At 37.2% G+C, this 138,254-nt stretch overlaps 21 protein-coding genes and 2 pseudogenes across 35 annotated transcripts; 9 read left to right on the top strand and 14 right to left on the bottom strand.

Annotated features, from left to right (window-relative positions):
* Positions 1-1,997: 1,997 nt before the first annotated feature.
* Positions 1,998-3,866, bottom strand: LOC125580667 (annotated as a pseudogene).
* A 23,881-nt stretch (positions 3,867-27,747) lies between these two features.
* On the bottom strand, positions 27,748-29,176 carry LOC125580666 (annotated as a pseudogene).
* Positions 29,177-31,143: 1,967 nt separating this feature from the next.
* Positions 31,144-33,295, bottom strand: LOC106375692 (berberine bridge enzyme-like 18). The gene has a single exon (XM_013815669.3). The coding sequence runs from the start codon at positions 32,896-32,898 to the stop codon at positions 31,237-31,239; it is 1,662 nt and encodes a 553-aa protein (XP_013671123.2). The 5' UTR covers positions 32,899-33,295; the 3' UTR covers positions 31,144-31,236.
* Positions 33,296-34,425: 1,130 nt separating this feature from the next.
* Positions 34,426-36,151, bottom strand: LOC106438570 (berberine bridge enzyme-like 17). Its single transcript, XM_048745556.1, has one exon. It carries the CDS (start codon positions 36,050-36,052, stop codon positions 34,466-34,468), a length of 1,587 nt encoding a protein of 528 aa, XP_048601513.1. The 5' UTR covers positions 36,053-36,151; the 3' UTR covers positions 34,426-34,465.
* A 3,477-nt stretch (positions 36,152-39,628) lies between these two features.
* Positions 39,629-41,610, bottom strand: LOC125580665 (berberine bridge enzyme-like 17). The gene has a single exon (XM_048745555.1). The coding sequence runs from the start codon at positions 41,263-41,265 to the stop codon at positions 39,682-39,684; it is 1,584 nt and encodes a 527-aa protein (XP_048601512.1). The 5' UTR covers positions 41,266-41,610; the 3' UTR covers positions 39,629-39,681.
* A 2,453-nt stretch (positions 41,611-44,063) lies between these two features.
* Positions 44,064-46,710, top strand: LOC106421212 (probable LRR receptor-like serine/threonine-protein kinase At5g65240). Its single transcript, XM_013862064.3, has 2 exons — positions 44,064-46,016; positions 46,094-46,710. The coding sequence occupies exons 1-2, from the start codon at positions 44,768-44,770 to the stop codon at positions 46,387-46,389; spliced, it is 1,545 nt and encodes a 514-aa protein (XP_013717518.3). The 5' UTR covers positions 44,064-44,767; the 3' UTR covers positions 46,390-46,710.
* Positions 46,711-47,048: 338 nt separating this feature from the next.
* On the top strand, positions 47,049-48,025 carry LOC125580664 (calcium-binding protein CML42). The gene has a single exon (XM_048745554.1). It carries the CDS (start codon positions 47,336-47,338, stop codon positions 47,909-47,911), a length of 576 nt encoding a protein of 191 aa, XP_048601511.1. The 5' UTR covers positions 47,049-47,335; the 3' UTR covers positions 47,912-48,025.
* Positions 48,026-53,928: 5,903 nt separating this feature from the next.
* LOC111211629 (pentatricopeptide repeat-containing protein At4g20770) lies at positions 53,929-56,562 on the top strand. The gene has a single exon (XM_022712868.2). It carries the CDS (start codon positions 54,151-54,153, stop codon positions 56,449-56,451), a length of 2,301 nt encoding a protein of 766 aa, XP_022568589.2. The 5' UTR covers positions 53,929-54,150; the 3' UTR covers positions 56,452-56,562.
* LOC125580663 (C-factor-like) lies at positions 56,459-58,326 on the bottom strand. Its single transcript, XM_048745553.1, has 6 exons — positions 57,926-58,326; positions 57,681-57,833; positions 57,493-57,586; positions 57,314-57,396; positions 57,009-57,162; positions 56,459-56,918 (listed from the first exon to the last, which is right to left on the bottom strand). Exons 1-6 carry the CDS (start codon positions 58,115-58,117, stop codon positions 56,683-56,685), a joined length of 912 nt encoding a protein of 303 aa, XP_048601510.1. The 5' UTR covers positions 58,118-58,326; the 3' UTR covers positions 56,459-56,682.
* Positions 58,327-58,411: 85 nt separating this feature from the next.
* LOC111211642 (pentatricopeptide repeat-containing protein At4g20740) lies at positions 58,412-61,066 on the bottom strand. The gene has a single exon (XM_022712892.2). It carries the CDS (start codon positions 61,059-61,061, stop codon positions 58,812-58,814), a length of 2,250 nt encoding a protein of 749 aa, XP_022568613.2. The 5' UTR covers positions 61,062-61,066; the 3' UTR covers positions 58,412-58,811.
* Positions 61,067-65,332: 4,266 nt separating this feature from the next.
* LOC125580661 (probable UDP-arabinose 4-epimerase 3) lies at positions 65,333-68,360 on the top strand. Of its 3 annotated transcripts, none has more exons than XM_048745547.1 (9): positions 65,333-65,613; positions 66,255-66,330; positions 66,441-66,565; positions 66,727-66,840; positions 66,923-67,030; positions 67,105-67,196; positions 67,270-67,411; positions 67,493-67,587; positions 67,667-68,360. In XM_048745547.1, the coding sequence occupies exons 2-9, from the start codon at positions 66,273-66,275 to the stop codon at positions 68,166-68,168; spliced, it is 1,236 nt and encodes a 411-aa protein (XP_048601504.1). In that variant the 5' UTR covers positions 65,333-65,613; positions 66,255-66,272; the 3' UTR covers positions 68,169-68,360. The 3 variants fall into 3 exon arrangements, with proteins under 3 accessions (XP_048601504.1, XP_048601506.1, XP_048601505.1); XM_048745549.1 differs by having other exon boundaries at positions 65,346-65,613; positions 66,281-66,330; XM_048745548.1 differs by having other exon boundaries at positions 65,346-65,613; positions 66,233-66,330.
* Positions 68,361-71,827: 3,467 nt separating this feature from the next.
* Positions 71,828-73,653, top strand: LOC125580662 (small nuclear ribonucleoprotein-associated proteins B and B'-like). 2 transcript variants are annotated; one of them, XM_048745550.1, is made up of 2 exons: positions 71,828-72,764; positions 73,261-73,653. In XM_048745550.1, exon 1 carries the CDS (start codon positions 71,954-71,956, stop codon positions 72,758-72,760), a length of 807 nt encoding a protein of 268 aa, XP_048601507.1. In that variant the 5' UTR covers positions 71,828-71,953; the 3' UTR covers positions 72,761-72,764; positions 73,261-73,653. The 2 variants fall into 2 exon arrangements, with proteins under 2 accessions (XP_048601507.1, XP_048601508.1); XM_048745551.1 differs by having other exon boundaries at positions 73,244-73,653.
* A 1,047-nt stretch (positions 73,654-74,700) lies between these two features.
* On the top strand, positions 74,701-78,498 carry LOC125575051 (subtilisin-like protease SBT2.2). Of its 2 annotated transcripts, none has more exons than XM_048745546.1 (9): positions 74,701-75,189; positions 75,389-75,548; positions 75,648-76,048; positions 76,125-76,220; positions 76,422-76,494; positions 76,594-76,876; positions 76,962-77,287; positions 77,362-77,632; positions 77,699-78,498. In XM_048745546.1, exons 1-9 carry the CDS (start codon positions 74,933-74,935, stop codon positions 78,397-78,399), a joined length of 2,568 nt encoding a protein of 855 aa, XP_048601503.1. In that variant the 5' UTR covers positions 74,701-74,932; the 3' UTR covers positions 78,400-78,498. The 2 variants fall into 2 exon arrangements, with proteins under 2 accessions (XP_048601503.1, XP_048601502.1); XM_048745545.1 differs by having other exon boundaries at positions 74,713-75,189; positions 76,953-77,287.
* Positions 78,410-79,029, bottom strand: LOC106360772. The gene has a single exon (XM_013800439.3). It carries the CDS (start codon positions 78,938-78,940, stop codon positions 78,545-78,547), a length of 396 nt encoding a protein of 131 aa, XP_013655893.2. The 5' UTR covers positions 78,941-79,029; the 3' UTR covers positions 78,410-78,544.
* A 323-nt stretch (positions 79,030-79,352) lies between these two features.
* On the top strand, positions 79,353-81,992 carry LOC106360769 (gamma-soluble NSF attachment protein). Its single transcript, XM_013800435.3, has 9 exons — positions 79,353-79,547; positions 80,054-80,121; positions 80,305-80,389; positions 80,492-80,650; positions 80,739-80,876; positions 81,025-81,103; positions 81,192-81,271; positions 81,445-81,574; positions 81,727-81,992. The coding sequence occupies exons 1-9, from the start codon at positions 79,504-79,506 to the stop codon at positions 81,817-81,819; spliced, it is 876 nt and encodes a 291-aa protein (XP_013655889.1). The 5' UTR covers positions 79,353-79,503; the 3' UTR covers positions 81,820-81,992.
* A 69-nt stretch (positions 81,993-82,061) lies between these two features.
* Positions 82,062-87,639, bottom strand: LOC106360768 (lysine-specific demethylase JMJ14). Of its 4 annotated transcripts, none has more exons than XM_013800432.3 (14): positions 87,098-87,639; positions 86,717-86,798; positions 86,522-86,596; positions 86,265-86,303; positions 86,023-86,139; positions 85,610-85,687; positions 85,027-85,524; positions 84,719-84,946; positions 84,467-84,628; positions 83,983-84,351; positions 83,216-83,903; positions 83,019-83,122; positions 82,754-82,948; positions 82,062-82,632 (listed from the first exon to the last, which is right to left on the bottom strand). In XM_013800432.3, exons 2-14 carry the CDS (start codon positions 86,759-86,761, stop codon positions 82,336-82,338), a joined length of 2,895 nt encoding a protein of 964 aa, XP_013655886.2. In that variant the 5' UTR covers positions 86,762-86,798; positions 87,098-87,639; the 3' UTR covers positions 82,062-82,335. The 4 variants fall into 4 exon arrangements, with proteins under 4 accessions (XP_013655886.2, XP_013655887.2, XP_048601500.1 ...); XM_013800433.3 differs by having other exon boundaries at positions 86,265-86,300; XM_048745543.1 differs by lacking the exon at positions 87,098-87,639 and adding an exon at positions 86,978-86,992 and having other exon boundaries at positions 86,265-86,300.
* A 591-nt stretch (positions 87,640-88,230) lies between these two features.
* Positions 88,231-90,233, bottom strand: LOC106360767 (protein LSD1). Of its 5 annotated transcripts, none has more exons than XM_013800429.3 (8): positions 90,023-90,233; positions 89,829-89,911; positions 89,524-89,670; positions 89,318-89,428; positions 88,908-89,029; positions 88,760-88,840; positions 88,614-88,688; positions 88,231-88,525 (listed from the first exon to the last, which is right to left on the bottom strand). In XM_013800429.3, the coding sequence occupies exons 3-8, from the start codon at positions 89,666-89,668 to the stop codon at positions 88,484-88,486; spliced, it is 576 nt and encodes a 191-aa protein (XP_013655883.2). In that variant the 5' UTR covers positions 89,669-89,670; positions 89,829-89,911; positions 90,023-90,233; the 3' UTR covers positions 88,231-88,483. The 5 variants fall into 5 exon arrangements, with proteins under 5 accessions (XP_013655883.2, XP_013655885.2, XP_013655879.2 ...); XM_013800431.3 differs by having other exon boundaries at positions 88,614-88,685; XM_013800425.3 differs by having other exon boundaries at positions 89,318-89,437; positions 90,023-90,232.
* Positions 90,234-100,780: 10,547 nt separating this feature from the next.
* On the top strand, positions 100,781-102,248 carry LOC106374359 (vacuolar protein sorting-associated protein 2 homolog 2-like). Its single transcript, XM_013814406.3, has 9 exons — positions 100,781-100,812; positions 100,898-100,948; positions 101,082-101,186; positions 101,284-101,355; positions 101,434-101,505; positions 101,593-101,673; positions 101,784-101,819; positions 101,919-101,989; positions 102,061-102,248. The coding sequence occupies exons 4-9, from the start codon at positions 101,317-101,319 to the stop codon at positions 102,119-102,121; spliced, it is 360 nt and encodes a 119-aa protein (XP_013669860.3). The 5' UTR covers positions 100,781-100,812; positions 100,898-100,948; positions 101,082-101,186; positions 101,284-101,316; the 3' UTR covers positions 102,122-102,248.
* Positions 102,249-102,839: 591 nt separating this feature from the next.
* LOC106375704 (elongation factor Tu, chloroplastic) lies at positions 102,840-104,498 on the bottom strand. Its single transcript, XM_013815685.3, has one exon. The coding sequence runs from the start codon at positions 104,388-104,390 to the stop codon at positions 102,975-102,977; it is 1,416 nt and encodes a 471-aa protein (XP_013671139.1). The 5' UTR covers positions 104,391-104,498; the 3' UTR covers positions 102,840-102,974.
* Positions 104,487-106,397, bottom strand: LOC106375705 (alpha-ketoglutarate-dependent dioxygenase alkB homolog 6). Of its 3 annotated transcripts, none has more exons than XM_048745541.1 (8): positions 106,269-106,397; positions 105,873-105,987; positions 105,728-105,788; positions 105,581-105,619; positions 105,383-105,495; positions 105,030-105,258; positions 104,885-104,931; positions 104,487-104,796 (listed from the first exon to the last, which is right to left on the bottom strand). In XM_048745541.1, the coding sequence occupies exons 2-8, from the start codon at positions 105,966-105,968 to the stop codon at positions 104,650-104,652; spliced, it is 732 nt and encodes a 243-aa protein (XP_048601498.1). In that variant the 5' UTR covers positions 105,969-105,987; positions 106,269-106,397; the 3' UTR covers positions 104,487-104,649. The 3 variants fall into 3 exon arrangements, with proteins under 3 accessions (XP_048601498.1, XP_048601497.1, XP_048601499.1); XM_048745540.1 differs by having other exon boundaries at positions 105,873-105,970; positions 106,269-106,377; XM_048745542.1 differs by lacking the exons at positions 105,873-105,987; positions 106,269-106,397 and having other exon boundaries at positions 105,721-105,788.
* A 285-nt stretch (positions 106,398-106,682) lies between these two features.
* Positions 106,683-113,852, bottom strand: LOC106373030 (ribonuclease H2 subunit B-like). Its single transcript, XM_013813264.3, has 11 exons — positions 113,547-113,852; positions 113,359-113,442; positions 113,125-113,184; positions 112,924-113,025; positions 108,112-108,188; positions 107,911-108,034; positions 107,739-107,803; positions 107,547-107,616; positions 107,372-107,447; positions 107,173-107,266; positions 106,683-107,065 (listed from the first exon to the last, which is right to left on the bottom strand). The coding sequence occupies exons 2-11, from the start codon at positions 113,414-113,416 to the stop codon at positions 106,949-106,951; spliced, it is 843 nt and encodes a 280-aa protein (XP_013668718.1). The 5' UTR covers positions 113,417-113,442; positions 113,547-113,852; the 3' UTR covers positions 106,683-106,948.
* Positions 113,853-114,058: 206 nt separating this feature from the next.
* Positions 114,059-118,879, bottom strand: LOC106360762 (CTP synthase). Of its 2 annotated transcripts, XM_013800420.3 has the most exons (20): positions 118,704-118,878; positions 118,097-118,268; positions 117,632-117,711; positions 117,403-117,489; positions 117,265-117,315; positions 117,042-117,159; positions 116,902-116,958; positions 116,748-116,812; positions 116,586-116,669; positions 116,447-116,497; positions 116,300-116,362; positions 116,155-116,201; positions 116,002-116,071; positions 115,853-115,915; positions 115,646-115,735; positions 115,296-115,562; positions 115,125-115,210; positions 114,995-115,043; positions 114,738-114,912; positions 114,059-114,650 (listed from the first exon to the last, which is right to left on the bottom strand). In XM_013800420.3, exons 2-20 carry the CDS (start codon positions 118,212-118,214, stop codon positions 114,478-114,480), a joined length of 1,794 nt encoding a protein of 597 aa, XP_013655874.2. In that variant the 5' UTR covers positions 118,215-118,268; positions 118,704-118,878; the 3' UTR covers positions 114,059-114,477. The 2 variants fall into 2 exon arrangements, with proteins under 2 accessions (XP_013655874.2, XP_048601496.1); XM_048745539.1 differs by having other exon boundaries at positions 116,586-116,812; positions 118,704-118,879.
* Positions 118,880-130,864: 11,985 nt separating this feature from the next.
* LOC106373029 lies at positions 130,865-135,007 on the top strand. Its single transcript, XM_013813263.1, has 10 exons — positions 130,865-131,764; positions 131,912-132,634; positions 132,743-132,937; positions 133,048-133,122; positions 133,231-133,320; positions 133,410-133,580; positions 133,653-133,969; positions 134,084-134,168; positions 134,243-134,708; positions 134,844-135,007. The coding sequence occupies exons 1-10, from the start codon at positions 130,865-130,867 to the stop codon at positions 135,005-135,007; spliced, it is 3,186 nt and encodes a 1,061-aa protein (XP_013668717.1).
* Positions 135,008-138,254: the final 3,247 nt, after the last annotated feature.

Raw genomic sequence — 138,254 nt, 5'->3', positions numbered from 1 at the left:
TTGTTTATTTTTCTGCAACAGTGGATGAGTTTTGAGTAGAATGACTAAAAAGTGTGAAGTAGGTTTTATTAGACACAAAGTGTCCTACATCGGTAGTTGGAATGGATCCTAAGCAATATATAAGATAGATGGGTCACTCCACTTATCACCAATTGGTTTTAGGCTGGAAACACGTCTAACTTATCATGGTATCAGAGCGGGTCCAATATCCTGACCCATTAATCCGGCCCAGACAGTGGCCCGATCATCCCATTAGCTGATGACCCATAGAAGACTCAGTTCCGCCGAGATCGCTAGAAAGTAGAGCATGATTTCAGAGGGGTATGATGGATTCTGCGAGATTAATGGTTATACGCACTATTATCTCGAGGCAGAGTATTGGAGAGAAGATCCCACATCAGAAATATGAAAGGGACTTGAGTAATATATAAGGGACTTGGGTCAATCCACTAATTGCCAATTGGTTTTAAGTTGGAAGTCCATGAAACTTAACATGGTATCAGAGCCCGATCCACGCAACCCAATCCGATCCACATCGATATGGTCCAAAGTTGGCCAATCGATCCTTGCCCGAATATTCCGAGATTGACGCTCAAAGAGCCATCATTTCGAAAGGGCGTATTAGACACAAAGTGTCCCACATCGGTAGTTGGAATGGATCCTAAGCAATATATAAGATAGATGGATCACTCTATTTATCACCAATTAGTTTTAGGTTAGAAACACGTCTAGCTTAACAGGTTTTAGTAGGCAGAATAGCCGAATATTTACTATTTCAAGAGTGTTGAAGGAAAAGTGAAACTGAAAATAAATAAAAACTTGGTAGTGAGATGTATGAAAAATGTGGATAGATAAGAATCACACGTATTGATCCAATAAAATATAGGTGGATGTGATGATTGAATGGCGTTTGTCATGCACACTCGTAAGAAGCTGAATCATTGAACGGGACTGTTTTGGATTGATGCTAAAATATTGGTTTGTTTTGTACCGAAGCTACTGAAGTAAATTGTCAAGTTCATCTGGTTAGTAGTTAGGTATGTGATGGAAAAAAAAAAAAAAATTATATCGACTATGCGTAAACATTACCAACATAGGCCAATGGAAAGAGAGTTTACGTTTAAAACAAATACAAAAAATGCATAAACTACGTACGTTTTAAACAAGTTAAAAAAAAAAGTCAATATGGTTTTGACTCAAGTTTAGAGGTTTTCATTTGTTGTGTCAGTTTTGATTTGTGGCGATTATGTGGGACGTCAGCTATAATTGTAAATTTGTAATGTCACCATGCAATTACTATCTTATTGAATACTTAAAGCAATTATTTTTCTAACATTTTTTCACACGAGAACGAGATTTATCCGAACATATGGTGTGAAAGTATATTTCTTTTCTTATATTCTTAATATTAGTGTAGTGCCAAGACGACATTTGATAAACAGAAATAAAATATGAGTGATGTTCGTGGACCATATGATATAATGAACCTTAGCTAGAGTCCGTTTCTAGTTTCTAGCTTTCTAATATTTTTATGAAGGAATCGTAATTGGATTTGGATATAGACGGGAACTAGGGTGGGTTCGTTATTAATGACTACTGATAGCAATTGGTGTTTGTGCAGTAATAACAACGTGAAAATTCATTACACGCGGTTGATGCTGGGGTCACAAAATATAGTGATGTTGATGGCTGACCAAACATATTAGTATAGGCCTAAAACGAAACTAAAGTCTAAAACCAAGCATCATCAATTATTCACCAATCACCATGATAAACCAAAAGAATGTAACTTTGACATAATCTTGTGCACTTAGGATTGCGGTTATGACTTTTGTAATTACTAATACGAGTTAATCTTTTCTTATATAGACAGTTAGACATAATATAACGAATGTAGTAGTTAATTTGAGCTGCCACTCCTGAATCTGTTTTCCTGTAAATCTCTTATCCCAATTTGCGAGGATTATGCTATATTGCTATATGTTTATGACATGAGCTTTAATGCATGCTTAACAAATTATTTGGTTAATAATAATATTACATTGCATGAAGAGGAGGAATACTCTGCTCATGCCTAAAGAAATTATCAGGATCATACTTAGCTTTAACATTCATCAATCTGTTCAAGTTCCCCACGAAATATTTGGATCCATATATCTTACCTTCTGCAACATTTGTCACACCACTAGGATTGCTTCCAACATCAATGTCTCTATAATTCAAAAACGCCTCTCTCGGGTTGCTTGACACGTACGTCTCAGCCACACCATAGAGTTCTTTCATCAAAGCTAGGTTAGCTTTTGTGGCGTTTGCGTCTATCCATAACGCAAAGTACTGAATCTTGAACAAGTTTCCTTTCCTGTGAGGAAACGCGGTTGCATTCGCCGCAATCTTGTCCATCACTCCGCCGTAAGGGTTCCATTGCATAAACACATGGTTGTTGAACTTCAACATTGTTTTCCACATCTTCTCCATAACTTCTTTAGGGATTGGTTTCTTGACGTAATCTGATTTGCTTTTGAAGAACGCTCCTGGTGGAGTAGATGGCCTTTTCAGTAGAACACTTGTCGATGTCCCGACGGGGTAGTCCGCCCAAAACGTCATCGTATTAAGCCAGCTCATTTCGTAGCAATCTTCACCTTTTAGCCCTAGTTCAGGTAAGTTCTTGTTTATAATCCCCATGAGCTTCTTTGATGAGCCTAAGAACTTAGCGATGAACTTAACCACAATGGTTTTATTCGCTCCTTTTGTGATTTGAGGCATTGCTCCCAAGAAAAGCTCTCTAGGCAACTTGCTAGAGACAAGCTGCCATTTGTGCAGAACATCGGTAGCTCCTTGTCCTAACGTTTTGTTAACGTTGAAAACTGTTAAAATCTTTGGAACCTAAACTAAGTTGATGGTCCACGAGAGGATAACGCCGGAGCTATCGCCGCCACCGCCGCGAATCGCCCAAAACAAATCTTCTCCCATGGAGGCACGATTCAAGATCTTGCCGTTGGCATCAACTAACTGAGCATCAACGACATGATCCACGAAGATTCCATATTTTCTCATCAGATTACCGTACCCTCCGCCGCTGATGTGTCCTTCGGCTCCAAGAGTGGGACAAACGCCAGCCGGAAACGCGAGCGTTTTGCTCGCTTCGGAGATCTTTGTGTAGAGCTCTCCTAGGGTGGCACCGGCTTGCACCCAAGCTTTCTTGCGGGGCACGTCAACGGTAATAGACCTTAGATTGTTCATATCGAGAACGACAAACGGTACAGTCGAGATGTATCAAAGACCTTCATAGTCGTGACCGCCGCTTCGAATACGGATCTGGATGGCGTTGGACTTAGCGCAGACCACAGTTGTCTGAACATGGGATTCATGTTTTGCCTCAACGATGGCTATTAGGTTTGTGTCGTTAGGGTTTGAGTATCTTTTGTTTTTCGTGTATGACACGTAAGACGAGGTGAAGGTTGAGTTTTGGGGAGTAAAGATGACTTTTGTGATCGGATTCTTCGGATTGCTCTTATCACGAAGGCATCAGAGGAAGTTTCCAGTATTTGGTTTCTGTACTACTGCTTGAGATGAAACTGAAACAAGGAGAGGAAGAAACATAGCAAAAAGTACTTTCATCTTTTGCATGTTTGAAGTCTATATAATTTGTTTTATGTGTTTACTGGCATTGCGATTTATATAACAAAATTTTTTTTGCAGAGGAAATCAATTCCGGAGTCTAATTTTGGTCAAAGGGTTTTTACTTTAATTACGAAGTTATAAGAAATCTGGAAACTGGATTTGATGAAGGAAAATTAAATACAAGGGATTAGTGGAAACGTAAAGTGAGGTGAAACTTCATTAGTTTAATCAAGAAATATACCTTCATTTTGTTTAATGAGAATCTGTTACATACTGTATGATTTATTAAGTGAGGTGAAACTTCACTAGTATATATTCAAGAAACATAGATTTTGTTTAATGAAAATCTGTTATGATCTAATCTTATTAATTACTAGAACAAATTAGGGGTTTTTGGAAGTTTTGACTACGGAATGAGAAAGAATCACCTGAAATGAAATAAAATAAAATAAAATAAAAAGGATACTGTAGGGAGCGGATTTAGGGAAGCGGACGGAGAGGATGTCTCAATTTCCAATAACAACACCTAATGTTCGGTTTGATCTCGGGTTTGATTCTATTTTTGGTTTATAACTTTTTGGTTTGCCGGTTTAAAGTTACTAAAGACACTCCATGGAAAACAACAGTTTAATGAGCTATATATGAATTGGTTTTGTCTGCAACTTAACCGGTTTTTATCAAAAACAACAACGTAATTGAACAGAGAGAATAACTGGTAAAAATAAAACTCCATTAACTCACGAGACATGAGCAGGTTTCAGTTTTTCACAAGCCAAAATGTTACCCAAAAAAAAAGAAACCAACAGAAGCAGACACACAAAACAAACAAAAGCATGTCACTTGACTAGAGTGTTTAAAGAGATAGATGGGCATAACATATAGCAAATCCAGACAAAGTCAAGAGGAAACTGATAGAAACATAGATCAGCGGTTGGGGATGGTGACAATAGGGCCAAGAGTAAGAGTGTCCTTCCGGAGGTACCTGACTTTCTTCCTCTCCTCTCGAGGCTTCTTGGCAATTTCAAGCTCCTTGTCCTTGGCTTTCTTCTTGTTCTTCTTTGGGAGTCGTACAAGCTTCAATTCTCCAACGCTCCTGAAGGTGAGACAGCAGAGGTTTTCATCCTTGTACTGAAAATGAATCAGGTCCCAAGGATGGACATCTTTCTTAGTCAGCTTCATTGTCTTGACAACGATCTCTCCATCAAAGCCTTCAACATCAACGACCCTAACATCCGAGTCTCCATCATCCGAGTCCACTGCTCCTTCTTTCAGCACAATGCTAACCTTGTCCTTGGCATACCACTTCAGTGCCTCTGGGTTTTCACGAGTGATTTTTCTCATCTTACTGAATCGTGAAGGAGGTTGAGCAAAGAAGAGGTAGGCAGAGGAGTGAAGACTTGTGGCATCTCTTCTGGATGAGTCTTGAAGAGGCTGTTGGTTTCACCGAGAGTAGGTATTCCCACATCAAGCTCGAGGTGGTGGTTGAGAAGAGCTTTGCAGCACGTGTTCTCGAGCTCGTCCACGGAAGAGAAGCCGCCAAAGACTTCAGCTGCTTTGCCATTAGGGGGCACCTCCCTAGCCATTGAGGCATGTGTGTGAGAGTAGTACGAGTCTCCTGGGAGATAGCACCCATTGAGAGGGCATATCTCCCCAGAGATATCCAAACAGAGAGGAAGGAGTAAGCCTGTGGAGGTACTATCTGCAAGCAAAAAACCACAGAAGATCTCAAAAATAGCAAACACAAGACAGCCAAGCTCTTCTCAAAAATAGCTAACGCAAGAGAGAGAGACAGATCTCAAAAATAGCTAACACAAGAGAATGCCGGAAGGAGATCTCAAAAATAGCTAACGCAAAGCCAGAAGAAGATCTCTAAAATAGCTAACGCAAGAGAGAAGATCTCAAAAAATAGCTCACGATGAAACGAAATCCAAGGCTCTTGATTACCAAACTCACTAAAATCTCTTTAGAAAGTGAAAAATCACCTCTTCTATAGGCTCAGGAGCAGGAGGAGCGTCCGTCAGAGCCCTTCCATCGATGTTGTCTCCCTCTTGAACGTCTGGTTACAATATCAGCAACAAGCAGCAAGGTCTTAGTCCGAGATCAGTTGTTACAATATCAGCAATCTCAGCATTAGCAGCCATTGCTTTGATGATACTTGTGATCGCTATCTTCTTCAAACAAAGGCATGATTTCTTCAAGAAAGTGAGGAATGGAAGCACTGCTTACTCGTCCTCAAGCTCATCTTCACAAGCTACGCACAAGCCTCTGTTTAGAACATGAGCTTCTTCAAAGTCAGATATTAAGTGGGATGACATCATGGACGCCACAAATAACTTGAGCGAGGAGTTCATGATTGGTTCAGGAGGCTCTGGGAAGATTTACAAGGCTGAGCTTGAGAACGGTGAGACCGTTGCTGCGAAGAAGATTCTTTGGAAAGATGATCTCATGTCTAACAAGAGCTTCAGCAGAGAAGTTAAGACCCTTGGGATAATCAAACATAGACGCATCTTGTTAAGCTGACGGGTTACTGCAGCAGCAAGTCTGAAGGGTTGAATCTGTTGATATATGAGTATATGGAGAATGGAAGCGTATGGGATTGGTTTCATGATGAGAAACCTGAGGTTGAAAAGAAGAAGAAGGCTCTTGACTGGGAAGCAAGATTGAGAATAGCGGTAGGATTGGCTCAAGGTGTAGAGTATCTTCATCATGACTGTGTTCCTCCAATCCTCCACCGTGATATCAAATCAAGTAATGTGCTTCTAGATTCCAACATGGAAGCACACTTAGGAGATTTTGGTCTGGCCAAGATCTTAACTGAGAACTATGATACTAACACATAATCAAATACATGGTTTGCTGGCTCTTACGGTTACATTGCTCCAGGTACTTATCTTCTTCTCAATCTTCCTTGATTTTTTGTATTTAACAAATGTTCAAAAAATCGATAGAAGGTAATTATGCACTGGAGATTATTGATTAGACGGTCACCTAGACCAATATTATGAACCGACTAGACCAATTTTGTAAATCATTTTGTTTATTTTCGGTTTGGTGCCTAGACTAATTTTTAGAACATTATTACATGTTTAAAAATCTAATGCTTTGAAATATTTGTGTGTAGAGTATGCTTACTCATTGAAGGCCACTGAGAAGAGCGATGTTTACAGTATGGGGATAGTGTTGATGGAGATTGTGTCTGGGAAAATGCCAACTGAGTCAGTGTTTGGCGCAGAGATGACTATGGTGAGATGGGTTGAAACACATCTTGAGATAACAGGTTCTGCAAGAGAGAAGCTCATAGATCCAAAGCTTAAGCCATTGATGTCATTCAAAGAAGAAGAAGTTCATAAGGTGCTTGAAATTGCACTTCAGTGCACAAAAACTTCTCCTCAAGAGAGACCATATTCTAGACAAGCATGTGACAGCCTTCTCTATGTCTTCAACAATAGAACAGCCGTTCATAAGAAGATGTAAAGTGATGTCTGCTAATGATTTTGAAGACATGAGACTGCAAACTTGAATTTGTTTCTTTATGAAATTCTGTATTTATATATGCATTTATATAGAGTGGTTGTTTCACAAATACTTCTTGTTTTTGCTTGAACAGTTGCAAATATGTATCATGGATTCAAAAAACAAATGGTACAAGGCAAACCATAGTTAGAATTTGTGTTCTTAAAAACTTTTTTCTACTTATTATCACAATTAAGATAGAAGGAAATTTCAAAAAGAATGAAAAGAAAAATAATTACATATTTTTGACATCTTATAGTGGTAAGATAATCATATAACGTATGATAAAAATAAGAAATTCAGAAAATATGAAAAACGAATTTTCAAATGCTAATTAAAATTTAAGATGTCTTCTATTGCTCATTTCATTGCTCATTTCATTGCTCATTCAGTTGTTCACGTACAACCCTAGTGCACAATAAAATTGTCTCCCTCTTGAACATCTGGTTCAGTCGCATCCATTTTGAAACCTAATCAAAATCAATGAAGAAATCAGCTAGAGTTCATACTTCATATGATGAAACAAGCAACGACGCGATCATTTACCTTCGCGGCGATTACGACTTTCTTCTTCGTGAGGGTGAGAGAGAAGACGAGAGACGAGACGATCGAAAATCCAAATAAGGGTTTTACAGAGGTTAGGTTAATAATCAGGTCTACTTGTAAAATTACCCATGTACCCCCACCTTGATTTATTTGATTTTGATGCATGGTTTAATGAGATTATATTTAACCATTTGTAAATCTAGAATATTTTCTTCTATTTTTCAACTTTGATCTTTCTTTCTTTTTTGTGATTATTAATTTTCAATAGTGTTAACTTCTATTTATTTTTACTTTTTTGACAATTGATTGTTATTAATCTTTCTAAATAAAGACGCAAAAGACTATTGTGATTTTTCATGAGATGATAATAATATATGCTGGCTAACTCATTTGATACAATTTCCATCTTGAAATGGAAATGAATAAAATGTCACCAGTTTGAACAACCATCATGCATGTTTCTCCTTAGCCTTCCGGATTTTCAAAAATAGACAAACTCAAACATAACATGGAGCAAAATCAAACCGAACCAAAACCCATTTTGAGTCTAACCCAAACTCCATCTCTACTATTCACTCATGAGTTATTCACACATTCTAGAATAATATGCCTTAGGATTTTTTTTTTTTAAAGTTAGTGATCCAATACAGTTTTTACTTTTTTTTTTAGAAATGTTCTTATTTGCCTTATGGTAAATTTTTAAAGGTGTGTTCATGACATGTAATACCCTTTATTGCCTTTTGCTCACTCTCTGTTTTCATTTTTCATTTGATTAATTTTCCTCATATAGTTGTTGAGCAAAAAAAAAAAACTTTGCTAATGAACCTGTGTATGATTTCACAGAAACCGTGAGGGTATGGGGATGTTTGCTGAAATGGGTTTCTCTGCTAGAGAAACTCATTAATTATGAAGTTGCTCAAGATAGCTAACTTGTGATTATGATGTTGCACTCATCATCTATCTCATGTAAGTTATTATCTTACCTTTTTTCAGGAAGAGTTTTACATGAGAACATATCTAGAAAGTTTTCATGTTAATTGTATGATCATATGGTATAATTGCAAGACAGCTAGTCTGAAAGAAGGTAAATCTTCAAAAATGTGGTCCTTTTGTTTGGATGTTTTTAATGCAGCAATTGTTTTTAAAAATTCATGTAGGTGATGGATGTGTGCTCAGGAACAAGTGGCTTGCTTCATGGAGAAAACATTATAAGACCTGCTTTGGTAAATTGATTCATCCACAAAACTACCCGAAAAATCTCACTTGCTGTTTCTAGTTGTATCATGAAAATTAAGAGGGGTGAACCATGGATAAGATTTGAACCAAAGTAGAGAGATTATCTAGATTTGAACCAAAAACGTTTGTATGTTCTGTCTTCCAATTTAGAGTTTTAGGATCTAATTGTATGTACCGGTTATCAAGTGTTTGATCAGACTAATTGTTAGGCTTGACAATGAAACATTTTAATAGACAAAAAAATAAGCATAGGAATAAGGGTTACACTCTAGAATAAATCTTAGTTTTTCATTTTCTAAGAATAGAATTCACTAACAAAACACACAAAGCACAAAAAAAGAGAAAATTCAAACATAAAATAAACGAGATAAAAGAAACCACGACTTGTTGCTAGTGTGAAGCCTTACAAAAGTAGTACTAGTAGCAGTAGTAATCAATAATGTCTTCTTAAGCCTCTTCTTCCTTGTCTTCGTCCTCCTCATACTCTTCTTCACCCACTGTAGCATCCTCATATTGCTGGTACTCTGCAACAAGATCGTTCATGTTACTCTCAGCTTCCGTGAACTCTATCTTATCCATTCCTTCTCCTGTGTACCAATGCAGGAAAGCCTATCTCCTGAATATAGCTGTGAACTGTTCACCAAAACGCCTGAACATTTCCTGTATAGAAGTCGAGTTTCCTATGAAAGTCGACGCCATTTTCAAACCCGTGGGAGCTATATCGCAGACCCTTGATTTCACGTTGTTTGGAATCCATTCAACAAAGTACGATGAGTTCTTGTTCTGAACATTCATCATCTGTTCATCAACCTATTTGGTGCTCATCTTCCCACGGAAGACAGCAGAAGCTGTCAAGTAATGGCCGTGGCGAGGATCAGCTGTGCACATCATGTTATTGGCGTCCCACATCTGTTGGGCTAGCTCAGGGACTCTCAAGGCACTGTGTTGCTATTTATATGCATCTTGTGGCCGGCTAAATCAAATTTTGTATTATTATTGTTTATATACCAACATCTAATTAAATTCATTTTTAAATTACACATAGTTTGATTTCAATTGTCACAAAGAGACGCACTAATGACAAAACCTGAGCGGACCCTAAATAAAATGGGTCAGATGTCTGGTCAAAACTCGGATGTTGATTCTTGAAGGTCTCCAGCGGTTTGTCGAAACCGCTCCACATTCCACAATGCCACTGCCAGGCTCCAACAGCCTAGTTGATGTCGTCTAGCCGCTGTTATAAAAACGGATTGGATAGAGCAGGGTTGCAGCTAATAATTTGAGAAATAGTGCAAGAAACAGAATACCGGATTTAACTTGGAAAACTCCAAAGGGTAAAAACCACGGACAAGGTAGAAGAATTTATTAGGAGAAAAATAATAGGAGTTACAACCTCCCAATTATAACAGAGAAACTGATTAGTAATTCTCTTGTTATAACAGGAGCAAACACTCAAACTCTCTAAATAATTTTCTCTCTTTCTCTCACGTATTTCTTTCTCACTTCTCTTGATGATTTATGATTTTTGGGATGAATGAAATGGTTCACCATAGCTCTCCTTTTATAAGCATGAAGAAGGTATTTGGTGATCTCACAATCTTTGACAAAACCAACGTCAACAATTTCAGCCACCTAACATCACCGTCCATGCCGTCACCGTCCATGCCGACCATCATCACAACGTGATTTAACAATCTCCCACTTGAAGATTTGATTGAGGAGCAATCGGATATTCACACCATTCTTTCTACCTTGTCATTTCTATGTTGCTTACGTCTCCAGCAGGCCACAAGAAGATCGACACCAAATAAACTTGTTCGTATCAACTGCTTTCGTCATAAAATCTGCTATGTTTTCTTTTGTATGAATCTTCTGCATATCCACCGTGCCCTTTTCCACTTTCTCTCGAACAAAGTGATACTGGACTCGAATATGCTTGGTCTTTGAATGAAAGGCTGGATTTCTTGCAAGATGCACAGCACTTTGACTGTCACAATAAAGAGAAATTTTCTCTTGTTTGTGTCCAAGTTCCTCCATCACCATCTTCAACCACAATGCTTCTTTACTAGCTTGTGTAGCTGCTACATACTCTGCTTCTGTTGTTGATGTAGCCACAATTGATTGCAGTTTTGAAACCCAGCTTACAGCTCCACTAGCAAAAAAACACATATCCCGTTGTGGATTTGCTTTTATCCAGATCGCCTGCATAATCTGAATCAACATAGCCTCTAACAACAAAATCTGATCCTCCATAACATAATGCAACATCTGAGGTTCCTTTAATGTATCGTAGGATCCTCTTTACAGCATTCCAGTGCTCTTTACCAGGATTCACCATGTACCGACTTACTACTCGCACTGCTTGTGCAATGTCTGGTCGTGTACAAATCATTGCGAACATTAAGCTTCCCACTGCTGATGCATACGGTACTCGAGACATCTCCATCCTTCCTTCTTCACTGCTAGGACTCATACTGGATGATAACTTGAAATTAATAGGAAGTGGGGTAGAGATTGGCTTACAATCTTGCATGTTGAACCTCCGCAAGATTTTCTTTAAATAACTTTTCTGTGACAGCCAAATCTTCCTATTATTTCTGTCTCGGGGAATTTGCATCCCTAGAATCTTGTTTGCTGGTCCCAAGTCCTTCATCTCGAACTCCCTAGCCAACTGTGCCTTCAATTCTTTGATACGATCATTGTTGGGGCCTGCTATCAACATGTCGTCTACATACAGCAACATAGTAATGAACTCTCCTTCACCAAACCTCTTGAAATATGCACAAGGGTCTGCATGAAGTCTGATGTATCCAAGGCTCATAATGAAGGAATCAAATCTCTTGTACCAGCATCTTGGCGCCTGCTTTAGACCGTACAGAGATTTGTTCAACCTACAAACCAAGTTTTCTTGTTCTTTTTCTTCAAAACCTTCTGGTTGGAGCATAAAAATTTCTTCCTCAAGATCTCCATGAAGAAATGTTGTTTTTACATCTAACTGCTCTAGATGTAAGTCAAACGTAGCGCACATTGCTAGTAGTATTCGAATGGTTGTAAGTCGAACTACTGGTGAAAAGATTTCATTGAAGTCAATGCCTTTTCTTTTAGCATAGCCTTTTACCACCAATCGAGCACGATACCGCTCCACTTGATCATCACCATTTCGCTTGATCTTATAGACCCATTTGTTTCCAATGGCTTTTCTTCCTTGCGGTAATGGTACGAGCTCCCAAGTTTTATTTTTATGTAGAGCTTCAATTTCTTCTTGCATTGCTTCCATCCACTGAGATACATCTGAACTGCTCATTGCTTCTTGGAGACTTGATGGCTCTCCTTCCTCAGTTAAAAGACAGTATGCAACATTGCAGCTTATATCATAATCTTTGTGCCAAGCTGGTGTAGTTCTTACACGTTTTCCTTTACCAAGTTCTTCTTCCAACTCGGCAGTGCTTCCTCGTGTTCTGGTGTTGCTTCGGAAGAATTCTCCTTTTCCACTTGTACTGCTACAGTCTCTGGCATTTCTTTTGAACTGCTATTTTCTTCTTCGATCTTTTTATCTTCAGTGAAGATAACATCCCTGCTGATTATAACCTTGTGGGCAGTGGGATCCCATAGGCGATACCCCTTTACTCCATCAGCATATCCCAAGAACAAGCACTTTCTAGACTTTGGATCTAGTTTTGTAGTTTCTTGGGTATTGTAGATTACGTACACTGGACTTCCAAATATATGGAGATCTGAATAGTCTACTGGCTTTCCCGTCCACATCTCCATCGGTATTTTCAACTCAATTGCAGTCGATGGCGACCGATTTATCACATAACAGGCGGTGTTGACTGCTTCTGCCCAAAATTTATTTTCTAAGCTTGCAGCTCCCAACATTGCTCTTGTTCTTTCTGATAGAGTTCTGTTCATCCGCTCTGCCACTCCGTTTTGTTGTGAGGTGTATGATTTAGTGAACTGCCTTTTGATGCCCTCTTCCTTACAGAATTTACTAAATGCATCACCAGTGTATTCACCTCCATTATCTGACCTCAAACACTAGATCTTCTTCTCAGATTCAAGCTCCACCCGTGCTTTGAATACTTTGAAAACTGAAAACACATCTGCCTTACTCTTGATAGGATAGACCCAACATCTCCTGGAGTAGTCATCGATGAAGGACACAAAGTACTTCGCTCCTCCTAGTGATATGATGGGTGCTTGCCACACATCAGAGTGAACCAATTCTAGGACAGCTTTACTTCTAGAATTTGATGTGCTAAACTTCAACCGATGCTGCTTGCTTGTTACACAATGCTCACAAAAGGGTAGTGATACATTTGTGAGACCCGTAAGTAACTTCTTTTCTGCAAGAATTTCCATGCCTTGCTCAGACATATGCCCAAGTTTTTCATGCCTGAAGCAACCGATGCTTCTGATTCTGACAGAGTTTCTCCTTTCAACATGTATAATTTCACAGCTATCTTCTCTCCTTTCATAAGCACAAGTGCTCCTCTAATTACTTTTTGAGTTCCATTTTCGACTTCAACTTTGCAACCAAGGTCATCAAGTTGCCCCACAGATAATAAATTTTTTTTCAGGCCTTCCACATGTCGCACATCATGAATAGTACGAAATGTACCATCATACATCTTCATCTGAATGGATCCAGTGCCAATGATCTTAAGTTCATGATCATTGCAACTGTACACAGATCCTCCTGAGATGGGTTCATATTTATGAAACCATTCTCTTCTAGAGGTCATGTGATATGTAGCTCCTGAGTCGAACAACCATATATCAGCAAACCTTCTCATATTTTCACTTGAAAATGCTGCTTCACAACACATGGCTATTCCATTGTCTGAAGTGTTTGTTACATTTCCTTGAGGGTTGGAATTCTTTAATTCCCAACAATCCTTCTTCAAGTGACCCTTCTTGCCACAATGGTAGCATTTAAAAGTCTTCTTACTTCCTTGACTTTGATCTACCATGTTTGTGACTCCCACTTGAGCTGTGTTCCATTGATCTCCCTCTCATCACTATTAATGCCTCTACTTGTGAATTTTCTCGTATGTCTTCCTTATTTTTGCGCCGACTTTCTTCTTCTACAACCGCAGCTGCAACATCGTCAAAGACTAGACTGTCAGTGGAGACATTATTTGTTAAGTTGATGATGAGTTGATCATATGAATCTGGTAGACTTTGAAGTAGAAGTTTAGCACGTTCTTGTGATTCTACTTTATAACTCAACGAAGTGAGTTGAGAAAATAAAGTATTCAAGGTGTGGATGTGCTCTGTCACTGAAGTAGATTATCCCATTCGAAGGGTATAAAGCTTCCTCTTGAGGAAAATTTTATTGTGCAGCGATTTGGCCTCGTACAATTTTGCAAGGTGATCCCATATCTCCTTTGCAGTCTTCTTCTCCTCTATGCTTGACAGTACTCCATCTGCAAGAGCCAGATGAAGATTTTCAACAGCATTCCCGTCCATTTCGTTCCACTTATCATCATCTGTTTATGTAGCCGGTCTTGCACTAATGGCCGCTAAACAACCATCTTTTCTCAAGATAGCTTTCATCTTCAACTTCCACAGCGCAAAATTACTGCCGTTGAATTTCTCAATCTCAAATTTGCCGCCATTGCTTCTTCCAGAACATGGCTCTGATAACACTTGTTGTAAAAACGGATCGGATAGAGCAGGGTTGCAGCTAATAATTTGAGAAATAGTGCAAGAAACAGAACACCAGATTTAACGTGGAAAACCCCAAATAATAGGAGTTACAACCTCTCAATTATAGCAGAGAAACTGATTAGTAATTCTCTTGTTATAACAGGAGCAAACGCTCAAACTCTCTAAATAATTTTCTCTCTTTCTCTCACGTATCTCTTTCTCACTTCTCTTGGTGATTTTTAATTTTTGGGATGAATGAAATGGTTCACCATATCTCTCCTTTTATAAGCATGAAGAAGGTGTTTGGTGAGCTCATAATCTTTGACAAAACCAACGTCAACAATTTCAGCCACCTAACATCACCGTCCATGCCGTCACCGTCCATGCCATCACCGTCCACACAACGTGATTTAACAGCCGCTGCATCAAGTCGCTGTGGCACGTAGAACAAAATTTCTTCACAATTCCTTAGCAACGGTATGACGACACTGTTTCAATAGATAGATATCGAGCATGGATTCACCTCTTCCTCCAGCGGCTTCATCACACCGCTATATAGAGCCGCTCCAATACTTGGTCTTCAAATGGTATTGTCGTCTAAAAGCTCGCAGCGGTTTGGCCTAACCGCTACACACACAACGCCTTCTCGATGAGGTCACTATGTTGCTGTGAAGCTTTGGCCTGATACTCAATCACCAACCTGTTTCACGACCAAAATTACCATTCTTGCTTCAAAATCGCATCAAAATGCTCCAAAGTCACTTTTTAGTATCTTTATAACTTGATAAAAATATATGTAATGCAATGCAACTTAAATGCATATGCTATAATTTAGTCAAAGACTGTAAAAATAGGAATGATGTTTAAAACCATGTAAATACACATGACATAATTTAGTCAAAGACTATATAAACTATACCATACATAATTAGTTATATGAAATAAAAAAAATGTAGTCATACTCATATCTCTACTATATAAAAGGAACTAAATTTCCCAGTGGCCAGCGGGATTGGAACCCAAGTCCGTATTGAAACATGGGGAATTAACAATTCGGCATAGCCAGAGACACGGAACCAACACATGGGCCGATAATGTAGGCTGTAAACATGTGGCTAGTCTAGACCCACTTCTGTAGGGGCCAGTATACCCCTATACAATTCGAAAGAAAAAAAATTATAATAAAATGAACTAAATTAGAGGTTTCTAAGGAGTGCCACATCAACAGAAATATTCCTATCCAATCAATGTGCATTTAGATTTCATGAATTTTTTGGCTTTTCCCGTAGCAAGTTGTACTAGATTAAAACTCATTTACAAAAGCCCAATGAAAGCATTGAAAATCTCCTCTGCAAAAGCTCATGTAGACCCTTTATCTTCCTCCTCACCTTGGAAAACCTATTTTAATCTGTCGTTCCAAATGTTCTACAACTCTACTTAATTAAAGCATCTTCATTAGAACCCTTTTCAGTTTCCCTCGCATCACATTATATATCTCATACAGTTCTCTCCCTCACCTCAAATGAACAGAAATGCACAAGGAGAAGCTGGTCAGGGGTGCTTCGAAATCAACCGCGACGGCCACTGAGTTGTTGTAATTCGCCTCCTACGATTAGGTGAGTACATCAAGTTGTTGCTATCAAATTATTTTAGTGAAGCAATGATTTGAGATATGTATTTTTGAAGACTTTTCTATTTTTGAGCAACTTCGGAGTATATATCTGTAATTTTTCAGTTTATGTTCCAGTTTTAAAGAGGCGAATCAATTATATTCCCAGTGTGAGATTAATAGGAGAAGAAATTTCGTAAGAGATAATGATATAAGAAAGTTCGAACTTATCCAAATCAGTTCCCGTCATAATATTTTCTGTTTACTGTGATTTAAAACAACAGACAATGGCTCAGTTGACTCGACATCATTGAAGACAACATCGGCGTTTTCATCGACTCCATTAGACATTCCCACCGTCTATCAGTGAATCAATTGGAAGCACTCCTGCTCCGTCTCCGGTAGAGAATTCAGTGCTTCTCTCACAACTGAGTGCTTCTGGATGAGTCTTGAAGAGGCTGCTGGTATCACCGAGAGTAGGTAATCCCACATCAAGCTCGAGGTGGTGGTTGAGAAGAGCTTTGCAGCACGTGTTCTCGAGCTCGTCCACGGAAGAGAAGCCGCCAAAGACTTCAGCTGCTTTGCCATTAGGGGGCACCTCCTTAGCCATTGAGGCATGTGTGTCAGAGCAGTACCTTAGGGAGGTAGCACCCATTGAGAGGGCATATCTCCCCCAGAGATATCCAAACAGAGAGGAAGGAGTAAGCCTGTGGAGGTGCTATCTGCAAGCAAAAAACCACAGAAGATCTCAAAAATAGCAAACACAAGACATCAGAGCTCTTCTCAAAAATAGCTAACACAAGGGAGAGATAGCCAGATCTCAAAAATAGCTAACACAAGAGAGAGCTGGAAGAAGATCTCAAAAATAGCTAACGCAAATCCAGAAGAAGATCTCTAAAATAGCTAACGCAAGAGAGAAGATCTCAAAAAATAGCTCACGATGAAACAAAATCCAAGGCTCTTGATTACCAAACTCACTAAAATCTCTTTAGAAAGTGAAAAATCACCTCTTCTATAGGCTCAGGAGCAGAAGGAATGTCCGTCAGAGCCCTTCCATCGACGTTGTTTCCCTCTTGAACGTCTGGTTCAGTCGCATCCATTTTGAAACCTAATCAAAATCAATGAAGAAATCAGCTAGAGTTCATACTTCATACGATGAAACAAGCGACGACGCGATCATTTACCTTCGCAGCGATTACGACTTTCTTCTTCGTGAGTGTGAGAGAGAAGACGAGAGACGAGACTGTTGGGAATGTCCTAAAATCATTTGTACTTACTCTTGTTAAAGTCGTAGTGTCGAGGTTGACAATCGTATAATATTAGGTGGTTATAATGTTTTGCTAGAAGCCGCTTATATTCTATGAATTTAGAATTCATTACTAATATTATATGATCCTACAGGGTCACACACCTAAACAAATTGGATCAATGATAGTTGGTTTTAATTTAGATTAAAATCAATGTTGGATTTATAAATAATCATATGATATATGGAATCTTATAAGTGCACATTTATATATATATACGTAATGGGTTACGGTGGGAGGAAACTAATTAATTGGGCCGGCCCAATTATTAGACCGTAGTATAGGTCAACGTCTCCCTCCCATATATATATATGCATGTTATAAGATGAAGTTAATTAATTAACTTTCCAGCCGCATTTCATTCATAAACCCTTGTACCAACGAATAGTTCATTGGACTTTTGAGATTTGATCTCAACGGCACTAGCATCCCGTATCGATCCAGTTTATACGTTTGGAGTGCTAGAAATCTCGACTTGGTTTATTCATCCTTCCGCTACAGAATAACCAGGTATATTCGAAACTCTAAGATCTAAGTTTATTTTAGTATTGACATGAGATTCTAGACATATAAATTCATAGGTTGATTTATAAATAGTTATAAACCGATATAAATTTCCAACAGTTGTATCAAAGCCTACTTGTTTAATACTGAAATTGAATCTTATTTTATTTATATATTGATATAGAGAAATAATTTTGGTCGATCTTGTTAAATTGTTTATTGATCGTGTTTATATAAATCGTAGGATTATAATCTGATTGTAATCGCTCGTTTTGAAATTGTTTCAAATTAATTGTATTTGAATTGACATTCATAGATATTTTCAATCTGTACATGTGAAATTAATGATTCATGCAAGAATATTAATTTAGTCACCCAGAATTGTTCGTGCGGTTGATTAGTGCTTTGAATAAAGTAATATGCACTAGCTAGATATCAATGAATTGCATGTGTTGTTTGTCGCACGTGTACGTATCGTAATGTGCTCATTCATGTTTAATTGTTAAAGGTTAACAAGTATTATTGTAATACATATATGTATGTGATTTTCAAAGCATGTGATTTTCAACTGTTATAATTCGCATATGCAAATTTTGAAACCCGATTGATTCAGTCTTGGTTCAACCGGCCAGTCCAATTAATTTGGTGATTTGACTAGATTTTAATTAGATTAAATTCTAAAAATCAAATATATAAATAATTTATTTATTTTAATTAAATTAAAATTATTTTAATTATTTGTAATCCAATTAAAGTACATATAAGATATGTATTAGTTATATTTATATTTTATATTAGATATAAATTTTTTGAAAAAAAAAATATATTAGATATAAATTTTAAATAAATTGGATTAAAATTTATTCTTCGATAAATTTCAAGTATTTTTGATGTCTACCCAATCTTATCAACCATCAAGGCTCGTTTCGTTGTATGATGGGCTTGCCAAAGCAAGGTGTCTGCAATTACATGAGTGAGGTAGATAGTAACGGTTACCATATGAATTAAGATTGGTTTACTTGACTAGGCTATCAAAACGGTTTTGGACTTAGAGACATAGGTTGGATAAGACATAAGATGTCGTCTGACAACCAAGAATTATATTTGATATAATTAGCAAAGTGTTGCTTACCTAAATAGTTAAACATTCAGGCGATGAGCCAAAGCTCACTCGAATTTTAGCGAAATATGGATCTTGGATTATTATATTCATTTGAGGAAATTGTTTTGAATATAATATGAGTTTTTTAATCGTTAAGATTTCTCTAATTCCTGAACATCATATTAATATTTGCTATTTTTCTATTCCAGAAATGTCAACTCCCCACAGTTCATTCTCACTGCGATCTGTCCTTGAGAAGGACAAATTGAATGGGTCAAACTTCCTTGAATGGTATTGAAACCTGAGAATTGTTCTCAAACAGGGGAAAAAGAACTATGTCCTAGGAAATGTTCTTCCTGAAAAACCTAAGACCAATGTCCAACATGCTGAAAGAAATGCTTATGATAAGCATGTCAGTGATAGGGTCGATGTGTGTTGTCTTATGTTGGCAACCATGAACTCCGATTTGCAGAAGCAATATGAGAACGTGGATTCACCAATTGACATGATCACTAGCCTGAAAGGTATGTTTCATGAGCAAGCTCGAACTGAGAGATACCAAACGGTTAAGTCTCTCATTGAGTACAAGCTACCAATAGATGGTCCAGTTAGTCCACATGTCATTAAGATGATGGGTTATATTGATAACTTGGCTAAGCTGGATTGTCCTATCAGCCAAGAGTTGACGGCTGATCTCATTCTACAGTCATTGCCGTCAAGCTATGATCAGTTTGTTATGAACTACAACATGAACAACTTGACAAAGACTTTGACTGAGCTGCATGGGATGCTTAAAACAGCTGAACCCAACATCAAGAAGGATACTCCAAATGTTCTTATGGTAAAGGGGGTAACAAGTTTAAGAAACAAGGTAAGAACAAAGGAAAGGGTAAGTCAGGCTGGATTGCGAATCCAAGCAAGCCTGATTCTTCTCCTAAGTTTAAGTCTGGTCCTTCTAATGCTGATAAGTGCCATTATTGTAATGGTTCTGGACATTGGAAAAGAAACTGTGAGAAATACTTGGAAGATCTGAAAAAAAAAAAGATTTCTGAAACGTCATCTTCAGGTATTTATGTTATAAAAGTAAATGTTACTATTTCTGATTCTTGTTCTTTGGTATTTGATGTCGGTTGTGGTGCTCATATTTGTAGAAATATGCAGGGCCTAAACAACAGTAGAATCTTGAAGAAAGGACAAGTGGACCTGCGTGTGGGAAATGGAGCAAGAGTTGCTGCATTAGTTGTAGGAACATTTCATTTGTCTTTGGCTTTATGCATGGTTTTGGAAACTAAGAATTGCTACTATGTACCTACTAGAAGCAGAAATATTATTCATTGTTTGAATTTGGAAAGATTTCATTTCGATTAAAGACACGCGTTGTTTATTTAATCATTGTGATATCTTTTATAGTAGCGGTCCATTAGAGAATGAAATTTATATTCTAGACCAAAGCATGCATGTTTATAACATTAGTACCTAAAGATCACAAATCAAACTTTCCTTTGGCATTATCGTTTGGACAGCATAAGTTAGAATCACATTTAAAAGCTTCATAGTGATGGACTTTTAAGCTCATTTGATTACGAATCACATGAAAAATGTGAATCTTGATTGTTGGATAAAATGACTAAAGCTCATTTTACTGGAAACGGTGAAAGAGATAAAAACTCATTGGAACTTATACATACTGATATATGTGGACCAATGAGTATAAATGTTAGAGGAAAGTATCAGTACTTCATGGTTATGTTTATTTAGAAACATAAGTCTGAATCTTTTGAAAAGTTCAAAGATTTTCAGAATGAAGTACAAAATAAGTTTGACAAGAAAATTAAAGCTCTTCGATCCGATCGAGGTGGAGAATATTTGAGTCAATCGTTTAATGATCATCTGAGAAAATGTGGAATTGTTTCACAGCTCACTCCTCCGGGAACATCACAGTTGAATGGTGTATTTGAAAGGAGAAACCGAACTTTATTAGATATGATTCGGTCAATGATGAGTCATGCAGATTTTCCATTATCCCTTTGGGGACACGCTCTAGAAACGTCTGCGTTTACGCTAAGTAGATGTCCATCAAAATCAGTCGAGAAGACACCATATGAGATGTGGAATGGAAAGGTTCCAAATTTGTCTTTTTCTGAAAATTTAGGGTTCTGATGCTTATGTCAAACGTATGTTTACTGATAAGCTTGGACCTAAATCTGATGAACACTACTTTGCTGGTTGTCTTAAAGAAACCAAGGATTATTACTTTTACAACCCCACCGAGAAAAAGTGTTTGTTGCTCGTAGTGGTGTTTTCTAGAGAGAGAATTTCTTTCCAAGAAGAACAGTGGGAGTAAAATACAGCTCGAAGGAGTTTGAGAAACGCAGAAGGTTCTTTTTCAATAAAAGACATGGGAGTAGTTGCACATATTCTTGGAATAAGAATCTATAGAGATAGATTAAATAAGACTATTGGATTATGTTAAGATGTTTATATCGATAAGGTCTTACATAGATTCAAGATGCATGATTCCAAGAAAAGCTTTTTGCCAATGTCTCATGGCATAACTCTTAGCAAGACTCACTGTTCTTCGACACACGATGAGCGAGAGCGAATGAGTAGAATACCATATGCTTCTGCTATAGGATCTATCATGTATGAAATGCTCCGTAATCGTCCAGATGTTGCATGTGCTTTGAGCATGACGAGTCGATACCAATCTGATCCAGGTGAAAATCACTGGATAGCAGTCAAGACTATCCTCAGTATTTAAGAAATACTAAAGATAAGTTTTTGGTCTATGAAAGAAGTGATGAGCTTGTTGTAAGTGGTTGCAGCGATGCCAGTTTTTCAGACTAACAAAGATGATTTCCGATCACAATCTGGTTTCATCTTTTGTCTTATTGGAGGAGCGGTGAGTTGGAAGAGTTCCAAGAAAAGCACCATAAAAGAGTCTCAACGGATGCAAATGTTGTTGATCCATTGACCAAGCCTCTTCCATGACCTAAGCATGAGAGTCATGCTGCAGTCGTGGCCAGTAAGTATATTAAGATGTGATCTTGATTTTAGTGGGAAGATTTACGTTTATGATATGATGTTCATATTAACATACATTTGATTATGTTTTAAAATTAATGAAATTATTTCATATTTATTTGATTATTGGATAACTAAATAAATGTCCCAAAATAATTTATATTATTCTTATAGGTCATCAAGTATGTGACTTGATCATGAAACCCTATAAGTGAAAGATGCTATAAATTATTGAGGTCCCTAGTCAAGGTTGTTAACGTGGGACATTAATAACCATGAATGGCTAGTATGTGAGGTGATTGATGACTAAGTTTCATGGAGTCATTCAATATGTGGTATTGAAGTCAATCAAATAGATATGTGTTAGAGAACACATGATCGGACTGACCCGCTATGAGAACTCTACAAGATTGTTATATGAGTGTCATAAGAGTTTCTCATTACGACTATAGAGTATAGTCCTTAGACCTGAGTTCGTCATGATTCTTTACTTCTGGATTAGTTTACTTTGACCTTGTCAAACGTCAGCCGTAACTGGTGATTATAAGGGCATTGATTAGGTGTTCTATGAAGTTTGTAAGGAACATGGAAGGAACAAGATTGGGTTTTTCCCTCCCATATAACGGGAGATAAATATCTTTGGGCCTATCGAAGATTTGATACTGAGAAATGCATGGCCGTGCTCAAACGAGGTGAATGTCAGTCGTTTGTTTTATCAGTATAAATCGGAGTTCGATAAACGTGATCTAGCTTAATAAGAATGACACTAGCTCTTGCCTTATGCCGAGATTGAGATACAGAGACAAAGGGATTATGAGAATAGATGATTCTAGTACAAGTGGGAGATTGTTTGGAATGTCCTAAAATCATTTGTACTTACTCTTGTTAAAGTCGTAGTGTCGAGATTGACAATCGTATAATATTAGGTGGTTATAATGTTTTGCTAGAAGCAGCTTATAATCTATGAATTTAGAATTCATTACTAATATTATATGATCCTACAGAGTCATAAACCTAATCAAATTGGATCAATGATAGTTGGTTTTAATTTAGATTAAAATCAATGTTGGATTTATGAATAATCATGTGATATATGGAATCTTATAAATATATATATATATATATATGCATGTTATAAGATGAAGTTAATTAATTAACTTTCCAGCCGTGTTTCATTCATAAACCCTAGTACTAACGAATAGTTCATTTGACTTTTGAGATTTGATCTCAACGGCACTAGAATCCCGTATCGATTCAGTTTGTGTGCGTGTGGATACCAGTAGAGGTATGACGTTTGTAGTGCTAGAAATCTCGACTTGGTTTATTCATCATTCCGCTACAGAATAACCAGGTATATTCGAAACTCTAAAATCTAAGTTTATTTTAGTATTGACATGAGATTCTAAGCATATAAATTCATAAGTTGATTTATAAATAGTTATAAACAGGTATGAATTTCCAACAGAGACGATCGAAAATCCAAATAAGCTTTGTATAGAGGTTAGGTTAATAATCAGGTCTACTTGTAAAATTACCCATGTGCCACGAGCTTGATTTATTTGATTTTGATGCATGGTTTAATGAGATTATATTTAACCATTTGTAAATCTAGAATATTTTCTTCTCTTTCTCTTTTTCAACTTTGATCTTTCTTTCTTTTTTGTGATTATTAATTTTTAATAGTGTTAACTTCTATCTATTTTTACTTTTTTGACAGTTGATTGTTATTAATCTTTCTAAATAAAGACACAAGTAATTATTGTGATTTTTCATGAGATGATAATAATCTATGCTGGCTACCTCATTTGATACTATTTCCATCTTGAAATGGAAACGAATGAAATGTCACCAGTTTGAACAACCATCATGCATGCTTCTCCTGAGCCTTCCGGATTTTCAAAAATAGACAAACCCAAACATAACAAATAGCAAAACCAAACCGAACCAAAACCCATTTTGAGTCTAACCCAAAACTCCACCTCTACTATTCACCCATGAGTTATTCACACATTATATATAAAGAACCATGGAGGTTTTGTATGCAACAAACACACTTGTCACTTCATAAAATGGAGAGCTCTTTACAAAGTTACAGACTTGTGCTTCTATTCTCATTTTCTTTGGTCCTATTCCTTAACATGGAGCTGAGTTCTCTAGCATCTGCAAGAACCACAGACAGTAGCAGCAAGGTACGTAATGCATTTCCTCTATTTTTAACATCGTTAAGAGTTTACATCGTTAAGAGTTTACTGATTTTAATATTTTTAGATGTGTCTCTACACCGGGTTTAATAGGTTTATATAGTTTACCGTGGAGAAAGAGTACACGATGATCCCGAACTCGTCACAGCTTCTCATCATCAAATGCTTGAATCTCTGCATGAAAGGTACTTTACTTTAGGCGTCTCCAAAATTCCATGTCTGTGTAGAGAATGATACAGACATTATACATTTACATCATCAAATCTTGATAAGTAGATAATATCGTGCATTCATTTCCTGTAACCCAAGAAACTCATCTCGCCTCTGTTTTTACTATTTTGTTTACATTAAAGTTGAAAATTTATTTCGTATAGATAAACAAGAAAGATCATATCAATAATAAAGAAAACAGGAGGAAATCTGCTATATATTTTTTTATCACTCATAACATGATGCGAGGGTTGGAGTTGAAGCAACAAATATAATTTTAATATATATATATATACTTGTTTCAAATGACCATATCTAATAAATATTCACCTGCAAAAATCATAATATTGTCATCAGCATCACTTTAATGATGTATTCAATGACGATATTTGAAAGGAACGGCAGAAAAAAAGATTCTTTCAAGTGACAGAATGTTTATACAGTAACCTATTTATTTGGAGAAAATATTTTTTAGAAATACTTAATTTTATAAGAGATACAAATATTAAATGAGAAAAAGAATGCGACTATGCGAGTGTGAGTTGCCAAAAAAAAATAGTCTCATGTAAGCATTTTGTTACTATGTAATCATGTTTTCCACCATATATGCCTTCTTACATGGTTCATACAAATTATAATAGTCATACTTGTCATTATAAGTTACTTTATTAGTTTAGTAGATAATTAGATTTAAATTTGTTTAATTTTTAGTTAGTTTCAAATATATTAAATAGTATTCAAGATTTTAAATGGATTATATAAAATATATTTTAATTAGTATAGATGTATTTCTAATTTAGTTACAAACTAAACCTATAAAATAAATATACATTTTTAGTATTGTCTTTAAAAAGAATAGTCACACGCAATATATGTTTTTTACACATAAACTTTTATGAAATAAAAGTAAGCAGATTTATATATAGTCACACGCAATATATGTTTTTTACACACAAACTTTTATGAAATAAAAGTAAGCAGATTTATATAAAATATCAGTTAAAATAAAATTATTAATTTTGACCTTTGAGCCGGAACTTGTGATCACATCAGTCTCTTACAGTAATCTAAACCGGATTCTTGTTTATTAACACAGAGAACCCATCAGTAATCCATGTGATAGCAAATTAGATTGTGAAACTCAAAACCACAAGAACTTGGGATCACCTTGGCCTCTCTCAAGTTCCAACTTCTTCTTCTCCATCACCATCATCATCATCATCATCATCATCATCATCATCATCATCTGTGAAAGGTCTTCTCCATGAAACCAACATGGGCAGTGAAGCTATCATCGGCCTCTTGGATACAGGTCTCTCTACACTCTCTTCTCTATAATTTTTTGACACATTGTCTCACATCAGGTATGTGTGTATACATAGGCAGATGGCCAGAGTCAAAGGTATTCAACAATCAAGGCTTTGGACCAATACCTAAGCGTTGGAGAGGAAAATGTGAATCAGGAGAAGACATTAATGCCACGGTTCATTGCAACAACAAGCTTATATGAACTAAGTATACTATCTAAAGGAAAACTTCAAATGTGTGTGTTTCGGTGGGAAAATGCTTTATGCCGTGTTATTAAAATTAGCAAATGATGATTATGGGCCTAGGGGAAAGATTAGAGTCCAAAGCTCAGCTCCTCGTGGTTAAAACAACAACAAATAGGTCAGGTCGAAATTGCGATTGATATTGAAACTAATATTCTAGACCGAACGGCCGTAAGAAAAAATGTTATCGACTGAACCACAGTATAGACTTATCTTATTTATATACCAATGCTTCTACATATACAGGAGATTAAGCGTAGCTTAAGAACAGAGCAATACATGAAGAGATCAATCACTTGAAAACAAGGAAACACACATACATATAGATCTCTTTCTCTCATTAGTGAAACTTTATTAACTCTCCTACGCCTTTATCAATATAATCCCGTGCTTTCCCCGCATTCTCTGCAGGATCAAACACAGCTTCAGTCGCAGTCCCTCCATTTCTTTGAACCGTTAGCTAAATTCACCCTCGAGTTCGACTTTATCTACATGATCTATTCCCTGGAGAAACACACACAGAAAACTTCCAGTTGGTTTGATGTTGTTAAATTCGTTGTTGTGAGTTTCATTGCTTTGTTTGTTCTTCAAGAAACATGGAGATTTTTAAAAAATCATTTTCTTGTTGGAAACAATGTTGTTTTTACCGTTGCCTTCATATTTTCTCACAACTTTTAAGTGAACCAAAGAGCAAAAAAAATGAAAGAACTCAGGATGGTGGTGATATCATCTGAATGTTGTCAGATGGATACGAAGGACCCAACCTTTGCTCCACCATATCTACACAGCTCAAAGGGAATGCACCAGCCTGGAATCGAACCCGGCTCTGTACCGTGGCAGGGTACTATTCTACCACTAGACCACTGGTGCTTCGTTGCTAATCGTTCTCTGTAGTACATCAAATTACTCAAACTTGTTTCAGTCGTCGTCCCTGGCCAAACCAGAATCTGAAACTGAAAACAAGAGGTGGCAAAGAGAATGGAGTAGCGTATATATACATAGTCTGAAAATCAAATGTGTTCAGGTGTATATAGCCACAACTTTGGAATACAGTTGTAACACTCTCTCAAGATCAATGTAATCCAAAATTGGCTCATCAATCCTTATCCAAATATTTCAAGATTGATAGTCAAAGAGTCATAGTCTCGAATGAGCGTATCAGGAACAACATCCAATATCGGAAGTTGGAAGATCTTTAAGTAATACTCCCTCCGTTCCTTAAAGATAGATGTTTTAGAAAAATAAATTGTTTCACAAAGATGTATTTTTATGTTTCCTATACAAAAATTGCAAATTTCAATAAAATTAATTGAATTTATTGAAAAACTATTGGTTAAAATGCATTAAAATTTGATAATTTCTAAAAACAATGTATGATTAATATGTTTTCTTAATACGTGTGAAAACACCAAAACATCTTTAAAGAACGGAGGAAGTATAAAATAGAGATGTGTCAATCTACTTATCAGAAAGTCATTTAACTTAATAAATACAAACTCAATATTTTAGACATAACCATAGATTCATTTTAAATGTACATCATTGCTTCTCACATTATGATGTGATTAGGCGCTATTTAAAACAGAGAATAGACTAAAACAGACCAATTCACAAACACTTGAAATACATAGCTATCTCTCTGACTCATCAGTTATTGAACACAACAAGCTGCTGATTATTAATTAGTTATATTATATAAAGACCGGACAAGTAACTTATGCCTGATACAAAGATGCAAACTTTTAGTAGTTAAATAAAAAGACCCAACAGAAGACAAACGAGAAGCTGAAACATTATTAGCTTAAGAGAAAACGGGTAAAACGGTTATGATTCAAGGATAGGAGGAACTAAACACACACTTGTTTATGTCTAAACCATACTTCTATTCTACTTTACACCATACTTCTCCAAATGATAGGAGGAACTAAACACACACTTGTTTATGTCTTAGTTGTTGTTGTTGGTCATGTGATCAGTGCCTGGATTTCCTCTGCTTCGACTAGTGCTGGCATTATAATTCATGTTCACGCTGTTGTTGAAGCTCTGGTTTCGCTTGTTTGGAACCTCATGACTCACGAGATAACTGTTATAACTACTAAAAGGTCCAACAAATGATTGGTTCATCAAAGAATTACCAACCAAATCACTGAATCCAGCACCGTAATAACCTTGGTGAAACGATCCATCAAAGCGAGCCATTGGTGGAATACTTCGAACTGGAGGCACCATAACACCATGAGTTTCAGTCAAAGAACTGAAATTGTTCCCAACAGCAACAGAAGAAGCAGAACCACCAAAAGTTCCAAGAAACTCGTTGGTTTCTTGAGCATGTGAAAAAGGTTGATGATTATTAACCTGTTCGATAACCACCTAAGAAACAGATGGCTGATCTACCCTTGTACGCTTCATTTTGAGGGCTCTTCCACCAATTGGTATAGTCCTGTTCGTTTGGTTGCCGCAGGTTTCGGCGTCAGCGGCAGCGGCAACGGCAACGTCAGCGGCGGCGGCAGCGTCAATGAGGACAGTTGTTGTTCGTTTCGCAGACGCTGACGCTGCCGCTGACGCTGCCGCTGACGCTGCCGCTGACGCTGCCGCTGACGCTGCCGCTGACGCTGCCGCTGTCGCTGCCGCTGTCGCTGCCGCTGATGCTGCCGCTGACGCTGCCGCATACTATATCGCGACCGCAGATTTTATCGGCGTCAGCCGCAGGACGCGGCGTTCGGACGCGGCGTCAGACGCAGTTTCCTGCGTCAACGAAACGAACAAGAGTTGACGCAGAATGTTGACGCTGCCGCTGCCGCCGGTACCTGCGGCAACCAAACAAACAGCCCTTATGTCCCTTAAAGCTCCACCATGAGTCCAGAATCGGCGACGTGGTTGAGACACGCTATAGTTGTTGTAGAAACATAACTTGGTGTTGTCTGAGCTACACCTTGGGCACACTCGTGGTGGAGGCTTCTCTTCATTCACTTGATGGTCTCCCTTAACGATAACATCTGAGTTTTCCATTTCTCTCAAGAGCTCTTCTTAGTTTTGGTTTTGTTGTTGTTGTTATGCTCTTTGGTGTTGTGGAGGGGTTCTTATATAGATTCTCGGGGCGTGGAAACTGAAGAAGTGATACATTTTGTTTTTTTTTTTTTTTTTTTTTTTTGTTCAAAACCAGAAGACCGTGATACATTTTGTTTTTAAAAGACCGAGATTATGAGCAAAACGTGTCAGAGGTTGTGTACTAATAAAATCTGAAGATCTCTTCACACAATAAACCTTGGGCTAATATTAGTCAAAAACCAAGGCTCTCTTACTCTTAACTCTTGGATGTATATGAAAACTAGAGAGTTAAGATATGATTAAATTAGTTGTCATATAAACATAAAAAGATCTAGGAGCACTGAGAGTATAATGCCAGTTAAAAGCAAAACAATCATAACTTGTAGGTGTTTATTATAAAAGAGAGTATCTGCGAGCGTCTAAACTCACGCGCAGTCTCATTAGCGAAAAAATTGTTTTTCTTAGAAAATCTTCGCAAGATTTGTTATTTTTAAATAGATAAGAAGTTGAAATTATCTGGTTGAAAAAAAAAATACATAATGTGAAGAAAAAATAGTTAAACATTAATATGAAATCACTATTTTTCGAAATCGACAAAACACTTAAATAATTTACTTTATTAGGGATTTATTATTGATTTATTAAGATATAAGACATTGATTTAGTTGTGGTTTACTAGGAAAAAATGCAATGTGTGTGCGTATGTGTTCATACATGTTTTACTGGCGCATCATAAGATCTTTTGATATATAAGATATGCTTAGGAGTTTTTCATGTATAAAGATACATCTTTGTGAGAATAGACTGCAATGTCAAATACCAAGAGGCAAGAAGGCAAAAGAGTCAGAAAACAAGATATTTTTACATATCATATAAGTAATATATACAAGAAACTTACACAAAATAAATATATAGGGTAATTTGTCTTGAGAAAGGATAAACTTATGTATGCATGTGAGAAACTAATCAATAGCAGAAAATCTATGTATATAATTGACCATTTCGAGATGGATACAATTGGCGAGAGTTGAAACGTCTAAGTAATGACTTATTAATGTCGAAAATGAAAGGGTTCGTATTTGTGTGGCCTACATGAAAAAACGTTGTAGTCGGAGTATATGCGTTCACGAGTTCATTCCACAATAACGTGTTTTTCTTTATTTTTTTTGTCAAAGAATAAAACGTGTTTTTCTTCTTTGCATGATTGCTTCTTTTTGGCCGAAATGTAACACTTTTTCAAAGAAGTTTTAGGTTAATAATAATCATTTTTAACTTGGATATGCGCTTCACAAAACATAAAAATAACTTATCCGGTGTTCTGATAGAAGTCTAGTGTGCTAAAACAACTTTCCAACCGGTTAACGCTAAAAGAACAATCCAATCCTTTAGAAACTTTGCTATTGAATAAGTATATACAGAAAAATTACTAACCAAATTTTTGAGTTAGATGGAAAACTTTCTTCTTTAAGCAGGGGTAGTCACAGATACAACCCAACGAAGCATTTCATCTAGTCCTCAATTTTTTAAAACTATTATATGATATATATTTTTTTGCTATAGTTATTTTAAGGAACATTTTAACCGTGGAAGTTATAGGTCTTTGATCTGTAATCACTTTCCAGTTCGGAGTCGCTCTTTAGAAATTCTGATTTTTATATTTTGATTCTATACTATTTATATGTTTTTTGGTCTAAATATTATTTATATGTTATCAACCTTATCATACGTAAGTGGTAGATAAAAGTTATTTTGCATAGTACTGATATAGGTTCGCAGATATACATGGCTTCTTAGCTTCATCACTGGAGATAGTGGATTGGTTTGGTGCAGAAGATTTGTGTGTTTGAAGGTGGATATTTTCTTACTTCTAGAAACCATGAACTATTTATCTTCAGTGAGCTGTTCCGCTATCAACTTTCTAACCTAGCCCTGCTTGTTTGCTACTCTTCAATAAAACTAAGCGGTGATTAATTTATTTCTCTCAATATGAGTTATGGATTCAACTCTGCAAGTAAAAGAATAAGATCCAACCACAGATTATTACTAAAATAAATTAAATACATTTCAAACTAAGAACTTATAGTACATACTAACACAAACACTCACAAGCCCTTCACTTCATCACTCTATTTTCCGACACAAAATCTCGAACTCTCATCACACTCGACTCTTTCAGATAACTTCCAAAGGAACTGAAAGGAGGAATGCTCTGTTCATCACAGAAGAAATCAAAAGGATCAACACTCGTCTTAACTCTAACCAATCTCTCGAAATTATTCTTAAAATACTTCACTCCCCAACTCTTCCCTTCCTCGTACTTACTCCTCTTACCCCCAACATAAATCCCCAAATCAAGATCCCTTAGATTTATATAAGCTCCCCTCGGAGACCTCGCCACAAACTCACTCATCTCATCGTAAACTCTCTCCACCCATCTCATATACTTCTCTTTCTCCTCTCCTCCTCCTCTCCAGTAATTCAAGTACTGGATCTCGTACATGTTCCCTTCACGGTGAGGAAACGGCGTCTCGTACTCTCCAATCTCACTCATTTTACCACCGAACGGTGTGAAGATGAGCTGCGCATGCTCTGCTTCCGGCTCTTGCAACCTTCTCCACATCTTTGAAATCACATTCTCCGGTATTGGCTCTTGAACGAAGTCTGACTTAGCCTTGAAAGCCAAAGACGCACGTGTGCGTTTTCCAAGATTATCGATCGGTACGTCACCTAACTCAGCGAACCAAACCACAGACTCTATCCAGCTCATCTCTTTACAATCTTTTTCCTCCAAACCGAGTTCAGGAAACTCCCGGTTTACTAACTCCAGCAAACTCTTAACCGAACCGAGATACAAACCCGGGAAAGAAGCTCGAACCATGTTCTTGTACCTCTGCAGCATAACTCTCACGAACAAGTCATCAGAGACTCTATCGGAGACAAACTGCCAACGGTGGATAATCTTTAAAGCGCTCTGTTCTTCAAACTCCGTGACGTTAAAGACCGTTACCGTCGACGGAACATCGACTAAACCAATCTTCCACGAGAGCACGACGCAGAAGCTCGACCCACCGCCTCCACGAATGGCCCAGAAGAATTCTTCGCCCATCTCTCGCCTCTCAAGAACCCTCCCTCGCGCGTCGACCACACGCGCGTCTATCACGTGATCTGCAGCTAAGCCGTGCTTTCTCAGGAGGGTTCCGTACCCTCCGCCGCTGAAGTGTCCTCCGACGCCGACGGTGGGGCAAACTCCGGCGGGGAACGCTAGAGTTCGATTCTTTTTACCGAGCTCGTAGTATAGTTCACCGATCGTGGCTCCGGTTTGGACCCAAACCGACCGGTTATCGACGTCGACTGTGATGGACCGGAGGTTGGTTAAGTCGAGGATTACGAAGGGCTTGTGGGTGGCGTAAGATAGGCCTTCGTAGTCGTGTCCTCCGCCTCGGGTTCTGATGTGGATACCGAACCGGCGTGCGCATTTAACCGCTGATTGAACATGTGAAGGCTGAACCGGAGTTAGGATTAAAACCGGTTTAGGTGTACCGGGTGAGGAGAATCTCGGGTTTTGTATAGTTAAAGATAGGACGGAGGAGAAGGAAGAGTCGTTGGGTGTGTGTATGACTTTTGAGACGATGTTGGAGTCGTTTAACCGGAGAGATAGACATTGGAGAAAACCGGTGTGGTTGGATTGGTTAGCTGAAACCGAATGAGGAAGTGATAGAAGTAAGAAGATTGTAGTGAAGAGTAGTATAGTGCTAAAGAAGGTTTGGAGTTTCATTGTTTATTTTTCTGCAACAATGGATGAGTTTTGAGTAGAATGACTAAAAAGTGTGACGTAGGTTTTAGTAGGCAGAATAGCCGAATATTTACTATTTCAAAAGTGTTGAAGGAAAAGTGAAACTGAAAATAAAAAAAAACTTGGTAGTGAGATGTATGAAAAATGTGGATAGATAAGAATCACACGTATTGATCCAATAAAATATAGGTGGATGTGATGATTGAATGGCGTTTGTCATGCACACTCGTAAGAAGCTGAATCATTGAACGGGACTGTTTTGGATTGATGTGAAAATATTGGTTTGTTTTGTAGTGAGGCTATTGAGGTAAATTGTCAAGCTCATCTGGTTAGTAGTTAGGTATGTGATGTAAAAAAATAAAATAAAAAAATTTATATCGACTATGCGTAAACACAGGGCCGGCTCTGAGATTTAGAGGGGTTGTAGGCGGTTTTTAAAAAATTCCAGCTAAAAATGTTTTTTGGTAAATTTGGGAACCTAAAAAAAATTTTGGACGTTTTTTTATGTAATTTTTTTCAAAATTTTTGGGGGTCTAAGGCCAATGTTTTGTTAGGTTTTGTCCAGGACCGGCCCTGCGTAAACATAACCGGCCCTGCGTAAACATAACCAGCATAGGCCAATGGAAAGAGAGTTTACGTTTAAAACAAATACAAAAAATGCATAAACTACGTACGTTTTAAACAAGTTAAAAAAAGTCAATATGGTTTTGACTCAAGTTTAGCGGTTTTCATTTGTTGTGTCAGTTTTGATTTGTGGCGATTATGTGGGACGTCAGCTATAATTGTAAATTTGTAATGTCACCATGCATTTACTATCTTATTGAATACTTAAAGCAATTATTTTTCTAACATTTTTTCACACGAGAACGAGATTTATCCGAACATATGGTGTGAAAGTATATTTCTTTTCTTATATTCTTAATATTAGTGTAGTGCCAAGACGACATTTGATAAACAGAAATAAAATATGAGTGATGTTCGTGAGGACCATATTAATGAACCTTAGCTATAGTCGTTTCTAGTTTCTAGCTTTCTAATATTTTTATGAAGGAATCGTAATTGGATTTGGATATAGACGGGAACTAGGGTGGGTTCGTTATTAATGACTACTGATTGCAATTGGTGTTTGTGCAGTAATAACAACGTGAAAATCATTACACGCGGCTGATGCTGGGGTCACAAAATATAGTGATGTTGATGGCTGACCAAACATATTAGTATGGGCCTAAAACGAAACTAAAGTCTAAAACCAAGCGTCATCAATTATTCACTAATCACCATGATAAACCAAAAGAATGTAACTTTGACTTAATCTTGTGCACTTAGGATTGCGGTTATGACTTTTGTAATTACTAATGCGAGTTAATCTTTTCTTATATAGCCAGTTAGACAAAATATAACGAATGTAGTAGTTAATTTGAGCTGCCACTCGTGAATCTGCTTTCCTGTAAATCTCTTATCCCAATTTGCGAGGATCATGCTATATTGCTATATGTTTATGACATGAGCTTTAATGCATGCTTAACAAATTATTTGGTTAATAATAATATTACATTGCATGAAGAGGAGGAATACTCTGCTCATGCCTAAAGAAATTATCAGGATCATACTTAGCTTTAACATTCATCAATCTGTTCAAGTTCCCCACGAAATATTTGGATCCATATATCTTAACTTCTGCAACATTTGTCACACCACTAGGATTGCTTCCAACATCAATGTCTCTATAATTCAAAAACGCCTCTCTCGGGTTGCTTGACACGTACGTCTCAGCCACACCATAGAGTTCTTTCATCAAAGCTAGGTTAGCTTTTGTGGCGTTTGCGTCTATCCATAACGCAAAGTACTGAATCTTGAACAAGTTTCCTTTCCTGTGAGGAAACGCGGTTGCATTCGCCGCAATCTTGTCCATCACTCCGCCGTAAGGGTTCCATTGCATAAACACATGGTTGTTGAACTTCAACATTGTTTTCCACATCTTCTCAATACCTTCTTTAGGGATCGGTTTCTTGACGTAATCTGATTTGCTTTTGAAGAACGCTCCTGGCGGAGTAGATGGCCTTTTCAGTAGAACACTTGTCGATGTCCCGACGGGGTAGTCCGCCCAAAACGTCGTCGTATTAAGCCAGCTCATTTCGTAGCAATCTTCACGTTTTAGCCCTAGTTCAGGTAAGTTCTTGTTTATAATCCCCATGAGCTTCTTTGATGAGCCTAAGAACTGAGCGATGAACTTAACCGCAATGGTTTTATTCGCTCCTTTTGTGATTTGAGGCATTGCTCTCAAGAAAAGCTCTCTAGGCAACTTGCTAGAGACAAGCTGCCATTTGTACAGAACATCGGTAGCTCCTTGTCCTAACGTTTTGTTAACGTTAAAAACTGTTATAGTCTCTGGGACCGCAACTAGGTTGATGGTCCACGAGAGGATAACGCCGAAGCTGGCGCCACCTCCGCCGCGAATCGCCCAAAATAAATCTTCCCCCATGGAGGCACGGTTCAAGATCTTGCCGTTGACATCAACTAACTGAGCATCGACGACATGATCAACAGAGATTCCGTATTTTCTCATCAGGTTTCCGTACCCTCCGCCGCTGATGTGCCCCCCTGCTCCTAGAGTGGGGCAAACGCCAGCCGGAAACGCTAACGTTTTACTCGCTTCAGAGATTTTTGTGTAGAGCTCTCCCAGGGTTGCACCAGCTTGAACCCAAGATTTCTTGCCGGACACGTCAATGGTAATAGACCTTAGATTGTTCATATCGAGAACGGCAAACGGCAGGGAAGAGGTGTATGAAAGGCCTTCATAGTCGTGACCGCCGCTTCGGATACGGATCTGGACTCGGTTGGACTTAGCGCAGACCACGGTTGCTTGAACATGGGATTCATGTTTTGCGGCAACGATGGCTATTAGGTTTGTGTCGTTAGGGTTCGAGTACCTTTTGTTTTTCGTGTAGGACACGTAAGACGAGGCGAAGGTTGAGTTTTCGGTAGTAAAGATGGCTTCTGTGATCGGATTCTCTGGATCGCTCCGATCACGAAGGCATTGGAGGAAGTTTCTTCCTATATTTGGTTTCTGTACTACTACTGCCTGTGATGAAACTGAAACAAGCAGAGCAAGAAACATAACAAAAACTACTTTCATCTTTAGCTCAATTGATGAACTCGAAGTCTAAATAATTTGTTTTATGTATTTATTGGCATTGCGATTTATATATAAAAAAAAACTCTGCAGAGAAAATTAATTCGAGAGTCTATTTTTGGTCAAATGGGTTTTACTTTTAATTGTAAAGCTAAGAAATCTGGAAACTGAATTAATGAATGAATTAAATACAAGAGATTAGTGAAAACGTAAAGTGAGGTGAAACTTCATTAGTATATTCAAGAAACATACCTTTTGTTTGATGAAAATCTGTTATGATTTAATTTTAGTGATTAAAATTTTAAGATTCGCAAATCTACAATATTTATCTTCTCTTTCTCTTTTTGAACTTTCTAATTGATTGTTACCAAAAAAACTTTCTAATTGATACTATTTACTCCATTTGTGCATATTAGTAGATTTTTTTTTTTGTTTTTACATATATTAAGAAAAATGTTAACTTTGATCATAAATGTATATTTTGTGATTATTAATTTTCACTAATGTTAAATCAATAATACAGTAAATTCAGTTAACTGTGTGCTCTTTTATCTCTTTTTTTGTTAATCTCTCATTGAATCCCCTATATATTAATTGAGAAGCATTTGAAAAGATATAACCTCAATTTTGTATTAATTAAAAAAGATCCATTGGCACATCTAAATGCATTCTAATTTTTTTTTCTAAGAATTCTAGAGCACCTAATATAAACTATAGTTTAATCTAAAGTTGTCTCGTTTTTCCATTATTATATAACACTAGAGAACATTTTATTAACCTAAAATATAAAAAGTATGTATTTTTTCCTTAAACAAAAGCTACGGAATTACCTAATATGATTTATATATATATGGCAATTAATGATTATGAATAATAAAGATTTGATAACAATTTTTGCATAATTCTTCATTTTTGTTTAATTTTATATTATTAAAAAAAAACAAACAATCACATTAACCATATAATAAAAAAATTAGATTTTTTTCTTATATGTTATATTTTCAATTTTTTTAAATGACTTTAAATTACAAAAATGAGGAAACCTTATATGTTATATTTTTTTAAATGACTTTAAAATACAAAAATGAGGACACTTTATATGTTATATTTTTCTTATATGTTAGATTTTTTCTTATATGTTATATTTTGAATTTTTTAAAACGACTTTAAATTACAAAAATGTAAGTTTTCTGTAAGTATACGACTAAAAACATTAAAATGACATGTATCAATTCGATGGTTGATTTGAAAGCTTTCAAAACCATATTGAAGATAAAAGTCAAAATAATTCAACTGTGGAAACAATACTGTTCACTTTTTTCAAGAATGTGTTCGATGAAAAAAATAAAGTTTTTATGTCATAATTTGTTTAATGTCCACTAGAGATTATATTAACCTAAAATATAAGAAATGTGTATTCTTTCCTTAAATAAAAGCTACGGAATTACCTAATATGATTTACATATATATGGCAATTAATGATTATGAATAATAAAGATTTGATAACAATTTTTGCATCGGTCTTCATTTTTGTTTAATTTTATATTATTAAAAAAAAATCACATTAACCATATAATAAAAAAATTAGATTTTTTCTTATATGTTATATTTTGAATTTTTTTAAATGACTTTAAATTACAAAAATGAGAAAATCTTATATGTTATATTTTTTTTAAAACGACTTTAAAATACAAAAATGAGGACACCTTATATGTTATATTTTTCTTATATACTAGATTTTTTCTTATATGTTATATTTTGAATTTTTTAAAACGACTTTAAATTACAAAAATGTAAGTTTTCCTTAAGTATACGACTAAAAACATTAAAATGACATGTATCAATTCGATGGCTGATTTGAAAGCTTTCAAAACCATATGGAAGATAAAAATCAAAATAATTCAACTGTGAAAACAATATTGTTCACTTTTTTCAAGAATGTGTTCGATGGAAAAGATAAGGTTTTTATGTTATAATTTGTTTAATGTCCACAAGAGAACATTATATTAACCTAAAATATAAAAAGTGTGTATTCTTTCCTCAAATAAAAGCTACGGAATTACCTAATATGATTTACATATATATGGAAATTAATGATTATGAATAATAAAGATTTGATAACAATTTTTTCATCTTTCTTCATTTTTGTTTAATTTTATATTATTAAAAAAATAAACAATTACATTAACCATATAATAATAAAATTACATTTTTTTCTTATATGTTATATTTTGAAGTTTTTAAAATGACTTCAAATTACAAAATGAGGAAACTTTATATGTTATTTTTTTTTAAACGAATTTAAAATACAAAAATAAGGACACCTTATATGTTATATTTTTCTTATATGTTAGATTTTTTCTTATATATTATATTTTGAATTTTTTAAAACGAATTTAAATTACAAAAATGTAAGTTTTTCTTAAGTATACGATTAAAAACATTAAAATGACATGTATCAATTCGATGGTTGATTTGAAAGCTTTCAAAACCATATGGAAGATAAAAATCAAAATAATTCAACTGTAGAAACAATACTGTTCACTTTTTTAAAAAATGCGTTCGATGAAAAAAATAAGGTTTTTATGTCATAATTTGTTTAATGTCCACTAGAGAATATTATATTAACCTAAAATATAAGAAGTGTGTATTCTTTCCTTAAATAAAAGCTACGAAATTACCTAATATGATTTACATATATATGACAATTTATGATTATGAATAATAAAGATTTGATAACAATTTTTGCATCCTTCTTCATTTTTGTTTAATTTTATATTATTAAAAAAATAAACAATCACACTAACCATATAATAAAAAATATATTTTTTCTTATAAGTTATATTTTGAATTTTTTAAATGACTTTAAATTACAAAAATGAGAAAACCTTATATGTTATATTTTTTTTAAACGACTTTAAAATACAAAAATGAGGACACCTTATATGTTATATTTTTCTTATATGTTAGATTTTTTCTTATATGTTATATTTTGAATTTTTTAAAACGACTTTAAATTACAAAAATGTAAGTTTTCCTTAAGTATACGACTAAAAACATTAAAATGACATGTATCAATTCGATGGTTGATTTGAAAGCTTTCAAAACCATATGGAAGATAAAAATCAAAATAATTCAACCGTGAAAACAATACTGTTTACTTTTTTCAAGAATGTGTTCGATGGAAAAAATAAGGTTTTTATGTCATAATTTGTTTAATGTCCAATCCGATCAGCTCATGATATTTTAATTATAGTTTTGTTCCATAATTTTTAATAAAAATTGATCCGATCCATCGGAAAGAAATTATATAATAACAAAAAAAAATTGTATATATATCAATAAAATAATCAAATATATAAAAAAAATTATCGATAATATATACAAATAAGCTCTTGCGCAGTTCTTATCCTAGTTTACTTTTTATTGAGTTGCGTTTGGCTCACTGGAAAATTTCTTAAATGGCTAAAGTGTCTAAGAAAATTTGCAATATTTAATTTACTTCTTTGGGTACGTAGAAACGTTACAAAATTTCACTCGTTTGTTACTGTTAATTTTGTAAGTGTTAACAAAACAAAACAACATTTAAGTTTTATCTTTTAATGGTGATTATTAAAAATCACATTAAAAAGTTACATTGCAAGAAGAGGATGAATACTCTGCTCGTACCTGAAGAAATTATCAGGATCACACTTAGCTTTAACATCCATCAATCTCTTCAAGTTCCCCACGAAATATTTGGATCCATATATCTTACCTTCTGCAACATTTGTCACACCACTAGGATTGCTTCCAACATCAATGTCTCTATAATTCAAAAACGCCTCTCTCGGGTTGTTTGACACGTACGGCTTCGCCACACCATAGAGTTCTCTCATCAAACCTAGATTAGCATCCGTAGCGTTTGCGTCGGTCCATAACGCAAAGTACTGAATCTTGAACAAGTTCCCTTTCCGGTGAGGAAACGCCGTGGCATTCGCCGGAATCGTGTCCATCACTCCACCGTAAGGGTTCCATTGCATCCACACATTGTTGAACTTCAACATTGTTTTCCAAATCTTCTCCATCCCTTCTTTAGGTATCGGTTTCTTGACGTAATCCGATTTGCCCTTATAGAATTGTCCTGGTGGAGCGGATGGTCTATCCAGAAGAATGCTCGTTGGTGTAGCAACCGGATAGTTCATCCAAAACATCGTCGTATTAAGCCAACTCATCTCATAGCAATCTTCACGTTTTAGCCCTAGTTCAGGCAAGTTCTTGTTTATAATCTCCATGAGCTTCTTGGCTGAGCCTAAGAACTGAGCGTAGAACTTAACCGCGATGGTTTTATCGCCTTGTTTCGCTCCGATTTTGATATCAGGCATTGCTCTCAAGAAAAGCTCTCTAGGCAACTTGCTAGAGACAAGCTGCCATTTGTACAAAACATCAGTGCCTCCTTGTTCTAATGTTTTGTTGACTTTAAACACTGTTATAGTCTTTGGGATCTCAACTAAGTTGATTGTATATGAGAGAATAACACCAAAGCTTGCACCTCCACCGCCGCGGATCGCCCAAAACAGATCTTCCCCCATGGAAGATCTGTTCAAGATCTTGCCGTTGACATCAACTAACTGAGCATCAACGACATGATCCACTGAGAGACCGTGTTTTCTAATCAGATTCCCATACCCTCCACCACTGATGTGTCCTCCTGCTCCTACCGTTGGGCAGATACCAGCAGGAAACGCTAGCGTTTCGCTCTTTTCAGCGATTTTGGTGTATAGCTCTCCCAAGATGGCCCCAGCTTGAACCCAAGCTTTCTTGCTGCGCACGTCAACGGTAATAGACCTGAGATTGAGCATATCGAGAATGACAAAAGGTATAGATGAGACGTAGGAGAGGCCATCCAAGTCGTGACCACCGCTACGGGTTCGGATCTGGACTCCGTTGGACTTTGCGCAGACCACGGTTGCCTGAACATGAGATTCATGTTTTGCAGCAATGATGGCTATTAGGTTTGTATTGTTAGGGTCTGAGCACCTTTTGTTTTTCGCGTAGGACAGGTAAGATGTCAGGAAGATGGAATTATCAGGGGTATAGATTGCTTCGGTGTTCGGATACTCTGGACTTGTCCGAGAACGAAGACATCGGAGGAAGTTATCAGTGTTTGGTTTCGTTACTTTTGCATATGAAACTGAAACAAGAACAAAAAACAGAACACAAAGTACTTCCTTCATTTATTTTTATTTTTTGAAGAATGTAAATAAGTGCAGAGAAGAGGAAACATATATATACACAATGTGCACAAAGTAATGCACAAGTAACTGAGCTATATGAATATGTAAACATTCCATACAAGGAAGATTTAAGAAAGTTTCATATTAACTAGTATAATCAGATTAAAAAATAGAAAAGTGAAACTCCAAGACATTGTTGTAGCCAATGGTTTCAGTTTGTAGAAGAAAAATCTGCAGAAGAAAATAATATATTTTTAAATAAGGTTTGTTTTCTGTTGCAAAACTTAATTCTTTTCTGTTTTTTAGTAAAACAAACTTAATTTTTTTAAACTCAGAATCAGTTATGGTTGAATTTGTGTGTTGAAAATAATAATAATCCTAGATACAATAGTAACGTTTCTTCCTTTGTCAGTGTTAGATATTTACAAAAGTCTCTCATTAATGTGAACAAAATATCTTCAGTGTAATTTTATTTAAAAACATACCTTAATAAATTCTCTCATTAATGTAATAAAATATCTTTAGTGTAATTTTATTTAAAACTTTTACTTTCCGTGGTGTAGGTTTTTTAGTAATATAATATTAAAATCTCCTATATATTAAAAGAGAATCAATTTTAAAACTTACCTTAAAGGTTTATTGGCAATGAACGTGATGTGCTGACGTGGCTTCACGAGAAGTTTTTTATTTAGTAAAACGCTTACGTGTCACGCAGAGAACGTTTCTCACTAAAACTGTGAATTTAATGCGTTCACACTAACGTTCCTTTAAAAAAAATTTATAACATCTATACTTTTCTTGACGGATACTTTTACGTGATAAACATTCAGCTTCAAGTTCGATTAGTTGATTTATCAATCCTTTCAATATAATCATAGCATCAATAAAGATTCCTTATTCCTCTATACGTTTCTGTTAAAAACGGTAACCCATCTGATCTATCGCCATTAAATCGACAGATCCGTAGAGACGACAAAACGATGAAACTTTAGTATGATGCCAAGTGTTAATGAAAGAACCATTTTCTCCATACCTGCTTTCATGCATTTAACAGAGCACTCACGTTCTTGAGAACCGCCTCTCATTGCTGAAAGAGGACGTTGAAAATCTATTTCTAGATAAATGTGTCATACTCGGTTTTGTTACTGCTCGATGAGGTGATCTCTGTTCCGAGGAGACTGAATCACTGTAAATAGTCTCGGTTTAGTGTATTAGTCTTCTCGAGCAAGCAATATAAGCATGCGAGGATCACCACCTTTGCCGCCATGAGAGCTCTACATTAGATGAGCTTGAAGATGAGAAGAAACTTCCAGGAGCGAACCACCAGCAAGTCTCACGTGTTGGTCGCATCTGGAACAACCACTACAATTTAGAGAGTCAAATAAAATTCAATTTATTTTATTATGCAACTATGTTTTCTGAATTTAAAAGAGTTGTACTTTTTTTTTATTTCACACAGTTATTGTTTTGCTTATAATATGTTATTGATCCACATTTTTCGATTTTATGTGTTAATCCCTTAAGTCCATAACTACTACAACGTGATAGGTAAAATATAAAAAAAAATATTTTCCAAAACTTCTTCTTAAACTTGCAAACACCATATTTTAAATTTTAATATTAGTGAACTCATTATAAAAAAGTTTATGGCTTCGCCCCTGATAACAATCATACCTTTAGTTCTATCTAACTATTGCTTAAAGTATACCTTATGTTATACATGATCATAATATATATTTTCAACATTAATATAGACATCTTATTCCACGCAAAGCGCGGATTACTATCTAGTTCTATTATATTTTTAGTGCAATCTAGTTATGAAAATACTTATCTAAAACTTCATTTTAAATTTCAGAATCTCAAATTAGTAATTTTAAATAAATTAAATTAAATTTTAGTTACATATACATTTTTAATTAGTTATGTTTATTTATACATTTTATGGTAATAAAAATTAAACTGTAAGTATATATTTATCTTGACATAATAATGCAATACATATTAAAAATATTATCAAAGATTTATATTTCTAAAATGACTTGATATTACTGTATTAAAATTAATTAATATCAACGAAGTCATATATAATTTAAATTTTTATATAATAAAACTCAATCGATATATAATATATTTAATAATTTATAACAAACTTAATTTAACAACATAAATTAATATATAACTTATTTAAACTATGGTGTATGTAAAAATAAACTGCTTATAAATGACATGTGTTTTATGGATGGACCATGGATGGTTTTCAAATTTTTCTTATTTGAGAGAATGCTGTCACAATTTTTATTTTTGAAGAAAATTGTTTTTCATTATTCTTTGTTGTGAATTTTCCTTTTTCAAGACAATTTTGATTACAATGTAAAAATAAATTAATTTCAAGATGTGATGATTGTTTTACTAGTTTTTAGATTTTCGTTTTTGGTTTTTGAATTTTGGTTTTTAAATTTTGGTTTTTGATTTTGCAGTAGATTTTAATTTTCATCAAAGCATGAATGGTTGTTTTAAATTTTGGCTTTTAGTTTTTAGTTTTTACTTTTAAAATTAATTAACTAAAAATATTATTAATAGTAAAATTTTTGTTTTGAAAAAATAAAATAAAATACTATTATCAAACACACATAAAAGTATTTAATAAATTATTTCTAAAACAAAAACTGCAAATACAAAATGAAACCGCTGTGAATTTTATGTAAATGAAAAAAATTGATCTTGAATGCCTTACATATAATTTATGAACATTATTATATTTTTCGTCTTCATCTGAATTAGAGTCTTTAGTTGGTATATTACCAATTGTTAATCATTTTTTAAACATGAGAATGGAAATATAAGTTATTTTTACTAAAAACTGTTAAAAATTCTACAAAATATAAAATATTTTTTTTTACTATAATAAGTTTTTTTTGTAGTTTAGATTTTAAAGTTATAAGATAGACAAATTATTTTGTTGATTCTTAGTAATTTCGAATAGTTACTATTTTATTACTGGTATCTTTTTATTTATTTATGCAATATTAATAAATTAAATATAGAAATTTTAATATTTAAAAAAAATAAAAAAAATAAAAAGTTAGATGTTGACAAAAAAAAGTTATGTACACTATTGCTAAAAAAAACCACAAAAAAAGTGTTTTTTGGTTTTTGGTTTTTGTTAAGTTATTTCAAAATCTGGTTTCCCTGCATTTTAGAAAATTTATTTTGCAAAAATCTTTATTGGTAAAAAAGTGGTTTTTAGAAAATCAAAAACCAAAAACTAGTGCAAATTTTTTTTTCTGGAAAATTTAGTAGCTAACGAATAGTTTTATGGAAAATAAAAAGTTATTGTAAAATATCTTTCAGGTTTCCAAACACACACGATCATCAAAAAAGAAGAACATGGGCTTCCCACTCTGTTTCAAAATAACCGCCAACACCTCGAATACACACACAGAAACTACTTCTCTGCTTTGTCTCCTAATAACTTTCTTTCCTCTAGCAAACCTCTCCAATGGCGTCTTCTCTCTTCATCATCTTCTTCCTCACTATACTTCCTCTCTCAGTTCTCTCCGCCACAGTACTCGAAGACCTCGCAAACCTCACTCCCCCTCCCGACTTCACGAACACCATCACCCAAAACTGCATCCGCAACCCACTCCTCCGCTACTGCAACAACACTTCTTCCTCTTCCTCTCCCATGGACATCGTCGAGATCTTCCGCTCCACCATCGTCGCAAGCCACCTCTGCAACGAGTCCAAAAACCCCAACTGCGTCGAGTCTTTCCCCAAGATCAGAATCCACAGCCGCCCCAAAACCGCCGCTCTCTACCTCTCCTTCGACTTCTTCTGGAAGTACTGTCCCTTAACCGTCGTCGAGATCGATCTCGTTAACAACTCTCTCAACAGCGAGTTTCCCACGAACGTTCTCTCTTGCGCTCAGATTCGAACCCTTGACCTGAGTTACAACCATCTCTCCGGTTTCGTCCCGGTTCAGAACCTCTCCGGTTTAGCGAACCTGACTCATTTAAACCTCTCTTATAACCGTTTCTCCGAGGATAAGATCTCCGACTCCGAGTTCTTCAAACGGTTCAACGCCTCGAGCTTCGTACACTCCGGTGTTCTCCCCGATGCGAAGCGTTACAAGGTGAAGGTTCTGGTCTTGTTGATTGTGTTTCCGATAACGGTGATCCTCCTCTGCTTCTGCCTGGGGTGGATGTGTCTCAAAAGGCCTGATTACTTACCCAGAACGTGTCGGAGAAGCCACAAGTTCACGTCCGCGATGATCGATGCGGCGACGGACGAGTTTTCGGATCAGAAGCTTGTGAGCAAGAGCGGTGGAGTTGATATCTACAGAGGAGCGTTGAGAGATGGTACGGAGGCGAAGATCGAGGTTTATACGGAGAAGGTTTCGAAAGAGAAGAGGCGTGAGTTCGCTGAGGAGTGTGAGGCGGTTTTTAAGCTGAGGCATAAGAACTTGGTGAGAGTTTTGGGTTGGTGTAATGGTAGAAGCTTGAGAGCTTTGGTTACTGAGTGGACTTATGGTGAAAGTCTTGAGACTTGGCTGAACTCTTCGTTGGCTTGTTCGTGGAGAAGGAGGTTAAGAGTTGTTATGGGAGTTGTAGATGGTTTGTTTTATGTATCGGAACATTGGCCTGAGGTTACACTTGGTCTTAGCACAAGCAGTGTTTTGTTGTCGGATAAGGATCAAGAACCGTTGATCTCTCAGTTCAAGATTGGAGATGGAAACAACTCGTCAACAAGTAAGGACTCTTTTTCTCTCTTCTTGAATAATATGAACATTAAAAGCTTAGTGTTTGTGTGTTGGGATTATTTGCAGATATATTCAACTTTGGATTGTTTCTTTTGGAGATGATTACTAATCTAAGACCCGATGAGGCACAAGAAGATTCAGATAGGAAGTATCTTGAGTACATAAGAGTTCATTATCCGGATAATCTAGAGAGAGTGATTGATGAGAAGATGAAGGTTGAGGAGAGGACGTTGGAGAAAGTTAAGCAAGGGATTACACTTGGACTTATGTGTACTGATAAGCCACCATTGAAGCAACCGAGCTTGACGCAAATTTATGATTCGGTGGTTTCTTTGTATGAGTCTAGCTCAAGGCATCATTGAGATAGTGTTTAGGTTTAGGGTTTGTTGAAGAATTTTAAGCTTTTACTATTTAGTTTTAATTTTTCAGATGTTTAATGGGATTTCTACGGATTTAAAAACAGATTTGGGTGTTACTTTGTTAGTGAAATTGAAAATTTCTATTATGTGAGAATTTTCAGAAAATGAACATTTGGTTGGAAGAGATGAATACATGTAAATGGGCGTTAGTTAGTGGGTTAATGTTATATTGGGCTTTCAATGTTTTGTAGGTTCTTCCGAACCGACCTGGATAGTGCGAACGGGTCAATAACTCGGATGCTTAAGGAAACAACCAACAACCCATGATTGTCATGTAGTTGGCGAATGGAAACGTTCCAATTAAATTTGGTAACTAGTACAACTTGGACGTGGCCTGTCTGTTTCCCATTGAAAAAAGCCGTCGACAGTTACTTATGGAACCATTATATGGTTCTTGTATTCTCAAGTTGAAGCAATTTTAGTTTATAATAATCTACCAAAGTAATGTAATTAAGCCACGAAATTAGTCCATCATGTAAGGCCATTAATCTCTTCTCTCGTTTAACTCGATTTTTCCGCGCGAAAAGCAAACAAATCTTCGGTAAATTTTGCAGAATTTTTTTAGACCGATGAATGTGAACTAAAAACGACGAGTAATCTAAATTACATTTTGTAATGTTTGCTTTCAGGAAGTCAACATCATTTGACGACAAATAACAAAAAGCCGACTTTTGAATTTTCCACCATTAATATTTAATTTATATATCTTTCCCTTATGGGGCGTTTAAAATGATTAGAAAGTTTCGTACATGGCGGGCCAGACATAGTCAACGTCGGCAAAAACGAACTTCTTCTTCCCATTTCTTTCTCTTCAATATTTAGTCCCAACTGATTATAATCTCACAACAAAGAAGAAGAAGAAAAAGTCATATAGTCAAGGAAGAAGAAAATGGAGAGCAACGACGATAACAAGAGAGTTAATATACAATCATCATCATCCTTCAGGCTTCGAAGCCCAAGCCTAAACGCACTCCGTCTCCAACGCATCTTCGACTTATTCGACAAAAACGGCGACGGTTTCATCACCGTCGATGAGCTAAGCCAAGCTCTCTCCCGACTCGGTCTCAACGCCGATCTCTCCGACCTCTTATCCACCGTCGAATCCTACATCCAGCCTGGTAACACCGGCCTCAACTTCGACGACTTCTCCTCCCTCCACAAGACCCTCGACGACTCCTTCTTCGGCGGAGCGGGAGACGACGACGACGACAACGACGACGATCCTTCCTCCGCCGCAGCCGACGAGTCGGATCTCGCGGAGGCGTTTAAGGTGTTCGACGAGAACGGCGACGGGTTTATATCGGCTAGGGAGTTGCAGGCGGTGTTGAAGAAGCTTGGGTTGCCTGAAGGAGGGGAGATGGAGAGAGTGGAGAAGATGATCGTCTCCGTTGACCGGAATAAGGATGGTCGCGTTGACTTTTTCGAGTTCAAGAACATGATGCGCACCGTCGTCATCCCTTCTTGATTTCAATAAAAACAAATTTTATTGTCCAACAAGATTGTTAGTTAATTACTTTTCTCGACTGAATTTTATATGTAATGATCTGATTGAAAATATAAATTTTATAAGTCTGTATCATTTGGATTTTAGTTTATTAATAGATTGTTTTTTAGAACTCTTAGTGCATTAGGAAGGAAAAAAAAAAAACTCCTCAACCAGAGAAGCAAAAAGAAGGGTCCGAGAACACACCTGAAACGGGGACCGATGACACTCTTTAAGACCTGAAGAAGCTATAAGAATCAACCCTACCGATGAATCCGCAGACTAACATCGGCACTGGGATGAGCTGAGAAGAACCACCGAGAGACACCAACCCGGAGACCACCCGAGTTAATATTCACCTCGCTGCCTGCCGTTCCGAGAACCGGAATAAGGATAACTTTAAATCGTCAACAGACGCACCGGTGGCTAAGGGACGTCTAACTGCAAAGGAGAAACAAGAGCAAGACGCCTAAAAAACTTGCGGGCAGCTTCATAGACGAACCGGAACCGGGCAGAGGAACTGCGAATGAGAGGGAAGTCGCCGGAGTTGCAACGAACCGGCCATAGACGACTAGAAACGCGACGCAACCCTTTGAACCTCCACACGCCTTTGCCGGAAGCACTAGCATGTTATAAACTGAGTTTCTCTTATCATTCAATGAACAAGATACATCGTTTAAATATACACAAGGTTGTTATCTAGTTACACTTTACAAGGGATTGTAATCTAGGTAGGTATTGACTCCTAGATACTCAGAGATATGTTGACAATATCTTTCACCCTCCCTCAATCTTATCGTCAGGTGGCTGAACGGAAAGACTGGATTTGAACTCGTTGAATAGGGAAGAAGGGAGACCTTTAGTAAATATGTCAGCATACTGTGAAGTGGAAGGAACATGTAGAACTCGTACTTGACCCATTGCCACCTTTTCTCGGACAAAATGTATGTCTATTTCCATATGCTTTGTTCTCCGATGCTTCACTGGATTGTTGGACAAGTAAACGGCACTTACGTTATCACAATAGACCAGCGTAGCTGAGGTGATTGGGCATTTTAGTTCTAGTAAGAGGTTACGTATCCAACACGTTTCAGCAACAGCATTTGCCACGCCTTTGTATTCCGCTTATGGGCTTGAGCGGGAGACTGTTTCTTGTCGCTTGGAGGACCATGAAACAAGATTGTCGCCTAGGTAGATGCAGTATCCCGAAGTGGATCGTCGTGTGTCCGGACAGCCCGCCCAGTCGGCGTCTGTGTACGCAGTGAGGGACATGGAGGAAGATTTGTGGATCTGCAGGCCGTGATCGATCGTGCCCTGCAAGTACCGAAGGACTCTTTTCTTTGCGAGGAAGTGAGAGAGTCTTGGGTCATGCATGAACAATCATAGCTGATGTACGACATATTGAATGTCTGGGCGTGTTAGTGTGAGATACTGAAGAGTCCCTGCATGGTTCTGTATAGTGTAGGATCGTCAACTTTGTCACCATCGTTCGCAGAGAGTTTTGATTTGAGGTCCACTGGGGTAGCGATTGGCTTACAGTCCTGCATGTTAGCTCAAAGAAGAATTTCTTTAGCATAACTCGACTGACTCAAAAACAAACCACCTGCCTTGTGATCAACTTTGATGCCGAGAAAGTAAGTTTGCCATCATCTGACATCTCAAACTCTTGTTTCAGTTTGGAAACAATTGTTTCTCTAAGGCGTGGAGAGGAGGCAATGAGAAGAATGTCATCGACATAAAGGAGTATGTAAGCTCGATCTCCTCCTTTGTCGTAGAGATATAGAGACGTGTCACTGCAGCTCTTTGTGAACCCAAGTTTGGCTACATATTGAGAGAACCGTGCATTCCAAGCACGTGGTGCTTGCTCGAGACCGTAAAGAGCCTTATTGAGTTTACAGACGTGATTTGGCTTATTGGGATCAACCATTCCGGGAGGTTGATGCATGTAGACCGTTTCCTCTAGTCTGCCATGAAGAAATGCATTTTTGACGTCAAGATGGTGGACCTCCCAGTCATTATGCAAGGCAAGATGAAGAAAAGTTCGGATCGTGACCGACTTCACGACTGGACTAAATGTTTCATCATAGTCTAGTCCTGCCTCTTGTGATTTGCCGTTAGCGACGACGCGAGCCTTGTGTCGTCTGATCGTACCATCTGGACCTGTCTTATGTTTATAAAGCCAAATAGCACGAATAATGTTAGCATCAGGAGGCCTAGGTACTAGGCTAAACGTCTTCTTAACCAAAGCACCGTACTCATCACCCATAGCCGGGTTCCAGTTAGGATCAGAAAGAGCATGAAGGTGGCTTTTTGGTAAAGGAGAGATGGACGAGGTAAGAAGAGAGACGATGGACTTTTGTTTACGAGTTCCATCTTTGCTTCTTGTCGTCATAGAGTGACGAGAAGTAAGAGCAGGGACAGGTGCGACAGTGGCGGGAGGAGGAGCCGGTATTGTTAGAGGCACCGGTGACTCCATTGGAGTTTGTAGAATCTGTTTGAAGAGAGGAGATGTATCCGAAGAAATTTCCAGAAACTTGTAAGTGTTGGGAGCTTTTTAGTTGAGGTTCAGCTGTTGGGAAGATAGTTTCGTCAAAGACCACATGACGAGAGATAATGATTTTTCTGGTCTTAAGATCCATGCAGCGATAGCCTTTGTGGTTTGTAGGATAGCCAAGAAAGACTGATGGAGCAGAGCGTGGAGCTAGTTTGTGAAGAAAGGAGTGGTTAACGTTTGGGTAACAAAGAGAGCCGAAGGTTTTAAGATGGTCATAGGTTGGCTTTTTGTGATAGAGTTTCTGGTATGGGATATTATTTTCGATGGATGTAGAAGGAAGGATGTTTAGGAGATGAACGGTTGTGTGAAGTGCCTCCACCCAAAAGACTGGTGAAAGGCGAGCTTGAAATAGCAAGGTTTGAATGGTGTTGTTAATGGTTCTGATCATCCTCTCAGAACGTCCGTTTTGTTGAGACGTATGAGGTCAGGAAAACCGAACCTTGATTCCATTATCAGAGAAAAAGGTTTGGAATTGGGCATTGGTGTACTCCCCGCCATTGTCGCACTGGAAGGATTGAATGTTTGTTTTGAACTGTGTTTTCACAAAAGAAATTTTGCGAAAACTTCAGACTTGCGTCGTAAGGGATAAATCCATACGAAGTGAGAGTAGTGATCCAAAAATAAAACATAATAACGAATACTACTCATGCTATCAATAGGTGAAGTCCACAAGTCCGAGTGAATAAGTTCAAAAGGAAAAGAAACAGTACGATTACTTTCATGAAAAGGAAGTTTGAGTTGTTTACCCAATTGGCAAGCTTCACAACATAATGGAAATTCGCCTTTATTACAAGAAATAGACTGCGAAGAAATCAAAGAGCGTAAAGACGCATTATTAATGTGGCTGAGACCTTTGTGCCACAGAGAAGGAGAAGCAATAACAAAAGCTGAAGGAGCCAGCGGTTTACTTGGGAGACACAGAATGGAGTAAAGATCTCCGGTACTCTCACTGCGGAGAAGAGTCTTCTTGGTGTTGAGATCCTTGATTGAAAAACCAAAAGGGTCGAATTCGACCGAACACCAATTATCGTTAGTAAACCGACGAACAGAAATAAGGTTTTTGATAATGTTGGGTGAAACAAGAACATTATTTGAAGAAAGAGGACGGTAAGGACTAGAAAGAAATGATGAACCAGTACTTGTGATGGGAATTTTTGAACCGTTACCGACGATGACTGATGTTCCGGTGCAGTTTTTAAGAACAGAGTTTAGAATACCTGAGGATGATGCTAGATGTGCAGTAGCACAGGAGTCCATGTACCAGTTCGCAGCCCCTGGATCGCCTAGTGTCATAGTGTTGAAGGCCTGAGCGAAATCGGTGGTAAGTTGAGGCTGAGTGTTGGCAACATGAGCTTGCTCTGGTCGTTGTGGTGCGGGTCCTAGAAGCCCTCTTGCAGTCGGCTGTGTCCAAGGCGTTGGATATTGTGGCCATTGCATCATAGCTCCTGGAAAGAACGGTTGTTGCCAAGGCTGATTCCAGTTTTGCACCCAGTTGTTGCTCCAAGGACGTTGATTACCAAAACCAGAGCGACCACGACCCCTATTGTTCTGTTTATGGTTGCCTCTTGTGTGATTGACTTGCGGCTTGTCCGTTGTTGCCGTCAGGACAGTGGAGGACGATGGGGTATTGTTGCTTACTGGACCTTTGGTTCCTCTTTTGAGACATGTTTCTTCATTAAGAAGCATCAATTTGGCGTTATCAAATGAGGGGAACGGATCCTTGTGCTTGATGACATTGATGATGTTGTCATACTTCTCGTTCAGTCCATTCAGGAGATACATGACGAGAGTGCGATCCGCTACAGGAGCGTCGAGATTCGCCAAGAGATCTGAGATTGATTTCAGCTTCTGACAGTAGTCATGTACTGATTGTTCTCCAATCTTGGTAGTACGCAAGTCATGATCAAGTTGAAGTGCGCGAGCCTCTTTGTTGTTCCTGAACTGGTTTTCAATGCAAAGCCATATGTCTCGTGCTGTGCCGCCGGTTTTGAAGATGCTGCAAAACAGAGGTTCGGCAAGAGTGCCGTAGAGCCAGAGTTTGACCAACCCGTCGCGTTTCTTCCAGGGTGTGTCGTCATCATTAGCAGGGACGACGGTGCCGTCTATGTGTCCCAATACGTCAAACGCAAGGCAGTGCATGAGGAGGAGTTCGCGCCAAGCATCATAGTTGTGACCATCAAGATCCAGAGTCAAGGGAATGTGGGTTTTGATGTTCGTAACCCCAAACGCTCTTTCAACGGGTTGAGCATTTTGAGCAGCCATGGAAAGAAAAGAGAAGGTCAGATGGAGGTGATGAATAGAAGGGAGAGAGATAGCGAGAGAAGAAGAGGTTATGGAGAAGAAAGAAATGAATCGGGTCTCAGGAGCTTTGATTCTCTGATACCATGTTAAAAACTGAGTTTCCCTTATCATTCAATGAACAAGATATATCGTTTAAATATACACAAGGTTGTTATCTAGTTACACTTTACAAGGGATTGTAATCTAGGTAGGTATTGACTCCTAGATACTCGGAGATATGTTGACAATATCTTTCATAGCACACACTAGACATTAGACTAACCTCCGGCTTGAGACGCGCCTCCGAGTAAAGCTACCTCCGGAGCACATACGGCGTCGGACATAAGAGAGGGACTCAGACGCCGAGGGGAGCCACCATTCTAATTTCTGACACCACTCCTTGGAACATACCACGACAAGGCCGATCTAGAAGAATCGACACCAGATCTGGAGAAGGAGCCGCCGTAACCTCCACACACGCTATCAACTCGTCGGCGAAGGACCCAAAAGATGAAAACTTGAGCCCTTCAATAACCCTAAAACCCGACCCTTGCACCAGCCACCATCTCTCCACCCTCGTAGCCACACCGGAGAGCCAAACTACCTCTGATTCCGGCCGAGAAATCTTCGTCGGTGAAGCTCTTCCTCTAGGGTGACCCACATATCGGACGAAAAGGAGAAGGTAGGAGCAAAAGCAAACCAAAAACAGAGTAAAGGAGAAGGTAGGAGCAAGAGCAAACCTTCGTCGGTGAAGCTCTTCCTCTTAGTGCATTTTTTTTGCTATAATTTTTCAGGTAAATTTGTTTTGGGTAATAACTCTAAACTAAAAGTTTATGGATAGCGAGATTTGTATTATTGATAATGTAGACTAATTGTATAATCTAGAGCTTTTAGTGCATTTCTTTGCTATAATTTTTCTGGTAAATTTGCTTCGGGTAATAACTCTAAACTTGGATTATAGTCATTTGAGTTTATTTTTCTATAATCTATTCCATTTTAAAGAGATGTATGTTTTGAAGTCTTTACAAAAAAAAAATCTTAAATTTGATTATAAATACATTATTTTTAATTAACTGTTTTCTATTATTCTGTTAATTATAATTCAATAAATACAATTAATTTCTAAAAAATTTACAACTACTGTTTTTTGTCTGATAAAAATATATTAAAAGTTGAAACTCTATACTTTAAAAGAAAACCAATGATCATTTTGAAATAGAAGAAGTATAAAGTGATTCTAAATTTTTTATTTTAAATATTAATTTAATAATTTTTATCCGAAATAATTTTATTTAATAGATTTTGCATTTTTTTATAATTATTACACAAACACGCACCTCCTCATTGTTTGTCAAAACAGAGCTTTGAGCTCAGAATCAGAGTAAATATGCCTAGTGGAAGCAATCGTTACTTAGCGAATCTCTTACGTCTTTGCAAAGATCAAAAGTGTAAACTTTCCGGTAAAATCATTCATGGGTCCATCCTTCGGACTGGATTTGTAGGCGATACTTATCTCTGTAATCGCTTACTAGACTTATACTGCGAGTGTGGTGATAAAGGTTACGCACGTAAGGTGTTCTACGAAATGCCTGTGAGAGATGTTTACTCGTGGAATGCTTTCCTGACGTTTTGTTGTAAAGTTGGGAACTTGGGTGAAGCCACTGAGGTGTTTGATGCAATGCCTGAGAGAGATGTAGTGTCGTGGAACAACATGATTAGCGTCTTGGTACGTAAAGGTTTAGAGGAGGAAGCTTTGGTTGTTTATGAGAGGATGGTTTCTCAAGGGTTTTTGCCTTCTCGGTTCACGCTAGCTAGCGTTTTGAGCGCTTGTAGCAAGCTTTTGGATGGTGTAACGGGTATGAGATGTCACGGGATTGCTGTTAAAGTTGGTCTTGATGATAACATTTTCGTTGGCAATGCTTTGTTGTCTATGTATGCTAAGTGCGGGCTAATGGTTGAACATGGTGTTAGCGTCTTTGAATGTCTCTCTGAGCCTAATGAGGTCTCTTTTACCGCTGTGATCAACGGGTTAGCTCGGGAGAATAGAGTTTTGGAGGCAGTTCACATGTTTAGATCGATGTGCGAGAAAGGTGTCCAGGTGGATCCTGTTTGCTTATCTAATATTCTCAGGATCTCTGCTCCAAGAGAAGAATGTGATAGCTCTAGTGAAATCTATCGCAATGTTTTGGGGAAACAGATCCATAGTCTCATGTTGAGACTTGGGTTACAAGGAGATCTCCATCTGAACAACTCTCTGCTCGAAACTTGCGCAAAGTATGAAGACATGAATAGTGCAGAGCTGATTTTTACTGAGATGCATAAAGTGAATGTTGTCTCTTGGAACATTATGATAGCTGGGTTTGGTCAGGACTATCAAAGTCACAAATCGATTGAATATTATAAGAGAATGAGAGAGTGTGGTTTTGAACCGAACGAAGTTACATGCACTTCTGTTCTTGGAGCTTGCTTTCGTTCAGGGGATGTTGAAACTGGTAGGAGTATATTCAGTGGCATGCCTAGCCCCAGTGTTACCGCTTGGAATGCTTTGCTCTCTGGCTACTCCAAGTTTGAACACTATGAGGAAACAATAAACCAGTTCAGAGAAATGCAGCTTCAGAATCTGAAACCAGATAGAACAACTTTGAGTGTGATACTAAGCTCATGCGCGAGATTGAGATTTCTAGGAGGAGGAAAACAGATCCACGGTGTGGTGATAAGGACCAATGTTTCTAGGAACAGTCACATAGTTAGTGGTCTTATTGCAATGTACTCTGAATGTGAGAAGGTAGAGACATCTGAACACATCTTTGATGATTGTATAACAGAACTAGATATAGCTTGTTGGAACTCCATGATGGCAGGTCTCAGTCGCAACTTGCTTGACACAAAAGCTTTAATGCTATTCAGAAGATTGCTTCAGACTGGTGTGTTGTTTCCTAATGAAACTTCATACGCTACTTTGTTAGGTAGCTGTTCGAGGTTATGTAGTTTGCTCCATGGAAGACAGTTTCATGGACATGTAGTGAAGAGCGGATATGCAAGTGATCCCTTTGTTGAAACCGCTCTTACGGATATGTACTGTAAGTGCGGTGAACTAGACTCGGCTCGAGAGTTGTTTGATACCGTGTTGGTTAAAAGCATAGTTCTTTGGAACGAGATGATACACGGGTATGCTCATAACGGACGAGGTGACGAAGCTGTTGGTCTCTACAGAGAGATGATTTCAAGGGGAGAGAGGCCAGACTGGATAACTTTTGTCTCCCTGTTGACTGCTTGTAACCACTCAGGACTGGTGGACACCGGGCTTGAGATACTCAGTTCCATGCAGAGAGATCATGGTATTGAGCCGGAGCTGGATCATTACATCTGTATAGTTGATTGTCTTGGAAGAGCTGGCCGGCTTGAAGACGCAGAGGCACTTGCAGAAGCTACACCATACAAAAACAGCTCTGTTCTATGGGAGATTCTGCTTAGTTCATGTAGAGTCCATGGTGATGTGAGCTTGGCTAGACGAATCGCAGAGAAACTCATAGCTCTGGATCCTCAGAACTCAGCAACTTATGTGCTGCTAAGCAACATATATACTTCTGTGAGACGGTGGGATGAAGCTGCAGCTCTTCAAGGGTTGATGAACAAAAACAGAGTGTATAAGACTCCAGGTCATAGCTGGATCACAGAGAACATGTAATAGCTTGTAAAGGTAAACACACTGTAGATTAAAGATTGTACCATCACATCAATTATTGAATTGTTTCAAGAAAAGGGAAAATAGATTGGAATGATATTGAATATTCAGAAAGCTCTCAACTTCTGGACACTCACTCCAAGGTTATTAAGTATTACTCAAAAGGGATAGCTACCAAACCAAGAAAGAGCAAGAATCCAATAGAATTTGGACATAATAATAGAATTTAAAGTATCACCAAGGTATCTCCTGGCCATCCCAAGCAAAGAACTTGCCGTTGTCTTGTTTCTTTGCATTGTTGATGATGTGCAATAGTTTCTGAACAGAGTACTCTTTTGTGAAAAGCTTTCCTTCAGGAACATTTCTTTGGAACGGTCGAGAGAGATCAGTGTCTACCGTGCCTGGATGCAGTAGAATGCATACCACAGGATCCTTCCTCCTACCCAACTCAACCGATACATTCTTCGTCACTGCGTAAGCAAAAGTTTGGAACAAAAGTTAATGGTTTTGTTTTCTCAGTTCTTACCAATAAGATCAAGACTTTTTCAAATATGCAGTACATTGGTTGAGTGCGGTTTTTGAAGCTCTGTAAGAGTGCCAACCACCAAGTTTGTTATCTCCAATGGATCCAACTCGTGCGCTTAAATTGGCTACAACAGCAACTTCCCTCTCGGTTCCATTTCCTCCACCAGCCTTGAGGAGAGGCCACATATGCTACAACAAAGGCAACATAAATTTTTCATGATTGATTGATTTGTCCATGCATTACTTAGATTAGCTATCAACCCATTTCTCACTCTGTGGGCCTGTGGCACAATCTAAAGGCAACTCCTTTAGAAAAGCAAAGGGAATTTGGAGTGCTTACCTTCATTACTAGAATTGGACCAACCGCGTTAACCTCATATGCAAGCATCAATGATGATTTTTCAACCTTGTTCAATGTTGTTTCTGTACTGACATCAAAATGAAAAGATTAAGCTTCATTGGTTAGTCCTCAAACTAATGTCTCTTGATTAGTCATCAAATGAAAAAAACTACTCATACCTGGCTGCAATACACCAGGAATTGAAAGTATACCAGTTGCGTTTATAAGTAAGTTGAGAGAACCATATCTTTCTCTTACAGATTCCGCTGATTCCTAGTCAATACCAATGACACAGTTTCAGAAAAAAAGGAAGAGACTAGCCACAAGATCCACTTTTAAGACAAATTCGAAGGAAGAGAATATTAACCTCAATGGTGGTTTCATCTGTAACATCAAGCTTTTGGATGAAAAGCCTCTCAGAGAAGCTATTCTTCAGATTAATGAGACTTGTTGCTTCTTTTGGATTCCGGCAAGTGGCAACAACATGTCCTTTCTTATTGTTCTCTAACAACTGCCTTACCTACACAAAAAAACGTGAAAAGCTTTAGCTTAAACAGACAGGTTTGGATCTAATGTTTGATCTCAGCTGAATAAAAGATTCAAGAGGCTCACAAACTCGAGGCCGATGCCTCTGGAAGCTCCTTGTACCATGGAAACTCCACCTTCCCAATTGGGTACAGAAGATGATGATGATGACGTGGCGAAACCAGCTACACTCATCCTCCTCACAGCTGCCAACGACGGCGAAACAAGCCACGCGCCACCTGTCTTCACTAGAGTGTTCATTACGAAAGAGCAGCGCATTGGATGCTATTTTTCGGATGTGTGTGATTAAGTAAGATAAGAGAGAGAGGATGGATCATAAAGGCAACCACTTTTCATCGCCATTGACACGGAAACTTAACTGCCATTTCCACAAAGGTGGGGATAAAAATCCAAACTTTATTCCAATTTCAGACAGACCAATATTTTTTAATTTAAAGAATCTAAAATTTAGAAATCTAAAATAGCAGAAATAATTGAGCTAGTTCAGTGATATGGTGAGTTAGCACTTAGCACTATTTTTTTGAAACACTAGCACTAAACTAACAATGGATTATTAATACTTAAAAGCCATTTTATGTGAAAAATGAGTTTCACTTTTTGTATAAACTTCCTTACAAGCACTCTATAAATAGAAACACCTTCAGACCTTAATAGACACTCCCAAGCTTCAATGCATCACCCTTGAACCCCTCACCCTTGAACCCCACCAATGTATAGAGTCTCCTCCCAAGCTTCAGCAACCAGTATGGCCCAAAAAAATAACACTTTCATGACATCGATTCATGAGAAATATTCCAAGACTTTCATGGTTGGGCTCGGCAAACCGCACCCAAGTGAACATTGAACTCAGACTAATACCAAGGCACAAAAGAGCTTATGCAGTTGTCCGTACAAAGCAGCTCCTCTTAGCCACCTTTGCAGCTGTGTGATCTATCACTCCCCCAAGCGTTAGTTAATCGAGTATTCTGCAACCTTTTGCTCTTAGTTTTGACTCAAGACCGAAAAACTTGATCCCTGAAAGCACCAAATCAGCTGTTTTCTTCTTTGTCTGCTCAACCAACATTTCATCATAGACTACCATTTCAGCCTCTGTCATAATTTTTCTGTTTTTCAGTTCCGCAAAGACTTCTCTTGCGGCTTTGATTGTTCCATGCTTAGACATACCAGAGATAATCGCACAGTATATGACTTCACTGATACATACACCTTCCTTGTTCATCTCATCAATGACTTCCATAACCGTCTCAGCGCTACTCGCTTTGCATACATGACAGACCCTCAGAGCGTACTTAAACTCCATAGGACCACTTTCAACGTTTCCCAGGCATTCACGAACTAATAACATCACCGCATCAATTTCTCCAATTTGGCTGAGTCCTCTAGCAAGAGATAGATAAGCGGCTATGGAAGGAACACACGACATCTCGGTGATTTTTTCATGATACGAACAAGCCTCTTGGACTTCCCCATTCTCAACAGAACAGCAAATTGCAATACTGAACGATGATGAATCTGGTTCAAACCCAAACTCCCTCATTTCAGATAAAAGTGACAAAGACTTTTCAACATCCCCCATCTTGTAAAGAGCTTCCATGAGAATGTTGTACACAGAGACACTGCCATGACCTTTAGTCTTTAGTACATCAAAGACATCTAAAGCTATCGTTCTCTTTTCTTCGTCAGCACACAACAATTTAAAAAACTGTGAAAGGTAATCTGCTACAGGGTATCCTGACTCCCCAATTCGTTCTAGCAACTCTATAAAATCACTCAATCTCTTCATCACCACATAAGCAACCATAATAGGACTCAAAGTCTCAAAATCTGGCTCTAGTTCTTCCTCAACTGCAACTTGGAAGAGCTTATATGCTTTATCAACCTGGCTCACAGTACACAGCCCTTTAATAACTGCATTATATATCCCAAGATCAGCAATATACCCAGAACCCACCAGATCCTCCCACAGATCACAAGCACATCTAACCTTCCCATCCGCTACAAACCCTTCAATCAAAACCCTATAGATATCCCTATCAATCAAAACCCCCTTTTCCTTCATCTCCACAAACAACTCATACCCTCTTTCAACTCTACCGTCTTTACACAGACCCACAACAAGCGTTCCATACGCCATCACATCCGGTTTCACCTCATCGCGTTTCATCTCCTCCCAAACCCGTAAACTCCCATCAATATTCCCTTCGGAAACCAACGTCTTGATCATCGCCGTGTAAGCAAACACATCAGGCTTACACAGATCATCCCTCATCCTCTGCACTATCTCTAACATCTCCTCCATTCTACCGGCTTTGCACAATCCTTTCACCAAGATCATGAAAGTGGTACGTTCCTCAACTAAACCGTCTTCTCTAAAATCATCATAAACAGCTAAGGCTAAATCAAAATAACCGCATTTCATCAAAGCGTCCATTATCCTATTGTACAAGAACACAGTGGGTTTGAATCCAAACTTCTTCATCTTCTCGTAAACGTAATAAACTCTCAACCCTCTCTTGGTATCAGCGTGCATCCTGATCAGAATCTCGAACTGTTTATCCGACGGAGGTCTTCCCTGGGAGTCCATGAGCTCCGGCAACTGATCCGCCGCGCGGAAGTTTCCGGTTCGGTTAAGGCAATACGCGAAGGCGTTGTAGGACGCGAAGTCGTGTCTGTACCCTTTCTGCTTACCGGCCCAGTGGAAGAACTTCGCCGCGACGGCGGCGTCGTTTCCTACTTTCAGAACCTCGGCGACGGTGCTCGGCGTGACGCGGCGGAGTTTGTTCAGCTCCGAGACGACGGATGGGCCCCAGTGGTTATGGTTCTTGCGGAAGGCGTCGAGGACGAAGCGCGCGATCGGGGATAGACGCTCGGAGGCGGCGGAGATGGTTGCGGAAGGAGGAGACGGCGGCGGAGAAGGTCGGGGGCGGGATTGCGGGTCCCATTTGCGGAGATCGAAGGGGGTTCGGTTGGTGACGGCGTTGGATTGTGATTGGGGTGGGTGTCTGGAGAGGTATTGGCGGTTGGAGAAGAGACCACCGTGGACGACGGGACGGTTACGGGAGGGTTTACGGTGGCCGTGTAAGAAGTTGGGTTTAAGTGGTTTCTCAGGGAGATTTGGAGATTTTGGTAATTTCATCGCGGTTTTTTTTTGCCTGCTCTTCCACTTCTCTCGGTACACTTGAGCTAATGTGTTAAATAGCATATACGACGTCGTGTTGAATAGTCACTGTAGTATAAGTGGGCCGGATTTGATTTGTAATGGGCTGAAAGCAACAAAACATCTTTGGGACAATATAAGAAATCTAAAGAATTAAAAGATTTGAACTTGTCACATTTAAATGCTATGGAGTATGGATTGTGACAAAACCTAAAATAATGTTTAGAATCAAAAGCTAGTCAGCATACATAGCCTACCAAACACCAAATCCAAAAACAAAACAAAATCCGTATGAGCATAACGTTATACTCTACTAATACATGTTTAGCAAAAAATTATATAATGCTGGACGTAGTTTCTTACGTGAAACAAAATTCGATTTTTAGTAATTAGTAAAAAGTTATGTATATATATACTTGATCATGATCATGGTAGTAAAACGTTACCAATCAAACCCAAAATATTAGTTTTTATGCTGAAAAGAGAATTCAGTTTCACTTAGGGATCCATAAATGCTGCCAGAGATTTAGAAGCTACGCTATAAAGGAGTCAGAGAGTTGTAGGTGACCACGGACCTAACGACCAAAAGAGTTCACCAGTTGATTTCTGATGTTAGGGTTAGGCGAGGCATCGTGTAGATTTCCTTTGCTATCAAGTCTCCTTGTTTGCTTTGAAACTAAGCCATGATTGTTGGATAAGCTTCAAGAGAAAGCTTATGAAACAAGTTATTCATAGAAAAAGGAAAGATGAATAACAAAACCTATTAGATTTAGGATTAAGATAAGTTAAAGATAAGATTCCTAGATCAATATGTAATAGGAGAAAGTTAAGGTTTCTATTACCTATATAAGGAGATCAAAGTGTAAGATGATCTCATAAGAAAAAGCAATAAGAAAGTCAAGAAAGATAAATAAAACAAAGCAACAGTTTTATTAAGTTTGTGTTTGTGTTCATACGTTCTTATCAAAGCTCGGATTCTGCGACTATATTTGGTATCAGAGCAACCAGGTTGATTAAGAAACAAGACACAGATTATGAGTGAGATAACTGGAAGAAAAGAAGAAAAGACGTTGATAAGGGTTGATAACAAATCGGCCATTGCCTTGGCTAAGAACCCTGTCTTTCACCGAAGAAGTAAGCACATTCATAAGCGGTTTCATTTCATTAGGGAGTGCGTGGAACGAGGACTGATAGACGTGGAGCATGTGCCCGGGACGAAGCAGAAAGCAGATATCCTAACTAAAGCTTTAGCCAAGATCAAGTTCAAGGAGATGAGAGACTTGATTCAAGTTCAAGAAAATGGCTTGAAGCTTAGAATGGAGAATGTTGGATAAGCTTCAAGAGAAAGCTTATGAAACAAGTTATTCATAAAAAAAGAAATATGAATAACAAAACCTATTAGATTTAGGATTAAGATAAGTTAAAGATAAGATTCCTAGATCAATATGTAATAGGAGAAAGTTAAGGTTTCTATTACCTATATAAGGAGATCAAAGTGTAAGATGATCTCATAAGAAAAAGTAATAAGAAAGTCAAGAAAGATAAATAAAACAAAGCAACAGTTTTATTAAGTTTGTGTTTGTGTTCATACGTTCTTATCAAAACTCGGATTCGGCGACTATAATGATACTGAAAACTGACGTATATTTTCGATTGGGAAATAAAAAGAAAGTCAACCAAAGTTAGCTAGGTAACCTAATGAAACTTAATTTGTAATTAGTTGACCCTTTTGATAACTCACAATAATCTGTTACCGGGTTGATAATCGGAATATGTAAAGACTTTTCATTAATACCATTGTATCCATTGACTTGTGTGAGAGCCCAAACACACAATAGTTATCAGCAATAGAGAAGTATTTTTAATCAATAACTTAGGCCAATTACTATCGCAATTATCACTTGAAATTGTAAAGTACTATTATATATGCAAAGTTCTATCTAACATGTCTAAGAAAATTATTTGTCTATGAACGATTAGTTGGCTAATCACGTTAGATAGTTAGGCAGTGGCTGCAACTAGCTAGGCAGCCAAAATACTTGATCACTATTGATTTTTTTTCCATAATCAATTAGATAATATAAAATGAGGATTAGAACGAATGATTGCTCACAACAATCATTGCCATCGCACCATAATAGAAGATATATAATTGAAATATTTTTGAAAGGAACAAACTGGTTAGCGTCGACATTTCATTCGAACAACGACAATGTTTTTGTTTGACTTTTTTAATTAGTCACAATTTCTCTCCATAGGATTTTTTTCTTTATCATCCATAACGAGTTGGAACCAAGGTTTGGTTTGACCAACAAGAAAAAAATAACATAATGTTTTTTTTTCGACGAAAAAAAAGAACATAATGTTGGTTTCCAACGATAGTCCCATGTTCCGATTGTGACCGTATCTTCTGCAAAACCCGTCTAGATGTTACGTCTTATTTTATTTTCACATACACTTGTTGAGACTTGGGAAGGATGACAATTAAGTAAACCCCTTATATAGCCTCAGGTGTAACAAAACCTATAAAGTATATTGGTTGTATCAATTTATTGAATATTATGAATGAATGGAAACAAAATGAAATAAGATAAACTATGGAATTAAAAAATGGAACTACATTCCATATTTTACTTCTTTATGCTTTTTGCTTTCAATATAATTTTCGAATTTTGACATGCAATTTATGTTTCTTTGGCTAATTACATTTAGTAATTCATTCAGTATCTCCATTTACAAACAAAACTAATATTATAAACTCATTTATTTGGCTAATTACATTTAGTAATTCATTCGGTATCTTCATTTACAAACAAAACTAATATTATAAACTCACAGTAGACATAACTAAATATGAAAGAAGAGTAAATACTTTAATTGACATAATAATTTGAAAACATAGTAAAAGAATTATACATTTTTATCCAAAAAAAAGAATTATACATATATAAATAGACAGTCACACATTATACCGAAGAACACACAAACAAATGAAAGAGAAGCATTATAGCAGATAACAAATACCTATAGAGTAGTTCAAACTTTAGCTGTTGAAAACGGATAACACGAAGAGGAAGCAAGCGCCGTAGTTCCAATTTATCTCTCTAACTCAAAGAAAAGTAAGTTTTGATCTCTTTTTATTCCGCAGTTCTATGCTCCTAAAGAAGGAGCAAAGGCTCTTATTTTGTTTTTGATCGATTGGTTGTTTGTTTATCCAATACATTTAAGAGTATTAAAAAGTATATGATCGTGGATAAAAAAGGATCATGGGTAGTGTAGTGAGTTTTTGATAAACTGTTATATATACGGTTGCTTTTTTTATTTTTCTAAATTATTATTTGTTTTAGTTAATTAATTTTTAATTTTGTAAATAATTATTACGTGGCAGAATATGATTGGTCGAGTGTCTTGTGATTTAGTATATAAAGGATTATGAATGAGTGGAAACAAAATGAAATAAGATAAATTATGGAATTAAAAAATGGAACTACATTCCATCTTATTATAAGTCTTTTTCATCATGAATGCTTTATAATTATATTATACTTTTTCCATAATCCACAAATAATAAGAATGATTTTTTTTAAAAAAACTTTTAATTCAAATGATAATATATTTTTAAATCTACAAGAATAAGTCATTCATACAATTTTATTTCAGGAATTAGTAATGCAATTGCATCCAGTAAATTTTGATCAACAACACCAAAAACTCTCATCAACTTTGATTTATTTACTGAAAACTTCATCGACTTTGGTGGAAATGGAACAAAATAATCTTCAAAATCATCTATATTCATTTCTATATTTCAGAGATTTCTATTATAAATAAAGATGAAAATTATGCTTCAATTTATTCATTTATAAGAAAGTTGATATGCTTGTCTCTAAGAAATTAATGATATATTTATCTCTAAATATAGAAAAATAGCATTTTCTATAAATAAAAATATAGTATTTATCTGTTATAGAAGGACACATTAATTTTTTTTAAACAGAGATGAATTAAAAACGGTTTATCAAATATCATTTGGTTTAGTCGTTCTGGTTTATAAAGTTGTATAGACGAATCAGGATCAATTTTACTGAAGTGAACAGAATATATATGAATTAAGCAAAACAAGTTTTGGCTGTTTGATCATAATGACAATTTCACTTAAAAAGCAGTAAGTAAAACCAAGCTAATGAACCGAACCAAACCAAATTAAAATGGAAACTGAAATATTTAAAAACCAGATTAATTGTAGAATATATCTGACCAAAATTGAGGTATCTTTGTGATTAAATTCACTCTATATATCTGATGTTTACCAAACAAACAAAAAAGCAATTAAAATAGAATAAAAAAGAAGGTGAAAGAGCTAAATAAAAAAGGAAGGGGGAAGAGAGAGTGGTGACCAGGTCGTAGTTTGTGGTTTCGTTTTGCATTGCACGTTTCGTCCGTCTTCTTCTTCTTCCGTTTCTCCCTACTTTATCTCTCCCTCTCTGAGTCTCTCTTACGTTCTTCTCTTCCCTCACTCCCTTAATAACGTCTCTCGTTTCCCCCTTTTCAACACATCATACCAAAACTCTTCTTCCTCCTCCTCGCTAATTCTCAGGTACTCTCTCTCTCTCATTCCCTGTATCTTCATTTGTTCTCTAATCACTCAATTCTCAACCTGATTTTGAACCACATCACAGAATTGTGATCAAATCTGCTTGAATCGATTGAAATTGAGTTTGTAATACGTTTTATGGATTCTGGGTTTCTTCTGATCCGTGATTTCTGAGATGGGTTTGTTCATTAGACAACGAAACTCGATCAAATTCGATGACTTTTCTCATACCATTTTTCTCTGCATTTTGTTTGTTTCCTCTGTTTCTTTTTGTTCTTCATTTGACAAACATGCTCTGCCTAATCAACATTTAAATTAATAATATAATCAAACTTGGGACTTAATTAATTAATAATAATAATAAAGCAAATTGATATTTTTCCTCCACAAATGTATTCAAACTTTTTGTCTGTCGTTTTCTTTGTTTTTGATTCTTCTTCTTAGGTCCCACATTCCAACAAATATTATTTCTTTTTTCCTCTATGATGATTGTGATGTATTTGCTTTCTTTTGACTTGTCTTCATCTGTTTATAAAAGGAGAAAAGTTTTTTTCTTTGAACTACAAAGAGAGCTTCCTTCATGTTTGCTGACTCAATACCAAAAGACCATAAGAATTTTTAGTTGGGTTTATATTAACTTTCAGATTCTTGTGAATCTCCAAATGCTAAGTTTCTCTAGAGCCAGAAGTCAAGGAAGAAACACAAGACCTCTTACAGGAGGTTAGTCTTGGAGAGGATCACATATATCTATTTGACATTTGTCGAGCTTCAGATTATGTATTAGATACTCAAAAGAACCATCTTTTTTTATTAAATGTTGAAACATTCAGGAATGGATTATTTGGAACCCAAAAGAAAGACCAATGTCATGGGCAGGGTTATACTGGTCGTTTCTCTTACAGCTTTATGCATTATTATGCTCAAGCACGCTCCCAGTTTCACATCCCCAACCGCGGTAACTCCACTATCCTACTTGCTAGAATCTATTATCTGTCACTCTTTTCTTTATGTCTGAAACAAACATGTCTCCTGAGAGTCTGTTTCTTTTAGATTATATGTTTTCTTTTGTAAACTCAACTTTTAAAGGTCTTTGCTGTAATTTGTTGTTCTTTACAGTTCTCTCGCAGCGAGGAAGGAGTGACTCATGTGTTAGTCACTGGTGGCGCTGGATATATCGGATCACATGCTGCTTTGAGGCTGCTCAAGGATTCATACCGTGTTACCATTGTGGTAAAGTTTCTTTCTTCAACTGGGAAGAAGTTAAACTGCAATGTTTTGGTTTGTTAAACTTACATCTCTGTCTCACAAACAGGACAATCTTTCTCGCGGGAATCTTGGCGCTGTCAAGGTCTTACAGGGACTGTTCCCAGAACCCGGGAGGCTTCAATTCATCTATGCTGACTTAGGAGATGCCAAAGCTGTAAATCCTTCATATCTCTAAAATTCTTTCGAGTATTTTCCTGGTCTTGTTTTCTTATCTGAGCAAATCTTCAGGTAGAAAAAATCTTCTCAGAGAACGCATTTGATGCTGTTATGCATTTTGCCGCGGTAGCGTATGTTGGAGAGAGCACCCTGGATCCTCTAAAGTACAATCTCTATCCCTTTTGTTCATAACATCTCTGCAAGATTAAGTTCTTGTGGCTAATCTCTTTTCTTCAGGTATTACCACAACATTACATCGAACACATTAGTAGTCCTTGAAGCAGTTGCTAGACACAAAGTAAAGAAGCTGATATATTCAAGCACGTGTGCCACTTATGGAGAGCCTGAGAAAATGCCCATTGTTGAAGTTACTCCACAGGTACTCTCAAACAGTTCAAGAATGACCCTTTTTCGCATGATCAAATGTCTCATGAGATTTTGGCAATTATCTATTTCCCAGGTCCCTATTAACCCTTATGGAAAAGCTAAGAAGATGGCTGAAGATATGATTCTTGATTTCTCTAAAAACTCTGACATGGCCGTCATGATCCTAAGGTTCAGTGTTCTGTTTTTTTTTTTTTTCTGAAGCTTTTTAAAGACTCTGTTCCTGATCAATCTTTATGACTTTTCACAGATACTTTAACGTGATCGGTTCAGACCCAGAAGGTAGACTAGGAGAATCTCCAAAGCCTGAGCTACGTGAACACGGACGGATCTCAGGTGCTTGTTTCGATGCAGCTCGCGGTGTGATCCCAGGCCTTCAGGTCAAAGGAACAGACTATAAAACAGGAGATGGAACCTGTGTTCGTGACTACATTGACGTTACTGACCTGGTCGATGCTCACGTGAAGGCTCTGGAGAAAGCTAAGCCTAAGAATGTGGGAATCTACAATGTGGGTACGGGAAAAGGAAGATCCGTCAAGGAGTTTGTGGAGGCTTGTAAGAAAGCTACAGGAGTAGATATCAAAGTAGATTTCTTGCCTCGACGACCTGGAGATTACGCAGAGGTGTACAGTGATCCAGCAAAGATTCTGAGAGATCTGAACTGGTCTGCTCGTTTTACTAATCTTCAACAAAGTCTTGAGGTTGCTTGGAAGTGGCAGAAGACTCATCCTCGTGGATATGCTTCTTCTTAAACACCAAAAAACAAAAAAGAGAGTTCTAATTTTTTTTTTATATATGGGAGAGATTAGCTTATAGAAAGGGGTTGATTTATTACATACTTACAGTTCAATAATCAAATACTTGTGGTTTCTTGATACAGATATGTAAGAGTTAATCAGTGACTTTGATAGATGATGAAATAAATACTGTTTTATTGGGGTTTATTGTTTTGTGTATTTTTATAGATTTTGAAATTCTTATTATACAGTGTTTTTCATTTTATGATTTTAAAATTTATGTTGAAATCATGTGTTATTAATTCTGTAAGTTATGAATCATAATTAAAATAATGTTTTATTCCGTTACAAGAATTTAATAATGGATTAGTTTTCAAAATGAATTATGTTGAATTGAAAATTTCTTTGTTAAAATTACAAAGACAAATCTGAAACACCTATAGATTTAAATTAATAATAAAAATTCACTTGTTAGCTTTCAAAATTATTATATTTTAATATATTAGATTAGATAATTTTACTATGATTAAATCATATGTTATCCAGTTATAAAAATTAATAATGGATTAGTTTTCAAAATGAATTTAAGTATATTTTAAAATTTCTGTGTTAAAATCTCTGAAAATTTTAGTTTTTAAAATAATTAATTAAATTCATTTGTTGGATTTGAAATTATTATATTTTAACAAAAGAGTGCTGCTCATATTTTATTCCAAATTAGTATATTTTAAACTCGGATTCGTTATAAAAAGTATTTTTAATATAAAAACTAGATTTTGATCTGCGCTTCAAGCACGAGCCTGTCTTCGAAATTAAATAAATTTTTAAATAAAATTTTATATAAGATAGTGTATAGGTTTGACATATTTATCCAGAACCGCGAGCCGAATTATACCAAACTGAAAAAAACCGAAAACAAAATTACTGAATTTTTTAAATAACTAAGCAGATCATATATCTTTGGAACTGAAAAGTTAAAACTGAATCGAGAACCAAATCGGTACATGCATTTTTAAACTAAAAATTATGTACTTATATTAATTATATTTAATTTCTAAATAGCCAAATATCTTAAAATACTATTTATAGACCGAATTACCCGAAAACCAAATTACTTAAATATTTTTTATTCAAAATATTAAAAGTATTCAAATTATTCAATATTTTTTATCCGAAAACCCGAATTACCTGATATTTAAACTAAAACGCCAAATTATCTGATATTTTTTTTTATCTATAAATCCATAATTACACACAGAACCAGAATCCAATCGAAACTAAATTGGACCCAATCTTTTACATATTAGTTGGTTCCTAACTTTGCTACTGAACCGAATCAAAAGCCAAAATAACCCAACTGAAATAAAACTAAACTTTGTAAATACAAGAACGGTTCCTAAATTCTAAAACCAAAACACCAAAACCAAAATACTCAACCCAAAACTGAATGATCAGGACTAATAGTGCATCTACATATAAATGGTGTAAAGAAAGCATTATAATTTTACAAATTGTGTAACTCCTTTTAGTGGATAAATATTTGGTTTATAGACGAATTACGATATAAGCAGTGTTTTTATATCTAATCCGGACCGGCAGTCGAACCAATAAAATCGGTGACTGTATACAATCAAGATTTGTTTGTGTTCTTCATGTAGTATTCTATTTGAGGTTATACGAACTGATATGTTTCTACAAAATTCTGATTTAATAATAATCTATTAATTCGAAATATGGTAAACCTCAAAAACCCGCCATTAATATGTGAACCGGCACCTATTGACCCATGAAAAATCCAGAAAAATCTTATGATATATTTTTTTAATTGATTAAACTTCTACTATACTTTATAATAGTACATAAAAATGAATAAATTATTTAATTTGTCATATTAAGTAAATTAATTGTATTAATGTTAAGCATTTGAATTTATAGGTATTTAAACCATTAATAAGAATTAGAAAATAAAATATTGTATGCGGTATTTAAGCCATTAATTGTTTTGACATACAATATTAATGAGCTAGGTAATGTAATTATGTATGACATTCAAAACTGTATCCTTTTTGCATTGTATCATGTTAAATTTTCTTTCTTTTTTTCTTTAACCTGTTTGGTATAGGTAATCTGAGAAAAAAAAGAAATAAGAAGTAATTAGCATTAAAAAAATAAAAATAAAAGAAATCAACGTTGTTGTATGACTTTTCAACGTTGATTAGTAATAATCCCTGTTCGAGAACGCGCTAGGCGCTGGTCGGGTGGTCGGGTTGGGCCTAGCGCCTAAAGAAAAAATCGGGGATTAATCGAAAATTATGCGAGGCAGAATTTTTAGATTGTTTACTATGTTATAAAACATGTTAATCTTTAATTGTGTATAACATTAATACATTTTCATGTTTAAGATTGTATAAAACACACAAATAGAATATATAAACTTAATATAGTGTAATTTTTATCAAAATTACGAATATAAATGATATTTATAAAATTTTAGATCAAATAAATAAAAAACAATATTATTAAAAAAATAAAAATAAAAATAATAATTAAAAAAAAAGATTAGGCGGCTAGGCGGCCGATTTTTAGAACAGGGGTAATAACTTATTACTTAAGAGTAATGATCGGTTAAAAAGTAAAACCAAATGAATTTTACGTAAGTGTCCCACAATTATGTTGCTATAATAAAGGTAGATTATGATATTTAATTTTATATAAAAGGTTGGATTAAATGAAAGGGTGAATCGGATCGGTTAGATCAAGGTGCGATTTCGGGAGGAGGAGGCTCCTACAGCTCCGTCGTCGTCGGTTTTCTCCGGGAGGTGGAGGTTCTTATTTGCTCCGCCGCCGTCGGTTCAGTTTTTTCGGGAAGGGGAGGCTTACAGAGCTCTGCTGTCGCCGTATAGTTTCCGAAGGGTGGAGGCTTCCTTAGCTCTACGCTGCTGGCTTGGAACCCATAGGAACATTGGGTGCTAGCGGTTAAAGGTTGGTTTGGTTTTTGCTCTTGTTGGTTCGGGGAAACAGGAGATACAGCGGATGAGATCTTTGAAGAAGTTAAGCCTCTCCGTCGTTCAAATCGTCGACAAGAGAGATTAGACGAGGTCGTGATTTACTTTCGAGAGAAGAGTGGGTGGTCCTGAGGAAAGCACGGTATGTCCGATTAAGCTTTCGATGGAGGATCACCGGAGAGGAAGGCGGTTTGATGTGGGTTTCGAGATCCGGCGTAACCAAGGTTTGGTGAGGTGGCTCAGGAGGCGTTTCGAGGCGAAGAAGATCAGGTTGAGGCGGCTTGCGACGCGTGTCGATCCGAGGGAGTAGATGCTTCCACGTGTCCTGCAACCTGCTTCCTTGATGCGCGTTCTCCAGCCGGCGTCGGTCAGGTCTGAGTGGTGTGGGCCGCGGGCCTGTCTTAAGTGTTTACATTGTAGCCCGTATGTGTTGGGCTTCTTGTTGTCTTATGTATTTGGGCTTTGGGCCAGTTTTATTCAATGAAAAAAAAACTTAATTTGGGAAAAAAAAATGAAAGGGTGAATTTTAAAAGTAGAAAATCCTTCTTTTTTAATAGTATAGATTAATTATTTAATATTTTGTCTACTGAGCCTAATATGGCAGTATCTTATGTTAAGGGCCCATTATGAATCAAGCCCATAAGCAAGTGAAGAGGTGCATTCAATTATAAACCCTAGAAATTTCGGCATCTCGATAATCTCGATCTGTTCGTCTCCACTCTTCCGGCGTACTAGATTCGCCGACCGAATATCTTCTCAACCGCGCCGCGGGTATCCACCGCTTAATCGGCGACAATGTCGATGTCAAAGAGCTCCAAGATGCTCCAGTTCGTAAACTACAGGATGCGAGTAACGATCCAAGACGGAAGGCAGCTCGTGGGGAAGTTCATGGCCTTCGATCGCCACATGAACCTCGTCCTCGGCGACTGCGAGGAGTTCCGCAAGCTCCCTCCGGCGAAAGGGAAGAAGATCAACGAAGAGAGGGAAGATCGCCGTACGCTAGGGTTGGTTCTTCTCAGAGGCGAAGAGGTTATCTCCATGACGGTGGAAGGACCGCCTCCTCCTGAAGAGTCTCGTGCCAAGGCTGGCTCTGCAGTGGCTCTTGCTGGGCCTGGAATGGGCCGTGCTGCTGGACGTGGAGTGCCTACTGGGCCTCTCGTTCAAGCTCAGCCTGGGCTTGCTGGGCCTGTTCGTGGAGTTGGTGGGCCGTCTCCGGGGATGATGCAGCCTCAGATCTCTCGTCCTCCTGTGATGCGGCCTCCTGGGCAGATGCTCCCGCCTCCTCCGGCTTTTGGTGGTGGTCCTCCTCCGATGGGGAGAGGCGTTCCGCAAGGTCCTCCGCCGAGTTACGGTATGAGGCCGCAGTTTTCTGGACCGCCGCCTCATGGGATGCAAGGACCGCCTGGTGGTCCTCCTCCGCCTCCGTATGGGCAGAGACCGATGGGACCTCCGCCTGGTGGGATGATGAGGGGGCCTCCACCACCTCATGGGATGCAGGGACCGCCTGGGCCTCCTCGCCCTGGAATGCAGCCTCCTCCTGGAGGGTTTGCTCCGCCGCGTCCTGGGCCACCGCCGCCTAATCCACATAATCAGCAGCAGTGATTAGGTTTGCCTTTGTTTGGTGAGATTGTGAAGGCATTGTTAAGTTTGTTTGGTTGGACTTTGTGCTTTTCATGTCTTTAGCTGCAATCTCTGATCTATCTTTAAAGTTTGTAGATTTGTCTTGACGAGTGAGTGTCTTTGCCCTATCTTCTTGTGTTTCCGTAAGAGAGATTTTATTAAACTTTGTTATTCACATCTTATTTGCGCCTGATCTTTATACAATGCTATCCTTTTTAAGTGTGGAACTCTAATCAGAACGACTTTACGATGACCTGATCACTTTGCCTTTGTATTGAGTTGCGTATCTTCTTGTGTCTTGCTTAAGAAAGATTCCATTAAACCTGTGGTTATAATCACCTTATTCAATGTGCACATCTAAGTTAGGATTTACACTTTGCAAGTTTAGTCTGATACTTTCTTGCGCCAATTTATGAAATTTAATCCCTTCCTAGAAACTAATCCGACCAATTTTTAAATGACTAGTTAAAACCTTGTTTTAGGGAGCTGTGGATGTTGTACACATTCAGCTTTTTTGTGGATGAAGAAGAGAACATGTGGTTGCATCAAAAGTGTGGAATATTCATATTTCCTCTGTCAGATTTATTTTGGATATATAAAATCACTATATCTGTTTGGATTTGCAAATCTTGTCACTTCATCCATCATCTTCTCTTCTGATCAAGTTTATTAGCTGATAAATCGACTTCTTCAACTTCCCTCGACCTTTGGGATTGTTCATTGTTGTTTTTTTGGTTCGATGTTTTTTGATTAACATGCCTGATACCACCTATAAGGTCCTTAGCTGCGTTCATAACCTTATTACATCTGCCATGCCAAAGCGGATGGCTTTGTAAAATGTTAATTCTTATTCTGTTTATGATCTGTAGCCCAAATTTCGTCTGCTTAGTGTAATAATTTCTTTTTTTTTTTGGACAACGTTTAGGATAATAAATAATTAGACGAATGATTAGGACCGGATAGTGAGTAAAATGCTTCTTTATAATGAAATTCATAATCAGAAAACGAAAGATTATAGATGCAAATTTTAAGTAACATGTTGGGTTTCAAATAGTTGGCTATAATCATATACGTACGTGAATTCGAACTTTTCGGTTTGGTCTGTATTCTAAATCCGACAAGTGGTTCAAAACTTTCGACTGTAGAATGTTCCAATGATTGTACACGACTGTGTTAGCAATGAGTTTTCTTCAGTGAGTATTTATTCATTGCAATGACATTTGTAGAATTAGTCATCTCTTTGTTATAGTTAATTGTACCGTTGAAGGACAAATTAAATAATAAAAAAGAAAAGAAAATGAGGAAAAGTATTGAAAAGTAAAAACCTAACGGTGTGTGTGACCCATTAGCACTCCTAATGATTCTTCTTCACATTTGACCCTCCCACCATTGCTAAATCTCAGCTTTAATGATTTTAAAACATCATACAAATATTAAGAAAGCTGCTACCACTTTAATCATATAGTAATATATAGTCGTTACTTGTTATTGTTTTATTTCTTAATCAGAATGATACTTTATAACGAATTCGAGTTCTATATTCTGTTGAGACTATTTATTTTTCTTTAATGGATCCTAATTAGCTTATTTTATATGTTCATAGTCAAAAAAAATATTGGAGATTTATTATTACATTAGTTTAATTTCAGTGAAATCTGTTATGTTCAATACCTGCTTAAAGTAAAAATAACGAAAAAGGAAGATAGAAGAATCCAAGCCGACAAGTTACAACAGCTAAATTTTGCAAAATTGTGTTTTTTTCAATAACACACTGCTCGTCCTTTCCTTATGGGACCGTGTAATGTGTACTTAAAACGTTCAAAAATACTCGCAGAATCCAAGAGAGAAAAGCTTTCAGATTCTCGTGAGTTTTGGGCTTTTCTTTCTGCTCAAAATATCCAATCTTAGTGTCTATATAAATATATTTGATAAAAAAAAGTGTCTATATAAATCTAATAATAAGCACACTACAGCTTTCACCTTCTCCAACACGGAAAAAAAAAAATACTAAAAGGCAAGTCCTTTCTCTGAAACTCCACTTGTCCACCATGTTTGCTTCATGAGCTTTTAATTTGCAGCTTTCTCTCTTTCTTTTCTTACTTAAGCTATTGGTGGGTTTTGTGGTGGTTTTAATCAGTGAAGTGAGAAAAAATAATGAGGAGAGTTCTGATGGTGAATTTTGGAGTTTTTCTTCTCTTCTGTGTTGGTCTTTTGTCGACCACCTTGGGACAAGTTAGTGATGATTCTGATACAAACTCCACTACGGCTGTTTACATTGTTACTCTCAGACAAGCTCCTACTCTTCATCTTTTCCAACAACAAGAAGCAGTGACAACAGTCAGAGAACAAAACCACCAAGGATCCAAACATGGAGACACTTCAACGTTTACTACACCAAAACTCCAACCAAGGTAACTGAATTTTCCTTTAGAATCTTGAAAATTCTGTTAGTTAATGAATTCACTGAGTGAGATTAGCACCTTAAGGTACATGCATTGTATATAATTCTCTTAAACTATCAGCACTAGAAACTGGACTTTTGTGTATAAAGGTTCACTCTTTTGCTGTGTTGAAATCCTATTAGTATTGATTTTGGTTCTCTGGTTATAGGAACATGTCAAAGTCACGTTATTGGAGGTCAAGGAGATCAGCAATTTCTCAAGCTCATGACTCTTTGCTGAGAGATGCATTGAAGGGAGAGAAGTACATAAAGCTTTATAGCTTCCACTATCTCATCAATGGCTTTGCTGTTTTTGTTAGCTCACAACAGGTATGTTAATTTTGACTCATGCCATATCTATATGAGCTTCTATATACAGTAAAAGAAGTAGACACTGATGCAAAGTTATTTTTCTTCTTCTTCTAAAAGGCAGAGAAGCTTTCAAGGAGAAGTGAAGTAGTAAACATAGTGTTGGATTTCTCCGTTAGGACGGCCACAACCTACACACCTCAGTTCATGGGTCTACCAAAAGGTGCATGGGTCAAAGAAGGTGGATATGAAACTGCTGGAGAAGGCATAGTTATTGGGTTTATCGACACTGGCATTGACCCAACTCACCCTAGCTTCAACGGCACTGACGCTTCTCAGCGTCAGTATCCCGTCCCTAATCACTTCTCAGGTGTTTGTGAAGTCACCCCGGATTTTCCATCCGGATCATGCAATAGGAAGCTTGTTGGAGCTCGCCATTTCGCTCAGTCTGCTATTACTAGAGGGATATTCAACTCATCTGAGGACTTTGCTTCCCCTTTTGACGGTGATGGCCATGGCACGTAAGTATAGTCTTGAATCATTTACCATCTATTTCACATGATGCTGATACTATAGACTTATCTTGATCATATACAGACATACAGCTTCTATTGCAGCGGGTAACCATGGGGTCTCAGCTGTAGTTTCTGGCCATAACTTTGGAAGTGCCAGTGGAATAGCTCCTCGTGCACAGTAAGTCTATATATGCATATTGACCGATGTTCAAGAAATCGCTAGTCGCTAATTAGGCGCTTTATATAGGAGATTATTGTTTAGGCTTCGTTTAAGTCCAATTTGCCGCCTAAACCAATTTTTAGAACACTGGTTTTGACCATCATTTTATTATTCATATTGCATTGAGAGTACTGATTATGTGTGTTTGGTATGTACTAGCATTTCTGTTTACAAGGCATTGTACAAGAGTTTTGGTGGATTTGCTGCAGATGTTGTTGCTGCTATAGACCAGGTAAAACCATTTACCCTTTCTCATTTCACCTGACCATCAGAATTCAGAATGAATGTATCTTTCCATGACACTTTTTAGACGGTTTATGAATTTTCTTAGGCAGCTCAAGATGGAGTTGACATATTAAGTCTATCCATCACACCTAACCGACGTCCTCCCGGTGTTGCCACCTTCTTCAACCCACTAGATATGGCGATGCTATCCGCTGTTAAAGCAGGTATATTCGTAGTGCAAGCTGCAGGAAACACAGGTCCTTCCCCTAAGAGCATGTCCTCCTTCAGCCCCTGGATTTTCACAGTTGGTGCTGCTACTCACGATCGTGTTTACTCTAATTCAATAACCTTAGGCAACAATGTAACCATTCCAGGCGTTGGACTTGCACGTAAGTCTTATTAGAAACCACCATCAGCTAGTTTTGTAAATGGCTTTAGCTTTTTGAATTGCTGTTTTTTGTTTAGTACCTACAGATGAAGGGAAGATGTTCACAATGATCTCTGCTGTTGATGCATTGAAGAACAAAAGCTCTGCTGTAGACAAGGACATGTATGCAAGTGAATGCCAAGACTATGACAGTTTTGATAAGGATCTTATCTGTGGGAAGCTCCTGATATGCAGCTACTCTATCCGTTTTGTCCTTGGGCTTTCCACTATCAAACAAGCTTTAGCTATTTCCAAGAATCTATCTGCAAAGGGTGTTGTGTTCTACATGGATCCATATGTCCTTGGGTTTCAGATCAATCCTACACCAATGGATATGCCTGGAATTATAATTCCATCTCCTGAAGACTCCAAGGTGAGTGTATAACTTAGAAACATAACCATTTGATGCTTCTGGAATAGAGATATGACAGATATGTTTTTTGTAAGGTTTTACTCAAGTACTATAACTCAACTCTTGAAAGAGATGGAACCACCAAGGAGATTGTTAGATTTGGGGGAGTTGCAGCCATTACAGGTGGACAAAAGGCTAACTTCAGTGACAGAGCTCCCAAGATTATGTACTACTCAGCAAGAGGACCTGATCCACAAGACAGCTTTCTCAACGACGCTGACATTTTGAAACCCAATCTTGTAGCTCCTGGACATTCCATTTGGGGCGCTTGGAGTTCTGCTGCCACAGACTCCACTGAGTTTGAAGGTATATAGATATATCTCCAAAGCATTATGAGACATGAAGTTAATGGTGTTGTGTTCTTTTTGGTAGGAGAGAGTTTTGCGATGATGTCTGGTACTAGCATGGCTGCTCCTCATGTAGCTGGCGTGGCTGCATTGATCAAGCAGAGATTCAGAAAGTTTAGTCCTGCAGCAATTGCATCTGCACTTTCAACAACCTCTGCTACGTTAGACAATAAAGGAGAGGAGATAATGGCTCAGCGTGCTTATGCTAATCCTGACCAAAGCATGACTCCTGCAACACCGTTTGATATGGGGAACGGCTTTGTGAACGCAACCGCAGCTTTGGATCCTGGCCTAATCTTTGACACTAGTTTTGACGACTATATGTCATTCCTTTGTGGGATCAACGGATCAGCTCCAGCAGTATTCAACTACACAGGCAAGAACTGTCTCCTTAGCAACGCAACGATCAGTGGTTCTGACCTCAATCTACCATCCATCACACTCTCAAGACTTAACAACACGCGGACTGTGCAAAGACTGATGAAAAACATAGCTGGAAACGAGACGTACAGTGTGGGTTTGGTTCCTCCTTTTGGTGTTTTGATGAAGGCGTCTCCTACCCAATTCTCTATAGCCAGTGGAGAGACAAAGCTACTAAGCGTAACCTTCAAGGCAAAGAAGAACAGCTCTATAGCAAGCTTTGGGACAATCAAGCTGTTTGGAGACATGGGACACATTGTTCATATTCCTGTTTCTGTCATAGTGAAAATGGTTTCAAAACAATGAACTTGGTAGATAAGATTTAAAAGTGTATTCATTTGATTAATCCATGTAAAAATAAAATGTCACATAGCATTTATAGTACATGGTACATCTTTTATTTAACATAATAAACTGTCACATAGCATTTTTTTAACATAATAAAATGTCTTCAAGCGTTGCCACCATCTCTGTTTCCGTTGCTTGGAGAAGAAGGCACCTTCTGAGATTCGTCTTCCTCAGCTCCAGTAGCCGGTGTTGTAGTAACAGAAGGGTTTGCTGGCTTGTCCATTGGGAAAGGAACATACTTGTGGAAAGGCCAGCCTTGGAATGGGATTATATGCCTGAAGAAACCGGCTATAGCCGTGTTCGGTGCTGGCTCAGCATCAATCTTGGCCATGGAAGATGATGAATCAGAAACAGGCAGTGCAGGAGGATGAACATGTGTTTTCTGAAGATTCTTCTCTGTTGCAGGTGATGCTGCTACAGCTATTTTGGGGGTGCGAGAGGAGAGAACAAGTGGGGTGGTGAGAAAGATTAAGCAGAGAGAGAGGCTTGAGATTGACATTGTAGCTGTGACTGACTTGTTTTTGTGGTCTTGGAGTTTTTTTTATCAGAGAGGGAAGTCGATTGTGGATGGTGTTTTGGAGTCAAATGGTGTTGTGATTTATAGAGTGGAGAATGAAAGTTAGGGATGAGTTAGGAGATTTCTACTTGCTACCTAAATCTTCAGTCATGCTTTGCTTACTGTCATGAGCTTGATGAAGAATAGAGGTGAGATATATATATATATAAGTTTGATTTTTGGTATAAAGTTTACATTTTTATTGACAAAGTTTGTTACTTTTAATCTAATCTACTAAGATTAGAATCTCACACAGAACACAAGTCTAGAAATGGTGTAAAGGTAAACATTGTTTTTTTTTTTGCTTGGTGTAAGAAAAAAGATTTTTTTTTAAAAACAATTATTTTAAATGGGGAAGATAAAGTCTAATTATTTATGACTAAAAATAAAAAGATCTTTTGCTAAAAAAAACGCACATCTTTGATCAGAGGAGAGTGGAGCGGCGATTGTAGAATTGGAGATCGATCTCGGAGTTTGCTAGATCGCAGGGACGTTTACTGAAAGTCATGTCTTCGGATCCTGAAAAGATGATGTCCAAAGCCGACAAGATGTATGCTTTCTTCTTCCTCTTCCCCTCTCTTGACCGTAACTGTGAATGTCTCTGTACGATGATGTTAATGATCGGTGCAACTAAGAGATTCGAACTGGGTTTTTATTTGATATGACTCTGCTCTTAGGATTTGAGGTTCTCTTTTGTAACGGTGATCGATAAAACTTGTCGTGATTATGATTCGATCGAGGTTTTTGTTGGAAAGGCGATTCTAGGATCTCGTGTACTGTTAGGAACAGATTAAGCTGAGATTTTGCTTTATGTTTAAGAAGACTCCTTTACTTTGATATATAATCAAGGAGACTGCTAATTTTTTTTAAATGAAAAAAAAAATACTTCTTTTATAGTCTTGTAAATGCAAAATGTCTTGGCTTTAAAAGTTGGATTATGAGTATGCAGTGCAAGGATTGAGAAATCATTTTGGATTGGTTTGATCCAAAATGGTGTTGTTTTTGGTTTTCACATCCTTCTAAGCATTTTTTGGTTAATTCATATTCTTCTCACAGGACAAAACTCACGCTTACTAGATGGAGTGCTGACTGGAGAGGTGCTACTGAGTTGTATGAGCAAGCAGGTTTGTAGTTTTCCTCTATGGCTGGCAGCTTCTATGTTTCGAATTTCTTTTTTTCTTCCCTTTTAATTATCCCAAAAATGTTAATCTGTGACTTGAGATGTTGTAAGCGTGGCAGGTTATTCTCATGCCCGGAATGAAAAACTGATTTTGTTCTTGTCTTTTTTACTCTTTTTCATCATACAGCAAATGGCTTTAGGGCATCAAGCAAATATGAAAGAGCTAAAGTGGCTCTCGAGAAAGCTTCGCAAGGACAAGTGATGCAGTCTTCGTATCCAAAATTACCCTTTTTGAGACTATTACTATATGCTGCTAATTATTTTTGCTGTATGCACACATCATTCTATTTAGTGTGATCCTTGATATGAATTAGTCCCTGGGATGCTGCAAAGCATATGGAGTCTGCTGCTGCCCTAGCACAGAAGCTAAGTATCTGGAACGAAGTTGCTGATTTTTATAGGAAGGCGTCTGAGCTGTATGTTGAGTGTGGAAGGGCACAACCCGCATCAGATGCTCTTGGAAAGGCTGCTCGGTAATCTTTTATGTTGACCTTTTAATAAATTTCTCGAGCTTGCTCCTACTTTTTGTTTGTTTGATCTTCGATAATTTTTATTCTTCAGTGCTTTGGAAGAGGTCAAACCTGAAGATGCCATCCAACTATACACCGATGCTTGTGAAATCCTTGAAGAAGATGGGAGGGACCAGATGGCCTTTGACCTGTACCGTGCTTGTGCTAGTGTTTACATAAAGCTCGAGAAGTAAGTTTTTCCTTACCTCAAAATACATGTTAAAGTTTCATTGCACGTGGATATACTTTCTGTGCTTTAGATAATAGCGGTATCAATGAATGTTTTTCTCCATCTATCTGATACAGAAACTGATTCACTTACAATTTTAAAATTGTAGGTTCACAGATGCAGCAACCTTTTTCTTAAGATTGGGTGTAGCGGCTGACAAGTGCGACGCCACAAATAGCCAGTGTAAGGTATGAGCATAGGGTGATCTGGTTTCATCTTTTTCAACTCCATTGCACTCTGATTAGTTTGAGTTAACTGTTTTGCTCTTTATTTCAGGCATATCTTAGTGCAATCATTGTATATCTGTATGGCCATGACCTGAAGCAGGCTGAAAAATGCTACAACGATTGTTCTCAGTGAGTATACTCTTCTCTCTTTATGTAGCCACTTGGTAGTTCGATGGCTAGTAATATATGGACCATGTGTGTGTTGAAGCAAACAAGAAACGCAAACAGTTTAGTGAATTTTGGAAATGTGATAGCTGTTCGGCTGTTCCGTATCTGAAAATTACTTTCCTTGTTGTGTGTAGGATTGATGCTTTTCTGAAAAGTGATCAGAACCGAACTGCTAGCAGACTGCTCACAGCCTATAATGAAGGTGACATCGAAGAAATCAAGAAAGTAGCGTGTTCAAGCACCGTCTCCAATTTGGATCATGCGGTAATTCATTGAAATGATCTGCTTAATCCTAATACTGTCTCTCTCTAGGGTTGGATTTTTTTATTCATTTCTTGGTTATTGTTAAACCAGAAGAATGTAGAAAGTTTTCATTAAACAATCGAGATTTAACATAGAGAAGTATTTGCGTGCAGATCATCAAGCTGGCGAGAAAGCTACCCACCGGAGATGTTACTGCAGTTCAGATGAATGCTGGGGATGATCTCGACGAGGATGATCTCACTTAAAGATTCTTCCTCTTTGTACAGATTCAGATTCCCTACACTTTGCTTATGCTCAAGCCTAAGTACTTGAAAGTTCTCATTTTAGTTCAAACCATTGTGTGAATGATTGACTATAAAGGCTCTGAATCATTTGTGCTTGTTTCTCCACTATAAACCCACTTGGTCTTTTGTTAAAATCTTCTGCTCATACAGGTTTAACACAGGCTGGTATATTTCTTCATTTGACAATAAATATGATACAGCTGTTACCAAATTGCATCGTCTTAGTCTACTAATCATAGAAGCATTTTTTCTTCAGTTAAAGCTGGTACAACAGATGAAATAGAGGAACAATGGTACATGAGTACATTAAATAATCCTACACCCTTTTTCTAAAGGAAGTGAAAGAACAAACAAAGTAACCCTTTTGTCTACTTTGTTTACCTCTCTAGATTTCTCTTTACTAATACAACCGAAGCCTGAACAATAACACAATCAACATCAAAGAGTGTGTGTGTGCGCCTGCTTGCTTGCTAATCATCAAGGACTTTTCTCCATCTTATCCACCAGAGAGGAGAGCTCTTCCTGGAGCTCGGTGTTGCGTGTCTCACCACATAGAAGTCCATGCATCATTGCTAGCTCTTCCGGTGTCGCCTTCTTCAACAGTCCACGCAGAAGCCTTGTGTCCCTGTCCATTGAGGGATCTGAAGCCCCTCCTCTCTCTTTATCATCATTATCCTTTTCTCCTTCCTTTGTGAGTTCAACACCAAACACTTTCGCTGTCTTTTGGTTCCAATACTCCTCCAACTGATGCTTTGGATCAAGAGCCTCAAGCGCCTGCGCACAGTGTTTTAACTTTTAGTCATGCAAACGAGTAAGGAAGATGCTCAAGGGGAATGAGACAAGAGATTAAAGACCATAGTTCTAGGGCAAGGTATGAGAAAACGAGTTGTGTTACCTGAATAACGTGCGGTGAGAGAAAGCCAAACATTTCAAGTCCAATACTCTCCAGAGCCTGTAAAGCGGTCAAGGAGCTAGCTGGCTGATCACATCTCTTGATGATTTCGAGTTTAAGCCTTTGTATCACCATTTGCCAGCACTTCTCAGCTGATACATTCGAGAAGTTCTCGCTAGGGCATTCTTCTAGTGAGACCTGAAAAAATATATAACAATAGATCAGAGCACTGTCGTCTTGAAACCACAACATGATAAGGGTACCCTACCCTGAACAGTGGACCAGCAAGCCCTGCATCCAGAACCTCTGAGATGTAGTTAGTTAGTTTTGTTGGATCAAGCACGCTTATGAACTTAACACGGCTCTTGAACCCTGTAAAACTCAATCAAAAGCAAAAAGTCTTAGAAGGGCATAAACAATGCTAAAGTAAAAAAGCTCATCTGAAAATCCTCAAATTCGTCTCACCTTTTGAGTAGATGGCTTGCTTACTGCACCACTGCTTCTTAACAACGAGAGATCCAGACTTCAAAAGCTCAACAGAGTGACTCAACCTATTGGTTGCGGCATCTGGCTCGCTACACCCTACATCTGAAACCGAATGTGGGTTTTGAGATTTAACCGCAACCTTCTTCTCATCAGACTTAGTAGTGATGCCATGTACATCTTGATCACCATCTTGTTTCAACTGAACTTCCTTATCACTTTGTAAGCCTCCAGAGCCTAACTGGAGATTGTTTTGCTGCTGTGTTTTCGATGAACCACGACTCTTTGAACAGGAGGTGCTGCTCTTGAAATCCAAGGCTTCTTTTGCGCTCTGCTGCCGTGAAGGATTCTGGTCACGGCTTATACGTGCCCAAGCTTCTATGGCATCGGGATACCCTTCTAGAGCTCTGACCAATGACCGTAACTCATCCAGTGTATGACGAAGAAGAACAAATCTACCCTTGCTTTCACATGAACAGAGATCCTTAGCGTGGGTAAGACACGCAAATCGGTTGGGGGAACACTTGCAGCTTGAAGCAGACAAATGCAAATCATAGAAGCACAAGAAGCACTCTCTTTCTCTCTTAATGTCAAAATCCCCTTCCATCTTTACCACTCTATAACTATCCCCAAGTTGGTTTAGTCTTTCTGCCTCCATCTCCACCCGCTTCTGCTTAACCTTAGCTATGTTAGTACATGCATGCATATATATGTAAGCACACGAAAAAGAAAGAGAGAAACAGAATCACCTTGACTGCCTTGGTAAGCAATCCATCCTCACTACAAACTCTTTTCCACCTCGCAATCACAGGGGTCTTCTTCCTTGTAACTGCCAGCTCCCAGAGATAATAAATAGCTTCCATGGCTGCTCCAAGAAGCAGCTTGTCATGCGACAATGAGCTCTTTCGCCGCTGCTTGCTATATCCTTCCACTGCATCCTGTCCATGAACCAGCCAATCAACTGGTGCAACATTTACTGCTTCCGCACAGTTGAAACCGCAATTAAATCCAGAGTGGTAGGCCTTGGGGAAGGTTAGAATGAACTCTCCACTGCGCTGGACAGCTCGATAGACAGGTATTCCCTGCTCTTTTAAGATGCTTGGAGATAACTGGGTGACCTATAATAAAAAAAAAAGGCGCAGAATGACATACATATTATCTTGAGCAAAACAGCTCATCTCCTAAGGAGTTCTAATTAATGAACAAAACTTGAAATGGAGATACGCTTTTTACCAGTTGATGTAGCAAGTCAGGCTGTTCTTCAAACAAATCTGGAAGAAGTTTTTTCATTGCGTTTTCAAAGGACGCAGCATGGCTTCCAGGGATCCCATACCAAACTTTTGGATCACCCGTGTGTAAGTAGTTCAAGGAATAAAGGTGATGATCTTCAACATGCTGTTTCAAACAAAGCAAGAAGCAGATGGTTAGTACATATATCCTATAACTTAACAAGAGCCTATCGTACAAGGAAAATGGTTAACTTACCCAACAAAAAGTTGAAAAGCACATTCCAACATAAAGCCATGGCACAATAACTCCTGAGATGTCGCACTTCTCAAAAGATAAAACAGATCCAGGGAGACGCGATAAATTGTTTAGGTTCCAGCCACTTGTAGAGTATTGATGTTCTTCTAAACTTTTACGAGAATCTGGTGAATACTTGGGGAAACCACTTCCAAATTTCTTCGTTTCTAAGTCAGCTCCATAGTACACCTGTCATAGGCCCAAACAAAAAGAGTAGCAACTTAGAAAAAAAATCCATGCAAAATAAAATGGTGAAATGATTCATATACCTCTACTTCATCAGTTGCTTGCTCCACTATCCTCCAATACTCACCTTCGATATCCTTAACCTTAGGTTTAAACTTCTTATTTTCAGACGCTTTGGAACCATTCTCTAACTGAAAATAAGATTCCTTAAATTCTTCATCATACTTCTGAAACTCTTCAAGTGTAAAATCTGGCCCAGTCTGGAAACCAAATTTCCCTTCAGCATCTTCAGTGGAATCATCATCATCGCTGCCTGAATCTCTTCTTCTTCTTGAGTATCCAACTTTAGAGACTCTTCCCCGTTTTCGTTTCTTGCTTTTGGGAGACTTTTGAATTGGTTCTCTGTTCTGAAGCAAGTCAATCAGCTGAATCCGAGTGGGGAACTTGGACTTCTCCCATATTTCTTTTTCCTTCAGAGGGCAGGGAGGTTTCCATGCAACGGGTGGTACAATTCTACATATGCCGAATAGTTCTGCTCTGCTGCGCAACTTCTCTATGTAAGCAAGTGGGTCTTCAAAGTCCTGAAGATGGAAGCATCAAAAGAGATAAACTCTTGAATTATTACCAAGACAGAACCAAAAACTGCAAATAGGTTTTATGAAATACCTCATTAGTGGGATAGAATATGGGAGCATCATCAACCGAAGGCCTGCAAGCTTCTAATGGATTCCATTTAGGAGATACCTCCAAAACAAAAACAAAAACAAAAACAACATCAGTCAGGAATCAGGCTAATCTATTCGTGGGAAAAAATAGATAGCAAATAAAACAAGCAAAAATAGAGTAGACTAGTAAGCTTATTATACATCCAGATGAGATTGGTAAATTCTCAAGAACCAAGTGATTAAGTTGCTAAATATCAGGCAAAACCAAACATGAGATTTGCAAAGAAGATACCGATAAGCAAGACAGAGAATTTGGACTATCAGGCTAGCACATAGCATCCATCATATCTGCCTAACTAATATTTGCTAGAACACACAGTTAACTGAAGAAAGATATTAATCATATTTGCTTACTTTAGGACTAGGAGGAGCAGAGTCAGGTTCAGGGCTCCTATCTCCTTTAATCTCTTGTTTCTCAGAATCAGGTTCAGGGCTACTATCTCCTTTAACCGATTGTTTCTCAGAATCAACCTGTATAATTACAAAAAAAATCCACATTCAGAACAGTACTACAGAAAGAAGGGAATCATCTCCCAGATGAGATCTAGCAAACATGAAAACTAGAGGTTACAAGAAGCAAAGGATAAGAAGAGAACCTCCATAGCCAAAGACTCTGCTGCAGGAGATGCAACCTTCTCCATTAACAAAAAAAACAAACTAATCAAGCAGAAGTATAAGAACCGCTCTCAGAAACTCAAAACATGAGATTTGCAAAGAAAGATACTGATAAGCAAGACAAATAATTTGGTCCAAATCAGAGTTGGTTAGAATCAAGCTATAAAGCCTGTGTAGCAAACACATAGCATCCATCACATTTTACAAACCAATACTTGCTAGAAACACAGTTGCTTACTTTGGGACTAGGAGGAGTAGAGTCAGGCCCAGGGCTACTACTATCTCTTTTAATCGATTGTTTCTCAGAATCAACCTGTGTAAATTTAAAAAAAAAAACACATTCAGAAACTGCAACAGTTCTAAAGAAAGAGGGAACCTTATCTCCCAAATTAAATCTAGCAAACATGAAGAAGCAAATGATAAGAAGACAAACCTCCATAGCCTTAGACTCTGCGGCTGGAGATGCAGAACTCTCCATTAACAGTTGGGGTTAACAAAGACCCAAACTTTATACCCTAAACAAAAGAAAAGATCTGTTTAAAAACAAAACCCTCCTTCAAAACCCTAGAAACCCAGAAAGCATAAAGCTTTTGTCTAAAAGAGAAACAAGGCAAAAACAGAATCTGAGAGTAAGCCCAGTTACAAGTATAGCTCAAAGGATCGAACTTTACACAAACCCAACTCAATTACTCACGCAATTAACCGCTGATCTGGTTTTTAAAAACGTACTCTCTACTCAAAAAAAGAGTAACAAAGAATCTTTAAAAGCAAAAGATCTACTACGGCCATTAAAAGGAGGAAGATGAGAGTGTACCTTCTCGAAGGGGCCAAGAATCCGAACAAGTTTATCTATCTCAAGACTGACAAGTTGAGTTGAAATTGTTTTTTGTAACGTTTATATCTCAATTATCTGTGAAAATAATAAAAAGAGGGTTTTGTTTTTCTTTTTCTTTTTTTTTCCTTCTTTTAGAAAAGAGAAAATAAATAGAGCAGAGTTTTATTAGGGCAACCATGACCAAAAGAGCTATCTTGGAGTCTGGTCTAAGAAATATTATTATATATTATTATAAAGAGTTAAAAAGAAGCAGCGATTATGTAATAACCATTAACCACAAAAAAAAAAAACGATCTTGTAAGTTGTGGAAGCTCTCCGTTACATCAGAGCACCTCCATCTATAAGAACCTCTTATGGGTTCTTTAGATTAATTTAAGAGTTAATAAGATGATTTGAAAGCTTAAGAACCTTGGTTAGTGTAATTTTTTTTTTTTTAAATAGAATGATTTAAAATAAAAACATACATAAAAATTTTAATAAAAATTACATAAAAACATATTAAAAATACAAATAAAAACCATAAACGAGAAAAAACCGATTAGTCGAAATCGGGTATTCCAAATTTTTGCCAAATGTTCTCAACTAAATCAGCTTTCAATTGTTGATGTATCTTGGGAAACCAACTCACCATTACATTAGACTGTAACACATCTTTGCAAGAGTCACTGTTAATAACAATAACTCAAAACATTTTGCTTTTAGTTTCGATAGTTATTGAACCTTTATAAAGGTTTGTAAAGGTTTGTGAACTTTACAGGAAAGGTGGTGTGTGCTGAAACTCAGCGGTTAAAGTGGCTACAACCAAGGTATTTGTCTCATTGTTCAGTGACATTACAATGGCTGCAGCTAAAGTAGCCATGAATTCATACATTCTTAGCCCCCAAGAGTAGTTTCCAGCTCTTTGTGGTCTAACCCGCTAGCTAACAGGATCTTCTCACAAGCCACTGTTGTGCATTGAGTTATCAAGAGGATCTGTGTGTCAAATGTATACAGAGTATTTACTTAGAGCGTATTGATTCCAAGATATGCTTTAAGAGCAGTGTTAACTAATCTACCAAAAGGTAAAGATCAGTTTCTGTGAGCAACACTGCTTAATCCACAGAAGAAACAGATTTCAAACTCAAATCTTAATGTTTGGCTGGTGTATCAGATTATAGTAATACATACATTAACAATGCCACAAATGGTCAATGGAGTCTACAAACAGGAATGACAGATTACTGAACCAAAAAACCTTTATGTTCATCAACTTTTTTTTTAACAACAAAAAAAAAGTGTTCATCAACAGTATGTAATATGCACAAACCAGAAGCAGGGATAGACGGAACCAATTTTGATCTTTCAGATCAAATGATTCTTTAAAAGTTATTTTTGGCCTGTTGTCACTCCAACCACAACGTTGCTCACCTACAATTTATGTATATGTGTTTCAGTCACTTTGCAAAAGCCTCTTCTAATGTGTAACTAAGCTACATGATAAGATAGTAATACTCACCAACTTTCCACTTTCATTAACGGACATTGGGTTCTCTACGACGACAGTTTGTGTCTGAGACGGTGGTGTTGACTGCTAGAGAAGATGAAGAGAGTAAGTAAGTAGCCAGTTCCATAAGAATCTAAAGAGTTACTTGATAAACTCACAGTGGATGTAGAGGGCATTGTCCCGGGAGCAGCTGTTCCATTTGGCCGGTTACTTGCGAGAGGCACCCTTCCATTGCTCATCTGCGGATTAAGAAAACTAGTAAAGATCTTTTGAACTTAACCATGGAGAAGTGAAAGGAGTACTCACGTTAACGTTAGTAACAAACTGGCAAACAGCGCATTTAACAGATGATGCACCGTAAGGGTACATGAGTGTCGTCCGGCAGTTCCCACAGTTGATATGCGCAACCTGATTGGACGGTGGGGGTCCTGTTGATTTCATAAGAAGTCAATCACAGTTTCAAGAGACAAACTAACAATAAATAGAAAGACAATCATACATCCAAAAGGCAACAACTTAAAGGCAAGAATCTAACGGTAGATCATCAAACAAAGCGGTTATGTAGGCCACATGTATCATCTAAAGGCTTCATCTACTTTTACAAATCCTAAACTCCACATAACATGTTGGGGAAAAGTGGAAAAGAAGTTATGAAAGCATTACAAAAGAACAATGCTGATGAAACAAAGACACGATAGTAGATATTTATATATTACCTGGGACAAGGTTCACAGTCTGACAACACGAGCATCTTACACTACTAGCCCCACGCGTGTACATAAGCATAGTTCGACAACCACCACATACAATGTGAGCCATGTCCATCCCTGCATGAGCTGTGTTAAAGACTTTAGAACTCAATATTGCAAAGCGTATATCTCAAACAAAAGCTGCAAATGATAAAATGTAGATATAGTGATACCATGATGAGGAGGAGGAGGAGGAGGAGGATGAGGATGAAGGGGGACCATGTTGACAATGTGACATAACGCACAACGGACATTGGTTGCTCCTCTGGGATACATCAATGTATTTCTACAGCCATGACACACCAGCTGGTCCTGCATATCTGCTTAGGTTTTATCCAATAGGAATCAATCACCAATTTGCAAACAAAGACAGAACAGAACAAAACCGCTTTTAACATTTCTCAAAAACTCAATCTAACCAATACTTTATGCATGTGTCATTGCATCGAAAGCAAGAAACACAACAAAAAGGATTCACCTGATTTCTCCAAAGGGGATGATGCGAAGAAGAAAAGGAGATGGCTTTTCGAAACCCAAATCCAATTCAAAGCCAAAAAGCTCCTGCATCCATCATCAAATCATGAGTTTTTGTATGAAATTGAAGAGTACAGTGCTGCTGGGATTACAAATTCAAGGAAAATTTGAAAAAAAAAGTTCTGATCTTGATCATACCGATTGGGAAGATGGGGAAGAGGGGATCCGATTTCAGAACCGGAAAACTCTAAAGAGCAGATATGTAAAGAGGCCAATCCAAATTGAGAAATGGACAATAGATTTCGATTTTATCTCTGTTTTTTTTTTTTTTTTCCTTTTTGTTTAATCCATCTTTTTATTATTATTAGTTTATTATTATGACAGAGCTTGAGATCAAAAAGCAAGGTCTGTCTGAAGTCAATAATAATAAGATGCGGTCTTCACACGCGCTTCTGATTGTTTCCAAACGGCGGTTCAAACGTAGCCATCAGCTTCTGTTTAGCTAAAGTATAGATCCCGATTGATGGTCATGGCTTACGTCAATTAATTGAAGTGTTTGAATGGTCTAGTTTTTTTTTTGAAAATTCAATGCAAGGAATTTCACCGATTGTCCCACTCCCTTTATAACAACTGAACCTAGACCGGTCCTGCAGAACACCGATCCCAATTCCTCACCTATAAACCCTAAATTGTTTTTAGGTAAGTTGTTGATGCGCTTGGCGTTCTTCGAACTCAAGATTTCATCATCTAACAATCTTTTCACAGGACTCGAGAGAACTAAGAGGTTGGGATCGGCGCTCTATAGAGCCAACCTGAAACCCACGGAACGAGTTGTTACAGTTTATGTTGCTTTCGTACACTCCAGAAAGACAAGAAAAACAAGGAAATACAAAGTTTACTTTAGGAGTTAGAACCAGTTTTGGATCAGACTAGATCAATTTTTTTGGGTTCAATCTGAACATATATGTGTAGTAATCAACATTCCAGACTTTAGATTAAAGAGGACACTAAGATATAAGGAGTTAGTGACCTACTTAAATAATGTATTTAAACACAATAATAATATACACTGTCTCTGTAGGTGAAGAGTTCATAAATTTCTACACTTTGGTTTTTATAGTGTAAATGTATATAGGTTATGGTGGATCCAGATGCACCAACTGCCAACTCTAAGCAAGCCTCACCTGCAAGAATATCTTCACTGGTTTGTATCATCTCTCTTCATTTCATTGAACTTTACTTAAGAGATAGACAAAGCCTCTCGCACTGAAGTACAAATGTTTATTCAAAATAATGGTAAGCTTATTATTTTTAGTCTTATTCTAATATCATATCATTATTCATTACAGAAAAAAAAAATTGTAATGAACAAACCAACGATCGAGATTGGAGGTGAAGATTTCAGAAATTTCTACGCCTTGGTTCTTATAGTGTAAAATGTATAGGTTATGAACTTATGGTGGATCCAGATGCATCAAGTGCCAACTCTAATCAACCCTCACCTGCAAGAATATCTCTACTGGTTTGATCATCTCTCTTCATTTCATTGAATAAAGCCTCTCATACTGAAAAGTACAAATGTTTATTCAAAATAATGTTAAAGCTTATTTTTTAAAATCTCATTCTAATATCATATCATTATTCATTACAGAAAAAATTGTAATCCATGTTTAGCAAACAAACAGAAGATGGTAATCCATCTCTTTGGAAAACAAACTTTGATTTAAATATTTTTAATATTTTTGTTTCTTTCAAAACTCCCTGAAAATCTATGGATCACTTAAAATAACAACTGCAAGATTTGATTTTTAACCATTTGAATCTTTTTAAACTTTTAAAAATTTATAAAATTTTTGGGCTTAGTCAAATAAATTTTTAAAATCATTGATCAAGCCCTCCTAAGAGGGATTTTCATTTTCTAGTGTAACGGTCGAGTTCCAATCCATAGAGTACCGTTGCGTTTATGACTAGAAGAACACTTTTATACTCTTTTTCTTTTGTTCAAAAAAAAAACATTTATACTAAGAAAAAAGAAAGATCAACTTCACTTCCATCTAGAACGTAATTAGGGTTTTGTGTCACTGTTGCGACTGCCATGAACATTTTCAAGAAGAAGACCACTCCTAAAGGTAAAAGCTTTGATCTTCCTTCTTTTTTGGAATTTCGGATCCTGATGGTGAACTGATCTGCCACCTATAAACTCTCGTAATGGCCTTTTATTATATTCTTACTTTGAACTTGACTGTGTTGTCTATAACAAATTAACAACATAGTTCTAGATTAGTTTTTAAAAGCTGTTACCTTTATCATTTGAGCAGTGAATCTGACATTATTGTAATATTCTAATTTGATCCAATTCTGCTTTGATTCTATTGAAGTATCGTTTCCCTTACGCAGATGCCACTACAAGAAAACACACCGAATTCCGACGGAGGTTCCGACGGACACCAAGGTCGTCGGACATTTGTGACGGAATACTGACAAATTTCCGACGAAATCCAAAAAAATTAAGTCGTCGGAATTCCGTCGGCCATTTCCGACGGAATTCCGACGAAATATGGTTCGTCGGAATTTTCCGACGACTTTTCGACGACATTCTGATAAAAAATGTAACCGTTGTAGTCGTCGGAAGTTCGTCGGTATATTCCGACGAATTTCCGACGACATTCCGATTAACAGCAAAGTCGTCGGAATTCCGTCGGTATTTTCCGACGGAATTCCGATGAACCATGTGACCGTTGCCGACAAATATATATGACCGTTGTATAGCCGTTTGGGATTGGACAATTCCGACGGAATTCCGACGGACTGCTTTACATCCGTCGGAATTTCGTCGGAAAGTCGTCGGAGGTCCGTAAGCAATTTCCTATAAATACAACCCCTCCTCATTCAACTCATTCACACTTCATTCTCTCTTCATTCTCTTTAGTCATAACAATTCCGTGAAAATCATGTCTTCAGAAGTTTATTATCGTTCGTGGATGGATAAACCTCATTTGGATCCGAACACCAATTTGCTTACGGAAGAATACGTTCAAGGGATTGGAGAATTCATGAGGCTTGTTCAACAGCAACCGGATGCAAAAAGTGGTATGTTAAGATGTCCCTGCTCTTCTTGCAATAATAATAAGGTTATAAAAGAATTTGATGTTTGGACTCATTTGTATATGAAAGGGTTTTCACGTAATTATAAAGTTTGGTACCTTCATGGGGAAACTGGTTATGAATATGGTAGTACTAGCGAACCTCAGCCTGTTAGTGAACCTCAGCCTGATATTAGGTTAGAAGAATCTAGAACGGATATAGATTATGGTGTAGGTACTGAGCAGATGGTACATGATCATTATAGAGGGGAAGAACCAAACCCCGAGTCTAGGAGATTTTTTGACATGTTGGATGCAGGAAAACAACCTTTGTATCAAAATTGTAGAGATGGTCATTCAGTCTTATCATCTGCAACTAGATTAATGGGTATTAAGACAGACTATAATTTGGCTGAAGAATGTATGGATGCGATTACTGATTTTGTCAAAGGTATTCTACCTGAGGATAACCTTGCACCGGGTTCATACTACGAGGTTCAGAAACTTGTTGCAGGTCTTCAACTACCGTATGAAGTGATAGATGTATGTATTGACAACTGCATGATCTACTGGAGAGCGGATGAGACACGGAATGTATGCAAATTTTGTGGGAAACCTCGTTATCAGGAGACGAGGGGAAGAGTTCCGATCCCATTCAAAAGAATGTGGTATTTGCCTTTGACGGAAAGATTGAAGAGGTTGTATCAGTGTGAGCGCACAGCAAAAGCAATGAGATGGCATGCAGAGCATTCCACAAATGGTGAGATTAGACATCCTTCAGATGCAAAGGCTTGGAAACATTTCCAGTCAACATATCCAGAATTTGCGGAAGAGAGAAGAAATGTTTATCTTGGATTATCTACTGATGGTTTCAGCCCATTTGGAAAGCATGGAAGGCAGTATTCTCTATGGCCAGTTATTGTGACACCGTACAACTTACGGCCGAGCTTGTGCATGCGACGAGAGTTTTTGTTTCTCTCAATTCTCGTCCCCGGGCCAGATCATCCTAAAAGATCACTAGATGTGTTTCTTCAACCACTAATATATGAGTTGCAACAACTATGGGCGCATGGTTTTGAGACATACGATGTTTCGCGCAAAGAAAACTTTCAGATGCGGGCAGTACTTATGTGGACAATAAGTGACTTTCCAGCATATGGTATGTTATCTGGATGGACAACACATGGGAAGCTATCATGTCCATATTGTCAAGATGACACAGATGCTTTCCAACTAAAGAACGGAAGGAAAACGTGTTGGTTTGACTGTCACAGACGATTTCTACCACCTGATCATCCATACCGCAGGAGTAAGACTTCGTTTACGAAGAACAAGCAGGTGTTTGATGGTCCACCTGAGGAAGTTAGTGGGAAAGATTTGTTGAAGCAGTTTAGGTATTTTGATGCAGAAAGGACGCCAGATGTAGGTGGACATGAAAACATTCGAGTCAATGCGGTTGGAGAGCTACATAACTGGCACAAAAAGAGTATTTTCTGGGATCTGCCATATTGGGAGAGTCATCTATTGCGGCATAATTTAGATGTCATGCATATTGAGAAGAACTTCTTCGATAATCTGATGAACACAGTCCTTAACATCCAAGGTAAAACGAAGGATAATTTGAAGTCAAGGTTGGATTTAGTCGATATTTGTGATCGTTCTGAACTTCACGTTGATGAGAACGGTACGGCCCCTTTTCCCATTTATCGGCTAGATGGTGCTAGAAAAGAAGAGTTCTTTGATTGGATTACAGATAAAGTGAAATTTCCTGACGGATATGCATCAAATTTGGGGAACTGCGTTGATAGAAGCGAAGGAAAGTTTACTGGCTTGAAGAGTCATGATTGTCATGTAATTATGCAGCGCCTCCTTCCGTTTGCTTTTTCCGCATTATTGCCACGTAATGTTCATGAAGCAATTGCAGGGATTAGTGTTTTTTTCCGCGACTTATGCAGCAGAGTAGTGACTGAAGAGGGTATTAATAATTTGAAGACAAACGCACCAGTCAGCATGTGCAACCTTGAGAAGATATTTCCTCCATCATTCTTTGATGTAATGGAACATCTTGCTATTCATCTCGCAAGAGAATTGGAACTTGGTGGTCCTGTGCAGTACAGATGGATGTATATTTTTGAGCGTTATATGCATCATCTGAAGAAGATGGTCAAAAATCAAAGCAGGGTGGAAGGATCTATAGTGGCACAGGTGATCAATGAAGAAACTGCAATCTTTGCTGAAAATTATTTTCCACCAGAAGTGCAAACAAAACACCGAAGACCTGCTCGGCATGATGATAGAGGGGAGAGAGCAACATATCATGTTACTGTCCCAAGCATGTTCAAGGAAATAGGACGACTTAGTGGAAAATTCACGAAGCGGAGACTTACGGACACTGAGCACGCTCATTTGCAAACATATTTGCTCACCAACTGTGAAGATGTTCTACAATATGAGAGGTAAAAATATTTATTCATTTATTGTTAGATTAATATTCAATAAATTTATTTCATATTGATAATATTTTTGTATATAGTGTATATATGGCGGAGTTGCGTATGACTCACAGGCATGCAACAGAAGATGAGCTTCGACAACTTAGAGATAACGGATTTGCTGCGTGGCTTCGTAGTTATGTGAGTCATATATCATATTACCCTATGCAAATGATTAGTTTAAATTTAATATATATAAACTAATTAATTTTGCAATCATATATGTTTTTTTTTATAGGTGAATGATGGTTTGGCCAGAGGTCTTGTGTTCGATGATTGGATACGCGAATTTGTGCAGGGACCAAACTATGTGGTCAAATCATATCCTAAATTTTGTACGCGAGGATATGCATTCACAAGGAAAGGTCATTCTAAGACAACATATGATGCTGGTGTTTCATCTTCTTCTGGTGACGATGTCTACTACGGCAACATAAAAGAAATATTGGAAATCCAATTTCCTGGAATGGTTGGATTGCGTTGTGTAGTATTCTATTGTGATTGGTATGACACCACCCCAGATAGAGGAGTGAAGATTGATGCGTTTGGTGTTACATCAGTCCATTCGCGGCGGAAACTTCAATATTATGATCCCTTCATTCTTGGTTCGCAAGCTGATCAGGTATGTCAATCTATTCATAATTTTTTACCAATATAATTAATTAATGTTATATATTGAACTAATACTTGTATAATTGATATGTATAGGTGTGCTACATCAATTGCCCTCGGGTGACGTACAGAGATGATCCATGGGTTACTGTAACGTAAATCAACCCAAGAGGACGAGTGGATGGAACTTCTGATGATGATGAACCATTGCAACCAGAGTCTACCAGCAACGCCCAGGCAGTTGAAGATTTGGAAAATGTTCAACTCGTTGAGAATTTGACTGTGTTTGGACATGATGCTGTCGTACATTCAGAGCCGGAAGCCGAGGTTGGGGAGTTTGATGAAGATTCAGAAGATTCTGATTAGTTTTTTTTTTTTTTTTAATGGTCCGTCGGAAATCCCTCGCAATATACCGACGACAACGGGTTTCATTGAAAATTGTAAAGGTCGTCGGTATTTCGTCGGAAAATACCGACGACATGTTTTTCTATAAAGTTTCAATCATAAAAATCTATAAATTTAGATGCCAAAACTATGAAAATAACACATAATAAGTGTTTAGTATAGTATTAGATCGCAACCGTTCAAATATAACAACTCATTAAAATATTTATGTATGCATATCATTGTTTTCATAACATCTCATCTTAACATTATATACTTATACAATCATATTTATATAAGCTTACACTACAAAAAAATGTTGTTGTGTAAAATCGTGTTATAAAACATTTTTATTGTTAAATCTTTATGCAAATACTATATATATTATCAAAGATTTGGATTTTGCATTTAGAAACTTGAAATGAACACCCTAAACACTAAGTCGTCGGAATTCCGTCGGAATATACCGACGGAATGTGTCCGTCGGAAAATACTGACGGACACGTTCCGTCGGAATTTCAATTAGCCCGGGAGAACCAAACCGCTTGAAAATTTTCGTGAATCGGCATTTGGTATATTTTAATTATACCGACGGAATACCGACGAACCCGTGTCCGTCGGAATCCTCGGAAATAAAAACCCTTCTCCTTTCTTCTTCGTTATCTCCCCCTCTCCGGCGATTCCGGCCTTTCTCCACCTCTCTTCACCGGCGAATCCTCTCCTCACCCTCATATCTCTTCCCCAAACCCCAAATCATGTAAGAATCATCCCAAACCTTTTTTTTATCAATTGTTTAGGGTTTTGGAAGTTGATCTCGGATTTTAGGTTGTTTGATTGAAAATTTTAGGATTGAATGGATAGTTTAGGATATATAAGTTAGGATTGTTGTTTGGATTGTTGTTTTAGTTTTTTTTGGAACATTTTTTGATTTTTAAAAACGTTTTTTGATTTTAAAAAACGTTGTTTTGATTTTTTAAAACGTTTTTCTTATTTTTAAAAACGTTTTTTGATTTTTAAAAACGTTTTTTGATTTTTTAAAACGTTTTTAAAATTTTTTAAAAATATTTAACAACATTTTTCTATATTTATAAATTTTTTATAATTTTGTATACATATATATATATATATATGTAAATCATGTATAATAAAATTTTAAAATTTTTTATAATTTTTTTTAAGTTTCCACTAATAAACTATGTATAATAAAACGTTTTTTTTTTAAAAATATAAATATTTAACAACATTTTTCTTCATTTATAAATTTTTAACAACATTTTTCTATATTTATAAAATTTTTATAATTTTGTATACATATATATATATATATATGTAAATCATGTATAATAAAAATTTTAAAATTTTTTATAATTTTTTTTTAAGTTTCCACTAATAAACTATGTATAATAAAACGTTTTTTTTTAAAAAAATATAAATATTTAACAACATTTTTCTTCATTTATAAATTTTTAACAACATTTTTCTATATTTATAAATTTTTTATAATTTTGTATACATATATATATATATATATATATATATAAATCATGTATAATAAAAATTTTAAAATTTTTTATAATTTTTTTTTAAGTTTCCACTAATAAACTATATATAATAAAACGTTTTTTTAAAAAAAATTAAAATATTTAGCAACATTTTTCTTCATTTATAAATTTTTAACAACATTTTTCTATATTTATAAATTTTTTATAATTTTGTATACATATATATATATATATATATATATGTAAATCATGTATAATAAAAAATTTGAAATTTTTTATAATTTTTTTTTAAGTTTCCACTAATAAACTATGTTTGATGGGTTAATTTTTTTTTTTAGGGCCGAGGATGAAGCCCGCCCCGCAGCCCGTCTTCGACGTAGTTCGGTGAGCGGTTCCCGTGCATCGGTATCGTCTCATGACTCGGTTCCCGCATATATTCCCGCTCCAGCTCCCTCTGCCCCTCACGCTGCTGCTCAACAGGATCCGGGGGTCATGCCGGTTCATCTATTGGTTCAACAACCAGGTCGAGAGCATCTCCCGTTTCTCCAACCCAACCCACGACGAGGCCATAGCACTTGGTTAGTATTTTTTTTATTTGTACCGTTATATTTTTTCCTTTAATTAACTTGCTAACTTGTATTTTTTTTAAAGGTTCACCAAGTCGAAAAATGGCATTAGCCGGAGCATCAACCAGATGATGTACTCCATGCTCCGTTTTGGATATCCAAAGTGGAGTGTGATCCCTTCCGACGAACGAGAGTTGTGGTTTCGTCAGTTTGCGGTATAGTAACTCTTCATTTTTTTAAAGTTTTTACATTTTTTTACATATATTTACTTATTAAATTGTGTTTGTTTTGTAGCAAGAGTTCAACTGGCACTCCGATCTTACGGAAACAGTCCGTAAGAAATTCAACGAAAAGGCCATGGACTCTTACACAAAGCAGATAAACGCGTGGAAGACAGTTTGGCAGAAGAACAAGAAGCCACGGTTCATCAACGGGACGGTGTGGGAGCAGTTGATAGCTCATTGGGAGAAGGAAGACACTGCAGAGACGTCTTCTAGGAACTCCAGGAACCGGAAGAGCGATCGTGGCGGGAAAGGTATGTATGTGCACAACCTCGGCGCTTGCTCCATGTCTACTAAGGAGGATGAACTTGTAAGTTTTTTATTATTATTTATCTTTATATTTTTTAAATAAATATTTTATATATTTCTTGGCTAATAATGGCGGTTTTTTTAGATCGAAGCAAATGACGGTAATCCCGTTGATCGTCTCCAACTCATTAAGGTGGCTCACACTAACAAGACGACGGGTCAAATTCAGGACCCCGTGATCAAAGGTGTAGTTGATTTGGTGGAAGCTGAGATAGTTTCTCAATCTCAGCCTCTCTCTGATGACGGCGACTCCACGAGAGCTTCAACCAACCTGTCTCTATTGCAAATAAATGAGATGGTTGAAAAGGTAATTTTTTTTATTAATATATTTTTTTTATAATGTCGATTACTTACTTGTCCCTATTTACTTACTTTAAATATTTTTGTAGGCGGTTCCTAAAAGGAAAGGAGGCCGTTTAGTTGGGTTGGCCCGTCGTGCTTCTTCGTATCCGGCATCTTCTTCGCAAGCTCCGTATGCCGATCCCATGATTCTCGAGGAGCTACATGACAAAGATGAACGGATTGGGGCATTGGAGGAGCAGAACACCACTATCCTTTCGGAGAATGCCACTATCCGTTCGGAGAATGCCACTATCCTTGCTGAGTTGGCATCCCAGAAGAAGTTCAACACCGAGATTATGCAGAAGCTAGATCGTTTGATGTCTTCGAGTTCATCTTAGTTTATTTCGGCTTTTTAAAACTTTCGGAATGTTTTTTTTTTCTATTTCGGTTTGTATGAATTTTAAACTTTATGAATGTTTTTTTCCTATTTCGGTTTTTATGAATTTAAATTTTATAATATTATTAGTTTTAAATTTCCGATTTTTTAAATTTATTAATATCAAAAAATATATAAAAATGCAAAATTAATTTGTAAAAAAAAAATGGGTATATACCGACGGACAATGGTCGTCGGAATATACCGACGGACATATATCCGTCGGAATTTACCGACAAACCACATTTCCGTCGGAATATACCGACGACCATTGTCCGTCGGTATATTCCGACGAACGTTGTCCGTCGGTAATATCCGACGAACGTGGTTCGTCGGTAATTTCCGACGCCCAAAGTGCGTCGGAATAAACCGAGGAACACTCTACGTCGGAATTGTCCGACGAACGTTCTTCGTCGGTACGTTTTTTTCCGATGAACTCTGGTCTCGTGTATCCGCATCGTAATATCGTCGGAAGTTCGTCAGAATGACGTTTCTCGGTATTCGTCAGAAAGTCGTCGGAAGTTCTGACGAAATTCCGACGAATTTTTTTTTTCCGACGAAACGATACCGACGGACGGGTTCGTCGGAAATTCGTCGGAATCGGTCTATTCCGACGAATTTCCGACGATTTCGGCCATCAGAATCCCCCTGTTTTCTTGTAGTGTGCTCTCCGCACCAGCAAGAGAGAAATGGCTGTGGCTACACGTGGTATGTGTTCTTCTCTCTCTCTCTTGAAAATTTGCTCATGGTCTAGCAAATGCAAGTCTTAGAGGTGTAATAAGACCATATCATATGTTGTAAAAGACTGTTTTTGCTTCTTCCCTGCGGATCTTAGTGGATCCCTTAGATCATCAAAGTTAGTTAAGAACAAATCAGTTATTGCTCCTTTACTTCTGAGTCTAGAGTTAGTTGCATCATTCGATGCTAGCTCTGAGCTTGTTTCCTTTGGATTTACTTTATTTGCATTGTAAGATAGTGTTTTGGATTTTTATCTCAATGTAATTTTTTGCAGGTATCGAGATCACATCTCTTCAGTTGGAGGTAAAAATGACATCTTCTTCCAACTTTTCTTCAATGCTGCTTACATTAGTAACTCTTGACGGTTTTACTGACATGGCCACATTAGGAGAAGAGGCTTGTGGCAGAAATCAAGCAAACAGCTAAAACTGGAAATGAGGTAAAACTTGTGTACTAAAATCACACCTCTTCCTTACTATTACTATTGTTTACTAGCTTGTTGGTTCAACACTGTCAGATTGAGGCATTAATAAGCTTCTTTTTGTTTTTTGTTTTAAAAACTTTTGTGATAGGCGGCCACCAAGATCTTAGCTCGGCAACTTGTTAGATTGAGGCAACAGATAACCAACTTGCAGGGAAGCCGTGCTCAAATCCGGGGTGTAACCACTCATACACAGGTTAGCTTTCTTAATTTCTTTCCCCAATTCATCTTTCACATGCTTTGATACCATTATGAACTGACTTTGCTGGTTTGATGATAATATAAACACATAGGCTTTGTATGCAAGCACCTCAATCTCATCAGGCATGAAAGGTGCAACCACAGCTATGGTTGCAATGAACAAGGTAATGATCTCACTTTGCTTGGGTCCTTCTCACTTCTTTTTTCACATAACTTGCAATGCTGTTTTCACATTTTTTCAGCAAATGGCACCGACCAAACAAGCTAAGGTGATCAAGGAGTTCCAGAAGCAGTCAGCACAACTTGACATGACGGTAAGCACTATCTCTATTCGTTTCTCTGAAGCCCTGGTGTAATGACAAAGATTGGCTGTGTCATGTTTGTTTTGTGTGTCTTTACAGATAGAGATGATGTCAGAGGCAATTGATGAAACACTTGACAAAGACGAAGCTGAAGAAGAAACCGAAGATCTAACTAACCAGGTTCGTTACTGCAATTTCTATCACAGGATTCATACTCAACACACCGCTGGTTTGTTTTCTCCAAGATTCCTCTATCTGACTCATTCCTCTGTATCGCCTCGTTCTTATAGGTGCTTGATGAGATTGGTGTTGGTGTTGCATCTCAGGTTGGTTTTTCTTAATTAGTTATTAGCCTAAATTTGTTAAAGGAAAACATTCAAAGTTGCCTAAAACTAAAACTATGTTTCATGCTTCTTTCTAAACAGTTATCTTCAGCTCCGAAGGGCCGGATTGCTACAAAAACCGCTGCTCCCACTACAGTCAATAACAAGAACGAGTATGTACATTGACCATATCAGGTCTTACTTTTGATAATTCATTCATTTCATGTTCCAACTCTTCTTGCAGCTCGGAATCTACCGAAGTGGATGATCTAGAGAGGAGGTTGGCTTCACTACGACGAATCTGAGAGACAATGAACCTTTCTTATTTGCAGACCCATCATGCTTCAAAAGAAACAGCTTCATGTTCTGAGAAATCTGTATAATATCTACTTATGTAACAAACAAGTCTAAATCGAACACACTTTACTTCTTTTTTTTTTTTTTTAATTATCATCAACCTTGCAAATAAATCTCATCCAAACCACTTGTGCCATAGACGTTAGACATCTCCAATGGAACACTATTATTTTCTCTATATTTTACACTAAAATAGAATAACTCTATTATAGATAGAGTTGGATTTGCTCCAATGGTGTAAAATATAGAGGAAAAAATAGTGTTCCATTGGAGATACTCTCCCTTTTGGGTCTTTCTCTATCTTCATAGGTCTGAATGAAAAGCCTCGAAGCTCGAACCAAAAGAGAGATTAAATTAAGAAAGAGTCTGTAACAAGTCATCATTGAAGGATGATAACACGAGATTCCTCATGCTCGGCCCCAATACTTATCATGTCACGTTGTAATGAGAATCATTGTGGATGTTGATGTAATCTTCCCACTTGATTATTAATATACAAAGTGATAGAAATCTTGAAGGTCACTCAGAAAACAATAACTTCTACTACATCAAGAAAAACGCAACCTAATCAAGTTTTACAATGGATTATTATCTGAAAGTGGAATCAATCAAGTTTCACAAATATTGATTAATAAATGCAAGAACAATATAGAGAAGGTCAGGCAATCAAGAAATATATGACATTTTGATTTCAAGTTCTTACAGAAAATGGCACAAAAAGAAAAGAGTTTTGCGAATCAAGAGTGAAACAAAAAGAACGCAAGTAGATAGATTGCTCACTATATGAAACTCTCTAATCGATCACTCGATGATAGACTGAATAACTCCAGCACCAACGGTCTTCCCGCCTTCTCTAATAGCAAACCTCATCCCTTGCTCACAAGCAACCGGCACAATAAGCTCCACAACAATCTTCACCCTATCCCCAGGCATAACCATCTTCGACTCCTCATCTTTATCGTTCATAATCTTCGTCACTTTCCCCGTAACATCCGTCGTCCTCATGTAAAACTGAGGCCTGTACCCCGCGAAAAACGGAGAATGCCTCCCACCTTCCTCCTTCTTCAACACATACACAATCGCCTCGAACTTAGTATGCGGAGTAATACTCCCAGGCTTAGCCAACACCATCCCCCTCTGAATATCAGCCTTTTGAATCCCTCTAAGCAACAACCCAACATTGTCACCAGCCAATGCCTCATCAAGAATCTTCTGAAACATTTCGACCCCAGTGACTGTATAGTTCCTAGTCTCTCTCAACCCAACCAAATCCACAGTCTCTCCCACCTTAACAGTCCCTCTCTCAACCCTCCCTGTGGCCACAGTCCCACGCCCCGTGATGGAGAACACATCTTCAACAGCTAACAAGAAAGGCAACTCGGTCTGTCTCTGAGGAATTGGAATATAGCTATCAACAGCGTCCATCAGCTCGTAGATCTTATCCACCCACTTGTTATCTCCTCTCTTCACGTTGGGGTTCTCAGTAAGCGTCTCTACAGCTAACAACGCGGATCCGGAGATAATCGGGATATCATCACCGTTAAACTCGTAAGAGGACAAAAGCTCACGCACCTCAAGCTCAACGAGCTCCAACAGCTCGGCGTCATCGACCTGATCCTCTTTGTTCAAGAAGACGACCATGTCGGGGACGCCGACCTGCTTAGCGAGAAGGATGTGCTCTTTGGTCTGCGGCATAGGTCCGTCGGCGCCGGAGACGACGAGGATGGCTCCGTCCATCTGCGCGGCTCCGGTGATCATGTTCTTGACGTAATCGGCGTGGCCGGGGCAGTCCACGTGGGCGTAGTGGCGGTTCTCCGTCTCGTACTCGACGGTGGCGGTGTTGATCGTGATCCCGCGGGCTCTCTCTTCCGGCGCGGCGTCGATCTCGTCGTACTTTTTGGCGACGCTGTTCCCCATGGAGGCGAGGGCCATGGTGAGGGCGGCGGTTAGGGTGGTCTTGCCGTGGTCGACGTGGCCGATTGTTCCGATGTTGACGTGGGGCTTTTTTCTCTCGAACTTCCCGCGGGCGGCGCGGACGGTGAAGGAGCGGCGGGGGGAGTGGGGAGCTGAGGGGGTGGAGAGTGAGTACGAAGGGAGGAAGGAGGAAGAGAGGTTGAGTTTAACGGAAGTGGAAATGGCGGGAGAGAGGGAAGGGGAGGGGGAGGGGGAGGAGTAGGAGCAGATGAGTCTGGAGTAGGCGGGAGACGATATCGCCATGGGAGGAGGAGAATCGAGAATCTAGGGTTTCAGATTTGGTGGAGAAGAAGAAGATTTGGTGAGGGATAGAGTGAGACTGTTTGTTATCTCTTCACGAGAAAAAAAATGTAGGGCTCATATTTAGTTAATCCTATCTCTTCACAAACACAAATGGTTACCGTTTTGGTTTCCTACGTTTACAAATCGTGACGGTTTTCCCAGTCATAAACGGTGAGACATCCGAACGTCAGTAAGGGTAAACTACATTGTTTTGTTTTCTCTAAAACCTGAAGAGATTCTTATGGACTTTGGGGACTAAACGGCAGGTAAGTGAAACTCTAGTTTGGTCTCTGTGAAGAATCTTGTTGTCACCATCTTCTCCACTAGAATTCTCCGAGAAAGACAAAGCTTCAGCTTCATTAATGACCTAAACACGAAGCACCATAATAAAGTCAAGTCTTTTTCGCTAATAGCATGACCTTTTTACATACGAGAAGGAGCTTTGTGTTGTGCACCTGTTTGTAGCATTGTGTTGGACTATCGCTGATGCCGTGGAGGTAATCTGAAAACAAGAGAGGATAATATGAATATAACCGACTGCTCCGGATTACTTTTTTCTACTCTATTTAGTTTAAATATGGATTTAAAGCTTGCAGAGACCTGAGTAAGCGTCATCTTTGAAGATTAGTAGACTTCGAGGCATCATCAAAACGGAGAATGAGTGTTTATCATCTCTCTCAGGCACACCACTCTTTCCACTTTGATCTCTGGAAATGTCATCATCGTCTGATGATCTTAATCTCAAATGCGGACTGAAGTCCATAACGACAGGTGAGCCTAGAGACAGGATAGCTACAACAGGGAAATAAGCGGGTCCATCTTGGTGTGGCTGTAGAAAAAAAAACAACCATGGAAGTAACAAAACTTGCTCATGAACTTTAGCAGAAAACTAAAACAGGATAATAAACCATTCAAGTAAGAAGATTTAACGACTGAGAAGAAGGATGAGGTACCATTATCCCTTGGTCAGGATGGTATTCATTGATGAGGACATGATTTATAGCAGAAGGGAAAAGACCCGTGCTTTCATGAATTTTCTCGGTAATCTTTGTAAGCCAAGAAGGCACTGAAACAATGCAAAAAAGGTATACTCTTTGAGTATCTAAATTATCAAAAGAATGATTTGATGTTTTTCCTATTTTTTTACTTACACTCTTGTGGAACAAGACCCTTTTCATGGACCATACCACCTGCAAGAAAGAACAAATGCTCAAGACATTTTTTGTTTCTTTCTTAAAATACTCACACAAACACAATGTAATGAAAACGAAGTGGAAGAAAATCTCCTCACAACACACCCCAGTTCTGTAACCTTCTGTTCTTTAACGTCTTCCACTTGGAACCAGATCCTCCATATATCTTTAAACATGACAGCAAAATGTGTAAGAGAAGAATACAAGATCAAGATGTCTCAAATGGCAAAAGATGTGGAGAGGAGATTACATGATTGAGGAGCTGAGTTTGTTCTTCGTCAGTAATGAAACCAGGAATGTAGAAGACTGTAGGGGTAAGACCTACCCTGAAGCTCTCCAACTCCATGGCTGTATCAAGAATCAAACTTTGTTTGGTAATTAGAAACAGTCTTATTGAATCTTCAATCAAGAAAGAGACTTTCAAAACCAAGCATAAGCGGAGAGTTCCAATTACAGATCCAAACTAACATTCTCGCAAAGCTATTACTCTGTCTCAGCTATGATGGGAGCTCAAAAGCAATCGTATATTTTTTTAAAGGAACTAGAGTCTATTCCAACTATGATTCGTCTGTGTTCTACTTAAACCCATTTCTAGAAAGAAAAAAATATATATCAAATACATAGCAAAAGGGTGAATGAAACTAACCAGTAACTGCAGCAGGAAACAGAGCTATCGATCAACCCTGAAAGAGAAGAGAATTGCTTTCAATTGAGAGGAAGAATCTGATTATTCCTCCTGATTAGTTTAGGAAAGAGTACTTAATTATTTCGTGGGACAGCCACGTGATGGGCTAGGCCCACAGGCCCATTAGTACCTCTTTACGGAGCCGCGACATGTTACATCGGAGAGCAAACGAATAACACTTGTAAATGAACTTATGATCTTGAGTTTAGAATGGTTTTCGTATATAAGCAAATTCTTGTAGCAAAGAGTAATACATATTTGACCCCAAAAAAAAAAAAAGAGTTTTTCCTCTAAAATAGAATAACTCTATAATAAAGTTAGATGTTGTTACAATGATACTCTATTTTAGAGTGAAAAATAGAATGATGAACAAAAAATAAAATAATTATTCTATATATAGAGTAAAAAATATGTTTACACTGTTATAGAATAGAAAATATAGTATTATTGGAGCATTTGTACTCTAAATTCTATTTTAGAAGAAAAAATAGAATGGGGTTGGAGATGCCCTAATAAGAAATACTAGTTAGAAACTGAGAATTGAAATAAAATGTGAATCGGTCTTTGTTTAAGATGTTGCTAGCTAAGCAAAATAGATCACTGATAGCTGAAAATAACAAATCATATATAACTGGATAGCTTCAGCACTTTTTCTTAGAAGCCCTTGAAAACATATCCCTTATGTTCTTTGATCCAGTCTCTACCTTTGCTTGCTTTGTCTGTTTCTCAGGTTTTCCTGTCTTCTTGTTTGCTCTCTCCTACATAGACCAAAGACATTTCCTCTTTTAAGTCAACAAGAACAAGGTACACCCACGATATGAACTAATTGTCTATAGGTTGTGCAATGAAACATACGCACACACACCTGTAATGAATTTGAGTAGTCCATTTTATTCTCATTTGCATTTGGAAAGGTCTCTGTATTGCTTTCTTTCGTTGTTGGGTCTACAAACTCCAGTCTGCAAGATAAACATTACATAATCAACATCGTTGTAAGAACTTATGATTTTCTTATGCTAAGTGAGTGAAGGATCTCAGATTTTTTTGACAAAGAAAAAAGGTACCCAAGATGATCATAGAGAAGCTTCAACCAAGGCTCTGTCTTCAGGTACTCTCCCACAATTGAAACTGCATCCACCACTGCACATTTCAAAAACGATATCAGTGAAATGCCATCTAACATCACCTCTTGAAAGGGTCAACGTCAAGAAAAGAAATGGTTTCTGTTTTACAACTTACATGTTTGTTTCTCATCTTGAGCTGCATAGTTCTTGTCCAATGCCGGTAGAGCCTTCTTTAAAGAGCGCACCTGCGTTCATTAAATTGCAGGAACCTTAAACAGAAGGACAAAAATTTACGGAATGTGAAACAAAACAAGTTAGAGTGCAAAGGCTGCAGTAAATCAATCATGTTCTGACAACAAGAGCATACCTTACAAGTTAACCAAGCTAAAACTTTCGAGTTATCAAGTCGATAAAACTTCATAGATCCAACCTCTGCAAGAAGAGATGAAACAGGAATAAGGATACTGAACAACTAGAGATCACCAAGGAGCGTGTGCGAGTGCAACCATGTTTTCCAAAACCAAAGAAGAACAATTAACCTTGAGTTTGACAAACGATCTCCATACACTTCTCTGCAAGTGACGACAGATGTTGATATTCAGGATATCCTTCAACAAATAAAACCTCATCCAGTTGCCTGAACTTTCCAGGATCATCCCCTTTCTACAGATCGACAATTAAAGTCAGACAGGAAAGTAACAGTGAAATTGAGAAGAGCCAAGGAGCATAGAGCGAGTGACCTTCATTCTTGCTTGGTCGAAAACAGGCAACAAGATGAAAACAGGATCAACCGGAGTAGCCATATATAAGCTTCCATCTGTAACAAGAAAACAACCATGAACATTCTGTAGAGTATATGTATAGAAGGGTAGATTAGTCATTCTGTAATACCTAGCTTAGCTCCTCTAATCACTATAAATATTGTAATCACGTTACATAATAAAATCATTCAGCCTACATACTCCATATGGTATCAGAGCTTGATATCTAGGGATCTGAAATTTTTATTTAAGCCGCCAACCTTTCTTTCTACTCTTCCTCGACTTCTTCTGTTTCTTCTTCTTCACGCTTCATCATGTCTTCTTCTTCACCGGCTTCTAACTCTGAAACAATAACAGTGTCTGACACTGTCAAGCTTCTCAACATCAACATGACAAATGTTACCAAGCTAACGGCTTCAAACTTTCTGATGTGGAGCCGTCAAGTCCACGCCCTACTTGATGGATATGATCTCGCTGGCTATCTTGACGGATCGGTCATCATTCCACCACCAACGAACACTGTCGATGGAGTAACTACGCCAAATCCGGAGTATACGCTGTGGAAACGACAAGATAAACTGATCTATAGTGCGCTGCTTGGGGCTATCACTGTCACGATACAACCAATTCTCTCTACCGCAACGACCTCAAACCACATCTGGGAAACACTCTCAGAGACGTACGCGAAGCCCAGCCGTGCGCACGTCAAACAGATCCGTCAACAACTCAAAACTTGGACCAAAGGAACGATGTCGATCGATGTGTGCGTTCAAGGCTTCATTACGCGCTTTGATCAGTTAGCGTTACTTGGCAAGCCAATTGACATTGAAGATCAGCTTGAGTATGTTCTTGAAGGACTACCAGAAGATTACAAGCAGGTCATTGATGCCATCGAAGGCAGAGACTCACCTCCTTCCCTCGCGGAGGTTCATGAAAAGCTCTTGCATCATGAAGTTAAGCTTCAGAGCAAAGGCGTGCTGTCATCACCTCCCATCACCGTGAATGCAGCTACTCACTGTGGGAACTCAACTGGTTCTTACAACAATGTTCGCAACAACTATCATGGGCAGAACCGCAACAACAACAACAATCGTAACCAACAGCAGCCTTGGTCTCAACAACAAAACTTCTCTGCCCGTGGTGATCAGTCTTCTCGTGGCTATCAGGGTCGCTGCCAAATTTGTGCTGTCCAAGGACACAGCGCTCGACGATGTCCACAACTGCAGGGAACTGCTTACTCCTCCGCACCCGGTGCTCGATCGTTCTCACCAGGTTCAACCGCATGGCAACCACGTGCTAATATGGCTATGGCACAGTCATACAATCCAAATAGCTGGATCCTCGACAGTGGCGCCACGCATCATCTCACCACTGATCTGAGCAACCTCTCTCTGCACCAACCATATACTGGCGGAGAGGAAGTCACGATCGCAGACGGCTCCGGCCTCTCCATCTCGCATACTGGTTCCACACTCTTACCCACACCCTCTCGCTCTTATACTTTAAAAGATGTTCTCTGTGTTCCTAATCTCCAGAAAAATCTTATCTCTGTGTTTCATTTGTGCAACTCTAATAATGTTTCGGTTGAATTTTTTCCTGCTCATTTTCAGGTGAAGGATCTCAGCACGTGGGTCCGATTACTCCAAGGCAAAACTAAAGATGAGTTGTACGAGTGGCCTCTTTCATCTTCCAAAACCGTCTCCCTCTTTGCCTCACCATCACCAAAAACGACCCATTCCTCTTGGCATTCTCGTCTAGGCCACCCGTCTACTGCTGTTTTACAAACCATTGTTTCGCAATTTGCTTTACATGTTGCTTCTTCTTTACAAAAACATCCTTGTTCTCATTGCTTCATTAATAAAAGTCATAAGCTTCCCTTTTACAAAAATATCATCATCTCTTCTCAACCCCTCGAGTATATCTACTCTGATGTTTGGACATCTCCAGTCCTCTCCATCGACCATTACAAATATTACCTTGTTTTTGTTGATCACTATACCCGCTACACTTGGCTCTATCCCCTCAAGCAAAAATCTCAGGTCAAAGAAACCTTTATCCAATTCAAAGCAGTTGTGGAAAAACATTTTGCTGCTACCATCCGAAACTTGTACTCGGACAATGAGGGTGAGTTCTTAGCTCTGCGATCCTTCCTGGCCACTAATGGGATTTCTCATTTCACCTCTCCTCCCCACACTCCAGAACATAATGGAATAGCTGAACGCAAGCATCGACATGTGGTAGAGACAGGACTTACGCTTCTCCATCAAGCGTCATTACCTGTTGAGTATTGGACTTATGCTTTTGCAACAGCGGTATATCTTATCAACCGACTTCCCACTCCAGTCCTAGCTCAACAATCTCCTTATGCAAAGCTCTTCCAGAAGAATCCGAACTACTTGAAGCTACGTGTATTTGGCTGTGCGTGTTATCCTTGGCTTCGGCCTTACGCAACTCACAAATTGGAGAGCCGGTCCCTGTCTTGCGTTTTCCTTGGGTACTCTCTTACACAGAGTGCGTACTTGTGCCTACATGAGTCAACTGGGCGTATCTATGTCTCTCGGCATGTTCAGTTTGATGAATCCAGCTTCCCCTTTGTACCCAAGAGTGCTACCCCGATACCAGAACCAAACACCTCACCTCCTATCTTTTGTCCACCGACCACCATACCTATCAACCCAACGCCACTCGTACACACTCAACAAGTTGCCTCCCCGGGCCAGGATCCTCACCTGCCACAGTTTCCGTCTTCATCGACGGGTCCCGCTAGCTCTGCTGCAGCGGAACATGACTCTAACATGGGCTCAGGTATGAATTCACCGGTGCATACTAGTGATGCACACTCAGACACAGCAGGTAATGATATCTCACCCTTAATTCCTCCTACTTCTAACCTGCAGCCGACTCCCATACCTCCTCTTTCTCCATCACCCGCGCCAAACCCATCTCCATCACCCGAACTAAACCCTTCACCAGAACCATTACAACCACCAGTCCAAAACGCTCATCCCATGAAAACCAGAAGCAAAAACCAAATTATCAAACCAGCAAAGAAATATTCCTTCATTGCCCAAACTAAAGACCCATATCCGATTCCCAAAACCGTGGCCCAGGCCATGCGAGATGAGAAATGGCGACGAGCCATGAGTGATGAATATGATGCTCAAATTGCGAATCGCACCTTTGAGCTTGTTCCTCCAGAACCTCTTCAACATATTATTGATACAAGATGGATTTTTACTAATAAATTTTTAGCAAATGGTGATTATGACAGGCCAAAAGCTCGATGGGTTGCTTGTGGTTTCACTCAGGCTTATGGGATTGATTATGGGGAGACATTCAGTCCCGTTGTCAAGTCTCTCACCATTCGTCTTGTACTTCATCATGCCGTCACTCATTCCTGGCCGATCAAACAGTTAGACGTTAACAACGCTTTTCTTCAAGGACACCTTACAGATGAGGTATATGTTTCCCAACCACCGGGGTTCAAAGACCCAGACAGACCCCACTATGTGTGCCGCTTGCGGAAAGCTCTCTATGGTCTCAAACAGGCGCCCCGCGCGTGGTATCAAGAACTAAAGACCTTTCTCTGTCAGATGGGATGTCATAACTCCACTGCTGACATCTCTGTCTTCACTTACATCGCCGGCTCCGACGTCCTTTACATCTTGGTCTACGTCGACGATATTATCGTCACCGGAAGTACTACTCGCTTGGTCTCTGCTTGTATTCAGGTTCTTGCCTCACGTTTCTCACTCAAAGAACCTAAAGACTTGCACTATTTCTTGGGTATCGAGGTCACAAGAACATCTGGAGGACTCCACTTGATGCAACGGAAATATATTATCGATCTCCTCACCAAGATGAACATGCTCGAAGCCAACCCGGTTTCTACTCCTATGGCGACTGCTTCCAAATTGACTTTACACTCGGGTACTGTCTTGGACTGTCCTCGTGAGTATAGAATGGTTATTGGCAGTCTCCAATACTTGGCATTCTCCCGCCCGGATATTGCATACAGTGTGAACCGTCTCTCTCAGTTTATGCACCAGCCCACTGATGAACATTGGAAGGCTGCGAAACGAGTTCTCCGCTACCTCGCAGGCACACTTAGTCACGGCATTCACATCAGTAGACACTCTCCTCATACGCTTCACGCCTACTCGGACGCTGATTGGGCAGGTGATAGTGATGACTTCATCTCCACCAATGCTTATGTTCTTTATATTGGTTCTACACCAATCGCTTGGTCTTCACGCAAACAGAACAGTGTCTCGCGCTCCTCGACGGAGGCGGAGTATCGTTCTGTAGCTAACACGGCATCTGAACTTCGGTGGGTCTGCTCGTTGCTTACTGACTTGGGTATCACAGTGCCCACGATTCCGACAATATACTGCGACAATGTCGGTGCTACATACCTAAGTGCCAATCCGGTTTTCCACTCTCGTATGAAGCATCTTGCTCTAGACTATCATTTTGTTCGCGGTAATGTCCAATCCGGAGCTCTCCGCGTCTCTCATGTCTCTACCAAGGATCAGTTAGCTGATGCACTTACTAAACCCTTATCGAGATCACGTTTTACTGAGCTGATTAACAAGATTGGAGTGATCAAGCTCCCTCCATCTTGAGGGGGTGTGTAGAGTATATGTATAGAAAGGTAGATTAGTCATTCTGTAATACCTAGCTTAGCTCCTCTAATCACTATAAATATTGTAATCACGTTACATAATAAAATCATTCAGCCTACATACTCCATACATTCATCTACACTTAATAATCAACAGTGGAATTTACCTTGAGAAATGTAATCTCCAAGGAACCAAGAACCATATGATTGCTTAAACCATTGAATTTCTTGAAGCATGTCATTGTTAAAAAGGTAGCAAGTTCCATTTTCTGCCCATAGAAGCAAAGATATCAAACCAACCACAAAGATGCTAACAACTGTCCTACAACATTATATAGCAGTCTTGTCAAGAATCTAAATCACATTACCTGATTTTGGATGGCGAAGTGTTAATAGTTCTCCAGGTTTGTTTCCTCCACATGCTGAATCTTCACATATGAAACGAAAATACTCAGCAACATCCTTTTTATAATGATGAACAATAGTCTTAAAGTAATCTTTGAGAGTAAAAAGTAATGCTTATGACATTCCTACACCAATGCATAACTGAAGTCATTTAGGTTAACAATAAAACAAAAAAATATGAGGTAGAAGAAAGGAACCTGGGGCAATGAGAACTCGTGTCTTCTCAACTCCTTCCCACCAAACAGTAGAACTCATCTTCAAGCTTTTAGTAAGCCCAAATCTTACGGTTGAAGAAGCGTACATCAGTCACTCAACTAAACAAGAGCTAGAGCGAGTAAAGATTGAACTTTACGATAGCCCTTAACAACAATTTAAGATGATATACCAGTGATGAAGGCGAGAAACTAGTGAGGTAAATGATTCAGGACGAAGTTTCTGAAAGACATTTCATCGAACAGTTGGCGTACAGGAGATGATAGAGAAACGACAAGTCCATCAGATTCGCGCAATGGCAGGCAAGTAGCGCGCGCATTTAAATATGGGCCTGGGATATTAAGAAAAGTCGGCCCATAGACAAATAAAAAGAAAACATATTTGCAAACAGACCCCTTACTTTAATAGGTATTTTCCAGATATGTCCCTATATTAGTTTAGGTAACAAAACAACCCTTAGTCATTGAAGAAGCTTCAATGGAGACTCTCACACAATCTTTGACTGCAAGAATAGATAACTAACTAGGTTATTAACCAGACCAAAGATTTCCAACAAAACTGAAGCTAAATAGACCCCAGGACTTAACATCAATTATAGTCCCTATATTAGTTTTGGTAACGTCTTTCAAGAAAGGTGAGGCAAAGCTTCCTTCTTCAATGGAGTCAAACCAAGAAAAAAGAAGATAGCTAGTAAATATAACATAAACCATTCAAATAACATAGAAGCTACATTAACATACAGAGAAATCAAAAAAACTTCTCTGGAAATGTTTAAATAACCCAAAAACAAGAAAAACAACACAAAGATAAGCTACTACATAAGAATCCAAGAAACACAGCAGCAGAAGAGAGAGTCAAATCAAACGACTCTAGATATTACCGATTACAAAAGACAAAGGTATATATATATTCTAATGCTGCTTGTGTTTAGTCTTCTTCTTCTTCTTCTTCATAATCTTTTAAGAAACACATCTCGTATAAAAAGCCAATCCTCAAACTGTACAGCCTTCTCTCTTCCTCCATAAGCGAAGCAATCCACGTTAAAAAAAATCCGGATAAAACATCTTTTTATAGAGAGAAAGTCATCGTTGATGCAGCCATCTTCATGAGCAGACACGATCACATACACTGTATACAACACTGACTGGCTTTTTCGCTGCACCTTTCCAGTAAAGCCTCTCGAGCTTTCCGTTGGAGTGAGGACGTGAGCCGACGCTTTCTTGGCAGCTTTGTTGCAGTACATTGTCTAGCTCTCCACTAGCTGCTCCAATTAGTCCTGCGAGTTTTAGATAAGGTTTGAGTAATAAGTATGCATTACATAAAGAAAGTGTTACAAGATTGTGTGTTTGTTTCTTTTTTTTACCTAGGAAGAGAGGAGATGGTTTGCCTGGTCTTGATTTGTACTCAGGATGGAACTGAGCTCCAACGTAGAACGGATGGTTTGGCAGCTCAACGATCTCCATTCGCTGACCCGTCTCGTCTTTTCCTGGGAATGTGAGTCCAGAGCTCTCGAAACGTGGAACCATAGCTGGATTCACCTGGAAGAGAACATTTGGTGGCTTTAGATTAAACTGTAGAAGAGATAACTGTTTACTATAATCTGAAAGATGCTTAAAGTACCTCATATCTGTGTCGGTGTCTCTCATCGACAAAACTTCTGTTCCCATATCTGAAACATTCCAAAGAATAAGATGTCAGTTAAACTCTAAGATGCATACTTGTAAGAATGGGAGAAGAATCATGTTCTTACAGTTTTGCTGATTTGGAGTCCTTGCTTTGAAAATAAGTTCTTCTTGAACCTAACCTCATGGTGCCTCCCATATGAGTTGTCGAGCCCTGCTTGAGTCACACGGTCTCATAAATTAAGTAGAATGGAGCTTGTTGAAACTCAAACAGTGACAAAATGTGGAAGGGAACAGACCTCAGGCATGAAGATAACACAAGGGTTCTTGGTGTTGGGATCGAGTTCAGCGCTGTTTGCATCTGCCAAACCGAGTACGTTTCTTGCATACTCGACCACAGCGAGTTGCATACCTAGACAGATACCAAGGTATGGAACTTTGTTTTCTCTGGCGTGTTTGGCTGCAAGAATCTTTCCTTGTACACCTCTGTTTCCAAAACCTCCAGGCACAAGAATACCATCAGCACCCTTGAGTAACTTCCACGCTGCCTTATATGCATCTGGATTCTGCAGAGAGGAATCTTTTTTGGTTCAGTGTCTTAATATATTTTGTATGAGTAGTAGAGATTAGTGTAAAGTGTAAACATTACCTCTTTCTTGGCACCTTGTTCAAGATCACTAGCTGGAATCCAATCTATGACAAGTTTCTTGCGCCTAGCCACAGAAGCATGCAAGAGAGCCTGCTCATTACACATACAAGATATTATAGAAGATAGCTTATGAGGAGTTTGGTCATAGAGAGGCTTCTGTATATATGGTTATAGTTTATGAGACTGATGTATCCTGAGAAAGTGTACCTTATGGATGGAAAGATATGAATCCAAGAGCTCAGTATACTTCCCAACAACAGCAATTCTTACCTGAAAAAAACTCAAAACATAATGAAGTCAGTGTCTAGATGAGAACCAGAGAGATCAACTAAGTCATGATAGAACCAGGAACACACCGGAACGTGCAACTTGTCGCTCATTTTAGCCATCAGAGACCATTCCTCTAATGCAGGCTCCTTTGCAATTCTGTTACAATGATATCCCCACAAGAATCAGCATTTAAATTAATGAACCAATCTATACCAAGAATATGAGTAAGCGAGACACACCCTGTAAGGTTCAGGACATGCAGAATCGCCTCGTGTGCCTTTTGTTCCTGCTCAGACAAAGTTAAAACATAAGGAAATCAGTGCTGAGAACAACCTTGTTTACCAAAAATTTGAGAGTATGGTGGAATGAGAAAAAGCTACTCACTTTGAGAAGCAATGGAATGTGCCAAATGTTGGGGCAATCATAGAGAGTCACAATGTTCTCCATCTGCAAATAAATTACATCTTGTTTTAGCAATGTCTGTACCAGCAAAGAAAAAGATTAAAGTTCTGTCTTGTAAATATTACATACCGGAACTTGGCAAAACTGAGAGAGTTTGGCCTTCACATTATCTTCAAGTGGCTACAAAATCAAATATTCAATATAGGAACTTAGAGCCAAGATTGAAGAACAAACGTTACCAATATAAAAGACTTTACAAGGATGATACCTTTGTGCTTCTGCAAGCCAAGATGTTAGGGCTCAAGCCAAGGCCTCTCAAGTCTTTAACGCTATGTTGCGTTGGTTTAGTCTTCTGTAAGCAATTAGACCACATTATGTTAGACATCGTTAGGATAAAAACTCCAAAAGAAACAAGTCTCAAGAGACTTGCCTGTTCACCAACAACATTCAATACAGGCACAAGACTGACATGGATCAAGCAGAAATTCTCAGAGCCTGGAAAAATGTTAAACACACACAGCTTAAGTAAGAGCTTTTAGTGTTATAACTCAAAAAGAACAAGATACACACAAACCATTTCTTACCAACACGATAGGAGAACTGCCCAAGAGCTTCAATAAAAGGCATGGACTCTATGTCTCCTGCAAAATTCAAAGAGGTTCATGTTTTTAAACTAAACCTGACATGAGGTGAAGTCTTAATGAAGTGAAGTAAATCAAAATACCTATTGTTCCTCCAAGTTCAATGACACAGACATCAGCTGGACCAGACTGTCCATCAACTGGAATCTTAGCTGCACGCTCAATCCATTCTTGAATAGCATCGGTGATATGAGGAACAACCTGCAAAACCCAACAATAGAGATTCAAAAATCTTTCTCAGAGGAGTTTCAACAACACACATGGTGTAGGACCTGTAGGTATATTAAGCTTGTTCTTCTAACATACCTGGACAGTCTTCCCAAGATAATCTCCTCTCCTCTCTTTCTCAAGCACATGCTGTTCACAAAACCTCAACATCAAACTTCAAAACTCAAAAATCTAACATTTTAAATTATTTTATAAACATCCACAAAAACACAATACCTTATAAACCTTCCCGGTAGTTATGTTGTTTTCACGGGTCAGCTTGATGTCCATGAACCTCTCATAGTTCCCAAGATCAAGATCAACCTTTTTTTTTTATTAAAAATAAAACAACAAAAAAAAAGAGAGAAAATTCATTATTATTTTAAAAGGTTGTTGGACCTAACTAATTTGAATGGCATTTCCATTAAAAGAAACAGAGCAAAGAATTCATTAAATGTTGTAGTACCTCGCCACCATCGTCCAAGACGTAAACTTCACCATGTTCAATAGGTGACATGGTCCCAGCATCAATGTTTAAGTAAGGATCTGTAAAAGTAATCATGAAAGTGTTAAACTTTTCTCAAACAAAAAAAAAAAGTGTTGAACTTTTGTCATGAGAATTTCAACAGAGTGAAAAAAGGGAAAAAAATATTTTAAATCCTTGGAATCTTTTTGTTTCTAAACTTTTCTACACGCGTGAGGAGAAAAGGAAACTCCTTTTCAAAGTTTGTTTGTACAATACTGGGGCCTAAAGGAAATCAAATCTGAAACTTTTTTTTTTCGTTGGGAGAAAAAAAATCAAAAGCAAAAGTGAAAGAAAAGAAACGAATTTTTGGCTTGAAGAAAACATAAGAAACAGGGGACATGTTCGTTATTACACACATGAAAGAAACAACGACAAGGTTTTTGTAATAAGGAGAGAAAAAGAGACCGATTTTAATGGCGGTGACTCGGAATCCACATGATTTGAGGATGAGACCGATGCTACTTGCCGTGACTCCTTTTCCGAGTCCACTCACTACTCCACCTGAAACCACTACGTACTTCATCTTCTTCTTCCTTAACCACTTCGTCTGAAAGATAGCTTTGCTCAACTCAGTTTCCTGAAAAAGAGGGCAAATAAAAAAAAAACTTTTTTCTAAGTAAAAGTGTAAGAGAGAACGAGCTAATAGATAAAAGTAAAACAGAGCATAGAAACAGAGAGAAAGAAGCATCCAGCTTTTGGTTTTGTCCAACGGTTGTAAAAGCTCAGACAAAATATTATTGTTACGAATCTGACATATTTCATTTCTATGTCCTGATTAGTTGTGCTAATACAATCTGTCCCAAGTAACTAGCAAAAGCAGAGGAAGGCTGCGAGAAAGTGCATGTTTGTATGTATAAAAGCAAGAAGGTTTGGTTGTTTAAAACAGAGTGGAGCAGGAAAGAAACAGAAGAATCTGACATCTTGAAATTTTTAGTATGTTAAGAGTTGAAAGTGTAGTGAGATTAGAAGTGAACGACCAAAATTAAGTTAGAGGAAAGGGTATTAGACTCACCTATTTTTTATAAAACGAGAATTGAAAGTAGAGACTTTTATCCAATTTGTGAATTGAACGAGAGATGGTGAATGCCCTTTTTATAAGCAAGCCAGTGTTCGTTCACCTTTGAAAGTTGAAGAGAAGGTGTCATGTTTCATATTTAATTAACACCTAAAGCATTTTTTTTTTTTTTTTTTTTTTCTCTCTCGACTTTTTTTCATTTTATCTACTATTGTTTTTTTAATCTTACAGAAATGAAAAGGACTGGTTATCTTACACAGTGTTAACATTTGGAGGTATTTTGATTAGGACATTGTTTCCTTTTCCTAGCTAGTTTGTCTGCAATGCACAGTTTTCATATCTAATCGTTTTCCTTTCTTTTTTGTGGAGATTTGTTAAAATACAACTATGTTTGTCTAGTTTTTAAATATAGTGGTAATTTTTTTTTTTTGATCAAAAATATAGTGGTAATTATAGTTTTGTTTTGTCCTGGAGTTTTTGTTGTAGTCCCCTCCCAAATTTTCTTGATAATCAAGTGAGTTATGGGTAGTTTTGTTAACTGAAATTCAGATTCTTAAATATTTTTTAAAATATAATATATGTCTCTAGCATTAAAACAATTTACACATTTATTTATTATTAAAAATTTTGACTTACCAAATTACCATGGCCATGGGCAGTTGGGCCACTGCACATCTATTACCTGTTGCTGCATACTTGTTATGTAGTGCTATTCTATTTTAACTCGTTATTACTTTTTAAAACACAACTATCATAAAATAGATAATTGGAATCAAATAAGAGCACATAAAGAAATATCAAAAATTGTATACAATTATAAAGTATATAAAATTTGAAGGTTAATATTTAAATAATTTAAATAATTAAGAGAAATAATCTTCAGATTCCGCTTTTTGAATTTTGATACATAATTTTTTAATAATCATAGGTTGAAACTAGTAAGCAATAAATGACTGATTCGTGTGAGTTAATTATATCTAATATCATATGCAACTAATAATTTGTAAAATGCCTTCTGAAAGGTAGCAATATCTCATCATTTTGAAAATATCATTACAAACATAACTTATGTCAGAAATTAGTAAAACAAAGGAATAATTGAATAAATATTAGCATAAATCATTAAAATGGATATATTTAATTAGAAATGTGATTAAGATAGTTAAAATATATTAGTTACACTTTTTATTTTATGATTATGCTTTTACCATGACGACAGCTGTGTAAGTGTGTATACTATAAAGAAAACCTAATTTGTAAAAAATGCGAAAAACGTATGATTTGATAAGGAGTATAGATGAAATAGCAGATCAATAAATACATTCTAACATATCTTATATATTATATTAGATACATGTTTGCTTTTCTTATCAAATATTTTAACATAGATATATTTTATCATATAAATTATTAACTAAAAATAATAATTCTATTCATTTTGTAAAAATTTACGATATTGTAATTTATTTGCATCTAATTATGATTTCTAAATAATAATTTTATTAATTTACAAATTTGCATTATTTCAAGTCAATCCCTAAATACTTATATTTGTAAATTCGTTATTCATTTTATACAATATTTATACTAAAGATTTTCACATAAACTATATTTAGAAGTACATTATTATTATAATTTTGAAAACAAACTGATTTTTGTGCCGGGTCCTACGGATACGGGACTTATATAGAGCCCTGCGCACCGCAATTTCTGCAACGGTATTAACTAATGCATGCGATCGCGCTCCGTATTAATATATTCTATTAGGTCATAAACAATCATCGCCTAGTAATTTAAGTAACGATATTTAATGCATCGGTTTAACTAGTTCACTAATCGAGTATGTAGCGATATCGATTTGTAGTTGCCAAAAATTTGTATATGTTAACGATAGCTGATGATAGGTGTTTTTAAAACCGGACCAGAAGCTGAACCGGATTTTTTTTGGATCACGGTTCAATATGGTTCGACCGGATCAAACATGATTCAATACTTTGGTTTAATATATTTTTAGTATATAAATTTTAAAGTAATATTATTAAATATGATACATAATTAAAATATAAATAAAATTTAAACATAAAACATTATAAATATAAACTAGTTTTATGTTTAATGGATGGTTTATAGATTTTTGATAGTATTAGTGGTTTTATCGGTTTAATAACTTTGAAATCCAATTCATCGACGTGGTCGGTTCATGGTCGAACCAATTACTGGATCTAACCCGGCTATATAACCGGTTCATGGTCAAACCCGGTCCAACCATCGGGTCGGTCCGGTTTTAAAAACACTGCTGATGATTGATAAGTATCTATGTAATTTAAGGAATTCTCCAGATAAATATGGTAATAGTTTTTTAAATAAACAATGATAAACAGTTTCATTATTGCACTGTTTTGAAATAGCACAAGGCCTCTTGAAGTAGCTTCTAAGTTCATTTATCATGAAATCCATGAGTCGTAGTTACTATGCAACTTGAAATCATTTGATAGTGTAAGTTTTATATATTTTTACTAATTACTGAATAAACACTTCACTAGAAGATTTGGTGACGGGATACTTTCCTAAATACATTTTATGTGTTGAGGAGGTTTGTAAGGGAGGTTAATGACGGACCTGATTTTTTAGATTAAAATTTCTTTAAATTATATTGAAATTAAAATACTAAAATTATACAAAACTACATAAATATAATTTATTATACTTGTAGCTATGAGTGTTATATGCAAAATAATATTGTATAGAATTTCAGATTCAAAAGACATCTATACACCCTGAAAAAGGTAAGGTAATATGTTGTTTTGATTTAACAATTTTTATTTCTGACTAAATTTTAGTTACAAAAATTAATTTGACTATTCATTTTCTACGGTAAAAACACTGTGAATCTGTTTTTCTTTATACAACTACAAACCCATTAACCCTATATAAATATGGTCCAGTGTGGCCGATGTATACTTGAATGTGGTCTAGGCCTTAACTTAATACCGTGATTAAATTACTCAAGGACGACCTTTATACTTTTAGTAGCGAATCTTTGGTAAATTTTCAGTTACCTTGGATCTCCGGGATACTATTTTTTTACGGCAAAAATATTTTCTATGTACTTTAATTTAACATACGTGGACGATGTGACAAAATATGTCACATGCACAATAATTTTCTTTACAAAATTTAGTTTGAAAGGAGAAATTTAGAAACCCTTTAACAAAAAAAAAAGAAAGGAGAAATTTAGAATTGTTACATATTGTACCCTCGTCCTGAAACAGCTGACCGAAGGAGGAGGAATTGGACAAATAACCTGAAAACTAGGAGCTATGTAATGCATAGAGAGTCATGCGCTACGATTTGTTGAGCAAAGTGATGGAAAATGTGTGGTTTGAAACTAATAAGAAATGACTTAGTTTCAGTGATAAATATTATGGAGGAGAGCAAAATGTTGGAGATCTTTATGTGACTTAAGGCATTGGATAACTACCAGTTTGTTCTATTGATCATATTAACAAGGAGAATAATCAAGCAGCAGATATTTTGTCCAAGAAAGCTTATGAATATAATAAGTTTCATGATTTGCTCTCAATGTAATGATCTTACCTAAGTGACTAATTAATTTCGTGTACCAATCTTTTTTATAATATAATAAAGTGAGATGTTATAAAAACAGAAACAGTAATATTTCACACATAGAATCGGACCTTTATGCATCAAATAGAATAGAATAATAACCAGCGGCAGTCATGGTATTTAGAAGATCTAAAAATGATCATGTAGGTCCACATGCATCTGATCTTGTTGTGCTTAATTAGCAAGGAAATTTGATTGCAAAAGGAATTTCCTACCAAATTATATTTTGAAATTCAATAACTGATTGCCAATGTTTTCTTCTTCTAAATAATTAGTACAAAAGTAATTTTTACCAGATTTTTAATCTCTCGTTTTATGTATGATTTAGCATATTATATAAAATAATGCTTCTAACTAAAACATTTAGCTAAAACATATTATCCATTTCATATATCAAAACATTGCAATATAAAAGCAGAAATAAAATCATATCAAATGTTTCAGCAATTTAACATTTGTATTTTTGTATCTATTCCGCTCCTTCTACTTATTCAGTTTGTTTCTTAATTTTTACTAATAAATCGTGTTCTGCTTGCTTTTAAAAAAAAGAATTACATTGGTTTAGTTTGGAATGTAGATGTTATGAGTCTTATGACCACAACCAGCTATGAAAAAAGGTTTGACATCGTTGAGATATATCAGTCAAGAAATAGTATAAGAGGTATTACAAGAAGCTGAGTTGTGTGAAGACTGATCTGGAGTCGAATATAACCAACTCAAAATAACATAGATAACTCAAGAAGTGGTTGCCAACGAAATATGCATCTTATAAAGTTTAACGAACACGGAGAAAAAAAATTATTAAGAGAAGTTTTTACTATTCTTATTTTTGTAGAGAAAACAAAGATTTGAAAGAATATAAAAACTTTTCCTTATAATTACATGTTTTAAGTTTCAACTGCGCCATTAGCCGCAGCGTCTCCACCGAATAGGGCAGGGTGATTGTTTCACTTGTTTCTGGTTATCACTTGTAGTCAATCACGGGGTAGTGGGTGCACAAATAGTATGAGACCACCCCCAAGGGAGGGATGAAGAAGAGTCCTTGACTCATTAAAACAATAGAAGATTGAAAAAAGAGGTGAGAGAAAAAAAGTAGTATCTAAAAATAGATGTTTAAGACCATGATTAATCTCAGTCTTTTAACTGGGGTTCTTAACTTCGGGTAAGAGACGATTCTTAACTTTAACTAAGAAAAGCTAAGAACCGTCTATTAAATAAGATATATAAGAACCGTGTTTTAACCAAAAAGTGTAAAAATTAAAAAAAAAATAATAATAATGTCAAATCATGAGTTAAGAATCCCGCTAAAAAAACTGAGGTTAATCATGCTCTTATTAGAAACGGTTTTGGTACTGTACAACCAGTTGTGTGTTTATTTATTGGTCAATTTTATTAAAGTTTTATTATTTAATCTAACTACATTAAAAATATTTATATTAAATTGTTAAGAACTTTAAAATGCGTTTCAACCGTTGGGGTTGCCCTAACGAGTAACTTACAAATCATATAAATACATATACAAATTAGTGAAGAAATACACTATTTTTGCAAATATCATGTGTGCATTCGCCATACATCATGAGTTACGACTCGCTTAAAATCAGATTACATTTTTAATATAAGGTATTTTTTACGTTGGTTTGATAAGGGGTAATACTCGATTAAAGAATATTGTTTTCTGTAAAATATTGAAATCAACGTATTAGAAGAAAAAACATAACACCACCTAGTCACCAACTTATAACTATAGATATTGTTTACCTATATATCACTCTTGGCAGACAACAAGATTGGTTATATAAGGTTAGGTGTACTGTTGAGTCTCGAATTAAAGCTGATTCTTTTGATATGAACATTTTAAAATAAAGATGTACAAAAACTAAGATTATCAAAGTAGACCGACATACAAAGTAAGTTGTGTTAGAGAACAGTAAAATATATGAACATAGTTCGAAACGGTAAGAGATACGCATAATCCTACAGTTTTATTTGATCGTTTTTCAGATCAAAAACAACACAAGCGATAGTATAGACTTGTTGCTGCTGTGATAAAAGATTTCGTTAATTTTGGAAACAGTGAGGTTTAAATACGTAAACAAACTACAAAGCTAGTCCCTAGCTAGACAGTAGATATATATTGTAACAGTAATATTAACTAGAATAAACGTTATTGAATGAGATTCACCCAACTTGGACAACAACATGAGATTTTCGTCCCCACAGCGAAATCAATAAGACCCTACGTCCTTGGCCCCTACGTCCCTACCAGGGACCAGGGATAACTTTTTTCACAGCAGATGGCGGTAAAAGATTATCTAAAATAGCCGAAGTGCTTTTAAATTAACGGATTCCTTTGATATTTTTTTATCAGCATAAAAGTCCAAATGAATATTTTATTTATTTTGGCATAGCAGTGAAAGATACATCGTTATAAACTTTGACTTTGCTACGAGTAATCTTGTTCGGATAATGCGCCATTTAGTTTTTTTTTTCATATAAGAACTTCGGTACATATATTAACCAAATATTAAATTCTTAACAAGAAAAATACATAAACAATGCATTTAACCAAAAAGAAACATTGTCTTGATACGAACAGTAATGATTTTATTGGTTAAGAAATCAAAGTTTTCGTTCTACAGCTTGCGCAGTTACCTATACACTAAGTATTTTTATAACATATAAAAGATTTTATCCAGTACAAGTTAAAATAAAAATATCGTAGATGTACCGGACTGGAACAATTTGTTTTATTGCAAAAAAATTTGGACCAAAATTTATAATTTTTTGGAGTAGAGATAAGTACCGGTTGCTATTTTTTCCATAGTTACTAAGATTTAAACCTGACAATTTTACTTTTAAGATAGAAAGTTTTACCAGTAAAACTATCAACTTCTAATAAGCTAGAAAATGTTAATTTGAGATATCTTATTGCAAAGGTATGAACTTCGGATAATAAGCTAGAAAATTAATTTAAGATATATTTTTAAAAAGTATCAAATGTGATATTTTGAGATATTTTGACATGTAAGAGACCCATCCATTTTAAGTATAATTGTTTTTATTTATTTGAAAGACATTTAGCATTGAGTATAATTTACAAAAAAAGACATTTAGCATTGAGTAGTTTTTCGATGAGGTTGTTCTTAGACTATACAGGTGATATGTATCGGTTTTTGTCAATAACCCATGATAAAAACAAATATTGAGATATGAAAGTAATATTCGAGATACGTGTGTTTTAGTACTAGTTCTAAAGAGTGCTTGAAAGGAATCTTGGACAGAAAAATACATTAGTCAGAACTAATATATACTCGAAAGATTCTCCAGACTAATTGCTTACTTTTTTGGTGCACCACCAGATTAATTGCTTACGAACGCAGTTATAATGTATGGTTTCAAAATAAAAATACTAGTAATAATGAGTCGGCACAATTTTTCCGAAACCACTTTTAGATAATACTAGACCTTGATGTTCGCGCGTATTTAATTTGTGTTTGTATTTAATGATATATTTGTTAATGTAGTCTTATTTGTAAATTTAAATGTTATATTTGTACTTAATTTTATATTTTAGCATTTTAGCGTAAAATGTATCACCGATATTAGGTTATATAAACAAATCTAACATTTATATAATAAGATTCATGTCTAAGATATATAGCGAACAAATTTTTTAAATAAAAAGTACGAAAATAGACAATTGTGAATTAGCATGCTATTTATAAATTAAACATTAGCTATAATATTTGTAAGAAAATAAAATGATTGTCAAACTTCTATCAAATTTGAAACATATACAAATTAAGATTTAAATTTGTAAGAAAATAAAATAAAAATATAAATTTGATGTAACTGATAAGAAATTATAAATGAGTTTAAATTTGTGTACATTTAAACCACGACTTTGCGGATGTTTGCTTTTATTTTTGTAAGTAAATATTTATTTTATCTAAGTGATAATATGTATTTTAAAGTTTTACATGTGTTAAATGATTATTTAATAACATTTATAAGCATAATAATTTTATAGTTTATATTTTTTAATGTTATTTTATCTTGTAAACCGTCATTTGTATTACCACCATTTTTAGAATATGGTCCGTGCATCTATACAAATGTTTTATTTTGTTTTTTTGTGGATCAAAAATTTATGAAAATGTCTAATAAATTATTTTATATACATGGTAAGTTTGTAAATAATTATAATGGTGCATGTTATATATTTATATTGGTAAGAAGAAGAATTTTTTCAGAAAAAAAGAAGAGTAACGTGAATTGTGGAGGAGAATGAGACAAAATACAACTTATATTGTTACAAAAATATTTTGTGTATATTATTGATATTTATTAATGTTTATAATATTAATATGACATAAATAAGTTAAAAGATTTATATTGAATTGGTTGTGAATTTCATTTAAGAAATGTTTTATTAATTTTGAAAAAGACATGGAAAGCATATAATTATATAATTAAGAGTAATTATTACTTCATTAATTTTGGAAAAGATAAAGATTATTCAAAATATGTTCATCTAGTTATGTCAGTGGTATTAGGCTATAAATATTGTGTAAGTGTAAGGGTTAGTCTTAATTTGTACTTCTCTTTTAATAGATCAGATGTCGATCATTATATAATAAACGTTGAATAAGATAAACTTTAACTAACGAAATATGAACACGAAAACTTCTTTTTCTCACAGGAAGCAAAGAATAATTCCCCTGAATTTCCGACCAGAGAAATACAATAAGATAAAGAAAAAGAAAAAAAACTGGATAATGATAATTTTAAGAACTACGTACCGAAAGTGATTAAAGAGAAAGAAAGTAGTAGAAAAGAAAAGGAAGTTGACATCCATATTCGTCTTTATTTTTTTTGGTGTAATAATCGTCTTTATTTTCTTTAAATAACATCTAATACGGCACCAAACTTTAGAAAGAAAAAAAACATCTAATACTGTATTTACGTGAAATATAATGAATTAAAAAAAAATGAAGTCAGGGTCAAAGATTAGGAAAGAGGAACCTTCGTCATGCATCGAAAGGAGACGTCAACAACGACCAACTAACTTACCTTCCCACGCTCTTCATGGTCCCTTTGCTGGTCGGTCTAACTTTTTGTCCTTCTATTTATGTCACTCTCTAGTCTCTACTCTCTTCTCAGTCTTCATTGCTATTTACTACTATATTTTTTTTGTTCAATTTATTAGCTTAAGAAAAAATGTTTGTCAATTACATAAATAATATATTAACACATGATTACATATCTGAACAAAATAATGTATTGAAAACTTTACAAATCCTATGAAAACATCTTTAAACTATTATGTGTTATTTTTCTAATATCATCAATAGCATTATAATAGTTAATAATGTGTCAGAAATAAATGCTTAAATTTTAAGTAAAAAAGAAAATGGATTCACTCGTTAAATAAGATATTTTTATTTTTCAAAATTAATTCAAAATTTAAATGAACTTTCCGTCTGAGAATCTTTTTTATAATATTTTCATTTATTTTAGGTAGATATTAAATGATTATACTTTTTAGAATAAAAAACATTAATATTTCTGAATATATTACAGAAATTGATTTAATTAAAAACCAGACTAGGATAATAAATAAGAATGAGATAGATTGCAAGTAATAATATGTAATCAAGAGAGTTCAGCACGCAAAGATCATTCATGTATCCTGAACGCAAAATTTAAAGACGGATAGTATAGCATGCAATGTCTGAAAACAAACGTTTTTTGTCGTTTGCATGGATGCAGAGTTACTAATTTGGTTTGCAGAGCCAGTTTGAGTCTGTGCATGTTGATGACAAAAAAAATTGTAAATAATACGTAAGAAAGATGTAATTAACGGATTTTAATTATTTTGTTTGTATGTGGGGAGGGGTTGGTTAGGTCATAAATCAAAATTTTGGGGGTCAGGAAAACGATTTGTTTTATCGACAAATTTGCATCATAGACTTGTTAAATAGCAAAATAATCATGTTTTCTTCTTGCCTCAAAATTAATCTGGAATTTAACATGCTGTTTTTTGTGTCATATGACTCATATCCACATGGGTCTTGAGAGCTACATTGCGAGGCTAGTCACATACACGTGTAAATGCAGTTGTGGATAAATATACCCATCGATATTGTTTCATAATATTACAAAATTGCAAGCTAATTTTCTCACTCTGAGGTTATATAATTCCTTCAGTTAAACTGTAGTGTCCAGCAAAATCAAACAAAATATATCAGCCAGAGCGAAGAAAAGGAAGGTAGACAGATACGCATACTCAAATACTCGAAAAAAAATCATAGTAATAATAAAACATCTCTAACTTGCTCTGCCGACATGCCCACAACCAAAGCTTCCGTAAACAGTTATTTCGTAAAAACTTTCTAAAACAATAAACTGACCCTTAGATGATTGATCCGAAATCTTTCACAAGGACATAACACAGATGGAGAATACATGATCTTTTATACACATCAAGGGCATCTACAATGGTTGGCTTCATTTTCAACTTCAAAAGTGCACTTTATTCAAAATAAAATAAAAAATAAAATATATTTTCTCTAATGGTTTGCTTCGTTTATTTTTTGTAAAAAGAATATTCCAAGTATATTCCATGTCCACTTTATCATTAATTATTAATAACATCTTATACTTTTTTCATATTTAGTAATTTTACCAAATTTTTTGTTTTAACAATAATCTAACATAATTATTATTTAATATAAATCAAACATTATCATATTAAAATATTACTACATAACATAAATAAACAAACACAGAACACCATATTTTGTAAAAAAGACATCTTTTATATATTTTTTCTTTAAATAATTAATAAAAGTGTTTAGAAGTAAAATGTGATATTATTTATCTTCCATTATTTTTAAACGAATTAAAGTTCTTAAAATGAATATTCTCATGTTTTTCAATATAAATATCTAATTAGATGAATAGAATTGTCAAAATTTTAAAATTGGGATAATATTTCATATATAATTTATTTCGGTAAAAGATAAAAACAAACAAAAGTTAAAGACCAATTTATAATTTAAAAAATTCAGCTTAAAAAATGAAGCAATGAACAGTATTGCTTCAAATTTGAAGCCATAATACTGTTTATTGCTTCATTTTGAAGCAAGAAATGAAGCGCAATTAGAGTAAAATTTGCTTCAAAATAAAGTAAAAAGTAAAAAATAAAACACCATTGGAGATGGTCTAAGGCAACTCTTTTCAATATAGGGTTTTTTTTTTTGTGGTCCAGTCAATATATGGTTTATTCAAGGGGAATTGCGCTGTATGACGTTCAATAACCGCATAATTCACTCGATGGCTAATTTCCTTAACTCACCGATATATGGCTCACCTTTTATAAAATATTGTCATATTGCCCTCCTTATTAACCGGGAGTAACTGGCAAAAAATAAAGATTAACTAAAAAAAATTAACTGCTCACTAAACTGTCGTGGCGCTTCGTTACCCCACATAATCTTTTTTTACTTTACCATACCTTTCTCTGTAAACTAAACACTATTCTTCTCTTTCATCACCACCCGAAATTCACGTTGTGTGTTGCCAGACTTTAAACTGCTCGTCACCGCGATATTACTTCACGCACCGACGAATCGGAACCCGGAAGGCATTCTACAGTTCTTATTCCGTCAAGATCGCATCCGGTACTCCCGTGAGTTCGATTTTACTTTTCTATTTTGTCAAAATTTCCAGTTACTCCGACCGGAATTGAGTCTTGTTCTCCGTTTCTTTGTTCTTTTCAACAATACAAGAGCTTTAATTGTCTATCTCTCCTATGTAGTGTATCGATTTATTGGTCTTTGCACGTTGTAGTAAATTCCAGATAGAAACAAAAATCGATTCCGTGCCTTTGTTTGGAAGATTGTAACTGTGATTACTGCGTGGTCGCTTTCGGTTTTCTGTTTATTTGGTTTTCACCCGTCATTATCTGTACACGAAAATAGGATTTTGAATGTAAAGTGGTTTAATTGTTCACTCTGGGACTTAGGATATTTCATAAAACTGACCATACTAGACCATTTTCGTATTTTCAATTGCAATATAGTATATGAATAACATAGTAATGCTGTTTGCTATTCCATTCACTGTGAATCCCTTTTTTATGTGTGGTATTGTTTTCATTCTATAGAGTTTGTTATTGCCATCTCGGTAAGGAGAGATATTTAGTATCAGATAGCAACGGAAATCGGTTACATCAATACTAGATAGAGGATTATGAAACCCATTTCACTGTCTTTCGTTTTCATTTTTTTGGTTTCTTTGTTTTGATCCGTAATTATCTGTACAATATATGACTATATTGAATTGTAATTGATTTTTGTTAAGTTTGCAAACTCTTCTACTTCATATTTCTGCACATACTAGACCATTTCACTCGCTGGAATCGCATTCTATATGTGTATAGAATAGTAGGGTAAGTAGCTACTGTATTTACTGTCTCCGTTAGTCTTACGGGTTGTATTGTTTTCATGCTTGGCAGTGACAAAATGGACGAATTAGGTCTTCCTCTGAGAATGTTTGAGGCGGGTTCAGAACCATCAGGGCGGAAACGGGTTAATAACTACTTCAACCTACGGTGGATTGACATCATAAAGAGTGCACTAGAGGAAGAAGACTTGGAAATGTTGAATGAGTCGCAGTTCCGGAGAGTTTTGCAGATGGGTTTGCATACTTTTTCAGTAATGTTCCTCCATTACTGCCTCTCACATCAGTTGCTAACTGCAAAGGAGTATGAACTTTGGTGGATCTTCGTTGGGAAGCCGATACGCTATGCCATACAAGACTTTGCTTTGGTCACCAGACTGAACTGTGGCGACGGCGTTGGGTTAACTGGAGAAGCCGCCGAGAAAGGTATTGGGCGAGGGAAGGCGTCCGGTAAAGGCAAATCATCTATGTCAACATGGGATGATTTATTTCGTGGGGAGGAGAAGCCCACACCTGGATGGATCATGGAGCGGCTTGTGAAGGGTAAAAAATACAAGGATCGGTTAACCCGTTTGCGGCTTTCGTTGTTGGTATTGGTGGAAGGGATTCTGTGTCCAACTTGTGGGACAACAAAAATCAGACCCGAAATAGTGAGCATTCTTGGTGATCTTGACGCTTTCCTGAAGTATCCATGGGGCAGGGAGACATTTATACTGACTGTTAGAAGTACAAAAGCAAGATCTGCTGTTAATTATGTGAAGGATACAATGGCCATTCAAGGATTTACCCATGCGATGGTATTGGTTACTGTGACTGCATGTCCTTCTATCATTATTAAGACTGGCGGTGCGGATCCTCTAGCAGATTCCACCCTGTCGAGCGAAGAAATTATCAGCAGGGTTGTTGATAGAAAGGTGGTGGTCAACATTGTCTCGGCCAAGACGGTTGATCAACTGGGACAGGTTAGTCAATATTTTTTGACTATCTCATATATATGTCATTCCATATGTCAATTAAAATCATATTATTTCCTTTCCATGTACCTATACTTGATTTTATTTGACCATACTGTGACTACTTACTTTCTCTACCGTATATTTGTGTCGCAGGCATATGTACGGTCTTTGATTAGCACAGATGAAGAGGGTGAGGATCTTTATCGTGGGTTGGGAGATAAGGAAGATACGAGTGTTGATACCATGGTTGCTTTGATTGACGATGATTACCCATTTGAGCATAATACTTGGTCAGGTGGTGTGAAAGCGGATGAGGTTAAACTGAAGAAGGGTCATGCACAAACTTCGGAGTCAAGTGATGAAAATGTTCCCGAGCCGGTTGAAAAGGATAACGCTCATCATTGTGGCGTAGAGAGTGGTGGTTACCCTGGAGATCCGAGAGGGAAATCATCAGCTAACCCCTCGGGTGCCCCGCATGGTGGTGAGAGTTTCCATTTTGATGTCCAAACATTACTTAGGCGTGCAGCTGACGCATACGAGGAGAAGGTTATTGCAATGTATGAGGGCTATATTCTGAGTTTGAAGGGCCATTTTAATTCTGAAGTGGGAGGCCTTCGAACCGACTTACAAGCAGCTACATCCGCGATTGCCCATTTGGAAAGTAAGGTCACAGGGGAGTTTGATAAGATCAATCAGTTACTGAAGTCTCGGCTTAGAGGTGCGGATATGGGACCAACGTATGGGTTCAGTCCTGAGAGACATTCGTCACCATTCCCAGGTCAGAATGATGATTTCAACAATTCAGAGGTTAATCCCGATCGACCCACTACACATACTGGTGCTCCTGATGGTATGGGTACCCATACAAAGTTCGTTGTAAATCTCAATACAATGAAATTATTCTTATATAGTATGCCATTCCATAAGCTCACCAGACTATTCCATATCTTATTCCTTGTTTGTATTATTCTCCAGTCAACATAGCGAGATGGAGAGGATGTTGCAGGAACAGGGACCGCCTCGGTTGGTTTGGGTCAGAATCTGGATGAAGGAGAAAGGGGTGGAGGACTATCTCCGGGTAAACAGACCGACTCAACTGATAGAGTCGAATTTAGAGCTGAGACAGGGGGCGAGCATAGGGGAGATGCTCACATTGGACATGACCCCATAAACATGGAGGTTTGTCCTTTAAATTATGTTGTGTTTTATACCATTCTATGCAGTTTATGCAATTAGATCCTTTTCATATTGATATTGGTCACTGACATTTCCATACTATTTTAATTTAGAATCCCTCGCCTTCGGTAAATGTCGCATCCCCTGACAATGCTGATGCCGCCAATCCTCCATCTCGAGTTGATGTGGTAAGAGTGAGTAGAAACGTGATAAGCAGTCAAAATGTCGGCTTTGTCTTAATATTATAATAATGTATATTGGCTCATTAAATTGACAAATGTGGTTAATCTATCTAGGACCAAGTGAATGTATCATCGGAATGCCGCATTGATGACCCATTGTCTGGCGTCGTTAATAAAATTCTATCAGAAGCCGGCGTTGATAAAGTAAGTTGTATATACTATATTGCAAACATAAATCTATATATCTACTCTATTTTGCAATTAATTCCATTCTATTTGCTTTGCATTGCCAGGATCCACTCCGACCCTCCACTGGCTCTGAAACTGATGTACCTCAGACATCAGCAGATGTCATTACGGAGAAAGTGGGTCTTGATGGTGTGCATGACGATCGCGGTGAGGCTGCTGTTGGGAAGAAGGGTGAGGATGTTGATGAAGATGATGTTACAATTACTAAAGTTCAGGTATAATGCTTTAGCATCTTTCCCGCTCGTATGTTAAGTGTGTTTGCAGAGTTGATAACTTTATGTTAATAGGTTGGACGAGGGAACACTGATGCAGCCGGTGGTCAAGCAGATGGTGGCAGACGTTTCAGTAGACGTACGCATACAAGTACCAAACGCTACACTCCTCCTGCACACACCGTCCGTAAGAAAGAGGGAAACAAGAAAGTGCCACGTCAAATGGATGATAATGCTCCACCTCTTAAACGGGTTAAAAAGGTGTCGGTTGAGCCAAGTAACCCAAAGCCTCGTCCTCAAGAAAAACCCACATTTATAGGTGGTTTCTCCCCATTTACTCCTCCAACCCCAGCTGCAAGAAAGGCATTTCTGAAGATAATGGCAGCGGCAAAGTAAGTGGAAAACATTTCATGATTGCTATTCCATTTGAAAACTATATATTCCATATGATATAGTATGGTATATTTATGAAATAAACACCTAACTGTATTAGCACTTTCCTTCAGATCAAATGCACCATCCCTCGGGTCAGTCATTTCCATTGCTTCTTTGGATGATGTGTTCAATTGTACCGGTGTTTGTTCGTATGAGGTACGTTATAACCCTTACTGCTTCGCATAAATTTTGTCTATATGTTTTCGTTCTTATTTATGTGTATATTGTAGGCTGTGGATCGTGTTGTAGGTTGGATAAGAAAGAGGCGTGACAGCAATCCATCTTCAAAATCTGACTTCATCCCTCCAACTTTTTTTATGGATCTAATCTGCAGTTATCCTGCTTTTGAAGCCATGCAAGATAAGGCCGCCTTCACTTTTCCGATGTCTCTGCGCAGTCAGTTCATGCACCGGCCACAGTGGTTTACGCAAGTAGATTTTCTCTACACTCTGATTCTGGTTAAAGACAGACATTGGGTTGGCATGATAGTAGATTTAGCTATGTGGGCCATCTATGTGGTGGACGCGAACCAGACATGTCCTCCTATTTCTGTGGTGAAAGATGTCGTCAACCCGATATCGATTATGATGCCTCACATGATATCGAGGTTCTGTCTAACTTCCCGACCTCGTGAGTTGAATTACCTTCCGTTCCCCATATCTCGCATAGATATACCAGTTCTACTTGAACATCCAGGTATTGGCCGCCTCTCTATAAAATTTTTGTTTATCAAGCTCTAGTCTATACCATACGCATAAGCTACTATACTTTATGGGGTAGCCAGTATAGAATTCCACACTAAATTTTTAATAATCCTTTTCCTGTTCTTAGGGTACGCCGCGGTGGTGGCACTGATTCTGTTAGAGATCGCTGCGGTGGGGAATCCTTTGATTGATCTGTCTCTAACTGAAGAGGAGGTTTGTGTTGCAGGGGAGAACTATGCGATATCTACGCTGGGTATGTTTAAGGTGGTCCCCACTAATCCTGCAGTTTAGTCATTTTCAGAACTGTACTACTTTATGTTCATTCGTGTTTGATGTTATCCACATTGTGTTCTCCTACCTCTTTATGTTTTTCTCTGTGATACTTTGTTTCTTCAGAATAACAAACGATGGTTTCTTATGGTTAATTTATGATGTCCTCAGTTACATGTTTCTTTATTCCATGCAAAAAAAAAATATATATTTTTAAGCAGTTAGTGTTTACCGTTTAGAGTACTGATTGTACAACATGTGTAACGAAGGTTATCATAAGTCAGTCTATCTTGAGTCATACCCAAGTTTATGTTCATCTCGAAAATCTTATATAAATACTACACATTCCATCTATATTCCATACTATTTAAATTATCTTCAGAAAATAACTATTCTATATATGACGATTGATATTATCACGTTATAAAGGGTAATGGTAATGGGTATAGGGTTAAGGGGTGGGGGAGGGTTTGGGTTTAGTTTTCAAAAAGGGTGGGGGTGTTGGTGTTTACGTTTTGTATTATTAAAAAGGGGTATTGTATTGGGTTTAGGGTTTAGGGGGGTGGGGTGGGGTTTTGGGTTTAGTTTTCCCTACGGGTTGGTTTGGGGGGGGGGTTTGGGTTTAGTTTTCAATAAGCATGGGGGTGTTGATGTTTAGGTTTTGTATTATTAAAATGGGTTATTGTATTGGATTTAGGGTTTAGGGGGTTGGGGTGGGGGTTTGGGTTTAGTTTTCCCTACGGGTTGGTTTGTTGTGCTTTGGTGGAAATGTTAACGTGTGTAAAGGTATTGGGTTTAGTGTTGATGAAGGGTTGTTTGGGGTGTTGGGGTTGGATGTTGGGTTTATGTGTCTTTTATGGGGTGTTTTGCAATTTTTTTTAAACGGTATAGAGTTTCTTTTGTAAGGGTTATTGGTTTGTATGCGAATTTCAGTTTTAACCATATTAACTTTTAATATAGTATAGTGTTAAACAATAATGGTATAGTGCCTCATCTATTTGGGTTACTTCTAAAATGTGTATTTTGTTTAGGGTTAATGTTGGAGGGAGGGGGGGGGGGGGGTTTGGGTTTAGTTTTCCGTAAGGGTGGAGATGTTGTATGCAAATTTCATCTATAACCATATTAACTTTAATATGGTTATGTGTTGAAAAATGGTATAGTACGTCATCTTTTTGAATTACTTTTGACTATGTATTTTGTTTAAGGTTAATGTGGGGGGGGGGGGGGGGGGTTTGGGGGGCAGGGGTTTGGGTTTAGTGTTCCGTAAGGGTGGACATGTTGTGTTTAGGATTTCTATTGTTAACGGCTTAATGGTATTAGTTATAGTATAATACTGAAAATAAATGGTATATAAACAACAATCTAAAAGCTTAAGGCTTATAAGGTGTGAGCAAATAGTGGAGAACGACATTATTAATATTAGACAAAGGAGAAGGTCTGGGGGTGTTCCGTACAACAACCACAAGAGTTGTGATTTAAAGGGGTCTATATAACATAATATGTACATACCAAATAGATAGATATATCACTGTAAAGCATATACCATTCTATTTGGTTAAAAGACTGTTTTTCTCCCTTTCCACTTCCTGTACATGCCCGGTCTTTATACGACACTGGCTACTGCATAATCACCCAGTTCCCAAAAGATTTCACCGAATTTCCTTCTGCTGCCTTCTCCATAGTTATAGCTTATCATATTGGGTTGCGGCAGGATGCCCTGTTGTGTCCTGAACGGCCACAACGTTTGCATTTCCTGTTTGACGAGCTTCCTCCTTTCTACAAACCAAATTTAAACATCTATCATTCTTGCCTAAATGTAGAATATATAATGTTCCATATTAATAGGTATTACGACAATATTTACATATTGTACTTTATATTTAGTCCATTTGAACAATTACCTATTCGGCCTGACTATTCCATAAGCTGATCTAACTATTCCGTTCAGTAATTAGAATTTTCATAAATGCTAGAGTAGCTTACCTTGTACTCCCCACGTGATAGGATGCGGACTTTCCTAGGACGCCCAGGTGGGCGGCGTACTGCCGGTGGAAGAAATGGAGCTCTATTTCCAGATCCGAGTTCTAATCCACCAACAGATGGGACCAGATATATTTTTCCGATGAAGCCTTGTCGCCATGTTGGTACACGGTAAGCCGGTGCCATCAGCGCATCAGATGGAAATCCAACCCTGGTTGAACAAGCAAGCGCATGCATACAGGGTATCCCTATTATTTGATACTCACCACATGTGCAAGTACCGGGACCCAATAAAACTGTGAAGCACTCCCCGGTGGGGTCCTGCACTTGGTATTCAAGATCGGCTATATCACGTACAGCCATAGCGGTGGAGAGATCAAAGTTTTCCTCCACGAGTTTTCTGACATTTGGGGTGATAGTTCCTTGCTCACGGGTTGATTTCGCTTGACGCAATGCGAACCAAGACATAACTGTTGTACGTATGTACTCAAACATGGTAATGAGGGGATATTCACGTGCTTCCTTAAGCACACCATTTCAGGATTCAGCTATGTTTGAATCCATGACGTTGAACCTATTCCCCCTGAAATGAACCCTAGTCCACTGGTCGAACCCTGTTAACAATATTAATAAGTACTGGGCAGTTTTATATTTAGTACTATATTGTAGTAGATAGAATAGAAATGATGCAATATAGTATAGTACCGGTGTGTATTATATAATATCAGATAGAATCGTTACCTATATCAACCAAGTAAACCGCGCAATTTGGGCTGATTTTCTGAATTTCAATAAACTTCTTATTAAGTTCAGTCACGGTGAAAGCTCTTGCAGCAGCGGACATAAGGTTCGCGAGTCTGCTACTCTTGTATTTTGCAATCACATTTCTCCACAGATGGACAACACATATGACATGCTGAGCATGGTTGTAGACCTGTACAAGTACAAATATATTATATAGATGGTGAACGTTACATATAGTATAGTTGGAAGAAAATAGAATGTGTTTAATTTAATGTTCAATAAAGATTGTCCGCATATTTACCTTCCTCAGTTCAGTGGCGATACTTGCATGGCGATCAGAGATGAAAACCAAGCCCGGGGTATCCAGAACAAAAGTTTGTAGCCTCTGGAAAAACCATTGCCAAGCATCGTCGTTTTCGCTATTAACAACAACAAACGCAAGGGGAAATATTTGGAAATTCCCATCTTGTGCTGAGGCTGAAAGTAGACACCCACCATACTTCCCTTTAAGCGACGTCCCATCAACAACAATAACTTTCCGCAT

The sequence above is a fragment of the Brassica napus genome, chromosome C1 (genome assembly GCF_020379485.1).
Source record: "Brassica napus cultivar Da-Ae chromosome C1, Da-Ae, whole genome shotgun sequence".
Classification (NCBI taxonomy): Eukaryota; Viridiplantae; Streptophyta; class Magnoliopsida; order Brassicales; family Brassicaceae; genus Brassica; species Brassica napus.
This window is presented reverse-complemented; position numbering and strand designations above follow the sequence as displayed.

Coding starts and splice junctions, on each gene's coding strand:
- LOC106375692 (XM_013815669.3), bottom strand. CDS start 32,898: ATGAAACTCCAAACCTTCTTTAGCACTATACTACTCTTCACTACAATC.
- LOC106438570 (XM_048745556.1), bottom strand. CDS start 36,052: ATGAAAGTAGTTTTTGTTATGTTTCTTGCTCTGCTTGTTTCAGTTTCA.
- LOC125580665 (XM_048745555.1), bottom strand. CDS start 41,265: ATGAAGGAAGTACTTTGTGTTCTGTTTTTTGTTCTTGTTTCAGTTTCA.
- LOC106421212 (XM_013862064.3), top strand. CDS start 44,768: ATGGCGTCTTCTCTCTTCATCATCTTCTTCCTCACTATACTTCCTCTC. Junction 46,017..46,093: donor TGGAAACAACTCGTCAACAA/GTAAGGACTCTT, acceptor GATTATTTGCAG/ATATATTCAACTTTGGATTG.
- LOC125580664 (XM_048745554.1), top strand. CDS start 47,336: ATGGAGAGCAACGACGATAACAAGAGAGTTAATATACAATCATCATCA.
- LOC111211629 (XM_022712868.2), top strand. CDS start 54,151: ATGCCTAGTGGAAGCAATCGTTACTTAGCGAATCTCTTACGTCTTTGC.
- LOC125580663 (XM_048745553.1), bottom strand. CDS start 58,117: ATGCGCTGCTCTTTCGTAATGAACACTCTAGTGAAGACAGGTGGCGCG. Junction 57,397..57,492: donor TCCTGGTGTATTGCAGCCAG/GTATGAGTAGTT, acceptor ATGTCAGTACAG/AAACAACATTGAACAAGGTT. Junction 56,919..57,008: donor AAAAACCGCACTCAACCAAT/GTACTGCATATT, acceptor TTGCTTACGCAG/TGACGAAGAATGTATCGGTT.
- LOC111211642 (XM_022712892.2), bottom strand. CDS start 61,061: ATGCTATTTAACACATTAGCTCAAGTGTACCGAGAGAAGTGGAAGAGC.
- LOC125580661 (XM_048745547.1), top strand. CDS start 66,273: ATGCTAAGTTTCTCTAGAGCCAGAAGTCAAGGAAGAAACACAAGACCT. Junction 66,841..66,922: donor CATACCGTGTTACCATTGTG/GTAAAGTTTCTT, acceptor TCTCACAAACAG/GACAATCTTTCTCGCGGGAA. Junction 67,031..67,104: donor ACTTAGGAGATGCCAAAGCT/GTAAATCCTTCA, acceptor GCAAATCTTCAG/GTAGAAAAAATCTTCTCAGA.
- LOC125580662 (XM_048745550.1), top strand. CDS start 71,954: ATGTCGATGTCAAAGAGCTCCAAGATGCTCCAGTTCGTAAACTACAGG.
- LOC125575051 (XM_048745545.1), top strand. CDS start 74,933: ATGAGGAGAGTTCTGATGGTGAATTTTGGAGTTTTTCTTCTCTTCTGT. Junction 75,190..75,388: donor ACACCAAAACTCCAACCAAG/GTAACTGAATTT, acceptor CTCTGGTTATAG/GAACATGTCAAAGTCACGTT. Junction 76,877..76,952: donor TCCAGGCGTTGGACTTGCAC/GTAAGTCTTATT, acceptor TTTTTTGTTTAG/TACCTACAGATGAAGGGAAG.
- LOC106360772 (XM_013800439.3), bottom strand. CDS start 78,940: ATGTCAATCTCAAGCCTCTCTCTCTGCTTAATCTTTCTCACCACCCCA.
- LOC106360769 (XM_013800435.3), top strand. CDS start 79,504: ATGTCTTCGGATCCTGAAAAGATGATGTCCAAAGCCGACAAGAT. Junction 80,390..80,491: donor GGACAAGTGATGCAGTCTTC/GTATCCAAAATT, acceptor GATATGAATTAG/TCCCTGGGATGCTGCAAAGC. Junction 81,104..81,191: donor CCACAAATAGCCAGTGTAAG/GTATGAGCATAG, acceptor TCTTTATTTCAG/GCATATCTTAGTGCAATCAT.
- LOC106360768 (XM_013800432.3), bottom strand. CDS start 86,761: ATGGAGAGTTCTGCATCTCCAGCCGCAGAGTCTAAGGCTATGGAG. Junction 86,304..86,521: donor CTACTCCTCCTAGTCCCAAA/GTAAGCAACTGT, acceptor TTGTTAATGGAG/AAGGTTGCATCTCCTGCAGC. Junction 86,140..86,264: donor CAGAGTCTTTGGCTATGGAG/GTTCTCTTCTTA, acceptor GTAATTATACAG/GTTGATTCTGAGAAACAATC.
- LOC106360767 (XM_013800425.3), bottom strand. CDS start 89,668: ATGCAGGACCAGCTGGTGTGTCATGGCTGTAGAAATACATTGATGTAT. Junction 89,438..89,523: donor TCCTCCTCCTCCTCATCATG/GTATCACTATAT, acceptor TCTTTAACACAG/CTCATGCAGGGATGGACATG. Junction 89,030..89,317: donor GACTGTGAACCTTGTCCCAG/GTAATATATAAA, acceptor TGAAATCAACAG/GACCCCCACCGTCCAATCAG.
- LOC106374359 (XM_013814406.3), top strand. CDS start 101,317: ATGAAAGGTGCAACCACAGCTATGGTTGCAATGAACAAG. Junction 101,506..101,592: donor CAGCACAACTTGACATGACG/GTAAGCACTATC, acceptor GTGTCTTTACAG/ATAGAGATGATGTCAGAGGC. Junction 101,990..102,060: donor ACAGTCAATAACAAGAACGA/GTATGTACATTG, acceptor CTCTTCTTGCAG/CTCGGAATCTACCGAAGTGG.
- LOC106375704 (XM_013815685.3), bottom strand. CDS start 104,390: ATGGCGATATCGTCTCCCGCCTACTCCAGACTCATCTGCTCCTACTCC.
- LOC106375705 (XM_048745541.1), bottom strand. CDS start 105,968: ATGGAGTTGGAGAGCTTCAGGGTAGGTCTTACCCCTACAGTCTTCTAC. Junction 105,789..105,872: donor AAACTCAGCTCCTCAATCAT/GTAATCTCCTCT, acceptor TCATGTTTAAAG/ATATATGGAGGATCTGGTTC. Junction 105,259..105,382: donor ATCCTGACCAAGGGATAATG/GTACCTCATCCT, acceptor TTTTTTCTACAG/CCACACCAAGATGGACCCGC.
- LOC106373030 (XM_013813264.3), bottom strand. CDS start 113,416: ATGAGTTCTACTGTTTGGTGGGAAGGAGTTGAGAAGACACGAGTTCTC. Junction 107,804..107,910: donor GATCGTTTGTCAAACTCAAG/GTTAATTGTTCT, acceptor CTCTTCTTGCAG/AGGTTGGATCTATGAAGTTT. Junction 107,066..107,172: donor ACTACTCAAATTCATTACAG/GTGTGTGTGCGT, acceptor TGGTCTATGTAG/GAGAGAGCAAACAAGAAGAC.
- LOC106360762 (XM_048745539.1), bottom strand. CDS start 118,214: ATGAAGTACGTAGTGGTTTCAGGTGGAGTAGTGAGTGGACTCGGAAAA. Junction 117,160..117,264: donor ATCTTGGGAAGACTGTCCAG/GTATGTTAGAAG, acceptor TGGGTTTTGCAG/GTTGTTCCTCATATCACCGA. Junction 116,202..116,299: donor ACATTCCATTGCTTCTCAAA/GTGAGTAGCTTT, acceptor TTGTCTGAGCAG/GAACAAAAGGCACACGAGGC.
- LOC106373029 (XM_013813263.1), top strand. CDS start 130,865: ATGGACGAATTAGGTCTTCCTCTGAGAATGTTTGAGGCGGGTTCAGAA. Junction 133,321..133,409: donor CAGAAGCCGGCGTTGATAAA/GTAAGTTGTATA, acceptor TTGCATTGCCAG/GATCCACTCCGACCCTCCAC. Junction 134,709..134,843: donor AGTTCTACTTGAACATCCAG/GTATTGGCCGCC, acceptor TCCTGTTCTTAG/GGTACGCCGCGGTGGTGGCA.